The sequence below is a fragment of the Macaca thibetana genome, chromosome 5, assembly GCF_024542745.1.
Source record: "Macaca thibetana thibetana isolate TM-01 chromosome 5, ASM2454274v1, whole genome shotgun sequence".
Taxonomy (NCBI): Eukaryota; Metazoa; Chordata; class Mammalia; order Primates; family Cercopithecidae; genus Macaca; species Macaca thibetana.
The window spans coordinates 19,653,323-19,797,501 of NC_065582.1; the positions used below are offsets into that span (position 1 = coordinate 19,653,323).

General features: G+C 37.6%; 2 long non-coding RNA genes and 1 pseudogene across 2 annotated transcripts in view; 1 reads left to right on the forward strand and 2 right to left on the reverse strand.

Moving 5' to 3' along the window:
• Positions 1–11,723, reverse strand: part of LOC126955700 (uncharacterized) — a 25,400-nt gene extending 13,677 nt beyond the window's left edge. The window contains exons 1-2 of the long non-coding RNA XR_007726047.1: positions 11,633–11,723; positions 8,285–8,342 (exon numbers count right to left, since the gene is read on the reverse strand). This is a non-coding gene — a long non-coding RNA (uncharacterized LOC126955700). The remainder of the gene's footprint in view (positions 1–8,284; positions 8,343–11,632) is intronic.
• A 3,172-nt stretch (positions 11,724–14,895) lies between these two features.
• On the reverse strand, positions 14,896–74,268 carry LOC126955699 (uncharacterized). Its single transcript, XR_007726046.1, has 5 exons — positions 74,176–74,268; positions 71,807–71,964; positions 37,671–37,779; positions 17,918–17,967; positions 14,896–15,080 (listed from the first exon to the last, which is right to left on the reverse strand). It is a non-coding gene; the product is annotated as an uncharacterized LOC126955699 (long non-coding RNA).
• A 1,819-nt stretch (positions 74,269–76,087) lies between these two features.
• Positions 76,088–77,488, forward strand: LOC126954372 (keratin, type I cytoskeletal 18-like; annotated as a pseudogene).
• The last annotated feature ends 66,691 nt before the right edge of the window (positions 77,489–144,179 follow it).

The window sequence follows — 144,179 nt, forward strand, 5'->3', positions numbered from 1 at the left end:
TTCTGTTGTTAAAAAATTCTGCTTCCCTTCAAAGGAAACAGAAAACTACAGGAGGAAACGAGAAATTTGTTAGCACAAAAGATATAACAAGATGAAGCTGACACATCAGGAAGTCATTGATCTCAGCCGGGCCCACTAAAATCACATGGACTATTGTTCTTGATGTCTCTCTGTGTCTCTCTTCCCAAGCTTACATAAGACCAGGATTGATGACAGTGACATAGAGCAGTGGTTCTCAACCAGGCACAATTTTTGTCCCCTCACCCCCACCCCTGGGAATATTTGGCAATGTCCAGAAGCTTTTTGAGTGTCACAAATGAGGGAATCTATTGGTTAGAGGCCAGGAATGCTGCTAAACATCCCACAGTGGACAAGATAGCTTCCCAAAATGAAGAAGCATCCAGTCCAAAATGTCAGTAGCACCACTGTTGATAAACCCTGATTTAGGGTATTCCATCTTCACAAATATTCATGTAAGCAGCAATGTCTATCTTTGGCCTTGTGGCTTCAGTTGATTGGATATAAAGCATAGTATTAATGAGCTATAATAGCTCATCCATCCTTCATTCTCCCAGCCACTTTATGTGTCTTTATGTGATTATGGTGGATGACATGACTTTGAAACTTCGGAAATTCCCGAAGAAAATTTTTTAAAAATCTGCTGTAATTGTCACCTAATTATCAAATTATCTAAGAAGGAACCCTTTGACAAGGAAATGCTGTCAAATTAAGGGAAAAACAAATTCCATTTATCCCTTGTCATTTAGAAAGGCAAAGAGATTTAGCAGCCATCAGAGTTGTACAATTTTCACATTCACCCATCAATGCCTAAGGGGGAAAAAAAAGAGTTTCAGGGAATGATTTTGACTCATACTGTTATGCTGGAGCAGTTACTGACAGGGAAGGTATGAAAACAAATCATATCCCTCAACTGAAAGAAGATTACAAAGATGTTTGCCTCTACAGAAACAGATTTGTGTAAAAAGTTATTTCTGCAAAATACAACATGTAGAAATGTCCTTGATGACAAAAACAAATTTTCAGAGATTTCTCATTTTTTGTATTATTTGCAAGTACAAAAGGAGTCAGAAATGAAAGTAAATCAAAACGATTTCTTTGAAGTGCTATAGTTCATATGCAAAATGCTGCTACTAAAACACCAGCAGTACAATAGGTGCATAATTGTTCTATACTGAATCTACCTAACAGCCAGTGTATCAACAACTCACATTTTTGTACAAAGGCATGAATTCTCTAGGGCTGGAGTTTCAAATGAAGAAAACTGACACCCATGAGAAGAAGCCTCCTTTATTTTTATGTTATAACCAGTGGTGCTACCAGCACCATCCTCAAAGCGCAGCTATGAATATCACCTCCCATGCAATGTGTGCACATTTCTAGGTTAGTGGGTTGAGGGTCTATGTATAACATAGGCAGAGTATAATCTATATTATGCTTAGTCAACAATATTTCCTTTACGGAAGAAACAATGCTTCCCAGAATCTCAACTAACAAGTCACAAGGTCATTTTTCATACTTCAGAGGTAGATAAGAATACAGAAAAATGAGCAAAACAGCCCACAGTGAAGATATGACCCTAAAATATATAAAGTATTTTTTTCCACAGAAGAGTAAGAAATAATAAAGCCTTCTACAGAGAGGGATTTTGTTACAGTTACTAACATACATGAAATGTATAGAAAAGTTGTCTTCAAAAGGCAAAAATCCTCAGATCTTGTACCGTAAATTTAGGAAGTCACAAATATACAGAATGGGAAACATAACCATCTCATTTTCTCATCATTAAGGGGAAAATGAAAACCACTACTCTATGTAAATTTAGAAATTCACATCATTTATGGATTATCTACTTGACTCATTTTCAAACTGTTAGGTCTTTATACATATAATTTCCTATCTGAAGATATTCTCAGACTTGTCTATCATTTATTTAAACATACTTATCAAAAGTGTCTTCCTCTTTTAATCTGTCAATTTCTAATAGCCTAATGAATTTAAAGAATATGTTCCTCCTGGCTGTTTTGTTCTGCTGGCTACCACACGTAGTATACTTCATTTTTTGTATGGTCAGTAATTGTTTATAGGGAGCTACTCATTTTCCTGAAAAATTATTTGTGGGAATTCTCTGAGATGATGATGAAGTTGTACTACTCCAGATAAGGTTTGCCTACACCTGCACCACGAAATTTTACACTCTAGTATTTCACTGAATCTAAGATGTCATTGATCCTCAGGTACATTTTGATGTTAAAATGTAGGGGCAGGGAGGATTAAATGCATGATAGAATCAATGAAATAAAATAAATGTATGATTTGGGATTTTATGAACAATCCAAAATATACATCTTTGGATACCAAATCCATGCTGGCTTACAGTTACAAGTCTTCAGTTGAATTTCCTATCCCACTCCCACTCTTTAAAGCATCAAGACGAAATTCCTATAATCTCTTTAAGGTAGGGAAGGTAGAAAGGGAGATTTTCCTCTTGTTCCTCACAGAATGAGGCAAATGCCATTTGAGTTCAGCTTTCTGGAGTTCTCCTATCAAACTCCTCAACTTAGGAGAACTCTGGTCTTTGTCTTTTGAGGGAATTCTGTTCTTTTGATCCCATACTCTACTAGATTAGAAAAATCAAGGTTTTGGCAAGTCCCCTTATGGCAAAAACAACTCTATTGCTATGCTTATCTCCCTGGGTTTCTGTCTTCAATTAGACTTTGGCCCTAAAATTTTGTATTATCTTGTCATCTCTGCCATGCTTTTAAGGAAATGTATTTGTATTTTTTTCATTCTTTCAGCAAACTGCCTAGCCACTATATTACTGGACAGATATAGTTCTACTGAAATAACTACAATCCAACTTTGGTATTATTTCTTATAAGAAAACTGAGCTGCAATTCAAGATGGTAGTTGACAGAGCAGGAGAACCGTCATCTTGGACAAACACCACCACTTTAAGTTATAGCTCCCTTTCTAGTCTCATGCATTACAAGGATATCACTTCTCTTCTAACTACAAGCAGCCAGAAAGAACAGACAGTAAAACACAGATAAGACAGCTCGGGCACAGAGGGAGGTGGGGGAAAGTCTCTTGAGTAACTGCCAAACTTCACCCTCATACAATGGACCCCAGCAAAACAGTGGGCCTTAATAAGCACATTCCTTTCCTTTCAGGTGCACTGAAATAGGGAAGCTAAAAGCAGACTCAGGGGTATGCCTGCAGCTGCAGAAAAGTGTATGGGAACAGACACACAACTCCCTCTCCCAAAGAAGCACAACAAAGGGACACAGAAGCAGTCCAAGCCTATGATAAACTCTCCCACCCTGCAGCCTTAAAAACTCTCAGTCTGTAAAAGAGTGTGCCTCTGACCTACCTTGGCAAGAAGCTCCTCTCAGGTTTGTTTTCTCCAAAATAAACCTGTCTTGACTGGCAAGCCACCTTTCGTGTTTCTTTCCTCTTTCTTTAATTCTTACTGTAGTAATACATGCAGTTGCCTCCTGACTTTCTTGAGAAAATTCTAAAGTTACAGTAAAGGAATATAAAAAAGTAAATTATGACAGTAAAGAAAACAGGTGGCCGCATCCACAGGCTGGAGATTTTTACACACTTCTGGAAGATGGGGTAGAATGAAGAGTATTGATTGATTTTTTTTTAATTTTGAAAGTTGCCAAAAAAGCAGATTTTAAGTGTTCTCACCACAAAAAACAAATGAAAGTATGTGAGGTAATGCTTATGCGTATTAGCTCAATTTAGCCATTTTACAATGTATACATTATATTGTATACATGTATTTAAAAGTGTACATATTGGCCGGGCGCGGTGGCTCACGCCTGTAATCCCAGCACTTTGGAAGGCCGAGGCGGGCGGACCACAAGGTCAGGAGATCGAGACCATGGTGAAACTCCGTCTCTACTAAAAATAGAAAAAATTAGCCGGGCGCAGTGGCGGGCACCTGTAGTCCCAGCTACTCGGGAGGCTGAGGCCGGAGAATGGTGTGAACCCGGGAGGCGGAGCTTGCAGTGAGCTGAGATTGCGCCACTGCACTCCAGCCTGGGCGACAGAGCGAGACTCCGTCTCAAAAAAAAAAAAAAAAAAAAGTGTACATATTTCAAAGCAGTATGTGTCCATGAAAAATAAATACAATTTTTATTGCTCAATTAACATTAATAAAATAAAACAAAAACAAACAAATGAGTGGGGGAAAAGATCTGAAGGTCTCAGATCAAATATATGTGAAAGGGAGTTGCATAGAGGTGGTAGCTGATTTTCCTGGTGCAACCACTGATCAGCTGTGAGCATAAAGTTAGACTGAAAACAGGTGAAGTAATTGAAATTATGTCCTCAGAACAATTGTACCAGTTCTTACCTGTTCTTACCCATGGTTTTCTCTCTCTCTCTCTCTCTCTCTCTCTCTCTCTCTCTCTCTCACACACACACACACACACACACACACACACACACACATCCTTCTATATCCCAGGTAAAAGAACAATTGATGTTAAAAATGAACATTTTCCTGGGAAAAACTAGATGTTGCTAGTACAAAGTGCTGATGACCAAAAGAAAGCATTTCAAGTCCTACAACTTTATAGCTGGCTTCCCACCTGCTCAACCTGAAGAAAACCTTGCCAGGTGACAAGCCCTACCCACTTACAGAGAACTGTCCATCAGACTTCCCAGTCAGGGAAGCAAGACAAATGAAATCCACACCAGGTACCTGGAATATTACCTCTTCCCATTTAAGTAAAAAATAACAACCAAGAATTCCCCGACATATAAAGAAAAACAAAAGCATAAAAATAATAGACTATCATAGATTGACTGGAAATTGGAAAAAGGGACCTGTTTGGGGATGATAAAAATGTTCTAAAACTGAATTGTGGTGCAGGCTGCCTGCACAAAGTTGGGAAATTATTTAAAAACATTAAATTTGACACTGAAGGTGGATAAATGCTATTTATGGTATATAAGTGATACCTCAATTAAAGCTGGTTTTAACAATATACTGATTAAAAAACAGTTTGTCAATGCGAAAATAGCACCAGATCATGTTAAACAAGTAAGGAAGACTTTATTCAAGGATATTGCAATAGGGGAGAGAGCTCAGCTTAGTCTGAACTCAACATTACTAAAACAAAGGGTGCAGGAGAGCTGGGATAGAGGGATCTGTGTTGCTAATTGACCTTACCCAGAGAAAAGGTAAACATCCTGTTCTATCTTCATGACAAGAGGTGGTTTTACAACTTGGAGCAAGGTGTCTATCAGAATTAGACTCTTCCCCAACCACTGAGACTGGGAGATAGGGGCACTATCTTTCTTGATGATTACATTTCAAAGGGCTGGCTCCCAGGTTCTTGAGAGGAACAGTCCTGGGTTATAAAAGTGATATGAAGCTTTTTTAAAGATTTGCATCTCAAAGGGACAGGGAAAGAATTTATAATTGCTAGTTTTCTAAAGTAAATGCAGTAAGAAAAGTGAGTTTAGAGGCCTAAAGGCAAGAAGCATGCCTAAAGGCAAGAAGCATGTCTAAAGTTGAGTCAAGCTGAGGGGAACTTTAAGGCCCTCTTGATGACAAGCAACCCAACGAAAGAAAATAACTAGCCCCCAAAACAGAAACAAAAAAGCAAAAAGGCAAAAAGCATTCACTACTTTAAAAATTTTTTAACTAATTTTTGCAGATGCATTAAAAATTGTATCTCTAAAACAAGAACTAAAAAGTCAGCACACAATAATTGTCTCTTCTCCAAAATAATAATTATAATAATTTAAAAAGTTATGAAGTCATAGAAATTTCCCAGAAAAGGGGGGGGGGGAATGAGAAATATGATGGAAAATATAAATGTATTATTTCCTTCAAATCCCCAAAATTTGTAAACACAAAATGTGCTGAAAAGCAATATACAGAAACCAAATTCCATTACTAAGAAAAACTTAGGCAGCAAAAACTTTCAGTTTATATTATATTACCTGGCTTTTCACAGTATTTTCTACCAAAAAAAAAAAAAAAGAAGCAACCCATTTTTCTATGTTGGGTCAAGGAAGAAAGTGGAAAGAACAGATTTTATAGACGTTTGGGATAAATTTATTTTTTAAGAGGTGGAACCACAGAGAAAAGCTTGAGCTTTATGTTAGACGTTTATATACTTCTGAATGAATTATTAAATAAGCACTTGGTATTTTTTGTTATACTTGACCTGTGACGTGGCGTCTAAAATAATTATCACAATGTGGCCTGGTAAAATGAAAAAGCTAAAATTAGGCCTTAAAAAGTCATTTTTTAAATTAAAATGCTTTGATTACACTTTAATATATCTTTTGTGTCATGTTGCTTCACTCTTAATATTATTTTTTCTTTTACTTTTGATCTCTTGATTTTGAACAAAGAAATGTAATGAAAAAATTAATTACACTGGGCTAAAAGGTAATTACAAAATGATCAAGAATTTCTAATAAAAAATTTATAGTAACTTTGCTGCTGTTAGAAATCTATTCCCTTTATGTTATGTAAGTAGAAGCCAGAGATTATAACCTTAGAATGTAAACATATGTCACCTCAGCGTTGAAAATATTATCAACAAAAATGCCAGAGTTGACAGTTATCAGAAAACTTGTCTCCCTAATAGGCCAGCCTTGGGTTCTCTAGTACTATGAATCCAATTAGTAAGGTGGGTGTTGTGGGGGAGGGAAGCCCTTGCAGGTATTAGGAGTCTGGATAAGATGGTCAATAATACAGAGAAAAACACGAATGATGCGAGTTCATTGGCTAGTGGAATCCAGAAGACATCTGGACCTTGAATCTAGTTAACGAGGTTGGGAATGGGGTGGTAGGGTCAGGAATTCGTACAGATATCCAAAGCCTGTAAGAACCGAAGGGAAAGAAAGAATGATGATGGGTTTCCAATTCGTCTCAGGGTTCTGGGACCCACATGAACCATGGCATGGGGTTCTGCCACTAGGTACCAGGTAGCAGCACCCAGGACACCTGAAAAAAGGAACCGAGGCATAAAAAGAGTACTTTCTTCCCTAAGGCAAGGACTCTATTCCCTGCCCAGTACAACACGAGGTTCAAACTCTGGGCAGACTTAATTCATAAGTAAGAACAAATAAGTCTACCAGACAAGAGTCAGTAAGTATGCAGTAGCAGAAGCAAGAAAATTCTGTCAGGCATATTTCTCATGTGGTAGATAAACCATTCACTCCACATGAAAATCAGGATAAAATTTCATATTCTACAAATTCACGTATCTATTTGTGGGGGTTAAAACAGTGTGAGCATTTTAACATATCAGGAAAACAAATAACTTGAGATAACAGAACATTGAGGACAGAGAGGCAAATCAAACATTCCTTATTCAGGTGCTTTTGTGGATTAGATATGCTGAGCTCTAAAACCACTGGAATGACACATCTTAATACTCTTACGAAGAAATGTAGCTTTGCTTCCTTCAGCCAATCTTGAGCAACTCCGAAAGGATGGTCCTGTTAATTCTCTAGCAGATGTTTTAAGCAAGGTTTAGCTTAAGTTAAAGTAATGACAATCGACTTTATATATTTTTTAAATTAATCCTCACCGAGAAAATTGATAGAAGTTCATACCAGCCTCTGGCTTGCTAAAATTTTTACTTACTGTATCTACTTAGGTTAATAAGTATTAAGTTCAAATAATATGATTTTTGTTATCTTATGTTCAATGGATTTCTTTGCTACTGCTCTACTTGTACAATTTGCTAACAAGCTCCTTCTAACGCATAGACTACATGTGGGAATCAGAAAAAAAAGCATCGACTGCAGCTCTCTTCATAATTGCTGAAATGATGACACAGAGAGGAGGAAAAAGTGGACAGTATTTCCTATCTGTCATCAATTTGAGGGAATCAAAGGCATTAATTAATCTGTAGTTTTAACCCTTACTGCATGTTGGAATCACGTGCCTCATCTAAAATCAATTCATAATTTCAGGGTATGTTACCCAGACCTGAAAATTTTCCTAAAGTGTCTTGGGTAATTCTCCTGTACAGCCAGGATTGAAACCACTAGGTTAAAAGGCCATTCTTAAGATTCAGTCCTGGATTCAAATCGATGTTAATTCTCTAGTGCAGTAGTCCCCAGTCTTTTTGGCACCAGGGACTGGTTTCGTGGAAGACAATTTTTCCATGGACCAGGGCAGTAAGCGATGGTTTGGGGATTATTCAAGCACATTACATCTAGTGTGCACTTTATTATTAATACATCGTAATATATATAATGAAACAATTATACAACTCACCATAATGTAGAATCAGTGGGAGTGCTGAGCTTGTTTTCCTGCAACTAGATGGTCTCATCTGTGGGTGATGGAAGACAGTGACAGATCATCAGGCATTAGATTCTCATAAGCAGCGTGCAACCTAGATCCTTTGCATGCACAGTTCACAATAGGGTTCATGCTCCTAAGAGAATATAATGCCACTGCTGATCCGACAGGAGGCGGAGCTCAGGAGGTAATGTGAGTGATGGGGAGCAGCTGTAAATACAGATGAAGCTTCGCTTGCTTGCCGGCCACTCACCTCCTGCTGTGCAGCCTGATTCCTAACAGGCCATGGACCAGTCCATGGTCTGAGGCTTGGGGACCTTCTACTCTAGTGGGCAAAGAATGCAATCAGAAATTTTTCAAAAGGAGACATACAAGCAGCAACAAACATATGAAAAAATGCTCAACATCACTCATCATCAGAGAAACACAAATTAAAACCACAGTGACACACCAATTTAAACCACTCAGAATGGCTACTATTAAAAAGTCAAAAAACAACAGATATTGGTGAGGTTGAGGAGAAAAGGGAATGCTTATACACTGTCAGTGAGAACGTAAATTAGTTCAACCCCTATGGAAAACAGTGGAGATTTCTCAAAGAACTAAAAATAGAATTACCATGTGATCCAACAATCCCACTATGGGTATCTACCCAAAAGAAACTAAATCATTGTATTAAAAAGACCCCTGGCTGGGCATGGTGGCTCACAGCTGCAATCCCAGCACTTTGGGAAGCTAAGGCAGGTGGATCACAAGGTCAAGAAATCAACACCATCCTGGCCAACATGGTAAAACCCCATCTCTACTAAAAATACAAAAATTAGCTGGGCATTGTGGCATGTGCCTGTAGTCCCAGCTACTTGGGAGGCTGAGGCAGGAGAATCGCTTGAATGTGGGAGGCGGAGGTTGCAGTGAACTGAGATTGCACCACTGCACTCCAGCCTGGCAACAGAGCAAGACTCCATCTCAAAAAAAAAAAAAAAAAAAAAAAAAAAAAAGACCCCTGCACATGTATGTTTATTGCAGCAGTATTTACAATAGCAAAGTCACGGAATTAATCTAAATGTCTATCAATGGATGCTGGATAAAGAAAATGTGGTACATATACACAATGGAATATACTACTCAGCCATAAAAAGAAATTGCGTCTTTTGCAGTAACATAGATGGAATTGGAGGCCATTACCTTAAGTGAAATAACTCACAAACAGAAAGTCAAATACTACATTTTCTCCCTTATAAGTGGGAACTAAACAGTGTGTACACACATGAACATACAAGTGGAATAATACGCATTGGAAACTACAAAAGGTGGGAGGGTGGGGGTGTGAGGGATGAGAAATTACCTATTGGGTATAGTGTAAACTATTCAGGTGATGGGTACACCAAAAGCCGAGACTTCACCACTACACAATATATCCATGTAGCAAAAATGCATTTGTTCCCCTAAATCTATTTTTTAAATGGCAATAATAATTTTTTTAATGTATTTGACCTTAAGTCAAATACAACCTGTATAATTCTCTTTCTTTACCTTTAATAGGGTTGATAAATGGGTTAAGTGAGGTTATCTATTTAGGTTCTAGAGCCTGGCACACTGTAAACTCTCAATAAATAACAGATTTTGTTTTTAGGTGGAATCTAAAATTCCATATTAACTACAGTATTATTAATTCACTTTTTGATGATCCTAAGCAGTAGTATATAGTAGCACCTAATATGAGAGCAACATTGACATACATCCCCCTAAATAAATTAATGTTCTCATCTCAATTGATCTTTTTGGTGGAAATAGTTTTAGATGCTAAGGAAGTAGGCAAGAGGTTCCTGAAGAGAGGCGTATTACAATATATACTTTATGTATAGCAGAATTTCACTATTTAACAGAAATTAAGCAAAAGAAAAAAAACTAAAAAGACCTAAAAAGAATTCAGTGCTAATGCTTGCCTCCAAAAAAAGAGTATTTATCACACCAGACAGCATGTTTTCAATTGTCTCTCTTAATGAGACTTTATCATCCATCTAGTTATAATGGATACAATTGCATATCTTAGAATATGCACTTTCAGGTAGTTTTGACAAAATCATTAATAAATAAGATGAAAAGAACTTTTAGACATCAATCGGCATATCAGAAGGCAAAGTAAAACTTTGCATAGATACAAGAGGCAGCAGATTCCCTTGTGCAGTAACGATACTTCAGACTATTCTTTCTTTTAGCTAGAGAAAATAGTGTTAGAAACAAATTTGCAGTGCCACAAAAGAAATAGCACTTGAACATAAATTTAATTTTCTCAGCAAGGCAATTTTTACTTCTATAGAAGGGTGCCATTCGTGAATGGAGTAATGGCCAGAGCACACCTGAACAAGGGAGGAGAAGGGGTTCTTATCCCTGATGCAGGTAACCCCTACTGCTGTGTTGTTCCCCTATTGGCTAGGGTTGGACCACACAGTCTAAGCTAATTCCAACTGGCTATTTTAAAGAGAGTAGAGGTACGACCTGGAGTGGCAGGGTGAGTAGTTTGGTGGAAAGGACAGTTACAGAAGAGGTGACTCAGAAGACTCAGGTCAGAGCAGGTGACCAGGGGTGACTCAGAATGGAGCAGGTGATATAGGTTAGGAGGGGGTTGCTTGCTGAAACTAGGGGCAAGGAGACAAAGAGAATGAGGAAGTTAAACTTTAAAATGAAGAACAAAGAACAGGGGAGATGAACATACAGATACATTGGTTCTTTGGAGAGGATCTCAGAACTCATTGTACTTAACACTTTACAGGCTAAAATCTTTGAGGAGGAATTTATTATACCCTACAATAATACTGTGCCTCACTGTGTTGGAAAAAAAAAAGTGGGCTATCAATGAATTAATGTTCAGCTCCCTTAAGAGGAATCTGCAGTTTGTCTCATATATGTTGACAGGACACAACAAAGAAACATCCTCTCTGAAATCCGTGTGTGGACAAAAGTTGTCAAAAGTCTACTGCATCCCAGTCCCAGCAGATAAAACACATCATTGTACATAGGACTTTCTGTCTTGCATGTTAATCTCCATTGCATTGTCTCAATCCCAAAACAAGACTGTCATATAAGAAGAGGTGTTACCCATTGTATCCAGCTGACAGTGGTGACACTGAGTGAGTCAAGCTAATAATGCTTAAACCTGGCAGTCTTGTGACTCTCGTTTAGCACTTTTGCCCCTTGCTGAGAGAAACACAAAAACATCTGTCATTGAGGAATTAATAATCTAGGAACAATCCCAGATTTACGTTCAGAACAAATCACCCACCACCAACATAACTCCGTTTTAAACTTAAAAGGACCTACCTTCCTGTGAATCACACAGCTGTTTTCCTGTGAGCTGTTGAAGGAGTCCCTCTGTATTCCACATGAGATCACTATTATGAAAAGACTCTGAAAACAATCAACCAAAGCCTTTCAGTAACTCCTCGAGCCTATCTTTAATTGATGAGTAATATTTTATATATTTTATGAGGTACAATGTGCTATTTTGATATAGGTTCACATAAGAATAATTAAATCAAGTTAATTAACATATCTATCACCTCACATGCTGTTCTTTTGCAATAAGAACATTTAAAATCTACTTTTTAAAACAATTTTGAAATACACAATGCATTATTAATTAAGTCACCATGCTGTACAATAAATCTCTAAAACATATTCCTCCTGTCTAACTGAAACTTCGTACCGTTTGAACATCTCCCCATTCCTCCTACCTCCCTCCAGCCTCTGGTAAGCACCATTGTACTCTCTACTTCTATGAATTCAACTTTTCTGGATTCCACATATGAGTGAGATCATCTAATATTTGTCTGTCTTTCTTTGTGTTGTTTTGTTTTGTTTTGTTTTGTTTTGTTTGTTTTTGACAGAGTTTTGCTCTTGTTGCCTAGGCTGGAGTGCAGTGGCGCGATCTCGGCTCACTCCAACTGCCGCCTCCCAGTTTCAAGTGATTCTCCTGCCTCAGCGTCCCAAGTGGCTGCAATTACAGGCACTCGCCACCATGCCCAGTTTTTAGTACAGACGGGGTTTCACTTTGTTCGCCAGGCTGGTCTCGAACTCCTGACCTCATGATCTGCCCACCTCGGCCTCCCAAAGTACTGGGATTACAGGCATGAGCCACCATGCCCAGCCAGTATTTGTCTTTCTATGCCTGGCTTATTTCACTTAACCTAATGTCCTTCAGGTTCATCCATGTTGTCACAAATGCCAGAATTTTCTTCTTTTTTAAGACTGAATAGTGTTACATTGTGTATATATACCATATTTTCTTTGTCCATTCATCCATTGATGGATGCTTCTAAGTTTGACTCCAATTCAAAGGAAAAAATTCTATTTTGAAGAGGTTTTTTTTTTTTTTTTTTCATGCTATTCCATGGCTCTGGAAATGTCTGAACCAAAACACGTATCATCAATGTGTTCTTCTTACTTGTCATTGTAAAAGTCCTCTTAGCATACATGGGCAAAGCTAATAGTAAGTTAATTTTAAAAGTTTGTTAAAAGGAAAAATCAAAAACATACACTTTTTTTAAATTTTATCTAAAAATGTATACATTTGCCAGTGTAATTATATCTAACAAAGGCTTTTTAAATTAAAGAATGAATCTGCTGGTTGAAGTCCTAAAACATCTTGTTTGCTTCAGTATTTTCTTTAAATACAATGGAAATCTAAAGATTCTTACAATAATCAGAGTATATAACCTTTTGAAAATTTAAGATTTTCTCTAATCTTTTGTAGTCATCTTGCCCACACATAATTTAATATGATTATTTTTATTACCTTTATTATAACCTTTCAAAAGACTTCAACTTAGTCTTCATAGAAATAAGACACTCTTTTATTCACAAGGTCATTAGTTTCTATAATATTTGTTTATAATATATTATTACAGAAATATATACAACTGGCATAAATAGGTTTGGGAACCAACAACTAATTCTTAGCAAGCAGGTGCCTCACTGCAACTTAGTAAAAAATAATTTACTAGCTGTGAGCATTCAGCATCCTGGCCATAAATTGGAATATGTTTCCTAGGGAATGACAAGGTTTGATTTCAGTGAGTCAGTCTAACAGAGGTGAATTTAAAGAATGTCATTTATATTTGATGAATATTTTAATGGCAATGAAATGATCACCTGACTCTTACTTGATTATAAACTCCATGAGGACTGAGCGCCCTTAAGGATCTGACACTCAGTTATACACCTTACAAACCAAACAAAAACATACAGACTAATTTTAGTAAAAGGTACTTAAAAAGTGAAATTATCAGTAAGTCATTCAGGTAGTGTATCTACATGATTACAAAGCTTCAGTTTCCTCTTTTCAAAGTTATTTTACATCTCTGTTTTTAAACTACAAATGATGCTATGTTTAAATATACTTTAAAATGTATGTAATAATAAGCTTGGACTGTAACTAAAATCAGATTGAATTAGATGTAGGTTTGTAAATGATCTGGAAACCTTTTAGGACCATTGCTAGGGGAACCAGCAGAGCAGTGTTTAATGAGTAAGTCATATCTTTATGTTTAAATTAACAATAACACACTAATAAGGTAAAAGAAAAGTGAAATGAAACTGCAGGGAAGCTGGTGATTGTGGTGATAAAAATTATAAGAGGATTCACACAGAATAATCCACGTAACTGTTTCTTCCTCTTTCTATGTTGCAAAGGAAAAAGGGGATAAAATGAATTTTCAGGAACATAGCAGAGACCTTCCAACAACAAATCCTAAAATACCTGAGAAAGCTCTGCCCCTGCTAGCTAACACCTAGAAGAGTGAGCGAGCCACTTGTGTCTGTAAGTGGAAAGCGGCTCCTGGCTATGGGTCCTGGAAAGACAGAACCTAAAAGCAAGACAGTTTCAGAATGAGTTTGCTCTGATCTAGATAGAAGTAGCATGACATAAATGAGAAACAGAGATGACTGGCAGAATTAGATGTTTTCTCACTAATTTTCAACCAGTGTTCACATTTCTTTAAATCTTGCATTTTAATTGCATCTCAAATTTTTTAAAGTTTATATCAGCATGAATTAATTTTTAACAGCTTTATTGAGGTATAATTAATATACAGAAAAATCATACTGCAAGTTTGATCAGTTTGGACCAAGTCATACATCGGAGATACCATCACCGAAATCAAGTTATTAAACACATCCATCACCTCCCAGAATTTCCTTGTATTCTTTTATGTTTTGCTTTTGTCATTATCTTTTATGTTGTTTTGTTTTGTGATAAGAACAGTCAACTTGAGATTTATCCTCTTAACAAATTACTAAGTATCTAATACCATATTGTTACCTATAGTCCCTGTGTTGTACAGAAGATTTCTAGAACTTATTCATCTTGCATAAATGAAATTTTATACCTGTTGAGCAACAATTCCCCATTCTTCCCCTCCTGCCAACCCCTAGCAACCACCATCCTATTTTCAGCTTCTATGCATTTAAGTATCTTAGATACATCATATAGGTGAAATAGATGGACCTAGAGGGAGTTATGCTAAGTGAAATAAGCCAGTCACAGAAGGACAGATTGCATGATTCAACTTACGTGAGGTATCAATTAATTCTTTATTATTTTAGATACGAAGTCTATCTTTATAGCAAAAATCTGAGTAGAAATGTGGGCTCTTCTCTGTATCACAATTGAGATTGTGGGCCCGACTCTTCAAAGCCAAATTGTGTGTTGACCATTGTCCAGGCAAAAGATCATCCAGATTCCAGACAAAATCATGAAGGTGAGCAGCTTCTAGAGTTGCAAGTCAAGACAAAAACATGAAAGAACCATCAAAAAGATCTTTTAGTGACTCATTAAAACTTTTACTTTCTATCCACATATTTGGAATTATCTTACAAGTGATATGATAGCAATAACAACTGTAATGACAGAGGTTGAATGAGGCTATTAAAGAAAAGACAAATGGAACTTGTAATTAAATACTACCAATAAAAATCATGTGATCATTTAAGCAACTTTAACATAAGATATGTAGTCAGCACTTCCAGTAATAGAATAATTTTTTTTTTTTTTTTTTTTTTTTTTTTTTTTTTGAGACAGAGTGTGGCACTGTCGCCCAAGCTGGGCGTGGAGTGCAGTGGCGCGATCTCGGCTCACTGCAAGCTCTGCCTCCTGGGTTCACGCCATTCTCCTGCCTCAGCCTCCTGAGTAGCTGGGACTACAGGCGCCCGCCACCTCACCCAGCTAATTTTTTTGTATTTTTAGTAGAAAGGGGGTTTCACCGTGTAATCCAGGACGGTCGATCTCCTGACCTCATGATCCGCCCACTTCGGCCTCCCAAAGTGCTGGGATTACAGACGTGAGCCACTGCGCCCCAGCCCGACACATTCTTAAGCTGTTGCCATGAACTTTCTTACAGAAGTGCAAAGAAACATCTCAGAAAAGAGGTTATGAAAGTTTACTAAAAGAACTTACTTAAAAAGTAAGTTTACTAAAAAAGAGATTTTGAAAGTCTACTAAAAAAGCATCAAATCTAGCTGGAAATGTAAACAGGAATCACTTGGAGATGTGTGCTCACATATCCAGCATAAGGAACTGTGTTCTACCCTAAATCAGCTAGGAAATTTATGGAAGTTTTTTGGGGTTTTGTTTGTTCATTTGTTTTGTTTTGTTTTGTTTTTGAGATGGTCTCATTCTGTCACCCACGTTGGAGTGCAGTGACGCCATCTTGGCTCACAGCAACCTCCACTTCCCAGGTTCAGGCAATTCTCCTGGGACTACAGGCGTGGCTGATTGTACTATTTTTACTAGAGATGGGGTTTCACTATATTGGTCAGGCTGGTCTGGAACTCCTGACCTCAGGTGATCCACCCACCTCGGTCTCCCAAAGTGCTGAGATTACAGGAGTGAGCCGTCACGCCCGGCCTTAAGATTTTATTAGACAAAAGAATGTCCCCATTTAGAGTACTTTCTTTGATTCTGTTTTTGTTTTGTTTTGTTTTGTTTTGTTTTTGTTTTTGTTTTTGTCGTTGTTGTTTTTGAGACAGGGTCTCACTCTGTTGCCCGGGCTGGAGTGCAGTGGCCTGATCACAGCTCACTACAGCCTCAACGTCCTGTGCACAAACAATCCTCCCACTTCAGCCTCCTGAGTCACTGGGGCTACAGGCATGTACCACCATGTCCGCCTCATTTTTTTTTTCTTTAGAGATGGGGGCCTCACTATGTTACCCAGGCTGGTCTCACCTTCAGTGATCCTCCTGCTTCCGTGTCCTAAAGTGCTGGGATTATAGGTATGAGCCACTGCACCCAGCCCTATGCACTCTTTAATTCTAATTCTTCTAATTCTATTTGTTGGATCTAAATAGAATGCAGGTAACCATCCTTTGATATGTAGCTCTTCCAATATACCCATTTCATGCTTCTAAACACACAGATACACACAGGCACATTCATTTCATAAAATTAAATAGCTCCAATGCTTCCTAAAGTTCTACAGCATGGCGTCTTCTTCCCCAGCTCCTTCCATTAACTGCCCTCAATTTGTGCACTTTTCCCTTAAACTGTGGCACTTAGGACTAAAAGCAGTCGGCAAAGTGTTGCCTGACACACAGAAAAGACAAGGATAATGCCTCCATCATTCTCTAAAGTACATTTCTATTAATTTAACCAAAGTTGCACTAGTCTCTATAGCGATCATATCTGACTGATGATTCATATTAAATGTATTTTCAGTTAAAATCTCAGTTCCATTTGCATGCTTTGTGCTATGTCTGTCCCTACTCTCATGGGATTTGAGTTCACCAGTGTAGGGTTTTACTTTCATCCTTAATAAAAGTAATATTATTAGGCATAACACAATTTCCCAGTCTGACAAATTTTTCAGTGGCTCCTGATGCCACTGTGCCCAATAGGCTCACTTTCCTTCTAGGTTGCACATCATACCAAAAAAAAAGTGTATTTCTCGTATGTTAATTTCTTTTTTTTTTTTCTTTTTCCTTTTTTTTTGAAAAATGGTCTCACTCTGTCACCCAGGCTGGAGTGCAGTGACTTGATCTCTGCTCATTGCAGCTTTTACCTCACAGTCTCAGGTGATTCTCTGACCACAGCCTCCCAAGTAGCTGGGACTACAGGCACACACCACCATGCTCAGCTAATTTTCTGTATTTTTTTGTAGAGACGGGGTTTTGCCATGATGCCCAGGCTGGTCTCAAATTCCTGAGCTTGAGTGATCTGCTCACCTCAGCATCCCAAAGTGCTGGGATTACAGGCATGAGCCACCACACACTGCCCATATGTGTTCATTTAAGAACATAGTAAAGAGAGAAGCGACACAGCTACAAACTTTTTTCTTACACCGATCAAACTTTTTTCTTCTTGTTGACAGCAGTTCATTAGTAGTCATTCTACGAATGCAGACATTTTATTATTAATCTATCTACAGGTGCCAGCATCTAGCTTCTATTTCTATAGCTAACCCAAATATATTGGAGATAACTTGCAAAGTGACTTGATGAACTCAAGATGCTACATGGACACATTTTGTTCTGATCTATTAGTGTAGCTGTCATATCAAAGAAAATAATGAGGTAAATGCATCAATTGGTATTCATGAACCTGAAAGTAATTACCATTTTCTCTCCAGGGGAGATCGGATTACAATTAGCAGGATACTGAATACCTGAAATGAAAGAGAGAGATGGTGCTTAGGAGTTAATGAAAAAAATAAAATAAACGAGAGCAATGGAAAGTAACCTTACCTCTTTTGCCATTCCACCACAGTTTGCCCCATTTATCTGCCCACTTCCATGTAGACAGAATTCTATCCGTGAAGAATGTTCTGTCCTGAGATGCTAATCGCATCCAAATTTTACTTTAAAAAATTAAAATTTCTCATCAATCATCAATTTATATGAATTGTGAAGATAAACTTCAGCAAGAATAATGTCAACATAAAAGTTTCAACTTGGCTGTTACACAAATACACACTCAAGTATTTTTTTTATCTCTAAATAGAAATAATAAAAAGTTGAGATTACTCTTTTGAGAACTTTAATCAAATAACAAGATATCTTTTTGGTAATAGAGCAACATTTATATAGTAAAAGTATTAAAGCCTTCAGTTGGGGAGTTTATCTTTCCCTTTTTAAAACCAAAGCCAATAAAAATGAAATAATAAAGAAACAAACTTTTAATGGCCTATAGATAATGACACCCCTGCTAAGATACCAGTTTAGTACCCTGCAGTTTAAACAGCTGCCATTTGTCAGATAATTGCTTATGTTATTTCCCATCTTTGCATTAAAGCAGAATGCTATATTTGCATTTTTGACCCACTTTGTTTTTGCAAGCAAAGTTGTCATATAAGAATCATTGAATAACCTATCCAATTATCTTCACTAGTTGGAAGGCATAAAAGCAGTTCAAAGAAACTTTACCATCATAAAAAGAGATTTGTTCCATATATGACTTAGTTTTCCATCTTATCTCTGGGGGGAGCGGAACACAACAACTTAACTCCTTGAATGTGCAGCGGAATAATTATCTCCATCCTTCAGTCCCATCCAGTATTCTATATTTACTTTCAGTTCACACGGCTAATCATTCTGCCCCAACAGTTCTCATTTTTACGCCTTTTAAAAGATCTTTTGGCCTAGACTTTGGCCCAGTGGAACATCCCTCAAAGATTCACCTTGTGCACACAGAACTCGGAGAGAGACACTACGTTCATTACCTAGGTTTTTAAAATCTCCAGTCACCTAGCATGAACACATGCTGCTAGGGCCAATTTCACCTTATACTGAACCCTCTTTTGGCCATAGATTTATGTGGCCAGCTTTTAGTGTGATTCTAGGCATACCGTATGTCAAAGAAAAGTTGCAGTGGACAAGTTAAACAGGTAAGGGAGATTTATTCCACACCTATTGCATTAGGGGCCAAGATTATGGCAATAAGGGAAACAGACTGAACTCAATTCTGCAGAAACCAAAGTTAGAAGAGCTTTTAAATGCTGAGGTGACCTAGTGGAAAAGTACAGGAGTCATCTGTGGGGAATTGGTCAATGCAATTAGGCCCTCTGTGTTCGCTAATTTTTGCTTATCAAAGTTAGGCTCCTATCCCCACACAGAGCCAGAAAGATGGGGGCTCTATTTTTCTTGATAATTGCATTTCAAAAGGAGGACCCTCAGCTCCTTGAGAAAAACAATTCAGGATTACAAAACAGGCAAGAGGCTTTTTCAAAGATTTACATTTCAAAGGAGCACAGAAAGAGTTGCAAGTTTTCTACAACGAATGAATGCTGTAAGAAAAGAGAGATCTGGGGCTGCCAACAGAAAGAAGGCTAAAGTTTAGTCAGGCTAAGGTGAACCTAAAAGCCATCCAGGTCACCTGCTTCAATTAGATGTGCACAGGGGATCTGCCCTGGAGTAAATCTGAAAGGGATATCCCAATTGCCTTGACTTGATCAATACACACTGTGTACATGTACAAATTATTACACTTACCCCAAAAATATGTACAACCATAATATATCAATTATAAATTAAATAAATAAACAGAAATAAAAGTAAAGGGAATAGTGAGCAACCAGGCAAGAAGACAACCAAGAGCAGAAGGCTACCATCCATCTCCACAATCCTCCCGAAAAACACCCGGCCACCTTTATGGAATCACAACTAAGATCCCTCTTCATGGAAATAAAGCATTGATTCCTTATTACTTTTAAATTTATTACTGCATATAATCAACAATATATCATGAAAAATAACATATGATCAAGTATATCCTATCTTTCATCTCTTCTAAAATCACATCTTCCCCATGGGCAGAAAAATATGAGTAATCAAAGTTCCATTTCCCAAAAATTTTCTGCAATTTTATAAAATTCATGCAAAAAAAGCAACAAGCCAACATCTGGCTTTTCCAGCAGGACACAGGCAGTGCTATTTGAGGCTGCCACCTGGGTGTCTGATGCTGGTCGAAAGACATTCCATGACCCATAAAGCCATGAAGCCACACACTAGAGAAAGCTTTATATAATACAAGTAAAAAAAAGTAATATTCTGAAGATTAGTTCTCAGTCTGCCCTTCAACCCACTCTTATATCAGGCTTGCCTTTAACGGTCCTATTTCAACCCTACCTTTATGCCCTCCCCTTCCAGCCAACAACTCATTTTATTGAGCTCCCAGCTGTCCATTCACCTGCTTCACTCTCCATTTCATGACTGGTCCAGCACTTTCTTGCAGCATCAGTTACCTGACAGTATCAGACTGATACCTCTGAATCACTCTACTGCTGGAATCCTTTCATTCCTCTTCATGTAGCCCACACGAATTCACTCTTCCAAATTTGGAGCTCAGATCTCACATTTCCCATGAAGCTTTCCTGACTTTCCTTTCGGAATACATGCCCCTCCTCTCTGATCTGCAGCAATTTGATGTACTTCTATTATTGTGTCTGTCTTAACATACTGTAATTCTAGGTTCACCTGTCTGTTTCTCCCACTGACTGTGACTCTTAGTGAAAAAATAACATAGTGTGTTTCCCTTTCTACCCTCGATCCCTTAAAGGCACACAAACACCTGTTAAATTAATTGAAAATGTATTTCAAACACCCCCATAAGCACGACTTAGTGAGCCATCCTAACAAGGTACAAGTCAGCACCATGGGACCTATCTCCTTCTGCCTCTGGACAGTTAGGCCTATTTTTAGATCTTATAATTTCTTCTTTTCAGTATGATATACAATTAGTTCCTGAATAAGTATAAAAGAGAAAATAGTGCAATGGTTAATATGTTCTACAGAACTAATAAGTCCTGCATCACTTAAACTCATCTTTTCTTTTAGAACATATATATATATAGACATATTAAAACTTATAACTGTAATAACCATTATAGCTAATAAAATGGTAGAAAATCAGCACTATATCAAATATAATATTTTAAATGTTATAAAAGATAGACCTGGGTATTTTCCTTTCTCCATCTGATTTAGGGATTTGAGCCTAGCATTTATTCTGTTTGGAGCATTATAGATTTTAGCTACTTAGGAAATGTGTCATAATACTCTCTGTTATTCATTCTAAGATAGATTTTTATCAATTCTATTTGGTTTGATATGAGAAAATGAAAGAATAAGGAAATAGAGAGGTGTTTTCCCATGTCCTTTGTGGGATAGTACATTCTATAGAATCTAAAAATTAGAAGAAATTTCATCGAATGGCTTCTCAAAGTCTTGGCCTTCCAACACCCAGAGAGGTGGTCACCCAGGCCCTGTTTGAACATTTCCAGTAATGAGTGTGCCTTCCTTCATGAGGTCCTTCTGCCTGGTGCTGCACAGCTCTGATGCTTTGAAAGTTATCAATATTGAAATGAAGCCAGCCTGTGTTGACTTCCAATTTGTGCCTACTTTGTGAAGTTATCAATCATATTCCATTTCAGTCCTCTTTTTCCAGCCCAAGTTTCTATGCAACATGAATTCTAGATGCCTTCCCATTTTTGTCAATCTCTTTCTCTATGTCTTTCTGTACATTCTCGTTTTGCTTTTTGTTGTTTGGATTGGTTGGTTTAAATTTGTTTTTAATATGATTTGAATAACCACAATTTTCTTACACAATTATAAATTAAACCAAAAGCTTGTAAAACTGGCTTATGAAATTAGAGGGGGATTTTAGAATAAAATTAATAGATGGTGAATTCTAGTTTAATTCAGGGATTAAACTTTAAAAATGCATAAACTCAAGACACATGTGATTCATACTTTAGGATATAATTCTTTACCTTTTCTCTGCTATAACTTCTTGCAGCCTATTCTTAATTTTTTAAAAATTAAAATAGTTCTCATTTTTATACCTTTTAAAAGATCTTTCAGCCTAGACTTTGGCCCGGTGGAATGTCCCTCAAAGATTCATTTCATGCATGTAGAACTCAAAGAGAGAAAATATGGTCGTGGTCTACGTTTCATTGCCTATGTCTTAATTTAAGAATGAAATTAGCATTGGTCAATAGTAAGCTACTTATTTTTTCTGTGTCAGGCACACAAGAATTTGCACCATGACCTGCTTTTAGAGACTTGTCAACCCTACTCAACTAAATTTTCTTTCTTTCCTCTCCTTTCCTTTCCTTTCCCTTTCCCTTTCTTTTTTCTGTCTTTTATCTCTTCTTTCTTGGTACTCTTAAATAATTAAAATAATTAATAGACATTGAGAATGTCTACTACCGCTAGACAGTTTCTGACTACTAGCAAGCAGGTATAACAGTTCCCCCTCTGAAGGTCAATAGCCCCAACTGACAACTTTTTCATTCACCAAACACCTATTAACTATATGCTGAGGACAAGCAAACCAACCTTTGTGATATTTTTGTTTATAAACTGTAGTGCTAGGGGTTTGAACTATAGAAATGTAGATCTGAGTTAGCCAGGCAATCCAAAAAACTTTCTGGAGAAGGTGAATACCAATAGACATTCAAGAAAGAATTGAGACAGATAAGGACTAAGGAAAGGGGTGTTCCAGGCTGGGCAAAGCTCTTTTATGGTTCCTTGATCTTCCTGAAAAAGGAGTTTGATTTTTAGTATAATTCAAGTCCCCTTCTGTGTGGTTCCTAGGTTTCCAAAGAAATCTTTACCTACAATCTTTCAAAAAGTTAAAGGATATCAGCCCTTCTTCCCTACAGCAGACAATTTTTGACATTAATCAGAGAAATTAACTTCAATATCCACAACATTGGAAAATAAATAACTTCTAAGATAACTGACATTTTAAAAATAGATAATAATGAATATGTTTACTATTTATTGTCTTGGATATCACAGTATCTATGCCTTATAATGTTAAATCAACAGAAAGAAATATACCCACACTTTAATACCTTATCTTCCTGCAGCATGATGTCAAATGAGTTAAGATTTAATGGTATGTTCTTACTTTTGTAGAGGATCAAGTAAGAACAATGTAAATTTGAGCAATGTGTCTTTAAAATACGATCATTGAAGACTCACCTACTATACAATTTATTGGTCACACAGAACATGTAGTCCAAAAAGGTAAACTCCCACATACAAATTTAGTTATTTTACATCTCCAGGTAAAAGGAAGTATTATGTTTCTCCCCTATAGCTATAACAGCTAACTGCAGTAACCAACTGCAGTACAGCCCAGGATGAAATTTAATTATTTGCTCTTTTTAATACATTTGGAGCTCTCTTTAATTTTTTATTTGCATATGAACTTTTAATTAAAATATACTAGATATAAAGAAAAGCATACAAATTATTCACGTAGAGCTCGATGAATTATACGTAATGATTACAAAGTAAGCAAAATAAGGACCTCATAAATCAAGAGATGAAATTTGACCAGCAACTCAGCAGCCCTCCGTAAGTTTCATCCCATTTACAACCACTAACATCTACCACAATAATGTTAACCACAATGAAAAGAATTAAACATAGTATCTTCTTCCTCCTTTCTCTTCCCTTATTCACTGTAATAAAAATCTTGGATATTTTAATGCATAGGATGACTTCAAATAAAACTCACAATCCTTTGAGGAAGTGAGTTAAGATCTCTCTTGAATTCTTCAATTCCTTTGTACAATTTACTCTTTAACCTTAAATGTTGTGTCTGGGTTTCTTTTCCTCATTTATTTTTTTGTGTTTATTTTGTTTTTTCTGGGAGGATACACAGAGAATTTGAAAAACCAAAGAAACATGAAAGGAAGCATGAGGTTAAAGATAGGAAGACCACTACACTTTTAAGAGTGAAATATACGATGGGAACTCTTCTTGAAACAGGTTAATTGGCTATCCTGTGGTATTGGGTGTTACTGTTCACAAGAACAGCTTTATCCTTAAAAGGATATGACTTGTTTCCTTGATATTTTCTTTCTGCCTTCATCATGCATTTCTGTGTAGCTTGCCAACAACAAATATTGTCTTTGTTGTAACAAACAGACATATATGTCTTTTGTATGTCTACACATATATGTCAATGGAGGAACCAACATAGTTATATTTAGCTCTTTCTTTGCATAGCAAATATGATGGATTTAAATCTTAAAGAATAAAGTGATACATATATTATCAAAATATATTTTAGTACAAGAACAAAATAGTTGACATATTTTTCAATAAAGTGCTATGTTTGATTAAATAACTTGTTTGTATGCTCTACTTTGTTTTGCATTCTTTTCTTTCTTTTTGTTCAATAAATACTGAACACTTAAACTAGGTACCGTGTGCTGATCTGAGTACTTTATAAGCATTATTTTATTTCTTACAACAACCTGAGGAGATATAAACTACTATTATCCAGTCTAAAACATGATCACTACCACATAATCCAGCAATCCCACTTCTGGGTATATATCCAAAGGAAATGAAATCAGTATGTTGAAGAATTATTGGCACTCCCATGTTTTCCGCATCACTGTTCACAATAGCCAAGATATGGAATCAAGCTAAGTGCCTGAAACAGATGAACAAATAAAGAAAATGTGGTATAAATACACAATGGGATACTAGTCCTCCTTTAAAAAGAAGGAAATCCTGTCATTTGCAATAACGATGATAAGCCTGGAAGACATCATGCTACATTAAATAAGTCAGACACAGAAAAACACAGAAAGTGCATGATCTCACTTATTTGTGTAGCCTAAAAAGTCAAAGTCACAGTAGCAGAGAGTAGAATATCATAGTTACCAGGGACTGGGGTGGGCTGATTGTATCCTTTGATGCTGATCAAAGTATTCAAAATTTCAGTTAGACAGGAGGAATAAGTTCAAGAGATATATCATACAACATTTGAACTATAGTTAATAGCAATGTATTATATACTTGGAAATTGCTAATAGAATTGATTTTAAGTGTTTTTGCCACAAAAAATAAGTATGTGGAGTAATGCATACATTATTTAGCCTGACTTAGCCATTCCACAGTGTGTGTATACCTATTTTAAAGCATCATGTTGTATACCATAAATATACAAAATGTTTGTTTGTGAATTTAAATAAATATGATAACTGAAGACTCACCTAATGTACAATTCAGTGTCTGACTTAAGAACTTTTAATATCCCCAAAATAAAAACCTCCACACACAATCTGAATATATCATTTTGCAGATAATAAGTATACAACCCATTATGTTTCTCCCCTGTAGCTATCATAAACTTACTGCGGTACGCAACTGTAGAAAAGTCCAGTTTTTACAGAGGCAGAGAGAGTTCCAATAACTCATCCAAGTTTATAGTAGGAAGTAGTATAACTAAGATTTAACTGAAATACAGAGCCTGTGATCTTAACCACAAAGCTGTAATGTCTTTTGGGAGCTGTTACTAATAATCACATCCCCCAATAATTTATTAAAACAGTTTCTCATGTTTGTATATATATTTTATAACATAATATATACATTAAACTTACTAATAGTTTTGCCGATATATATTTTTGACCCAAATTTTAATTCTGAAGTTTCAGAAATGCAAATTGTTTAATAGGAGGAGTAGTGGAAAAGCCTCAGGATATCTCCCAGAAATCTGCCACACCACATGAAAGTTTGTTATTGGAGACTGATTCCTATAGATCAGTAAGAAACTTTTTAAACAAACAAATACCTCAAGAAGACTTAATATGTTGATAAGGTTTGGCTAGGCATCTCCACCCAAATCTCACCTTGAATCATAATAATCCCCACATGTCAAGGGTGGGACCAGGTGGAGATAACCGAATCATGGGGGCGGGTTCCCCCATTATGTTCTCATGATAGTGAGTGAGTTTTCACAAGATCTGATGGTTTTATAGGCGGCTTTCCCCCTTTGCTCAGCACTTCTCCTTCCTGCTGGCATGTGAAGAAGGATGTTTGCTTCCCCTTCCACTATGATTGTAAGTTTCCTGAGGCCTTCCCAGCCATGTGGAATGTCAGTCAATTAAACCTCTTTCCTTTATCAATTACCCAGTCTCAAGCAGCTCTTTATAGCAGCATGAGAACAGAATAATACATATGTCATCCATGCATTTCACAAATATTTATTGTCTATTTACTAGATACCAAACAAAGTATTTGGGATACATTAACAAAAATTCCATTATCATATAACTATAGCTTTCTGATAGAAAGAGGAAATAAGAAAAATATGGTAAATAATAAAGAAGTAAGTTATATAAAATTTGAAAAGATGATATGTGCATTCAGAAAAGGGTACAGCAGGATAAGGAGGATTTAGAGTAGTGGGATGGGGACAGACCACAGTCTTAAATGTCAGGTTCAAGGTAGTACGGCTGAGAGGACAAAGATTTGAGGAAAGAGGTAAGAAAGCTAGCCAAGGGGTTTTAGGGGGAAGGAGGAGTGGGTAAGGGGTTCCAGATAGAAGTAGCAGACAGAGTGAAGAACCTGAGGACAGAGGATGCTTCACAACCTAATGTGTTACAGAAGCAGCAAGAAAGCAGGTACCCAGCTGGAAAATGTGAGCGAGATCAGACCAGGTAGGAATAGAGGTCAAGATTTTGATCATATAGATCCTTTCAGAGCATGGTCAGAATATTGGTTTTTACCCTCAGTGAAGCAGGGAGTCCCTACAGGGTTTTGAGTTATGTGAACCAATATTTTGAAAAGATCTCCCTGACATCTATCTTGAAAGCAGTAACAGATGGAAGAAAGTTAAGTCAGGAGATGTGACTGGGATGTTTATTACCTAATCCAGCCAAAAAACGAAAAAATTTACAAGATGGTAGTTGTTACAAGTAGTAATAAAGAATGAGATTTGAAATATATTTTAAAGTTTCAGACAACAAGATTTCCTGATAATTGGAAGTAGGGTGGGAGAGAAATATTTTAAAGTTTCAGACAACAAGATTTCCTGATAATTGGAAGTAGGGTGGGAGAGAAATATTTTAAAGTTTCAGACAACAAGATTTCCTGATAATTGGAAGTAGGGTGGGAGAGAAATAAGTGTCAACAAGATACTCCAATGTTTTTACATAGTGACCAGAAGGGTAGAGTTGCTGTCCAAGAGATATTAATTGGGTACTTGTGATATTGATATGGGTTTGGATGGGGAGGGAGGATCAGAAGTTCAGTCTGGACATGTTAAGTTTAAGGAAATTACCATATATTCAAATGGAGATCTCCAGCCTGGAGATACACATTTGTTCTTAAGTACTGATCATTCCGACACATGTAAAGGCAAAAAAATTAGGACAGATAATTTTTTTCTAACAGCTGTTGAGTAGGGTTGGCAATTTCTTTTTTATTATTATTATTATACTTTAAGTTCTAGGGTACATGTGCACAACATGCAGGTTTGTTACATAGGTATACATGTGCCATGTTGGTTTGCTGCACCCATTAACTCATCATTTACATTTGGTATTTCTCCTAATGCTATCCCACCCTCGATCCCCCCACACCAAGACAGGCCCCAGTGTGTGATCTTCCCTACCCTGTGTCCAAGTGTTCTCATTGTTCAATTCCCACCTATGAGTGAGAACATGTGGTGATTGGTTTTCAGTCCTTGTGATAGTTTGCTCAGAATGATGGTTTCCAGCTTCATTCGTGTCCCTGCAAAGGACATGAACTCATCTTTTTTACAGCTGCATAGTATTCCATGATGTATATGTGTCACATTTTCTTAATCCAATCTAGCACTGATGAACAATTGGGTTGGTTCCAAGTCTTTGCTGTTGTGAATAGTGCCGCAATAAACACATGTGTGCATGTTTCTTCATAGTAGCATGATTTATAATCATTTGGGTACCCAGTAATGGGATGGCTGGGTCAAATGGTATTTCTAGTTCTAGATCCTCGAGGAATTGCCACACTGTCTTCCACAATGGTTGAACTAGTTTACAGTCCCACCGATAGTGTAAAAGTGTTCCTATTTCTCCACATCCTCTCCAGCACCTGTTGTTTCCTGACTTTTTAATGATTGCCATTCTAACTGGTGTGAGATGGTATCTCATTGTGGTTTTGATTTGCATTTCTCTGATGACCAGTGACGATGAGCATTTTTTCATGTGTCTGTTGGCTGAATAAATGTCTTCTTTTGAGAAGTGTCTGTTCATATCCTTTGCCCACTGTCTGATGGGGTTGTTTGTTTTGTCTTGTAAATTTGTTTGAGTTCTTTGTAGGTTCTGGATATTAGCCCTTTGTCAGATGAGTAGATTGCAAAAATGTTCTCCCATTCTATAGGTTGCCTGTTCACTCTGACGGTAGTTTCTTTTGCTGTGCAGAAGCTCTTTAGTTTAATTAGATCCATTTGTCAATTTTGGCTTTTGTTGCCATTGCTTTTTGGTGTTTTAGTCATGGAGTCCTTGCCCATGCTTATGACCTGAATGGTATTGCCTAGGTTTTCTTCTAGGGTTTTTGTGATTTTAGGTCTGACATTTAAGTCTTTAATCCATCTCGAATTAATTTTTGTATAAGGTGTAAGGAAAGGATCCAGTTTCAGCTTTCTACATATTGCTAGCCAGTTTTCCCAGCACCATTTATTAAATAGGGAATCCTTCCCCCACTTCTTATTTTTGTCAGGTTTGTCAGAGATCAGATGGTTGTAGATGTGTGGTGTTATTTCTGAGGCCTCTGTTCTGTTCCATTGGTCCATATCTCTGTTTTGCTACCAGAACCATGCTGTTTTGGTTACTGTAGCCTTGTAGTATAGTTTGAAGTCAGGTAGTGTGATGTCTCCAGCTTTGTTCTTCTTGCTCAGGATTGTCTTGGCAATGCAGGCTCTTTTTTGGTTCCAGATGAACTTTAGTTTTTTCCAGTTCTGTGAAGAAAGTCATTAGTAACTTGATGGGGATAGCATTGAATCTATAAATTACTTTGGGCAGTATGGCCACTTTCACGATATTGATTCTTCCTATCCATGAGCATGGAATGTTCTTCCATTTGTTTGTGTCCTCTTATTTGGTTGAGCAGTGATTTGTAGTTATTTTTGAAGAGGTTCTTCACATCCTTTGTAAGTTGGATTCCTAGGTATTCTATTATCTTTGTAGCAATTGTGAATGGGAGTTCACTCATGATTTGGCTCTCTGTCTGTTATTGGTGTATAGGAATGCTTGTGATTTTTGCACATTGATTTTGTATCCTTTGCTGAAGTTGCTTATCAGCTTAAGGAGATTTGGGGCTGAGACGATGGGGTTTTCTAAATATACAATCCTGTCATCGGCAAACAGGGACAATTTGATTTCCTCTTTTCCTAATTGAATATCCTTTATTTCTTTCTCTTGCCTGATTGCCCTGGCCAGAACTTCCAACACTATGTTGAATAGGAATGGTGAGAGAGGGCATCCCTGTCTTTTGCCAGTTTTTGAAAGGAATGCTTCCAGTATTTGCCCATTCAGTATGATATTGGCTGTGGGTTTGTCATAAATAGCTCTTATTATTTTGAGATACGTTCCATCAATAACTACTTTATTGAGAGTTTTTAGCATGAAGGGCTGTTGAAATTTGTAGAAGGTCTTTTCAGCATCTATTGAGGTAATCATGTGATTTTTGTCATTGGTTTTGTTTATGTCATGGATTACGTTTATTGATTTGTGTATGTTGAACCAGCCTTGCCTCCCAGGGATGAAGCCAACTTGATCTTGGTGGATAAGCTTTTTGATGTGCTTCTGGATTCGGTTTGTCAGTATTTTATTGAGGATTTTCACATTGATGTTCATCAGGGATATTGGTCTAAAATTTTCTTTTTTGTTGTGTCTCTGCCAGGCTTTGGTATCAGGATGATGCTGGTCTCATAAAATGATTTAGAGAGGATTCCCTCTTTTTCTGTTGATTGGAATAGTTTCAGAAGAAATGGTACCAGTTCCTCTTTGTACCTCTGGTAGAATTTGACTGAATCCGTCTGGTCCTGGACTTTTTTTGGTTGGCAGGCTACTAATTATTGCCTCAATTTCAGAGCCTGTTATTGGTCTACTCAGAAATTCAACTTCCTGATTTACTCTTGGGAGGATGTATGTGTCCAGGAATTTGCCCTTTTCTTCTAGATTTTCTAGTTTATTTGTGTAGAGGTGTTTATAGTATTCTCTGATGGTAGTTTGCATTTCTGTGGGATTGGTGGTGATATCCCCTTTATCATTTTTATTGCATCTATTTGATTCTTCTCTCTTTTCTTCTTTATTAGTCTTGCTAGTGGTCTGTCAATTTTGTTGATCTTTTTGAAAAACCAGCTCCTGGATTCATTGATTTTTGAAGGATTTTCTTTTGTCTCTATCTCCTTCAGTTCTGCTCTGATCTTAGTTATTTCTTGTCTTCTGCTAGCTTTTGGTTGCTCTTGCTTCTCTACTGCTTTTAATTGTGATATTAGGGTGTCGATTTTAGATCTTTCCTGCTTTCTCTTGTGAGCATTTAGTGCTTAAATTTCCCTCTACACACTGCTTTAAATGTGTCCCAGAGATTCTGGTACATTATGTCTTTGTTCTCATTGGTTTCAAAGAACATCTTTATTTCTGCCTTCATTTTGTTATTTACCCAGTAGTCATTCAGGAGCACATTGTTCAGTTTCCATGTAGTTGTCTGGTTTTGAGTGAGTTTCTTAATCCTGAGTTCTAATGTGATTGCATTGTGTTCTGAGAGACAGTTTGTTCTGAATCTGTTCTTTTACATTTGCTGAGCAGTGCTTTACTTCCAACTATGTGGTCAATTTTGGAATAAGTGTTGATGTGGTGCTCAGAAGAATGTATATTCTGTTGATTTGGGGTGGAGAATTCTTTAGATATCAATTAGGTCTGCTGGGCACAGAGCTGAGTTTAAGTCCCGGATATCCTTGTTAACCTTTTGTCTTGTTATCTGTCTAATATTGACAGTGGGGTTTTAAAGTCTCCCATTATTATTGTGTGGGAGTCTAAGTCTCTTTGTAGGTCTCTAAGGACTTGTTTTATGAATCTGGGTGTTCCTGTATTTGGTGCACACATATATATATATATATATATGAGAGTTAGCTCTTCTTGATGAATTGATTCCTTCACCATTATGTAATGACCATCTTTGTCTCTTTTGATATTTGTTGGTTTAAAGTCTGTTTTATCAGAGACTAGGATTGCAATCCCTGCTTTTTGTTTTGTTTTGTTTTTTTGCTTTCCATTTGCTTGGTAGATCTTCCACTATCCCTTTATTTTGAGCCTATCTGTGTCTCTGCACATGAGATGGGTCTCCTGAATACAACAAACTGATGGGTCTTGACTCTTTATCCAATTTGCCAGTCAGTGTCTTTTAATTGGGGCATTTAGCCCATTTACATTTTAGGTTAATATTGTTATGTGTGAATTTGATCCTGTCATTATGATGTTAGCTGGTTATTTTGCCCATTAGTTGATGCAGTTTCCTCCTAACATCGATGGTCTTTGCAATTTGGCATGTTTTTGCACTGGCTAGTACTGGTTGTTCCTTTCCATGTTTAGTGCTTCCTCCAGGAGCTCTTGTAAAGCAGGCCTGGTGGTGACAAAATATCTCAGCATTTACTTGTCTGTAAAGGATTTTATTTATCCTTCACTTATGAAGCTTAGTTTGGCTGGATACGAAATTCTGGGTTGAAAATTCTTTGCTTTAAGAATGTTGAATACTGGCCCCCACTCTCTTCTGACTTGTAGAGTTTCTGCTGAGAGATTGGCTGTTGGTCTGATGGGCTTCCCTTTGTGGGTAACTCGACCTTTCTCTCTGACTACCCTTAACATTTTTTCCTTCATTTCAACCTTGGTGAATCTGACAATTATGTGTCTTGGGGTTGCTCTTCTCCAGGGGTATCTTTGTGGTGTTCTCTATATTTCCTGAATTTGAATGTTGGCCTGCCTTGCTAGTTTGGGGAAGTTCTCCTGGATAATATCCTGAAGAGTCTTTTCCAACTTGGTTCCATTTTCCCTGTCACTTTCAGGTACACCAATCAGATGTAGATTTGGTCTTTTCTCATAGTCCCAAGTTTCTTGGAGGCTTTGTTCATTTCTTTTTACTCTTTTTTCTCTAACCCTGTTTTCTCACTTTATTTCATTAATTTGTTCTTCTTTCTTCCACTTGATCAAATTGACTACTAAAGCTTGTGTATGCATCACCTAGTTCTCATGCCATGGTTTTCAGCTCCATCAGGTCATTTAAGGTCTGCTGTACACTGTTTATTCTAGTTAACCATTTGTCTAATCTTTTTTCAAGGTTTTTAGCTTCCTTGCAATGGGTTCAAACATCCTCCTTTAGCTCAGAGAAGTTTGTTATTATCGACCTTCTGAAGACTACTTCTGTCAACTCGTCAAAGTCATTCTCCGTCCAGCTTTGTTCCGCTGTTGGTGAGGAGCTGCAATTCTCTGGAGAAGAGTTGCTCTGTTTTTTAGAATTTTCAGCTTTTCTGCTCTGGTTTCTCCCCATCTTTGTGGTTTTATCTACCTTTGGTCTTTGGTGATGGTGACCTACAGATGGGGTTTTGGTGTAGATGTCTTTTTTGTTGATGTTGATGCTATTCCTTTCTCTTTGTTGGTTTTCTTTTAACAGTGAGGTCCCTCAGCTGCAGGTTGTTGGAGTTTGCTGGAAGTCCACTCCAGACCCTGTTTGCTGGGTATCACCAGTGGAGGCTGCAGAAGTGAAAATATTGCTGCCTGATCCTTCCTCTGGAAGTTTCATCCCAGAGAGGCACCTGCCTGTATGAGGCATCAGTTGGCCCCTACTGGGAGGTTTCTCCCAGTTAGGCTACACAGGGATCAGGGACTAACTTGAGGACACAGTTTGTCCGTTCTCAGAGTTCAAACACCATGCTATGAGAACCACTGCTCTCTTCAGAGCTGTCAGACAGTTACATTAAAGTCTGCAGAAGTTTTCTGCTGCCTTTTGTTCAGCTATACCCTGCCACCAGAGGTGCAGTCTACAGAGACAGCAGGCCCTGTTGAGCTGCAGTGGGCTCCATCCAGTTCAAGCTTCCTGGCTGCTTTGTTTACCTACTCAAGCCTCAGCAATGGCAGATGCCCCTCTGCCTACCAGGCTGCCACCTCGCAGTTCGATCTCGGACTGCTGCACTAGCAGTGAGCAAGGCTCCATGGGCATGGGACCCACCCAGCCAGGTGCAGGATATAATCTCCTGGTGTGCCATTTGCTAAGGCCATTGGAAAAGTGCAGTATTTGGGTGAGAGTGTCCCAATTTTCCAGTTACCATCTGTCATGGCTTCCCTTGGCTAGGAAAGGGAAATCCCCTGACCCCTTGTGCTTCCCGGGTGAGGTAATGCCCTGCCCTGCTTCAGCTCGCCCTCTGTGGGCTGCACCCACTGTCCAACCAGTCCCAATGAGATGAATCTGTACAGCTACAGACCATCTGTAGCTCCTGTTTGGCCATCTTGGAATGGACTGGGTTGGCAATTTCAATAAGTTTTGGGTGTGGGCAGAAAGGAAGTTAAGAAAGGAGGTATAATTTTAACCCACCCCAAGGCCCATCTGAGGGAAAACTGACTTTGTGTGCATTTATCTCAATCCTAAAAGGTACACATTATTACCATCATTATATGGTGAAGCTCGAGGAGGCTCAAAGAGTAAAGATGATATGGCAAAGTTTGTACAGTAAGAGATTTAGACAGGACTTGCAACCCTTGGCTCTATCTCCCCAGTATGACTCCTTTCCTCCATTCAAGCACTACCAAGAAACTGAAAGGCAAGGTGCAAGGGTTCTAAAAGAGACACACAAATGGGGAGATGAAAGAATGTGTTGGGAAAATGCGCATGGTTTCATTAACTTGCCTAGCATCAACCTCTGAACACTGGGATAGGTGATAGACTGTAAGGTTACCTTTCTCAATGGAGCTATATGAAAGTTATCTGTCTAAATCAGTTTACAACATTCCTAAGTAGAGGTGGGAAAAATATCTTGATAATTTATGAAAGTTGTTTCTCAACCTATGAGTCAACGCAAACTTATTGTGTAGCTTCCCTAATTTATATTTCTAATCAGAAAACGGCCAAATCTTAAAATTCTTTTATGTAAGCATTTTTTAACAAAGAAAGTAATGCCTGTGGGAAAATCATTCTGCTTGGCTATGACCATTTTGCTTGGCATTCATATGACCTATGAATTTCAGTGATCACATTTTTATATATTTTCTAACTAAGTTCAGAGTTTATACTAAGATTGATATATATTTTTAAATAGTGTCATAAATTATATTTCCACATATTGTTTTCTGGGAATATGTTTTTACTGGACATAGCTCTTTTGGTCTATTATACCCTTTTAGTTGTCAATTATATTTTCCAAAATAGCAAGAAGAAAGATAGAGGTTGTTTTTTTGAAATTATTGTTTTAAGAAAATAATAGGTAAGACTTACTAGATAGAACCCTCATTATGTGTATATAATAACTGAAGAAATCAATATTCATAATAAGAAAAAAGATTATTAAATTATGAAGTTCAGTCTTGCTTATATTTCTACTGCCAAGTAAAATTATTTGTTTGTAAATATTCAGACACAGTAAACATACTTTGGTATCTGGGAACTTAATATGCTTCACTTCATTATTTTGATTTAAATATGTTTTTTACATTGATAGCAGAGGACTCATTAATATTTTCAAATACAAACCAAGTATAAAGGAACAAAGCACTTTTCTTCACACAGAAGTATAAACTGTTATTACTTTCTTTTTTTATTTTAAAAGCTACCAACTGGTATTCAAACAATAACATATGTAACAAGAGACTTACTATTGAAAATGACTGTGAAACAGAAATAAGAAACCATTTTAAAAATTGTGGCTAAGATACAGGAAGAAAAATAATCACTGTGAAATGGTATATAGAAAAAATCAGGTCCACCTGACCACCAGAGAGATGTCATCATACACTTGAAACTGGCTTCAGGGCTTCCTCAAACTCACATTTAGTCTGTTTCCATGTGGTTCTCCAAATAAATGGAAAATACGGTGAAAGAGGAAAAACACTTTTAAAAAATAGAAAAAGCATCAGATAAAATAGAGAAATTATTCATCCAGATTCCAAATTATTCAGCAAGTTCGGAAAACTCAGCTTCCCAAAGATATGACATTATCAAAAGGAATGTAGTGAAATCTAACATTGAAACTGTGAATTACCTTGAGCTAATAGTTTACAGTGTCTGACAAACATTATTGTGTTTCCCTCAGTCTTTTGAAATTCTCTGAAATGCTCCTACAAAATTCACTGTGATGCCATAGTTTAGGAACCACAGGTCTAGGTTAATAAGTAGTCCATAGTGTTCTGGGACAAGATAAAAAATAATAATAATTATTACAGTTCAATAAGGAAAGTCTTGTGTTGCAAGAAGACAGTAATAACAGTAATGGGAAAGTTGGATCAGATTTTATGTAATATTAGATTAGATAGCATATTAAGGCCTTCTGCTTTTTCTGTAGTTCATCATCGCAAGAGGTTTATAGGCAAAGGGAATAGATGAAAAATCCATTAGAGGTAAGAAAGGAATCAATTCCTAAAATGAGGGCAAATGTATGGACAATCATTTGGTAATCCAACAATATCTAAGCACCCTCTGCCTGGCCAGCAGACATATAACACCACACAAAGCAAGAAAAAAGACAAGCGTCCAACTGAAAATGCCCTCCACCTCTTACTATCTCCTACATCGTCTCTTGGACACAATGATTCTGTTGTGCCATTGACACTCAAACGGTGCCCAGCGTGTAGTAGATGTCTAATAAATGATTATATATTCATTAGAAAAGACAGAACACATGGGAATATTTAAGAAGCCACATATGTAGATTTCAACAACTGAGTATTTATTTATTACATAGAAAGGAAGCATATAGTAAAGTGCTTCACATCTCCAATTGAGAAGATCAAAAGCTTTGCAGTCAAAGGAATTAACATAAATTTATTCAATGTAAGTTTCACACAAATATCTTGAAGGGAAGTTGAGAATGTGAATTCTATGAGTTTTTTTTTCTGTTCTGTAAGCACAATAAAATTTTTAATAGATACAAATCTAATCTACAATGACAAAGGAGGGACCAACTTTCTGGGCCAAGTCACAGCATAGTCAATGGTAGAACAAATGTACATCTGAATGAAAAGAATGCTGTTTTCCTCTTCAATCCTGGAACAAATTACAACTATGTGCAGAAGTAGGCAGACCTGACAGCAGTTTGTCCAGTTGTGTTTCCCCACCCACTCATTCTTACCACATAATTTAGTGGTGGTTCAGCTGGGGAATTATAAAACACAACTTTCCATTAGAATAATAATAATCAATTTTCATGATCTTGCCCTCAAAGTAAAACTGAGTACATAGATTTTAATGTTGCAGATACGGAACCCCCTGGGTATGGCTAGATCCAACTTGTTTCAGGCCAATACTGTTGTGTATCTTCTTTTAAGTGAGTTTTTGCTTTTTCTTTTTCCCCCCACTTGACTACCTTTAGAAACGCTGCTTTTAATCAACCAGGAAATCATCCCAAATACAGCCTTGTTAGGTACATCAGGTACGTACAACTGCGTAATGGTAACATTATTGTAACTAAGATACGAAGTTTTTCATCCATTAAGTTACTTCCGAGGGACTGGTTTTCTCCAAGTTTTGCTGTCCTTCTTAGCTAAAATTTCCTCTGGAATTACCATTCTGTTCATTTTGTATAATGCAGATTAATTCAATATCACCAGCCCCTACTTCCAAACTCATCTCCAAGCTCATGCTTGGCAATAACAAAATCCATCAGGGAACTCAACTGAACCAACTGTGACATTTATATAATCAGCCACACAAAAGGTTGGCAAAGTCCCTTCTAAAAACAATTTGTATTTTAATATTAATTTCCTTTTCCAGCATTTCACAATGTCAGTACAGTAACATTTTCTAAAGTCCTGGTTGGAACAAATGTTAATGTTCTTTGTTAAAGAATCAATTATTCAATGGCACTTGCTAAAGAACTGCAAGGCTGACTTGGTTTGAGGAGACTATTGCAATACAAGTAGGGACCTCTGCAGTGAGAGAAAGAGAATGAGCTCATCTTCTCAGACAATAAGGAGAAGTGGGAATGTAAAGACAAGGACCAGGGTGGGCATCATTGGATGAAAAGTCACTAAGAGGAAACAATAGGGTAAGGGGTATTCAGGGTAAACCAACTTAACAGGCTTCTTACTGAAGACAGGCCAGGGTGATCAGACATCACCTGGGGGATGGTGGAGGAAAACTCTATCAGGTATCTAGGGTGATCAAGTATCATGGACAGGTAATACCGGCTAAACTAAGTTAGCAGGGTTCTTGCTAAAATTGGACAAAGGATGCAAAGATGAACACAGAAGCCCAAAACTCAAGGCTTGAGAAGAGAGTTTGAAAGAGTCTACTTAGAGTTTCATCAAGGAAAGGATCTTTGTCAGTCCCTGCACTTGTTCAAGGAAAAACAAAGAATATAAGTCTGTTTTCTCACCTTTGACCAAACTGTTCATTAACAGCCAGCTGAGTCACCTGTTGGGACCTAATAGCAGTGGATATTTGCTGTATGGTGCAAGCATTCAGGCATTTAATGAGGAAAATTTCTGTGGAAACAAAATAAAAACAAAGATTATTAGTCATGCCAGCTTTTGAGTCCTAAAAGCAGCCAGTCAAAAAGATTTTAAAATGTTGTGCTCCAAGTCTCTTCAGGTGGTAGAAGGAGGACAGCAGTGGTCATCTGACAAATATCCTGGCTTGCAACTGGGATGTCTTTGGTGATGGCATTGGGTGTTTGGGTGAACTGCCTGAGTGGCCCACACAGCAGCAGGCATGGAGGTTGTCAGTACATGATCTGCTGTGATTTTTTTGGTAGTTTATGATAACTCATCTAGCCTCAGCTTGTAATGCTTCAGGAAAAGAGCAGTTTTAGTTATCAACGATGCCAAGTCAGGAGAGTGGGAAAAAAATGGAAACATTAGTTTGGAGAATTGTAACCAGATATGGAAGAAACTAGAATAATTCAGGATATAGTCCAGTTTATACATGAATAACAAGGGAGAAAATGAAGTTTACAAAGAGGCAAAAAATCACTCAAATGAACAGGATTATAATCTAATGCCCACAAGGGTGCATGATAATTTTCCATGGAAACAAAATTTCTACAATCACCCTCCTTTGGACCTCGTTTACAAAATGAATCTAATCTCATTAGATTAAGCCTGATTATTTACATAAGTGCAACAAGAGTCATTGACCAAGTAGACCTTTAATAAGGAATTTTAGATTAGATTTTTTCAAAGCCCCTTGAGCCCAGGAAGCCAAGCCAAGAACTCACCACCAGATTTTTCTTGTGGTAACCACAGATTTCAGAGAATTCGTCTTTTCTTGAGATTCCCACAATATCCTGAGGTTCCTGAGCCTGCCAAAAAGTGATCTCCTTACGTAGATGTAAAACTGGGAATGCTATGAGCGAGGTACCAGGCCAGGTTTCCCAAGAGGGCTTTGTAAGCATCGACCCCATAAAATCTGCTGTTGTTTCTTAAAGTCAGCTTCTATGCACACCATTTTCTGATATGACATTCCAGTCAAAGTCTTAGTAAAACAATTAATTTTTCCAATTCTATTCTGTTACAAGGAGAACAGATTCTTATCGAACTTATGCAAATAATTATATTGCCAGGATGATAAGAATACTTAATAATAGTTTACAAATTTTGGAAAGACCAGATAGGGAAAAACAATAAATGTTTCATCTCTGTTCACAAAGATATACTTTACCAAATTGCTGTAAGTTACGGATAGCTTAAGAGAAAAGAGGAACAGGATTCCTTAAATCTGGAAAATAAAACATTAAATTACCAGCAATATTCCAAACAAAACCACAGTCACTCTTTGTCAGTTCATTCAGTTCCATGTAATTAATTTTTATCTGCTTGATTTGTGGTTCACAGTTTCATAAACATTTCTGTTTCTAAATATCTGATGAGCTTTCACATGACAAGAAAATTTGGTTATTTCTGTGACATACAACAAAAATAAAAACCACACAACAAGATACTGGCAATTTTCTATGACCTTCATACAATCTTATTACAATGAATATAATGCCTACATACGTAATATTCACCCATACAAATATAATCTAGGAAAAGAAAAAGCATCTTTTCTTTTATGTATTTGCAGAAAAGCAACATCTCTTATTTGACATGCCTTTCCATAAAATTTTTAAAACAACTTCATTGAGGTATAATTGATGTACAATTAAAACTGCACATTTTTTCAACTTTTATGTTCGAGTCAGTGGGTACATGTGCGGCTTTGTTACCTGGGTACATTATGTGATGTTGAGGTTTGGAGTACGAATGAATGATCCTGTCACCCAGGTACTGAGCGTCATACCCAGTAGTTAGTTTTTCAACCCTTGCCCCCTCCCATTTCCTGCTACAATAGTCCCCAGTGTCTATTATTGACATCTGTATGTCCATGAGTACTCAATGTTTAGCTCCCAGTTTTAAGTGAAAATATGCGGCATTTGTTTTTCTGTTCTTGTGTTACTTAGGATAATAGCTTCCAGCTGCATCCATGTTCCTAGAAAGGACATTATTCTATTTTTCTTTATGCCTACATAGTATTCCATGGTGTATGTGTACCATATTTTCTTTATTCAATACAACACTGATGGGCACCTGAGTTGATACCTTGTCTTTGCTATTGTGAATAGTGCTGAGATGAACATGTAGGTAAAACACTTTGTTTTCTTTAGAATATTGTAATAGGCCATTCTTGCATTGCTATAAAGAAATATCTGAGACTGAGTAATTTATTGGAAAAGTGGTTATATTGGTTGAGAGTTTTGCAGGCTCCACAGGAAGCATGGCACCAGCATCTGCTTCTGGGAAGTCCTCAGGAAGCTTTTACTGATGGCAGAAGGTGAAGCAGGAGCAGATACTTCACGTGGTAAAAGTAGGAGCAAGAGAGAAAGGGGCTGGGGGAGGCGTCACACACTTTTAAATGGTGTGAACTCAGAGGCAGAGGCCACTTATCAACAAGAGGATGGTCCAAGCCATTCATGAAGGACCTGCCCCTGTGATGAAAACACCTCTCACCAAGCCTCACCTCCAACACTGTGGATGAGATTTCAACATGCGATTCGGGTGGGGACACACAACTAAGTGCTCTCCGATATTACTCAGTAATGGGAGTGCTGCGTTGAATGGTAGTTGTAAGTTCTTTGAGAAATCTTCCAACTGCTTTCCATAGTGGCTGAACTAATTTACATTCCCACCAATAGTGCATAAGCATTCCCTTTTTTCTGCAGCCTTGCCAGCAACTGTTGTTTTATGACTTTTTAATAGTAGCCATTCAGACTGGTGTGAGGTGTTGTCTCCTTGTGGATATGGTTTGCATTTCTCTGATGATTAATGAGGTATAGCATCTTTTTAAATATGTTTGATGGCTGCTTGTATGATTTCTTTGGAGAAGTTCATGTCTTTCACCCATTTTTTAATGGGGTTGTTTTTCGCTTGTTTTCTCTACATCCCTGCAACACTTGTCATCATTTGTTTTGTTTTGCTTTGCTTTTATAGTTACCATCCTAACATGTGTGAGGTAATATTGCATTGTAATTTTCATTTGCATTTCCCTTATGATTATTGACACTGAGCATTTTTTCACATTCTTTGTTGGCCATTTATGTCTTCTTTAGAGAAATGTCTATTTAATTCCTTTGTCCAGTTATTTGTCAACATAGTTTGGATATTTGTCTCCACCCAAATCTCATGTTGAATTATAATCCCCAATGCTGGAGGTAGGGCAGGGTGGGAGGTGTTTGGGTCATGGGAGCAGATAGCTTAATGCTACCTTCGCGATAGTGAGTTCTTGTGAGATCTGGCCATTTACAAGTGTGTGGCACCTACCCCCTGACTCCCTATGTTGCTCCTGCTCCCACCATGTGTGATGCCTGTTCCCCCTTCACCTTCTGCCATGATCGGAAGTTTCCTGAGGTCTCCCCAGAAACAGAAGCTGCTATGCTTCCTGTACATCCTACAGAACCATAAGCCAATTATACCTCTTTTCTTTATAAATTATCCAGTCTCAGGTATTTCCTTATAGCAATGCAAGAACAGTCTAATACATTTGTCTTTTTGCTATTAAGTTGCAGGAGTTTCTTACACATTTTGGACATTAACCCCTCAGATAAATAGTCTGCAAATAACTTTCTCCCATTCTGCTTATATATTTAACATGTCAAATTAACCTAATTCATTTAACATGTCTCTTTTTACAAGATGAAAGAACAAATCCTTTAAAATTTGCAGGGGCCCTCTAGGAAATCTCAAAGTCATCTCAAGAACAAGAACATTTCATTGAGAATTTAATGTTTGGAGATGGTCAAAAACTTCTGATCGTTTGAACACTTGATTAAACAGGATTACAGATCACTGTAAAACAATACTTACCTTATTTTCAGTAATCAAGGACATAATAAATGTCAACATAAAGCACAAAAAAAAAATGCTCTGATAAGACACAAGATCTTAGTTTCACAGGCAGATTACTCAAAGGGGGGAAAACCTGTTTGAATTTCTTGTTAACAACCATGAATCAGAAGACTTTTAGGATTTTCTTTTCCCCTGATGTGTATCTTATGGAGGCTGTAGACCACCTTCTACACTGAGAAGATATCTAGCAGTTTTCTGAGTGTCTCCAAAGCCCACCTGAGTAATTAAAATATTTCATCTATTTCCAATTAGCCTTGTCGTTTCAGCCTCAGGACATTGGATTTAGGGGATCCTGAGTCCCTTGGAAGCCCCTGATAATGACAAGAGACCTTAAGTGTAAGTGATGCATGCCCCAGAGTGAGAAGGAAAAGGTCTGGCAGGGGTAGACAGAGAGATGGAGGAGGTAGGGAGCTGAAGGGAGCACATCAAAGAGTGCAAGTGAACTGGAGGGAAGATAGCAGGAGCTGGTGGGAAAACCAAAAGAAGGAGGAGCGAAGGTAATGAAAAGAGAGAGGTCTTAGAGGAGCTCATCTGCGGAGACCTTATGTTTCCTAAAGAGGGAAGTTCCAAATCATCTTCAACAAAATCATGCCAACAACAAGCAGGTAACAGATCTGGTATAGCATCATAACAGCAGGAGGTCAAGAAGAGGGGTTTTGGTCAGCTGAGAAGTTCTCATAGAAGAACCAGGGTTAAATACAGAGAGCAAGAAGGCCTCACAAAGAGCCAGGAAAAAATTTCCAGCCCAGTAGTCAGGGAGTAATCGCCACTCAAAACAGAGAACCAGAAAGAAAACCTTCCAGCCCAGAGAGTCAAGGAATAATTCCCACTCAAAACAGAGAAAGAAAGAAGACCTTTCAATTCAAGAGATACCTTTCAAAAGAAGCCAGCCCAGGCATGGTGGCTCACGCCTATAATATCAGCACTTTGGGATTTGGGCAGGCAGATCACCTGAGGTCAGGAATTCAACACCAGCCTGTCCAACATGGTGTCTCTACTAAAAATACAAAATTAGCTGGGTATGGTGACGCATGCCTATAATCACAGCTACTTGGGAATCTTAGGCAGGAGAATTGCTTGAACCTGTGAGGCGGAGGTTGCAGTGAGCCAAGATGGTACCATTGCACTCCTGTCTGGGCAACAAGAGCAAAACTCCATTTCAAAAAAAAAGAAAAAAAAATAAGAAGCCTGGGACTCTAACCCAGCTTTAGAGAGTATATCAGAATCTCAAGAATCAAAATCTGTCCTTACCAGCTTCAGCATATATTTGTCCAGAGCAATGGTTCCAGAGTCTGTCTCACCAATGGATCCCCAACAATCAGTCGGGAGTGAAGACAAAGTCTTCAAAGCCTTCTCACTTAGGTGAGAGATTCAAGAGCCTAATAATGAATCTAATCCTATCTGAGTCACAGAATCATAACTGTTATTGAACAAGATTATTCATTTATTTGTTAAAGAAAGGAAAACTTTATCCACTGGGTACTATATATATAGGTATAGAGACCACTGCAATGAGGCATTGCAGTTGGAGAGAGAAATTGAGCTCAACTCCAAATAGAACAAGAAGAGTGGAAATTCATAGACAAGAAGAAGGGTGAGGGTCATTGGATAAAAAATCACTAAGAAAAAACATCAAGAATTAGGGGAGATTTAGGCTAAGCCAACTGACTAGGTTTCTTGCTAAAGGCATGCTACAGTGATCAGACATCACCAGGGGATTGTGGGGAATAAGGAACCCAACTAAGTATCGTGAGTGGAGGACTCTGGTTAAACTGACTTGGAAAGCTTCTTGCTAAAATTGAGCAATGCAGAGACAAACACAGAAGCCCAAAAGTCAGGGTGTAGTTGAGAAGAAAATTTAGAGTCTGACTAGCATTTCCTCAAGGAGAGAATCTATTACCTCTCATTCTTGTCTTTGAACCATTTTCCACATTGCCTTTTTTCTCAGTCTCCCCCGAACCTCCTTAAGGAACCTCAAGAAACCAAACTCTTAGTGCTCAAGGATTCTCAGTCCCATCACTTTTCAAATTCTATCCCTGCTTTCACAAAGGAAAAAAAAGGTGAAGAGAGATGAGCAAAGGAAAAAATCATTGGTTATTAAAAGCACCAACTTGTAATCTACGTCCTTTTTCAAGAGTGAAGAAAGTGTTGGGTTGTCTGAGCTAAAAAACCAAAACTACAATCTGATAGACTTCATGTCAGTGTACGAAATTATCCTAAAATCAATTTTAATGAGAAGCTGTCAGTCTCTAAAATATCCTATATGCAATTTAATTGCCTGCTTAGTTTATTTTTTAATCAAGATGCACAAACAATTCCCTCTACTCCCGTATTTCTGAATTAATAAAGATGCTTTTTCATCCGCTGGAAAAGTCTCACAAGACAAGGTAAGTATTAAATGTATGTTAGCTGATACTTATGAACTTGACAGAAGAAGGCTGAGTCTTTTAAAAAGTGAAAAAGAAATGAAATTGCCATAAGACACAAGTCCCAGAAATCTTAGTTTGCAGATAGGTGAGTTAATGGTCACTTTTGATCTCGGCTGAAGTCATCTAGTTCTTGCAATTCATTATACAGGCAATTACCAGTAATAAGTTTCTCCAGAAACACAGCAACTACTTTTTCAAGACTATTTCCAATTATAACAGCAATAGTTACCTGTCAGGAAATTACTAATAGATGAGTGGCAACAGGAATATATTAACAAGCAGAGTTTAAAGACAAGAGAATTTTATAAAGTTCTTTCCTTGTTACATTCTTGAGGGGAAAAGTCAATATACTGTGTAAAAAGAGACAAATGAATCCCCGGCAGTGATTATGGTGCATGGCTGTTCTAACTCACATGTTATTAACCCACAGATTTATTAGTGTGATTTGAAATACCATCCACTCCCCTTGCAAGAAATGGTTTAATTATAAGACACGAAAAACTACCTTCAAGTTCTTATGTTTTCTTTCCAATATTATACTGCCCTCCTATGGAAACAGAGATAGGTCCCCTACCTTTGGATGCTGAATTTTTAAAAATGTGTTTCAAGCTTATCACCAGGTATTTCAGGAAAGTAGAAGAATTTTAGAAAGTTATAAACAAATACCATATATACGATACCATTCCTGAATCCACTTGAGCTTCTAACTTAGTAGAGAATGCCATTTACATTTCTAAAAAATGTGTGGCCACTAGAGTTCTGAAACACGCCAAGACGATTACTGTTACTGAGCAAGTCTGTATAACTAGACTATCGTCAACATAAAAAGCCTTTTAGTAAGCTTCTAATGCTTATATTGCAATGGGGTGGTTTGAAATATTATGCTCTTCCTACCAGATCAATTTCAAGGAGTGTGAAGTAGAAAGCCCATCCTAGCAGACTTTCAAAACAGCAATATTTGAAGTTTGGAATGTACAAGAATGCAGGCAAGTACTCAAGCATGTACATCTTGTGCAGTGTTTGTGGATAAAAAAACATAATGAAAATAGAATGAGATGAGCACATTATACAACATATCTGTTTTAGTTCTTGTTGTATGATATATGCACTTATTATCATAAGCCATAAGATGCAATGAACACATCAATCACATAAGCAGCTTTCATATCACACACAAAGTGCTGCTCATGCTATAAAATAAAATAAAGCTATTAATTTCTTTGCCTCAGCCAATGAGCCAAAACTAGGAAAATGAATTGTCATTGTAAACACTTGCTAATATCACCTCTCTAATATTTATCAAGATATGTGAGGATGGCAAGTCTAGACATACAAACTCTTGATTTTCCCCACACAGCAGTTGGCCTCAGTTGATTCCCCTTCGCTGAGTTTTTTCTATCTCATAAATTCTTACATGAGAAGTTTAACTCCAAGAGAAAAAAAAAGCAGTCAAAGTCCAGTACTGCTATTTATGATGTATATAAATCTGAGTCATTTCAGCATCACTTGTTCACGTAAGATGAAAAACAAGTTCTATTGATTCCCACAAGTCTAACCTAGCTCTATGTCCCTTAGGATCTAATGAAACTCAGGCATTTTCTTGCATTATAATGATTCTATTTCCTCAATAGTAGTGTATTCATTGCTATATCTTATAAGTCTGCTAAAGTTTATGGCTCTTTCACTAATACTGTGATAAATATTTGGTACCGCATAATAAAATAGCCAACAAATTATAATTTTACCTTCTGCTCTGCATAATTATAATTACTGCCCTTAAGAATACAGAGTAGCCTTTTGTCAATTTTCTGTGATTATTATTTTCAAAGGTAGAGTTTTTAAATTATTAATATGAAGAGGCTAAAAATTGCAACAACAGCACTTGAATATTGAGAAATACAAATAGGTACTCAGATATCTGTGCTTAAGTCACATTTTAAGAAAGTAAGTATAGAATGCATTCACGTATAGATATGTATCAAAGATTTTAGTTAAATTTTATCTCAGGGCTTAACATTTAGCAACAATAGGGGCAGCTAACAGCTACTGAGTCGTAATACATAACAGGCTGTTTCTTAGAAACTTGATATACATTACCATATTTAACCCTCAAACAACCCCTTGGGCAAATATTGCTATGGACCAATGTTACAGATAAGGAAATAAAACTTAGCAAGTTTGTTCCAAGAACAATGAGTTGCTATTATAAAGGAGGGGCAATTGTCATTATCATTCAGACTATATTCCTGTTCAATTTCCCTGGATTCACTTCTACTCCCTAGAAGGAGGGAACCATAATAAAGTAGCAGAACCTAATATTCAAAGTATCTGTGAGACACTAAAAGCATATGGCTAAATTTCTCTTTAGCCTCTTTTACAAGATTATGATCCAGTACGGGTGGGGGACACTGTTGGCGCGTGGAAAGTAGTGGGTGGACTATACTCCAGATATCTTCCCTCTAGGATGGAGGGAAGAGATAAGATAACATAGACAAGCATGAGCACCTCTCTGAGGGGTCTGTCAGTTACCTTGACTCCAACCATCCCTAGAGTCAGAATAAGAACAAAAATTTCAGGCACCAGAGGACAAATGATAGGCTTGCTTGGGAGTACAATGCTATATAATTTATAAAGGGACTTCAAGAACTCAAGTGAGGAAACTGAGGGAATGGGGTTTCTTATGGAACAGATGAGAATAATAACATCAATAATATACATATTGTTTTGTGCCTTTTACTGTGATCTATGCCAGTACGTACTGTTGAAAACAAAGCACCCCAACTTTTCATCTGGAACCGCCATCTCTTTTGTAATTTGCCAAAATGACAAACAAAAAGGGAAAAAGAGGAAGCACCCATTATATGTTCTCTAAGCTTTTTAGAAAACTTGGAGTTGTTCCTTTGGCCACCTATATGGGAATCTACAAGAAAGGTAATATCGTAAACACCAAGAGAATGGGCACTGTTCACAAGAGAATGGTCCACACATGTTACCATGGCAAACCTGGAAGTCTCTAATGTCACCCAGCATGCTATTGGCTTGTTATAAGCAAACAAGTTAAGGAAAAGATTCTTGCCCACAGAATCGGTGTGAGTGTGCATATTAAGAATATTAAGCACTCTAAAACTTGAGATAGCTTTCTGAAAAGTATGAAGGAAGATGACTAGAAAAAGAAGGATGCCAAAGAGAAGGCATCCTGGATTCAAGTGAGTGCCAGCCTGCTCCACCCAGGGAAGCACGCTCCGTGAGAACAAACAAAAAAGAGCCTGAGCTGCTGAAACCTAAGCCCTGTGAACTGACAGCACAATAGACAGTAAGAAATAAAATCATGAAATAAAACATATCTGAATTGTTTAAAAAACACTCAAAACTTAGTGACTTAAAACAACAGTTGTTTTATTATATTTTGTGGTTTCTGTGGGTCAGAAATTTGGAAATATCAGACTGAATGGTTCTGACATCGATTGAGGTGAAATTGAGTAGAGGTAAGGCTGGAGTAGCTGGGGACGAGCTGGGCACCTCTCTCTCTTCATATCGTCTTAAGCCTCCCCATGTGGCCCCATCATGTGAACTAACTTGGATTTCCTCATAGTATGGAAGCCTCAGAAATGACAGTTACATGGTAGGTAAAGAGTTCTAGAGTAAATATTCCTTGAAAAATGTAAAAGCTGCATCACCTTTTATGACTTGGCCTTAGAAGTTGTGCAGGGACAACTTTGTCCCATTCTATTGGTACAAGACAGTCACCAAATCCAGATTCAAGAATGCAGGATTTCGATTCCCTCTGGATGGGATAGTGACAAGGATCTAGAAGAGCCTATGGGATGGATTGCATGCATCTTTGGAATATATCATCTGCCACAGAATTAGAGACAAGTTTTTGCTTTTCTAGAGCTGACACTCTAGTTTGGGATGGGCAGGAGAAGGAAACAGACCACAGTCAAATAAACTAACAAAGAACATGATTTCTAATACCGAGCACAATAATAAAAAGAACAAGGTAATGTGAGGGTGACCAAGGCTGATTGAAAGATTACTTTGAATGGGGAGGTCAGGGAAGGCCTCTCAGTGAAGAGAACATTTGTCCTTGGGTGACATTTTTTTTAAGGGACTAAAAGGAGCCAGCCAATCAAATATTACGATGCAAATGATTCTAGGCATAGAGAATAACAAATGCCATGTACCTTTGCTCACATTTACTATGTTTATTATGCTTATGTTTACTGGGCTGAATGAAGAGGATGAAAAACAATAAAACTTGGGAGCAAGGGTTAAGGAGACGAGGATTATAAAGAGAAGTGAGAGGTACAGGCCTGTGTATTACTTTGCTAGTGCTGTCATAGCAAAGTATCACACACTGAGTGATTTAAACAACAGAAATTTATTTTCTCACAATTCTGGAGGCTAGAAGTCCAAGATCAAGACAAGCAGGGTTGGTGTCTTCTGAGGTCTCTCTCCTTAACTTGTAGATGGCTATCTTTTCACTATTTTTACATGATCTTCCCTCCTTGTGTGTCTGTGTGTGTGTGTGTGTGTGTGTGTATGTGTGTCCTAATTTCTTCTTTTTTTAAAGACACCAGTGGTATTGGATGAAGATCCACTCTAATGACCTTATTTTAACTTAATTACCTTTTTAAAGACTACATCTTCAATTACATGCATATCCTGAGGTACTATGGATTAGGACTTTAATACATTATTTTGGGGGAGACACAATTCAGCCTGTGACAACATGGTATGTTGACTTGTAGGCCACAGTAAGGAATGTGGATTGTATTCTAAATGCAAGGAAGCCAAATTATCTGGTTTGTATTTTTTAAGGAAGATGCTGGCTACTTTGTAGAAAATAGATTATAGAGAGGCAAGAATGAAAGCATGAAGTCTGGTCAATAGTTTACTGCAGGAATCCACATGAGAGCTTATACAGGGTAGTTTGCCTCCCCCGTTACTTTTGCTGACACAAACCAAGAGCATTTCAAACCAGAGATACAAGCCAAGTAGCCTTTCTTTATAAAGATTTTTCCTTAACAGTTTTCAAAGAATTACTATGTTATCGAATGTGTAAAAACAAGTCTCAAGGTTGTAAAAACAAGTCTCAATTTTATATAAACAATCAGTACTTTAGTAACCATGTAACTTTACACTTTCTCAGAATACCATGTTTCTACATCTTTAAGAGAAGTAGTTTAAATGAAATTATCCAAAATATTTCTTCCAGTTCTAAAATTGTAGAATTGAGCCAGTTAACAAAAAAAAAAAGATAAATCTTGGAATGTCAAGTATAAAATTACGTGATACATAGTCTATGAATATTTTAATCAGTTTCATATCAAGTGCAGAAGTATTGGGCCAGGAGTTCAGGGATAACCTTGAATTAAAGTGAATACTTTTCAAGAATCTGTAGAGATCATTACAAGCCATTGTTTCAGTCTCCAGCAAAGAGACTTTTTACAGCTTTCTAGTTTATCATTGTTCAGCTACTGAGTCTGAAATAGACCCATCAGACTCATCTTTCAACTTATCAAAGCCTGTGACCGTTTTTAGACTTATTTCATGTCCAGACCATTAAAATCATATTCACAATCACAGGCATAACAATCATGACTAGTCACTCATCTTTTAAAACCCTCTCATAAAGACAAATTGCATCCTTCCTCCCATCAGTACTTCTGCCCGCTAATAGTGCTGTATTCTGAGAAAGCCTGACCATTTTCAAATGACTACACTCGCCCTTACCTTTACAACCTTTCCATTTCTGATTTCACCAGCCAACAAAATTGAAACTTCAGTAAGAGAAGCTGATCAAATGCAATTAATGGTAGTAAAAGCTGAAGATTCCTTGGCATTAATTTCACTGGCTTAAAGAAATCCCCAGGCCCAGTTAATAGCTGTAAGCTGAGGAAAAGCAAAAAAAATGATCAACTAACTCCCTTCTCCCCATATTAACCAGTAGTCCCAAAGCCAGAGTACAGGGACATAAATCATATTATCACACAGATGTGTCCTGGGATAGGAACCTATCTCACATACTTATTCCATTTCTGTGGAAAGAAGACTTGGCTGACTAGACAACCGCCTCCACAAGAAAAAAATGCTACCTGTCATTTATCCTTCATGTCACAACCCATTTATTTTGCCATTAGGTAAAGTGAGAAATAAGGCTTTTCGTTTATCTGTTGTTGACTCAGTTGTTTGCACTGGATTTCCTCACTACTGTCCTGCACCATCAGCCAATGTCGTGCTTCCTGGAGGGCTACAGCCCAGGAACTGTTCTTGCTCTATGAATAACCTTGATTCCTAGTCAGAAGTTCTGCCCTGCCTCCTCTTCCAATCTGTGCAACTGTACTAATCTCCCAAAATGAACCTCTTGGGTCCTAGAGCAAGTTCTGAGGATCCGGCACCCTGCCTCCTGTTCTCTGAGCCCTAATCTTTGCTTGTGGCTCTGTGGCATTAGAGATTATCTCCCAAGATGTAAAAGAGTGCTTGAAATAAATGGCAGAGTAAAGAAGAGGAAATTTTTTAGCCAAAATTATCCGCAACACCCCCACTATGTTCTTGTCCCACGTCTCTCAAAATGTCTAATCTTTTTAACCAGAGATTCACCCTCACTCCAATGATAGTGACATTTGAAAAGGGAAATGTAGAAGAAAGAAGACTCCAGCCCTTTCCACATCACATATACACATAAACATAGGATACTATTACCCTTCCCCTATATTTTCCAATTTCTAGTATGATAGACATTTTCACAATTATTCATACTTTAAGTAGTAGCTTTATGTGGCTTGCCACCACTTTCCTCATTCCTTTTTCTACTACATATCTTCCATGCCACCAACTCTTCTTCCAGGGCAAGTTGAAATGTCAACATAGGACCAAGAGTTCTCAAGCCCTTTAAAGATCTGTGTCCAGAAAACTCAAGAGCCATACTTTCTATATATTATTAAGCAACTGGTAATTCATTTTAACTAATTGCTTAGCACAGTGAATGAGAATGTGATGAAGACAAGGAGACTGTCATTTACTGAGTGTTTCTAACATGCAAAGAAAAAACTGGGATCGGTATTTTATCACATTATCTCATTTAATCCTCAAATAATTTTATGAAGTAGGGATTCCTTCATCCTCATTTTACAAATAAGAAGAATAAGATTTAGAGGAACTAAGGAACTTGCTCAAGTTTGCATAACTAATAAGGAGCAGAAATGAATAATTAAACTTGGGTACCTTGGTTGAAGATTTTGTACCCTAAAACAGCACTTATGAAATAATGGAGAGCATACATTAATATTTTAGAAGTACCCAGGGAAAATTTTTTGACTGCATTTTCTTGTCGCAATCTTCCATCTGCCTGTCAGTATTGGTGTATGATCCTTATTAAGCCTCAGCCTGAAGGAGCTAAGATTAACCAAATCCAGCCTCCTCCAGACAAGAAAAAGGCTTCCTAAATATAGGACATGGCTGAGATAAGAAAAGTCATTAGTAAGTTCTTTCCTCAGTATAAGTTTGCTGAATACATGAATGAGTGAACTGAATGAAATTGATTGGGGTTCTCTGAAACGGTTAATGCGCATAATGAAAAATATGCTTAGAATCAAAGAAAAATATTATCTTTCTCAAATCTACGCTTCCCTGCATAGCTTATTTTCCTCCTCCCAAAATAGCTAGGGAAAACTTTTCTTACCCGAGGCAGGGAAAGAGTGAGTAGTGGACTGTGACCTGTCGGCACTCCTTTTACCTTCCTTGACGTTTGAGAGTCTCGCCTGTTCATGCTTTAGAATTGATTCTTCAAATATTGCACAGAGCATCATGTATGCCATGAAGAGGTGTTTTACCACTGGAGTTCAATAAAAAGTTGCAAATAAGATCTTTTTTTGGAGAAAGACCTGCCTGGCCAAAGTAAGGGAGTGATTTGGAGATTTGAAAAGGTGAAAACAGAAAGGCCATATCTGATCTGTGTTCCTCCAGAAATTGAGCCAGAGATTTGGAATTGTGTGCAGAGTTTATTTGGGAAAATGATCCCAGGGAACAGAAATGAACCCACTGGGAAAAGTGAAACAGGAAAAGAGGAAAAACCAATCTAAGAAATCATCACTGGGTAGGTTACCTCTTTGTGCTACTGGGACTTCAATCCTCCTGGATGCTCTCTAAGGGAATGGGTAGCTTTCCTAAAAGGGAGTTAATTCCTTTGCATGTCTAAGGTTGTTCACGAACAGCACGGGTTGACATGACTTCTGTAGGAATTCCAAACAGCGGCAGCAAGGAAGTCCCAGGGTAGAAAACAAGAGATACGTGATACAGTTCAGTTGAAGAGTTATCAGGCTGCCCCTGCAGGCACCTAGTTGCCTCATCAATGATAGGAAAAAACATTTGGGATGAGAGGATATAAAACCAGTGTTTAAAAATGGCCAATCTTTAGCTAGAGTCAAGGTGAGAAAAAAGACAAACAATGGTTAACAATGGTTAACCTGCCCATTGCACTGCTTGGATTTGCTTAAGCCTTACATTAAGTCCAGTTCATCACAGAGTCGTTAAGTTGACATGTTCACAATCTCTACAAAAGACAAGAAGATACAAAAAACAGCATTAAAAGGAATAAGAAGTCTTGGTGGTTCAGTTCCTGGTGCTTCAAGATGGAATCATACCTGCCACCCATTCTATATTTTCTAACCCTCAGCCAACACATTATATTTTTCGTTTTAATTTTTAATTTGTGTGCATACATAGTAGGCATATGTATTTATGGGTTACGTGAGATATTTTGATACAGGTATGCAATGCATATTATTCACATCAGGGTAAATAAGGTATCCATCAATTCAAGCGTTTATCCTTTGTGTTACTAACAATCCAGTTACAGTCTTTTAGTTATTTTTAAATGTATAATTAAATTACTTTTGGCTGTAGTCATGCTGTTGTGCTAGCAAATACTAGGTCTTATTCATTCTTTCTAATTGTTTTTGTACCCATTAACCATCTCCATGTCCCCCACCCACTACTCTTCCCAGCCTCTGGTCACCATCCTTTTACTCTCTATATCCATGAGTTCAGTTGTTTTCATTGTTAGCTCCCAGAAATAAATGAGAGCATGCACAAATTGTCTTTCTGTGCCTGGCTTATTTCGCTTAACATAATGACCTCCAGTTCCATTCAAGTTGTTGCAAATGATAGGATCTCATTCTTTTGGTAGCTGAATAGTACTCTGTTATGTATATGTACCACATTTTCTTTATCCATTCATCTGTTGATGGACACAGATTGCTTCTAAATCTTGGTAATTGTGAATAGTGTTGCAATAAACATGAGAGTGTATATATCTCTTGGGTACACTGATTTCTTTTTGGGGGGTTATATACCTAGCAGTGGGACTGATGGATCATATAATAGCTTTATTTTGGGCTTTTTGAGGTACCTCCAAAATGTTCTCCATAGTGGTTGATCACAGGGAACAGAAATGAACCCACTGGGGTTCATTTAAAAAAATATATTATCTTTCTCAAATCTGTACTTCCCTACATAGCTTATTTTCCTCTTCCCAAGCTAGGGAAACCTTTTCTTACCCAAGGCAGGGAGAGACAGAGCGGTGGACTGTGACCTCTCGGTCACATTCCTACCAAGAAGTAAAGTTTCCCTTTTTCCATATCCTCACCAGTATTTGTTATTGCCTTTTTGATAAAAGCTATTTTATCTTTTCGATAAAAGCTATTTTAACTGGGGTGAGATGATATCTCGTTGTAGTTTTGATGTACATTTCTCTGATGTCCAATGATGTTGAGCACCTTTTCCTATATCTGTTTGCCATTTGTAGGTCTTTTTTGAGAAATGTCTATTCAGATCTTTTGCCCATTTTAAAATTAGATTATTAAATTTTTTCCTCTAGAGTTGTTTGAGCTCCTTATATATTCTGATTATTAATCCCTTGTCAGATGGGTAGTTTGGAAATATTCTTTCCCATTCTGTGGGTTGTATCTTCACCTTGTTGACTGTTTCCTTTGCTGTGCAGAAGCTTTTTAACTTGATGTGATTCCATTTGTCCATTTTTCTTTGGTTGCCTGTGCTTGTCAGGAAATCTTTGCCCACACCAGTGTCCTGGGGAGTTTTCCCAATATTTTATTTTAGTAATTGCATAGTTTAAGGTCTTATATTTTCTTTTAGTAATTTCATAGCTTGAGGTCTTATATTTAAGTCTTTCATCCATTTGATTTGATTTTTTATATGATGAGATAGGGGTCTAGTTCTATTCTTTTGCATATAAATATCCAGTTTTCCCAGTATCATTTATTGAAGAAATTGTCCTTTCCTCAATGTATGTCCTTAGCACTTTTGTCAAAAAGAGTTCACTGTAGATATATAGATTTATATCTGGGTTCTCTATTTGGTTGCTTGGGTCTATGTGTCTGTTTTTATGCCAGCACCATGTCATTTTGGTTACTATAGCTCTGTAGTATAATTTGAAGTCAGGCAATATAATTCCTCCAGTTGTCTTCTTTCTGCTTAAGATAACTTTGGCTATTCTGGGTCTTTTATGGTTCCATATAAAATTTAGGATTGTTTTCCTATTTCTGTGAAGAATGTCATTGATATTTTGATAGGGGTTGCAATGAATCTGTAGATTGCTTTGGGTAGTATGGACATTTTTAAAATATTGATGTTTCTAATCCATAAACATGGAGCATATTTCCATGTTTTGGTGTCCTCTTCAATTTCTTTCATGAATGTTTTATTGTTTTTATTGTAGACATCTTTCACTTCTTGGATTATTTCCTAGGTATTTTATTTTATTTGTATCTATTGTAAATAGGATTACTTTTTTCTTTCTTTTTCAGATCCTTTGCTGTTGGCATATAGAAATGCAACTGATTTTTGTATGTTAGTTTTGCATTCTGCAACTTCATTGAACTTATCAGTTCTAATAGTTTTTTGGTGGAGTCTGTAGGCTTTTCCAAATATAAGACCATATCATCTGCAAACAAGGATAATTTCACTTATTCCTTTCCAACTTATGTGCCTTTATTTCTTTCTCTTGTCTGATGCTCTAGCTAGAACTTCCAATACTATTGAATAACAGTGGTGAAACTGGGCATCCTTGTCATGTTCCAGATCTTAAAGGAAAAGTTTTCCATTTTTCCTCATTTAGAATGATACTAGCTGTGGGTCTGTCATATACAGCTTTTATTATGTTGAGTTATATTCCTTCTACACCCAGTTTCTTGAAGGTTTTATCATGAAGGATGTTGAATTTTATCAAATGCTTTATCAGCATCAATAGAAATAATCATATGGTTGTGTCCTTTGTTTTGTTGATATGATGTATCACATTGACTGATTTGCATATGTTGAACTATCCTTGCATCCCTGGGATAAATCCTACTTGATCATGATGAATCTTTTCAATGTGTTGTTGAATTTTATTTGCTCATATTTTGTTGGGATTTTTGTATTAATATTCATCAGTGATATTGGCCTACAGTTTTCCTTTATTTTCAATGTGTCTTTGTCTGCTTTTGGTACCAGGGTAAAACTGACCTCACAGAATGCATTTGGAAATATTCCCTCCTCCTCTATTTTCTTTTAATAGTTTGAGTAGGATTGTTATTAGTTTTTCCTTAAATGTTTGGTGGAATTCAGGAGTGAAGACATTAGGTCCCAGGCTTGTATTTGCCAGGAGACATTTTATTATGACTTAATCTCAGTACTTTGCTTTTGGTGTGCTCAGAATTTGAATTTCTTCTTGCTTAATTCATGGTAGGTTGTATGTATCTAGAAATTTGGCTGTTTCATCTAGATTTTCCAATTTATTTGCTTATGGTTGCTAATAGTAGCCACTAGTGATTCTTTGCATTTCTGTGGTATTAGTGTACTGTCTCTCTTTTTTCATCTCTAATTTTATTTATTTGGGTCTTCCCTCTTTTTTCTTAGTCTGGTTAAAGGTTTGTCAATTTTATCTTTTCAAAAAAACAACTTTTATTGATCTTTTGTATTGTTTTCTTTGTTTCATTTTCATTTATCTCTGCTCCGATCTTTATTATTTTTTCTATTAACTTTGGGTTTGGTTTGCTCTTGCTTTTCTACTTCTGTAAGAGGCATAATTATGTTATTTATTTGATGTTTTTCTTTTTTTTATATATAGGTGCTTATAGCTATAAATTTCTCTCTTAGTACTGCTTTCGTTGCATCCCATAGGTTTTGTTATGTCATGTTTACATTACCATTTGTTTTAATACATTTTTCTGTTTTATCTTAATCTCCTTATTAACCCACTGGTCATTCAGGGCATATTTTAAAGTTCCATGTGTTTTTATAGTTTCCAAAATTCCTCCTGTTATTGATTTATAGTTTTATGCCATTATGGTCAGAGAAGGTGCTTGATATAATTTCAATTTTTTGAATGTTTTAAGACTTGTTTTGTGACCTAATATATTATCTATCCTTGAAAATGATCTATATTTTGAGGAGAAGAATGTGTATTCTGCAGCCATTGGATAGAATGTTCTATAAATATCTATTAGGTCCACTTGGTCTATAGTGCAGATTAAGTCTAATATTTCTTCGTTGATTTACTGTCTGGAATATCTGGCTAATCCTGAAAGTAGGGTGTTGAGATTTCCAGCTACTATTGTATTGGGTCTCTTTCTTTATCTCTAATAACATTTGCTTTATGTGCCTGACTACTCCCATGTTGGGTGTATATATATTTAAAATAACTATATTCTCTCTTTTTTAGATCTTGTAGGCATGTTTGTTGTTTTTCATTCTTTCTTCTTTTGTGTCCTCTGATTTTGTATTTTCAAACAATCTGTCTTTAGGCTCACTAATTCTTTCTTCTGCTTGATCCATTCTGCTATTAGGAGACTCTGATGCATTCTTCAGTATGTCCATTGCATCTTTCAACTCCAGAATTTCCACTTGATTCTTTTTAATTATTTCAATCTCTTTATTAAATTTATCTGATAGAATTTTTAATTCCTTCTCTGTGTTATCTTGAATTGCTTTGAGTTTCCCCAAAATAGCTATTTTGAATTTTTTGTCTGAAAAGTCACATATCTCTGTTTCTCAAGTACTGGTCCCTGGTGCCTTATTTAGTTTATCTGGTGAAATTAGGTTTTCCTGGGTGGTCTTGAGGTTTGTAAATATTTTTTTACTGTTTTTGCATTGAAGAGTTAGGTATTTATTGTAGTCTTAGTAGTTTGGGCTTGTTTGTACCTGTCCTTCTTGAGAAGACTTTCCAAGACTTTCCAAGGACTTGGGTCTTGTAATGTACGTTGTATCTGCATTTGGACTCGGGTGTTGTGATCTAAGTTGTATTTGCATTCGATGTACCCCAACCCCAGTAATGCTGTGGTTCTTGCAGACTCATAGAGGCCCCATCTTGGTGGTCTTGGATAAAATCTAAAAGAATTCTCTGGATTACCATGGAGAAATTCTTGTTCTCCTCTCTTACTTTCTCCCAAACAAATGGAGTCTCTCTGTCTCCACCAGCACTTTATCTTCAAGGAGCTGAAGCCCGTAATGGCTTTATTCTTGAGTAGAGCAGCTGCAATTACCCATCTACAGTTATCACTGTGCATGAAGCCACAAAAAAAAGAAAACAAAAAAACACTACTGAATCCTCTAGTAGCTAAAGAAAATTCTTTTTGCTCTCATTGTGTGGCAGTCAACTCCAGATCATCATGATAATCAGGATCAATTTCTTCTGTCTTTATCTCAGCTGACAGTTATAAATGCAGGTTTAGTGAAACCCTTATTGCCATCACAAAATACTATTTGCAGCTTCAGGTTCTGTGAAAATACCACATCCATCAGTAATCAGAATTTCCAATTCATCAGATTTTAAAATTGTAGGAGCACAGATGATAAATTCTGAAATTGTGTCACTGGAAGTGATGATTGGAAGGCCAAAAGTCACATTACCCCTTAGGTTCTACACACAGAACCACAAATCAGCAACATAACAAAATGGAAGATTCCTTTTCCAACACTACATGGCATTGTCTTTGACCTGGCATCTTAATTAAGCCTTTAACAGATTATTCCATCATTTTAGTAATTAAGATTTAGGTGTTTTGTATCCATTCACATAGTCAATCCACCAGCCTCTGCTCTAAACTTTCTTAAATATTATCTTCCAGTTTAGTTATTTCAAGACCTTTGACAAAGCAATCAAACCATTTGCCAATGTTCTGGCATCCGTGATGTCCCTATCTCCAGTCATTTCTTCCTGCACACAACCAAGTGAACTTCTTGCAGCTCAGTTCCCTGAGAGTGTTTCACTTTACTACTGTCTTTCAAAGTCAGTTGTATGTGTTGTCAGATTAGCTCTTGTAGATTTTTAGCCACCACCAGCATATTGATCCAAGCAATCTGTAAACTAGACTTTCCTACCACCATTAGCCAATCATAGGGAACCCTGCATGAGTCCACAGGTGACAGTTGCAGAAAAGGAATTGACATAACAGAAATAGGTGACATGGTGTCCAGGCCACTTGTCATGCAACTTCCTATGCCTTCAGAACCTGTTTGTATTCAGTCTTTAATGTAACATCTGCATTGAACAAGGTGTCCCTTGGATGCCTAATCTCATGATGCAGTGGGTTTGAACTACCAACATGATTAGCAATTCTAGTTTCATACTCATTTGATGTTCCATGGTCAAGTAGTCCATCTACGAAAGCCCAGCAGGATGTCAAGGGCAGTTTTTTAAATATCAAGTAGTCATTCTTTGCTGCAGAAGGTATGGCCTTGCTCCAGAACCTTAAGGACTCTGTTGTGACTCATCACACAACATCCTTATCCATTATGATCAATTCTAACACTATTTGTTCTGTTAGATTACACATCTGGGATAGCTGGGCAACTTTTAACCTAACCTGGATGGGCTGCAGAGCCTCTCTTGCTCTGAGCCATACTCAAAGCTAGTGTCATTCTGAATTATCCAATAAAAGAGTAATAACATTTTTCCTGACCACAGCACCTTCAGAATTAAAACAAACCCATCAAACATTATGCTTCTTCTTAGTGACAGTAAATGCAAGATGCAACAAATTTTCCTTTACTTTAGAGAGAATGTCCAAGCCCACCAAAGATATCTACATACCTAAAAAAGTCACCCCTTGGACCGAATCCTAAATTCTTATAGGGTTTATCTCCCAGACTCTAGAATGCATGGGTGTTACTTATGTACCCACAGTACTGTTCATTTGTTGCTCAGCAAATCCAGTTTGTATATTATTAATATAGCAAAGTACCATGATCTTTCACAGAATTTTTTAATGATCAAGATCCCTGAGGATTATATTGCAGTGGAATTTGGGGGCAAGACAGTGAATATGTACTGCTGTATTTCCTATGTAAACACAAGATACTTTTTTTTTTTTTTTTTTTTTTTTTTTGTGAGATGAAGTCTCGCTCTGTCACCCAAGCTGGAGTACAGTGGCACAACCTCGACTCACTGCAGCCTCCTCCTCCTCCTGGATTCAAGCAATTCTCCTGCCTCAGTGTCTTAAGTAGCTGGGATTACCGGCGCCTGCCATCACACCTGGCTAATTTTTGTATTTTTAGTAGAGACAGGGTTTTTGCTGATCTCGAACTCCTGACCTCAGGTGGTCCACCCACCTCAGTCTCCCCAAGTGCTGGGATTACAGGTGTGAGCCACTACGCCCAGTCACAAGAAGCTTTTGACTCTCTTAATTATAAAGACTGAGAAAAATGTCTTCATCAGATGCACTGCCAAATACTATAGTCTATAATGATTTGTTACAGTAAAGATTCTACAATGAGCACAACACTTGGGATTAGGGCTACTAACAGGTTATAGTTACAGTCAGTCATTGTCGTATGTCACATCTGTTTGGTTTTTGCAAAGACCAACGAATAAATTGAGCAAGGACACAATAGGAACCTTCTGAGGAACTATGTAAATTGTGCTTTAGAACAGTCCACTCAAGTCAAGACGAGTTTAATATTTACGTTAACATTAATGTGGATTGGTCAATGGTTATAGACAGAGTGTTAATGGTCTCATACTTCAAGGTTTGTACATTCATCAGAATAGGTGAATATGCTCTCACAGAATCCCAAAGAGCAGTGGCAGAGAGGATCTAGGGTAGGTATGTGATACAACTGAGGTGCGACAGATGCTTACAACTAGAGGCCACAATAGTTGGAGCACAAAGGTGGCTCAAGAAAATGTGAGATCAGGCCTAAAAATGCATTAGTCATTTGGCAGACAGTTGCAATATTTTAGGCATAACTCCATAAAGGTCTGAACTAAGGTACTGATGGCAGTATGACGAAAAGGAGACAGTTTCAGTAGATGCTTATGAGGAAGCTGTCAAGGAGGTAAAATAAAAAGTGACCAACATATTGTTTCTTACATTTTTGACCTCAGACTATAAGATGCCCGGTAACAAAATGATTCCTTAGAAAACAGCAAGTGGAGAAATGTTGGTTTACACACAAGCAGTCCTCTTTTCTGCAAGAGTTTTTTTCTAAAATGCAAATTCCTGTATCTAGATATCATCTACACTAATGACCACCAGACATCAGAGAGAAAAGCCCATGTGGCAGCGTTTAAATCTAAGCCAATTTAATAGAGACAATTCTGATATTTTTATTTTACTACATTATTTTAAAATGTTAATTAGTTGAAACAGCATTCAAATCAATGAGTAAGTAGCCCTTTGAATATAAAAGAAAATCAAATTAACTTCTGGCTGACTGTAAAGTAGATGAAAGCTAGCACCAGGGTAGTCTCCTAATTCATGAAGATATGTCATAGCCAGGAAGGGTTCAGGTCTGGAATTCTTCAAATTGGGGGTATTTTTTAAAATTTTCCCCTTCTTTACATTGCTGGTGAGAATGTAAAATGGTACAGCCAATGTGGAAAATAATTTTGTGATTCCTCATTAAATTAAACATGGAATTAGCATAAGATCCAGTAATTTCACTCCCAGGTATATATACACAAAAGAATTAAAACAAGTGTTCCAGCAAAAAATTCAACATGAATTTTCATAGCATCCTTAGTCACAATAGCCAAAAGATGGAAACTACCCAAATGTTTCTCATGGATGAATGGATAAACTGTGATACAGCCATAGAATGAGAATGAAGTACAGATAGAGACTACAACTAGGTGAGCTTTGAAAATATTATGCTACGGAAAGAAGCTAGTCACAAAAAATAATATAATATATATATTACAGAATATATATATATGTATTATACATACATAATATATTTAATTACATAATATATATATCTACTTATATGAAATGTTCAGAATAGGTAAAAATATAGAGAATGAAGTTCAACTGGTGGTTACTTGAGGCTGGGAGGGTAAGAGTACAGAAGGATCGCTCTAAAAATTACAAGGCTACTGTTTGTAGTAATAAAAAATGATCTAAACTGACTGTGGTGATAGTACATACCCGTGAAAATACTTAAAATGCATTGAATTGTATGTTTTCTTTTTTTAAAAAAAGAATTGTATAAATTTAGGGGGCACAAGTGCAGTTTTGTTACATGGATATATTGCACAGTGGCAAAGTCTAGGCTTTTAGTGTTACCATCACCCGAATGGTGTACGCCATACTCATTAAGTAATTTCTCATCCCTCACCCACCTCTACTCTCCCAACCCCTGTGGGTCCCTTATGATTATTGTTCCACAAGTTATGTCTATATAATTATTTGGCTCTTACTTATGTGAGAATACATATTTGGCTTTCTGATTCTGAGTTGTTTCACTTAAGATGATGGCCTCCAGTTCCATTCATGTTGCTGCAAAAGACATGATTTCATTCTTTTTATGGCTGAATTGTATTCTGTTGTATGTGTATATATAGTGTGAAATATGTATTGTGAGATATATATACATTGTGAGATATATATATCATAATTTCTTTACTCATTCATCTGTTGATGGACAGAGGTTGGTTTCATGTTTTCAGTATTGTGAAGAGTGCTGCTGTAAACATACAAGTGCAATTATCTTTTTTATATAATGATTTCTTTTCCTTTGGGTATATGTCCAGTCATGGGATTACTGAATCAAATAGTAGTTGTACTTTTAGTTCTTTAATAAATATCCAAACTGTTTTCCATAGAGGTAGCTCTAACTTATATTACTACCAGTTGGAGGATGCAAAGGAAAGCATTCCATTTTCTCTGCAACCTCACCAACATCTGTTCTTTATTTATCTTTTGTCTTTTTAATAATATTCATTCTGACTGGTGTAAGATATCTCATTGTGGTTTTAATTTGCATTTATCTGATGATTAGCATTTTTTATATGCTTATTGACCATATGTATGTTTTCTTTTGCAAAATGTCTATGTATGTTCTTTACCTACTATTTATAGAGATTATTTGGGTTTTTTTGTGTGTACTGAGTTGTGTGAGTTCAAATGAGTGAATTTTATGACATGTGATTATATCTCAACAAAGCTGTTTAAATATTTTTTTAAAAAGTCTTCCCCTTCTTTTTAAAAATGTATATCTATCTACATTTATTTTTCAAGAATGATTTTGCTGAACATAAAATCCAAGCCTCAAATTTACTTTGGAGGCCCCAAAAGGATTCCCAAGTACATTTTGGCTGCATAATAGCAGCACAAATTAGTGATGGATGGATACCATCTTTCACACTAGAAAAGGAGTGAAAGAACACTTCAAAATGTTAAAACTAAGTCATAAACAACATTGGAAAAAGAAACTTTGGTTGTGCAGTTGTGAAAATTAGAAGCTGTTTCTTGTGTGTAGTAGGAAAGAATTGAGCCAAGGGATGCAGTAGCTTGTTTTCACAATATTCTAAGAAAGTTTACTTTACTCCCTAGTCAACTGTGAACCTATTTCTTACAAGAGGGTTGGAGGCAAACTTTCTGAATAACCTTCAAGTGTTCTTACCAATTTCCATCAAATCCAAACCTAAGTCACTGGAGATACTAACAGAAAGAGACTCAAAAGTCCTAAGCACTTCTCTGAGAAACTGTAGAAATCATAAGTAATCAGAATCTAGTCTGCTTTCCCAAACCACTAGTGATTTATAACAGTTTTATCAGGCTTTCTATATTAAAGCCAGCTATCATCTCAGCTCTTGAAGAAATACTGCTACAACACAATAATAATAGCTTTTTAGTAAATTGTAGGATACAAGTTGACCTTCTACAAAAGAGTTGAGAGGAAGAAGGGAGGTCTGTGTGCTTCAGGACATGGTTTCTGTATTCTATTTCATGTCAAGTGCCAATTATTTTTAATTCCAAAAAGGCACAGAGAAAGCAAATACTTCTATTTTATTTTTTTCCACTAGCTTTCCTAATAACTACAAAGGAAAAGACACAATAGTAACAACATGAATATTGCTTACGATTATAATTATGATATTCCCAAACACATTTAATAACCTCTTCGTTTTCTCTTCAAATATTCATTGTGGAGATACAATATTCTAAGTACAATTTCCATGATCAAGACAAAGGACATAACATTAAAAATTGCAACAGGAAAAACGCATGCCTTCAAATTTAATACATAAAGATACTGTGATGTAGATGTTACCCCATAGGTGATAAGCCAATTCATGCATAAGCTAATTATTCCAATTTACCATGCCTACAGTTAGGCTACCAAATAAGACCACTTGATATTTTGCACTCTAGCCAATTGGCCATATTTTTCTCAGATAACTAAATCTAAGGACATTAGCACATAATTCATTCAAGAATGTCTTTTTTAAATGGAAAACAAGGCTTTTGTTTAACTAAACACTAATTTCTAATATGAAGCTAAGTGAATTTAAGATAATATACTATCATAGGAAAGAAAAGATAAATATGAAAGTCTTTCTGTTCACTCAGAGTTTTAGCTGAGGACCCAAAACTCATGAAAATAAATATCTCTACATTCTAAAGAGAACTATCAAACCTATAGTCATAAGACTTACCAAAATATAACAGAACAGTTCCCTTGTTAGGGTTCCCCCAGAAAAGAGAGTCTGAGGAAAGTATTTGTATTCAGCTAGTTCATGTAGCAGTCTGTCCCAAAACAAGAGTGAAGAAACAGGAAAATTAAGACAGGGAAGGTGCAAAGCCAACTCATGGGGCATTAGTGAGGCTGCTGCCATGGGCAACAGGGGCTCCCTTCTGCAGGAACCTCTGAGGAACACAGAATGCCCCACAGGATGGCATACCCAGAAGAGAGGAGTTTGGGGCATTTGTCTACAGGTTTGTCCAGTGGTTAAGGTTTGCTTGGAATATTAACTGCACCGCACTTTGGGACTCAACCTACGAGGGGCCAAGGGGACTTTGCTATTTACAGAAGGTCCTAAGACAGAGAAATGGAGAGATCTATAGTAGATGCTTGAGATGGAATGATATCCACATACTTAATTCTGTCCACCACAGCCATGGCTGGAATTTGGGGAAAAAAAAATGAACAAAAGGAATGGGATACAGAGTACCAAAATGCAACAGACTGAATGTTTCTGTCCCCCCAAAACTCATATGTTCAAATCCTAACTCTCAATGTGATGGTATTAAAAACTGGGGCCTTTGGGAGGTAACTGGGTCACGAGGATGAAGACCTCATAAATGGGATTGGTGCCCTAAGGGACCCCAGAGAACTTTCTAGCCCTCTTTGCACCATGTGAGGATACAAGAAACAAAACAGATCATTTGCAAACTGGAAGACGACTCTCACCAGAATCTGGCCATGCTGATACCCTTATCTAGGACTTTGCAGCCTCCAGAATTGGGGAGAATACATTTCCGTTATTTATTAGCCACTCAGTCTTCTGCTATAGCAGCCTGAACTAAGACCAAAAAAAAAGCGTTTGTTACATAGATCCACCCCACTCCTACCCTTATTTATAAGAAACATTTGAAACGCTAAGGAAACTGATCAGAAAGAACAATTCCTTGAAGCAAAAAAAAATTTAACACATTGTGGCATTTCTCTTACTACTCCTGTAGGAGAGAGTATAGGGTTGATTTTCAGCCGCCAAGGCAAGTGAGGAAGCTTTAAAAGAAAGAACTCTTCTAAGTGCCTGGGGATGTTTGCAAGAGAAGAGCCTTGCATCTCACCAGGCATCTTTCTCCCTACCTGAAAGAAATGCTAAGGCCTGCCTCTGCTGCTAACAGAATAGAAAACCAGAGTTTCTACAAGATCTTAACATGTCTCCTTACACTTGCCATCTTCTCATTTGGAAATTCTGAAGATAGCAGGCTAGCTGGAGCTATTCATATGCACAGAGCAAAGAGAAGAGAATGCAGTTATGAGATCAAAGGGCCCCTCTGCCATATAATGCAGTGAGGTTATATGAGCTTCCTTTGGCCATATAGACACTTTGCATGATCAGCTAGAATGGTCTTCAAAGGATATTGCCCAAGAAAACTGCCTGCAGGATGAGGGACCACAGCAGAAAGGGGCAGTGTGGGATATATCACTGAAAAGCAACAGTGAAAAGGAGTCAGAAGAGGTCAAAGAGTGCATTTTCTTGGTCACTATGGCAGACAACCAGTTGTCCCCACAAAATTATTTTCCTTTCTTGCTGGACACGTGACTGTCAAGCTTCAGATTATATTTCCCAGCCTCCTCCCATGAAAAGAAACCACATGACTAAGTTATCATCATTGCAATGGTAACAGAAATAATGGGTGCAACTTCTGCCTCACTTGCTAAAATGAAGTTGCTTGCCCTGGATTCACCTCTTTCCTCTTCTCTCTCTGAAAAACAGACATGTCCATGACAGCTTCTTGGTCATGCAAACCAGGATAACACGAATTTAGGGGGTTGGTGGATGACTAATATGGAAGGAATTCAGGTCCCTAAACGACTTTTTGAGGGAAAACTGGACTATCAAGTGAGAGAGTAATAAATCCATATTGAAGCAAATGTTCATTTTTTTATTATTGCTCCATGAAAAAGAAAAAAATAAACTTAAGGTTAATCCTATTGATTTTTTATTTTAATTTGATTATGTTTCTAACAAGAGAGATTAAATACAAAGAAATTGACCTTATTGGATGCTAGAAGGCCACAAATCATTGTAATAAGATGCTTTTCATTCCCCCTTCCCCAAGAACCAATTTTCACTACCATTAAGGATGCATGATTTCAGCTATTGTGTGTTTTTTCTCTTTGTTACAGCAGCCTAATCTTTGCCCTCCCTTATACAGTGAGGAAGCTAAGAAGGGTGGAAATTTCTTTTGCATCCCCCCAGGAGCCCACTATTACAGCCATGAGAGAAGGCTGGCCATAAGAAAAGTCACTTGAAAATTAAGAGAGAGCTAGAAACACCAGACAAAAGCACCAGGTAAGTAAAATGGGCTTTGCCACATTTTCTCTCATCTTTTCTCTCCTCAATCCCTGTTCCTCAACCCTACTTGGAGGAGCCAGAGACAAACAGCAGAGGAGAACGGATGTAAAAACAGGAGCTTATGGAGGTGGACTAAATCTTACTTTGCTTAGGTGAGAGAGACAGGTAGAGGAGCTTAAGAAAACAAAGTTCTAATTTAGACTAGACTGGACATTTTAAAATTTATAAAGGTATTTAAAGCTACGGGTTTCATACAAGATGTCACCCAGAAATGACAGTGAGACACCCACAAAAGCAGTAGAGGCAGAAAAATAAACCTGTTTCCAAATTGCACTCTACCAAATTCAGTACACCCAATTAATCGAGTTATTCGATATCCAATAAGTAAAGCATATACACTGCAAACGTTCAAGAACAAATGATATTTCTCCCACTCATACTCAGCTGTTATCAAACCTGGCTAATCTAATTGTGACAGCTTTTATCCTATTTGAGATTCAATCTTTTACTTCTCTTCATAGATACCTGCTAGAACTCTAAAGTCTGTTCATGGACCCCAATTATTTAATATGCCAATTATGACGTTGCAACTACTAAAAGAATTTAGAATCCTTTGCAACAGAGGTTGTTCTATTTTTCTAGCCAGAGATTGTCACTCCATAATTTACTAATGAGCTTTTCTAGAAATAACAGAAAATGCTCAGCATCTCTACTTTTTTTATCTACTGAAGTCCAAACATCTCAGGGTGATAGCAGGATTATAGGCAGCATCATTTAATAATACCAGTTTTTCAAAGTAATTTCTTTATTTTTAAAAAGCTTTTTTATTTTTATAAAGCTTTGGCACAAAAATTGTTGTGACATGTTTCCTAATTGCAGAGGGAGAGGGTGTTGCTCTTTAAAGCACATTTTTAAAGGAAGAACTTTTGAAAAATCTGCAAAGTGATTTCTTAGAAATGCCATTAGTCACAGAATTAAAATTGTTTTCCTCCACTTATTTATTTTACACTAAAATTTAATAATATTATTCTTCCTCTGGAGAGTACCAATGTTAAGGGGTAGTAGCACGAAACATTTAAAGGAAGCTCTCTTGGAAGACTGAGGCAGGAGGATTGCTTGAGACCAGGACTTCAAGACTAGCTTGAGTAAATAGCAAGACCCTGTCTCTACAAAAATATTTAAAACTTAGCCAGGCATGGTGGCACGCAACTGTCGTCCTGGCTACTTGGGAGGCTGTGGCAAGAGGATAACTTGAGCCCGGAAGTTGGAGGCTGCAATGAGCTATGATTGCACCACTGCACTTCAGCCTGGGTGACAGAGTGGGGCCCTGTATCAAAATGCTGCTTTGTTTCTTTGTCCCACCCCAGCTCTTATGATTCTAAAAGTCTGTCTAAGCATAAAGTGTGTCCAGCTTCAAATAAGAGAGATGGAGAGCAAGGAGAATCTTTATACATGTATCTATGTAACTATATAGATAGATACAAACACAGATCTTAAAGAAGTCAAAATATCCAGCTCAAAAATGTCATCTATGAAAATACTAAGGTCTCAGAAACTTATAAACCCAAAAAGATAAACAAACAAGCAAAAGGCTTATCTACTTCCAATTCACCAAGCACTGACATCTTCTTTAATCCTCATCTCAAAATCTCCCACACCTTGAATGTCGCCTCTCTCTGTCCTGAGATGAGATACACATCCTCGTATCTCCTCTATCTTTCCTATCCTATATTATAAAGTCCCATCTCTGTAGTGGCTCATTGTTCTGCTCCACACAGCCTTCCCTTGTTTCCCTAGTTTGGTTGTCTTTGATGCTTTTTCCAAGGATTCCTCTGAGAGAGCCACATGTACCAGGTCAACAAACTAAGCAAGGCAGTAGCCTATGCACTCATCAAGGGAGGGAATAAAGTCTTATTCAATCCTCTATTCCATTTCCCCAGTGTAGCAAGTACTAGTTGAAATTGTTTTCATTTTGTTTTGCTTTGTTCTTGCATTAATTGAGTCACTGGATGAAGAGAAAGAAAAGGAAACATATCTCCTCCCAATGACATTATCACAGCATGGGTCCTAGATGTTTATTGTCAGGAAGTCAGGCACATGGTGGGAAGTTAAACTGTTTTCCTCCCCTCGGCATCCTCAGCCTGCCTATTACCTGGTTATTAGTCATTTGATTTACCTCAGCACCTGATGAGGACAGAGGCTGAGCAGTCCTCAACCACCTACTCCTTGCTTGTTAGATGCCACCTGCATCTATCTCTGCTTGACTAGATGCCACCAAGAAGCTATCTTGAGTCACTAAACAGACCCACCATTTCCAAACTAACAGCTATCCAAAAGCTCTCATTTAGATGAATAGAGTAATTTACAAGCAAGATGGGAAAGACGGAAGGAAAGATGGCATAAAGAGTGCTGCTTCAGCCCTTTCGATAAGGTCCAACTTGTACACCAATAGCCAGTCTTGCCAATTGCTCACTCTGCTTATGCAGAGAAGCTGTTACCCTGCCGTGGAAAGTGCTGGAGGATTTTTTGGCCCATCACCATTCATTATCAGGAAGAAAAATCAGCTTCTTATTTGAAGCTCTTTTTTTCTCATAGCCCATTGGCCATGACTGATGTTACTTTAAGTAATGCAGTTAAAACTGCTTAACCCCAGAAAGCCTCATACATAGGAAGTGCTTGCTCTAGTTAAGATAAAACCCAGAGGAGGCAGAAACTGTAAAGGACAACAGGTGTCTTCAAACTTCCCCTTACCACCTTTCTTATATGTAAAGGCAAAGAGCCAACTCACAAGTCACAATTTCTTACAAGTCATAACACAGCCGGGCGCGGTGGCTCAAGCCTGTAATCCCAGCACTTTGGGAGACCGAGACGGGCGGATCACGAGGTCAGGAGATCGAGACCATCCTGGCTAACACGGTGAAACCCCATCTCTACTAAAAAATACAAAAAACTAGCCAGGCGAAGTGGCGGGCGCCTGTGGTCCCAGCTACTCGGGAGGCTGAGGCAGGAGAATGGCGTAAACCCGGGAGGCGGAGCTTGCAGTGAGCTGAGATCCGGCCACTGCACTCCAGCCTGGGCGACAGAGCCAGACTCAGTCTCAAAAAAAAAAAAAAAAAAAAAAAAGTCATAACACAAATGTCCAAGAATTCAGAATTGTATCCTTATATAGCCTAAATATTTCATAATACTGTTGACATTGATTCACCTCTTAAGATCATCAAAGGACAAGGATATGTGACCTATTTTCACTGTAAATAATAAATACATCATTTTATATTTCATTTGTCATACCTCCCATTAAATCATTTCTTAAAAAGAAATCCAACAGCATCATTTCTTTTTTTAATGTTGTTCCAATTATTCTTAAAATAATTAGAATATGGCTTACTGTATTCTTTTAGGAATCAATATTTCTTTTTGGCAAAACATTATGTGACTTTTTAAAATAAGATAATAGCTTCCATTACAACAAAGTGACTATTTCTCTCAACATACTTGAACTTCATATGAAGATGGAACCAACGAAAGCAGGAATGCTCTCGGCGACTTACTAACATTTAGTCAGTTGATTTCACTTATAAGAAGGGCAACTGGCATCTTCCATTAGTTCTATTACCACAATTGCAAGGGCTAGGATGATAACGGCACATAGGAGGGAAAAAACTAAAAGAAGGATTTACTTTAAAATTAGCTCAAGATGCTTGAAGTAAACAATTTTTAAAACACATAAATAGACAGCTAGCCAATAGTTATTACATTCAATAATTTAGCATGACGGTTTTGACCTCCAAAATAATTTAGCACCTTGAGCTGAGATTAAATGCAGAACATTAATTTTTCCCTCTGGTTGTCAAGTCAACCAAGAGACCCGTCAAATCCATTTAAATAAAGCCTGCATCATGTAATAATATTAAAGGGTATAAAATATTAATATGGGTCTGTGGTAGAACATTGGCCAACAGAGCTGCAGTAAGGTGCCTTTAATTTATTACCCTGACAATCTGTCTTGCACTAAAACTAGGTGTTAAAGCACCATCTAAGAATTATTTTTTTGAGCTAGAAGATGGGCCCATTTAAGAAAGGTCACAGTTCCTTCAACTGCGCAGAATTTTTAGTACCTCCAAGGAAAAGAAGTCATGAGTTCCATTTTAATTGTATGAATTTGAAGAGATAACAAAGTACAAATGCCTGAAACCCATTGTAATGAAAATGGAATTTTCAAAGAAAAAGGTAAACACTAACTCATTACATGAGGCCTGATGAGCTTCCCCCATCGTAAAAGTCCATCTAAATCAATGTATTATTTACATGCCACATACACCAACCTTCATCAGTGCTCTTCTCCTAAACACATTCTGATTTTTATCTCTGAATACCATTTTTCTGGATCATTTTCCAATGAGCTTGCTAGGTTTTAAGTACATATTCTTAAATATTTTATCCTTATTCTGAAGATTGTTTCCCTGCAAGAACCACACTTGTTCCATATAAAAAATCTCATACTGATGAGTAGGGAGGTTACAGATGGAGATAAACAGTGGGAGAAACGTGCAATGCATGCTTTGTTGTATTCAAGTGTTTGCTTTATTGACATAAATACTCAATAGTCATTCATTTTACTAAATTAGAAATTTGTATAAATTCTTCAAAATACGTTTGGTTTACAATTTATTGTAAACATGCCAAACATACTCTTTAATGCTAATCGTGTTATTTTTCCAGGTACATCACACACACACACACAAACACACACACACACACACACACACAAAACAAAAGCCAGAGGCTGCCTTCTCACTCCCCCATGGTCATCCACCACACAAAGCAGTAGATCTTCCTTTAAACTGAGCTTCCACTAACTTCAAAGAATCTTCTCTGTAGGAGAACAAGGTGCATAAGACACAGGAGGAAACAGAAATCTAACCACAGGAAAAAAACCTTTAAAAATTCTAACCAAAGCACAGAATTCTCCAAACAAGGGAATTGCTCAGCAACAATCAGGTCAGGCATGAAATCACAGACATTAGGGTGAAGTCAGAGAGCTCACCTTCATGTGGAGAGGGAAGACAGCACAGTGATGACACAAAATCTCACAGCAACCACAGTGACAGGAGTGGAGGAAACTGCAGATTTCCCAGGCTGACCTATAGTTACTTGATAAAATGCAATGGACACCATTCCAATGTCTCAAAGGGTGGCTATAATCTTTCAGAGCATGCAAAGCCACTTGTTTCAAAGAGTCAAAGTGTCAGCCGAGTTCTTTATTTCTAAATTTTCTGTTTATTAATGTTTTAATTTCTATAAAATAAGCTTCCTGAATTAACTAATTTGAGTTGTATCTATAATAAAGCTTGTTAATTAAATTTGAGAAAAACTCAATGTTTACCTCATATCCACTGCTAATATGGACCTGGAACTCAGGAGACGTCATTATCACATCATTTCTACAGCCTCTTATCTCATTGGCTAAGTGATCACATGCCAGTCATCGCTGTGAGGTGTTTTTCTTCTTTATCAGATCCCCATCATAGAGGTCACAATAACCTGGGAGAAAAGACAAAGAAAGTTGTATTAAGTTTACATTATTTGCCCAGATGAAAGCAGAAAACCACAGAGTAATGCAAAAAGTATCTCTGTCTCTGAAGGGCCATTATCGCTTCATCTTCTGGAACAAAGGCAGAGACACAGAGGTTTGTATGCGACTGTCTTCCTGGGCTGTCATTCTATAGAATTGCCAAGGTAAGTGTTCCCTTATAGTACAGCTTTCCTTATAAACTTCCAGGCAGTGCTCATGATAAATAGGCTCATAAATTATTAATAAATAATCTAGGCTTGGAGGGTCCTAAGGGAAATTATATAAAAATATCTGATTGTAGGCCAGATGCGATGGCTCGTGCCTATAATCCCAGCACTTTGGGAGGCCAAGGCAGGCAGATCACCTGAGGTCAAGAGTTTGAGACCAGCCTGGCTAACATGGTGAAACCCCATTTCTACTAAAAACAACACACACACAAAAAAAGAAATATCTGATTGTATGGGATGCTTTTCATCCCAAAGACTTTTCCATCAATCTATAAGTACATATTAAGAACCTATCACTGCTCTGTTTACTGTAAAGATACAGTGTAGCATGCATAACCCTGTATGCAGAGACCTTATAATCCAAAGTGGTAGAAGGGGTAGGGTTGCCAGTGAAAATACAGGAAACTCAGTTAAATTTGAATTTCAAATAAACAATGAATAGGTTTTGGGGCTTTTTATTTGTTTTGTTTTGTTTTTTCAGACACAGTCTCGCTCTGTCCCCCAGGCTGGAATGCAGTGGCACGATCTTGGCTCACTGCAACCTCCACCTCCTGGTTTCAAGGAATTCTCCTGCCTCAGCCTCCCAAGTAGTTGGGATTACAGGCACGTGCCACCATGCCTGGCTAACTTTGTATTTTTAGTAGAGATGGGGCTCATGCCTGTAATCCCAGCACTTTGGGAGGTCATGTCAGGCAAATCACTTGAGGTCAGGAGTTCGAGACCAGCCTGGGCAACATAGCGAAACCCCGTCTCTACTAAAAAATACAAAAATTAGCCAGGCATGGTGACACATGACTTTATTTTTCTTTTCCTTTTTTTTTTCTTTTTGTAACATTTTTTGTAGAGATGGGATCTCACTATGTTGCCCAGGCTGGTCTCCAATTCCTGGGCTCAAGGGATCCTCTTGCCTTGGCTTCCCAAAATGTTGGGATTACAGGCATGAGTCACTGTGCCCGGCCATGAGCATGACTTTAAACACAGCATGATTGTGTGTTTCTCTCACAATGAGCAGATACTAGCACAAGGGGGCAGAAAGTAAAGAAAGGGCAGATGTCCTCTTGAAAAGTAGGAAGCTGAATAGCTTTGGCTTAAGAAAGATTAAAAACAAGAAGGAAGACTATTACCTAAGCTAATAAAATCAGATCAATAAAAATCTACACCTTGAAGCTGATAATTTTATAAGTAATATAATTGAATAATATTCAAATATTATTGTATGATAGTTCCCAGTAGAACTAAGAGTATCGAGGGAAAAAATTCTGGGATCTAAGATTACAGACTATCAGTTCTTTTATTGATTTAATTGATGATTTACTGCATTTAAGGAAATAATGGGTTTTTTCCCATAGGTAAAACAGAAGACTAGTAAATTTGCTCTTATTTAGGTGAATATGTAAGCAAGTAAGGAATAGTTAGCATTTTGCTACTGTCTGGGATATTATCACAATGGCTGTATTTAATTTAACAAAAGAATATATATGATTAATAATAGTAGTACGTTTGATGATAGTAAATATTTTAATAAATTTCAGTAATTGCCATAGTTATTAAAGGCAGTCTTTTTTTTTTTTTTTTTTTTTTTTTGAGACAAAGTCTCACCCTGTCACCCAGGCAAGAGTGCAGTGACATGATCTTGGCTCACTACAACCTCCACCCCCCAGGGTTCAAGCGGTTCTTATCCCTTCCAAGTAGCTGGAACTACAGGCACACACTACCATATCTGGCTAATTTTTTGTATTTTTAGTAAGACAGGGTTTACCATGTTGCCCAGGCTGGTCTCGAACTCCTGGCCTCAAGTGATCCACCTGCCTCAGCCTCCCAAAGTGCTGGGATTACAGGCGTGCACCACCATGCATGGCCAAATTTAGTCAACTTTTTAAATACTGGAAGTCTTACTTTTTCTTCATAGAAAATGATTTCTAGTTTTCTAAACTAGAAATAGTAGTATCTTACCTTACATAACATGTTTTCCAAAATCCTGGTGTAATTTCTCTCCTGCTTGTATGTGAAAACTGCCACATTCAACATGAGAGAATAGTTCATGCTCCTGAAAAGAACGTGCAATGGATCAAATTTTCTAGTTTTAATTTTGTTAAAAACTACCAGATATGTTTAATTTCCTTGAAAATGTTTATATGTTAAGCAACATAAAGAGTTTTTTGTATTTATGTTACTTTTACTAAGATATATATATTTTTTGGTCCAGAAACATTGAAATAATGAATACTTTCTTTCAAACTTCTCATATAATAATTATATTGCATTTTATATTTCTTCCTCAATAGACTTCATTTCAGCAATCATTTTAGTAATCCTGATTTAGGTATTGAGAGTCTGGTTTTTAAGAGCCCACTTAGAAATATGTTAAGATTCTCAAACTGCATTGCATGTATTAAAGTTTATAGTACCCAGCGTCAAACATTTTGCTATATTATTATAGTAATATTAAAACTGTTTTGGGTGTGCACATGCACACGTGTGTGTAGGGGTAGGGGGACGTTCTTCAAAGAAGGATAAAACACAGTTACGGGTTTAAATATCTTATAGATAATTGTGTACTTTCCCATCAGGGAAAAGATAAAACTAGCCTAACTATATGTGTTCACTATAAGAGTTGCAGAGATTTCACTGAGGAGGAATATTTTTTCAAAAGTCACGAAATAATATTATTCCAAAAGGATGTTTATGTAAAATATATGAAAATTTTAAAATACAATAATTCATTCAAAAAGCACTGAAATGTCCATTTTAAGACTCATTTGATAATAATGCTGAGAAAATAAAGATAATTGGAATCTAGAGCTCAATTACATTTTTAAGTTAAAATGCAATAGATTTAGGTTCCCAGTAAATAATGGCAAGAGAGTTAAAAATGAACTTTCATTGAATGAATACATTTGGTTTTATGTAATTCCCTATTTTGAATTCATTTTTTGTCTTGTACTATAAAGCTTAATATGAAATCATAGCTCAAGTCTTTTGGGTTAAAATATTTTTTTTTTTTTAAAAAGAAAAAGTAAACGGCCTCAAATTTACCAGCAGCAAGCAAACAAGAGAAGGGAAGTAGCTTCATGCTGCAAATGTCAATCAATGGAAACAGAACATAAGCTAGAAATTCAGATTTGTTCGTATTTTAAAATATATGTATAAACTTTGCATTACATTTGGCATGTTTGGTGTGATGCCACATAATCAAATACATCAAAATGTTATAGCGAGCACTATGAATATTCACAATATGTATGATAAATAAATACCATGGAATCCAACAAGACTCCCAACAGATCCTCATTCTCCGAAAACCTTACTAAAGAAAAAAGGTAGGTTGAAGAAATTCTAAGAATGCTGCTAATGTCCTCCAACTTAGAGAGAGGGCGACTGAGAGCTGAGTGGAAAGACACAGGAAGATGTTCAATACTAGAGGATCTGGAGGATCTGGAGGATCACACTCCTGGAGGATCTCAGAAAGACAAGAACAGATACTGGAACTTACCATCTTCAGATGGAGAAAACAGATGCTATCAATGGAAACAGGCCCTAGTAGGAGACATTTGTAGGATTTCAGTGAGAAAGCCAAACCCAAATTGTCCAGAACAAGGGTTATAGTTCTCTAATCCTTGAACCCTCAGGTTTCAGAAAAGCAGATAGAACAGACAACCAAGCTGTCAAAATATAGCACCTAAATTAACAAATCAAACAACTCACAAAAACAAAAGAATTATAGCAAAGAGAATTTACTCATACTATGTCATAACAGAAACTTCCAGACAAAGCTCTCTGTTAACCGATAACCAAATGAAATGCATGCCATGGAAACAATGGCAACAGACTACAGTTGGAAAAAAAATTAGCTAGTGAATAACATATGAAAAATCCATCATCAAGAAGACATAGGTCGGCAAAGCCTGAGTCCTGTCGTCTCACCTTCCTCCTATACAGCATAAGCTTCACCACTCGCTCCACCTTCTCTACCAACTACCGGTCCCTGGGCTCTGTCCAGGCGCCCAGCTACGGCACCCGGCCGGTCAGCAGCGCGGCCAGTGTCTAAGCAAGCGCCAGGGGCTCTGGTTCCCGGATCTCCGTGTCCCGCTCCACCAGCCTCCGGGGCGGCATGAGGTCCGGGGGCCTGGCCTCGGGGATGGCCGGGGGTCTGGCAGGAATGGGAGGCATCCAGAACGAGAAGGAGACCATGCAAAGCCTGAACGAATGCCTGGCCTCTTACCTGGACAGAGTGAAGAGCCTGGAGATGGAGAACGGGAAGCTGGAGAGCAAAATCCGGGAGCACCTGGAGAAGAAGGGACCCCAGGTCAGAGACTGGAGCCATTACTTCAAGATCATCAAGGACCTGAGGGCTCAGATCTTCGCAAATACTGTGGACAATGCCCGCATTGTTCTGCAGATTGACAATGCCTGTTTTGCTGCTGATGACTTTAGAGTCAAGTATGAGACAGAGCTGGCCATGCGCCAGTCTGTGGAGAAGGACATCCATGGGCTCCACAAGGTCATTGATGACACCAATGTCACTCGACTGCAGCTGGAGACAGAGATCGAGGTTCTCAAGGAGGAGCTGCTCTTCATGAAGAAGAACCACGAAGAGGAAGTAAAAGGCCTACAAGCCCAGATTGCCAGCTCTGGGTTGATCGTGGAGGTAGATGCCCCCAAATCTCAGGACCTCGCCAAGATCATGGCAGACATCCGGGCCCAATATGACGAACTAGCTCGGAAGAACCGAGAGGAGCTAGACAAGTACTGGTCTCAGCAGACTGAGGAGAGCACCACAGTGGTCACCACACAGTCCGCCAAGGTTGGAGCTGCTGAGACGACGCTCACAGAGCTGAGAGGTACAGTCCAGTCCCTGGAGATCGACCTGGACTCCATGAGAAATCTGAAGGCCAGCTTGGAGAACAGCCTGAGGGAGGTGGAGGCCCGCTACGCCCTACAGATGGAGCAGCTCAATGGGATCCTGCTGCACCTGGAGTCAGAGATGGCACAGACCCGGGCAGAGAGACAGCGGCAGGCCCAGGAGTATGAGGCCCTGCTGAACATCAAAGTCAAGCTGGAAGCTGAGATCGCCACCTACCGCCGCCTGCTGGAAGATGGCGAGGAATTCAATCTTGGTGATGCCTTGGACAGCAGCAACTCCATGCAAACCATCCAAAAGACCACCACCCGCCAGATAGTGGATGGCAAAGTGGTGTCTGAGACCAACGACACCAAAGTTCTGAGGCATTAAGCCAGCAGCAGCAGGGTACCCTTTGGGGAGCAGGAAGCCAATAAAAAGTTGAGTTCAAAAAAAAAAAAAGAAGACATAACCCAAAGAAAAGAACTTATTTCCCACAAATACTTCACACTACAAAATAATTTGAAAGAAAATGAATTCAATAAAAGAACTCAAAGACGAGATGATAAAACAAATTAGGGAAACTGAAGTGCCAATGGGAAAAAAATGAGAAACAAAAAATTATATTATTATAGAGCTAATACATAAATAGAAACAGAAAAAAAAACAAGTTAAAAAATTGAAATTACAGCATGGGAATGTCTTAAAACATGTATAAATGCAGAGAGAAATAGGGACAAAAAGCTTAAAGCAAATGAAAAGAAATTGGTGAATGTAAATGGCAGATAAATGACATCTATCAATCATTGAAAAAGAGGAAAGAAAAGGTATATGGAAAACGAATACAAAAGTATTTCTTTAAAGTTTGAATAAAACTAAATAAAATTTTAAAAATATATCTTCTAATATGAAAGCTGTTGCAGAATAAGCAAACCAGGTATATTCTCATTAAGTTACTAAATTTTAAAGATGAAGTTAGAATTGTTGAAGCATCCAGGCAGTAAAAGCAAATCAACATTAAACGAGAAAGAATAAAACATTTGGCTTCAGACTTGGCTTTTTGAACAGTAACATTCAAAATCAGAAAGTAATGGAAAATATCCACAAAACTCTCGGGGGGAAAACAGCATGACTTTATATTGTAATAATGATCCAATAATTACTCCAACAGAAAAGCAGTGGGCAAATATAGGTGCGGTGGCTCACACCTGTAATCCCAGCACTTCAGAAGGCCAAGACGGGCAGATCACTTGAGGTCAGGAAGTCGAGACCAGCCTGGCCAACCCCATCTCTACTAAAAATACAAAAATTAATTTGGCATGGTGGTACATGCCTGTAATCCCAGCTACTTGGGAGGCTGAGGCAGGAGAGTCACTTGAACCAGGGAGGTGGAGGTTGCAGTGAGCCGATATCAGGCCACTGCAGAGCTAGACTCCGTCTCAAGAAAAGAGAAAGAGAAAAGTAACGGGCAGACATTCCCAAGCATCTAAAACCACTGGGTCTTCTTGAACAAACAATTGAAAAATTGATGAACAAGAGAAAATCCAAGTACACAATTTGAAATTGAAGAACCTTCCTTAAAAAGATTAAGAATTAGCATTAACTATAAAATATAGAAATTAAATAGAATGCTTGGAACATGACAGTACATATAGTAAAAATAGTATAAATGTTCTGAAAATTTCTAACACAGTAAAAATAACCTAAATCAAAATCCAGAGGCTCCAGAAATAGAGAAGGGAAAAATGATCACTTTGTTAATCACTTTAGCTTTCATAATGTATCAGTCTATATTATTAATTTAACTATGTTGTATAATTAAAAAAAGATTCATACTTCATGAATTTTCTAATCTTTTTATTAACCTTAGAATAGTGTTAGAGACTAATACTTCTGGTGAAGAAATCTTTATATCTTTATCCTTTATCTGAAATCAATTAATGCCAGAAATTTCATTTTAACTCTTTTTATTTAATGTACAATTGAACAGATTTTACTTTAAAAGAACGTGATTCCAATGTTATTAAGTATTTCTGTCTCATGCATGAAATACATACATATACATTCATGAGACAAATGGAGAGACAAAGATTCGTTTTTCTGCCTGTATATATATTTAGTAAGATTTCTAAAATGCCTTCTAATGTTAAAATTTCAATTAGTTTGAGTTGTAGAGTTTGGGGATTTCTTTCTACTTTCTACTTTGAACCTGTCTGCTTTGCTTAAATGTTTTATAATGACCTCGTATTCATGTTATATCAATAAGAGTACCTGCTTTACATTTTTTAAATTAAAATGAACTAAGTTGGGTCCTCAGTCAATATTCTGACCAATACATGAAGAAAAATATTACTAATCATCTGGACGGGTTCTTCTATACCCAATAGTTAAAATAAATTTGGACTGAGTTTTCTTAAATCATTGTCATGCTTCTTGTAAGTAATGTTATGCATTGGTTACTTTGATGACCAAGAATAAAGCACATAGTTCTTTGTACTGGAATCAGATTTTTCTCTGCAAAAATCCGGTGAGAATTCTCTTGTCAATACAAGGAAATTGAACCCATTGTTAGCATTTGGACCAACAGGCTACCATTCATTGAGCATCAATTTTGGGTTTGCCTGCATAACATGTTGATGAGCTTGATGTTTTAGATCTTCATCATTGATTATTTCCAAACTACTGAAAATGTAACATTATCATTCTCAGATTTTAAAATGAGTAAAAATCAGACTTAGAAAAGTCTAAGGTAATGCAGATAATAAATGGTGAAACCAAGATTCAATACCAAGATCTATTTGCCATAATCATGATCTTTGGCTAGAATTTTGCAAACTTCACGCCTGTGTGGCTCCGTAGTATAAACAGTTTGCCAAATACAACCTCTGTTCTTTGGACATTAGTAGCCTTGCAACCCTATTTCTTGTTGCTGCCGGTGATACCCACTGTCAGAATAGATCCTATTGTAGTCTCCACTTCTTCCGGCTACTAAACCCTTATTCAAATCATTGTGTAGCGAATTGATTACCAAAGCATAAGTCATGTACCTGCATCTTATTCATATAGAAATGTATGGCTAGCATTTTCAGCTTCTTTAGTAGATGTGAAATCTAAAAATTGCCTAACATACTCTTCTTTAACTTCCCTTACTTACGTTTTTTAATAGCATGTTTCCAAAGTGGTGCTACAGAGCAATTGGAAAAGGATGATTCTTTCAACAAATCATACTAGGTTATATCTATATACAGACATGTGAAAAAATGAACTTAATCTCTACCTCATGGCACACACACACACACAAATGATTCCAGGTGAATTGTAAGTTGAAATTTGAGAACTAAAACAATAAATTTCTAGAAGATAGAATAATATTTTTATGTTCCTGGAGTAGGCAGATATTATTTAAATGAGAACCCCAAACTACTAATCACAGAGTAAAGGACCAATAAAGTACACTACTTTAAAATTTAGAATTTTGTTCGTGAAAAGACATTATTAAGCCACAAAGTATAAAAAGTATAAGAAGTATAGTAAGCCACATCATATACTTTGCATATGAACACCTTGATCCACAAATATGTTCAACAAGGGATTCATACGCAAAACATATAATGAATTCCTAACACTCAAAAAGTAAAAGACAAACATGCTAATAGAAAATAGACAAAGGATCAGTCAGAATGGCTATTACTAAAAAGTCAAAAAATCACAGATGCTGGCAATGTTGCAGAGAAAAGGGAACACTTATACACTGTTTGTGGGATGGTAAATTAGTTCAACCATTGTGGACATCAGTATGGCGATTCCTCAAAGACCTAAAAACAGAACTACCATTCAACCCAGTAATCCCATTACTGGGTATATACCCAAAGGAATATAAATTGTTCTACCATAAAGACACATGCACACATATGTTCATTGCAACACTATTCACAGATTATATTCAAAGACATATAATCGACCTAAATGCTCATCAATGGCAGATGAGATTTTAAAAATATGGTACATATATACCATGGAATACTATGCAGCCATAAAAAAGAATGAGATCCTATCTTTTGCAGGAACATGGATAAAGCCAGTGCCCATTGTTTTTAGCAAACTAACACAGGAACAGAAAACCAAATACTACATGTCCTCACTTATAAGCTAAATGAAGAGAACACATGGACACATAGAGGGGAACAACACACACTGGGGCCTACTTGAGGTAGAGAGTAGGAGAAGGGAGAGGATCAGAAAAAAATAACTATTGGGTACTAAGGTTAGTATCTGGGTGATGAAATAATCTGTACAACAAACCTCCATGACACAAGTTTACCTATGTAACAAACCTGCATATGTACCCCTGAACCCAAAATAAAAGTTTAAAAAACAAATAAAATAAAATAAATAAAATGAGCCAAAGACCTAAATAGTCACTTCACTAAAACACATATCCAAATGACCCATAAACAAAAAACACTCAGTCACATTAAAAAGGTGCGGTTAGCATGAAGAAAATGCAAATTTAAAAAATGGTAGCATACCACTACACACCCAGCAGACTGGCTAAAAATAAAAAGACTAATAAAATCAGGTGTTGATGTGGATGCCAAGCAACCAGAACTCTCATCCATTGCTGCTGACAACATACATTTATAAAATCTTTTTGGGAAACTAGTCAGAAGTATCCAGTGCTAGCTAAGCTGAACGTATGCATATTCCATTACCCATATTACCCAGCAATTCTCATCTAATACATACCCAACAGAAATGTGTGTGTGTGTGTGTGTGTGTGTGTATATGCTCACCAAAAGAAAGATATAGAATTGTGTACAGGAGGACCATTTATAATAAACAAACTTGAAAACAACACAAACTTCATCCACAGGAGAAAAGAGAAATAAGCCATGATATATTCATCTGATAGAAGACTATTCAGCAAAACTATCACTATACCACAACCAGTACAAATGAGTCTCACAAGCATAATGTTAAACAAAGGAAACCAGACACAGAAAAGTGTATGATATATAATGCCATTCACATACAGTTCCAAACAGACAAAACTATTCAGTGGTGTCAGAAGACAGAATAGGTAGCATTTGGGGGGAAGTTAGTTTATATCTTCTAGAGCAGCAGCCCAGCTTCTTTTTTAAAATTTGTTTAACTTTTAATTTTTGTGGGTACATAGCAGGTGTACATATTCATGGGTCATATGAGGTATTTTGATACAGGCATGCAATGCATAATAATCACATCATGTTAAATGGGGTATCCACCACCTCAACCATTGATCCTTTGTGTTCCTAACAATCATATTGTTTATACTCCTTTAGTTATTTTTAAATATACAGTTAAATTATTTTTGACTATAGTCATCCTGTCACGCTAGCAAATACTAGTTCTTAAGGGTTTCTCTCCTAACTTGTAGGCCTTAATGGGCCTTTACAGACACCTTAATAGGCCTTGCCATCACCTTTGAATCCCATGAGCATTATCCTCTTGCCATACTTCTTTGATGTAAAGTGAGTTCTTTGGTCAGAGACATGTTGTTTGAAATAACTTCATCCAAAGTCCATGTCAGTTATGATTCTTTCAGCTCCAATTAACGGACAACCCAACAAGAATGTGGCATTAACAGAAAGGACATTTATTATCTCATTTAACAAACAGTTAGGCGCTAAGGTTGGTACATAATTGGTTAATTCAACAGCTCACAAAGCTCTTAAGTTGCTTTTTTAGTTGCCTTCATGGTCAAAAACCAGAGTCACATTCAGAAAAGAAAAGCTCTTTATCCTGCAGTATAAGGAAAATTCACCTCTCCAGAGACTTCCTCCCTCATTTTGTTAGCTAGAATTTGGTCTCCTGTCCATTTAAAATAAAATATAACGGTTAAGAGAAAGAACATGAGCTAGCCTGCCTAGGTCCTGCTTCAATCACTTCCTAAATGTGTGGAGGTTTCTTATTTTCCCTGGGAATCAGTTTTCTCATCTGTAAAATGTGGATAATAATGGTTTCTGGATCACAGAATTAACTGAATTAAAACATGGAAAGCACTTAGATTCATGCCAGGAATCTAAGAATCACAGAGGAAATGTTCACCAATATTTTTATCATCATTACCATCATCATTTTTATTATTATTCCCAAATCATTCTTTGGCAAGGAAAATAGAATCACCATGTTAGTTACAGAACCCTATCCTGGGAGTGTGGGACATCCAGTCTCTTCTGAAGAACATGGCAGCTGATACCTGCATAAATCTTAGTGCCAATCATAAAATAGGTCACATATAGCACAGCCCTATTATCATTTGCGTGGTGAAAACTTCACAAGCAATCATACTACACTACCTGTATCCATTATTCAGTTAAATGTCTAATGTAAATAAGTTAATTGCTCTTCAACGTTAGAAGAGAGAGGTTAATATTAATAAAGCCTTAGGACAAAATGTCTGACAAACACACACACAGTGTATAACATAATATCACACACTCGAGGAATGTGAAGTCAATAATCAGACTATTCACCAGGCAAAAAACTCTGACCTCATTTTCCACCCCCATCATTGACAGAATTTTTTTGTTTTAAGTAGCATAGTCTCCACATTTCAAGTCTCTAATAAAATAGTTTCTAGCACACTATGAACCTATGCATCTCTTGCCCAAAAATTTATCTCCAGTTTCACTGGACCATCTGTGAAAGAAGTACAGTATTCTGTTGTCTCATTGTCTTCCCTTACCTGATAGTCATCAGTAAGAAAATAGTAGTTTTCTTTCCCAAAACAGTGGTTTCGAGAGAGGATTATTGACAGGACAAAATTTATACTGCCTGAGGTCATGTTTATGCAGTGCATAACAATAGGCTGATAAATGATCTGGTGTTTCAGGTCACTTTCAAGATTCAGTTGGATCATTGTGAAATTGAAGTAAGGATTGTGCAGGTTTCACACAAAACAAAAGTCAATGAAAAATTCAACTCACTGATAATGCACAGAAATAGACATACGTCCACATGGGTCTGTTTCTGTGTTCTCTTCCTTACTTCTGTAGAGAAGATGTGCTATATCTCCTAATGACTTAGTTGAGGCAAAATGTCAATAAAAATAATCGTATGTATCAATAACAATGCACTAAGATTAAGCTCTTGTTACGCGTCAATCCCTGCTTTAATTGCTTTATATCATGTCACTTCAATCCAGTCAGCAAATTGTAAAGTAGATATTCCTATCAGCCCATTTTACAGATATATCAGAGGAAAATACAGTGCCTTGCACAAAATCACTCAGCAAGTTAGGAACAGTACCAGAGTTTAGAGCCCAGGACTTTCCTCCACTCTCAACTATGTCCCCCAAAATGAGAAAGGCTACAGTGATATAAATTGGACTTGTTTACTGTACTGTCCAGTCCCAACCTCATGCTTAAGACATATGGTTTTGAGGCTTTAATATTATTATATTGATGGTGACTCTTTACTAAGATAGATTTTATGCACCACTGATCCACAACATTTCTAGACTAAAAGTTGTAGTATTATTAATGCAAGTATCATTTTCAAACAATTGTCCATTTTCTACAGTTTGCATAATAGATGTAGATATGCAATTTACATTTATATGATAACAGCTATTAAAAAGTCCTTGTTCAAAATCATGTTGTCCATATATTTTATTAAGATGAAATGTTTTCTACATGGCATTTTCAACTCAGATGGAATATCCTATCCCTGAAAGTCAAACCTGAGATTACTTTTTATATCACACTTCTAACAATGACCTCAAATCTTATGCTTTAAAAATATTTTCCATTATTTGTCTCAAAACATGTAATAATGATTAGAGAACATTTACTAGTTAGGTGCCAACAAATACCTGTTGAGAGACTACTTTTGGCTAAACACTGTACTAGGCACTGGAGAAAGAATGAATAAAAAGAAAAGTCCTTGTTCTCATGGAGCTTTTATCTGATAGGAATTACAGACTAATAAAAGAAGTAAACAAATAAATGAATCAATTAGATATTATAAGTGCTGCCATGATCATGATTAGGGGTCAATAGGGAGATGAGAAACATAGGTTGTATGGACAGAAAAGACCATTCTGACAAAAACAATATTAGATGAGAAGATACTGGCCATGTTCAAAGCAAGAGGGAGTTCTAAGGGGAAGAAAGAGTGTGTACCAAGATCACAGGCAGAAGAGAAGGATGTGCTTTTAAGATGACCAATGTGTTTGGAATGCGGCAGGAGAGCACATGGATGAGCATAATTGAGCTAATGATAGCAATAGATATCATTACTATAACTTGACTTATCTTTACTCTTCTCATTATTCTATTTATCCATATTCTGCTGTCCTGAAGTGCTGATATGAGTCAGTCACTACACTCCAGTTCTCTGTCTAGGGGCTAAGCTATAAATGCCATTCCTCATGAGACATACGTTGCAAATTCACCATACACAAAGCAATGTGGCAGCCACTCAGGACACAAAGGTGAGCATGATTTTGCACCAGCCCTTGTATAGGTCAAGTGTCATCTGCAGACTAAAAAAGCTAATAAACACAGACTTAGGTGATGAGCATTTACAGCACACATGTTCACTCAGAGAAGGGCCGTAAAAGCATGGAACACTAACTCAGGAGGCTCATCTTCCTTTCTGAGCTGTGCATCTGGGGCATCCTCCATGTCTTTCCCTTTAATATCCCTCTGACCTAACTTAGGAGCACCGGTTGGATCTGCCTACAACTTCCAACTCATTTTCCAAAGAGAAATCTGTCAGTATGCACATGCTTGCTTTTAGTGTGATCTCTGATAGGGCTGAAAATCTTTCTAAACAAATCTTGGCATCTCTTGCTCTCATAGTTTCAGCAAGTTAATTATTCTTCTGTAAGATGCTGTTTCCTGGGATTCAGTGAGCTGACATGCCTTCATGTTAATTTATTCAAGGCTGAAGAGTTACATTGATTAGACAACTCAACAGCACCAGGTCATGATGCCTATGGAGTTGCTCTCTTCAAATTTCAATGCAGTTAAATGACAGAGAAGTGAGGCTTGTATGCCTCTGCCATCACCTTTGTGAAAGTCCAATAGACTTTTTTAATGTTCTTGTTAGGAATGGGTATTGTTTCTATGTAATACTCTGAAGAGGATCCTCTTAATAAATTTCAGTAATACCAAAGCTTAGGAGGAACAAGCTGATCATGCAGAGCAACGTAGACCCTTTCAGGGTAAGAGTTCTGTATATAATGAAGAGTATTCCATTGAAAGTAGCATTTTGAAGAATGGTGGTAGTGTGATGCACACCTAGGAACTGACACAGGAAAAGTGCTACAGTGAATGACTGGCATTTCTGCATGAGCTGCAAATAGAGTGATAGAATGCATTGAAGCAAACTATAGAACAGAGCATAGTACAGAGGAGCTGAAGAAGATGACAAGGTTATTGATTAGCAAACAGCCCAACTTGCCACACTGTTTAAGCACAGTGACCACCTTTCTAACTCTTCATTATTTAAACCTCAGATTACACCTCAAGACAGTTTTGTCGTCTGCTTATGTACACCTTTGAAGACCACGGAGAACTTCAAAATACCACTCCAGAGAAATTCACTAGGACTTCTGACTAGTGAGGGATTTTCATAGAACAGAAAAGATGTGCGAGAAGATGCCTAAAGAAGAAATAATTAGAACTCTAATATCTAATGTTCCACTTCCAATAGTTGCTTGCAGTAATTTTTGCTGTTATTCCTTTCCATTACCTTAAACCTTCTTCAAAATCTGCTATTATCATCAGTTTCGGTTAGTGATGCACTAGAGAAATAAAGGAAGTAAGAAATTGGTCTTTATTGCATAGCAAAGGGGATAACAGAGTTTCTAATAACCAGATATCATGAGAATTCCATCACAAGACAGCACTAGGTGCTAAACCATCAGAAACCACCCCCATGATCCAATTACCTCCCGCCAGGTTTCACTTTCAATACTGGGGATTACAATTCAACATGTGATTTGGGTGGGGACGCAAATCCAAGCCATATCATTCCAACCCATATTGTCCCAAATCTCACATCTTTCTCATATTTCAAAACACATTCACGCCTTCCTAACAATTCCCCAAAGTCTTAACTTATTCCAGCCATTAACTCAGAAGTCCAAGTCCAGAGTCTCATCTGAGACAAGGCACTTTCACCTATCAGTCTCTAAAATCAAAAACAAGTTCATTACTTCCAAGATACAATGGGGGTACAGGCACTAGGTAAATGGCTCCATTCCAAAAGGGGGAAATTGGCCAAAATGAAGGTGTTACAGGCTCCATGAAAGTCCAAAACCCAGTAGGGCAGTCATTAAATCTCAAAGCTCCAAAATAATCTGCTTTGACTCCATGTCTCACTTCCAGGCAGCACTGATGCAACGAGTGGGCTCTCAAGGCCTTGGGCAGTCCCATCCCTGTGACTCTGCAGGTTACAGCCCCTGTGGCTGCTTTCATGGGCTGGCATTGAGTGCCTGTGGCTTTTCCAGGCTCACAGTGCAAGCTGTCTGTGGATCTACCATTCTGGGGTCTGGAGGACAGTGGTCCTCTTCTCACAGCTCCACTAGGCAGTGCCCCAGTAGAATCTCTGTGTGGGAGTCCCACCCCACATTTTCCCTTTGCACTTGCCTAGCAGAGGTTCTCCATGAGGGTTCTTCCCCACTGCAGCAGACTTCTAACTGGACATCCAGGCATTCCCATACATCCTCTGAAATCCAGGTGGACGCTCCCAAGCCTTAACTCTTTCCCTCTGTGCACGTGCAGGCTTAACACCATGTGGAAGCCACTAAGGCTTAAGGCTTGCACCCTCTGAAGCAATGGCCAGAGCTGTACCATGACCCCTTTTAGCCATGGCTGGAGTGGGAGCAGCTGGGAAGCAGGATACCATGTCCCAAGGCAGCACACAGCAGCAGGGCCCTGGGCCTGGCCCATGAAACCATTTTCCCCTCAAAGTTTCCAGGCTTGTGATGAGAGGGGCTGCCATGAAGGTCTCTAAAATGTCTTGGAGACATATTCCCCATTGTCTTGGCTATTAAACTTCAGCTCCTCTTTGTTTAGGCAAATTTCTGTAGCTTTCTTAAATTTTACCCCAGAAAATGGTTTTTTCTTTATTACAATATGACCAGGCTACAAATTTTCCAAACTTATAGGCTCTGCTTCCCTTTTAAATATAAGTTCCAGTTTCACATAATCTCTTTGCTCATGAATATAATCATATGCTGTTAGAAGCAGCCAGGACATTTCTTGAGCACTTTGCTGCTTAGAAATTTCTTCTTCCAGATACCCTAAATCATCTCTCTCAACTTCAAAGTTCCACAGATCTTAGAGCAGGAGGACAATGCTGACAGTCTCTTTGCTAAAACATGGCAAGCATGACCTTTACTCCAGTTCCCAATAAGTTCCTCATCTCCGTCTGAGAGCACCTCAGCCCAGACTTCATTGTCCATGTCACTATTAGCATTTTGGTCACACTCATTTAGCAAGTCTCTATGAAGTTCCAAACTTTTCCACATCTTCCTGTCTTCTTCTGAGCCCTCCAAACTGTTCCAACCACTGTCCATTACCCAGTTCCGAAGTTGTTTCCACATTTTCAGGTATTTTATAACAATGCCCCACTTCTCTGATCCCACTTTTCTGTATTCGCTCATTCTTGCATTGCTATAAAGAACTATGTGAGGCTAGGTAATTTGTAAAGAAGAGACATTTAATTGGCTAATGGTTCTTTAGGTTGTACAGGAAGCATGGCTAGGAAGGCCTCAGGAAAATTACAATTATGGTGGAAGCGAAGAGGAAGAAAATACATCTTCAGGTGGCCAGCAGGAGAGAGAGAGACAGAAAGAGAGAGCACACACTTGCAAAGGGGAGGGGCTACACACTTTCAAGCAACCAGATCTTGTGAGAACTCCATCACAAGACAGCACTAGGATGATGATGCTAAACCATTAGAAACCACCCCCATAATCTAATCACCTCCCACCAGGCTCCACTTTCAACACTGGGGATTACAATTCAACATGAGATTTGGGTGAGAGCACAAATCAAAACCGTATCAAACAGTTTGCACATAGGAAACTCAGAGAATTCATTAGAAGAGGAGATCAGCAAACAATACCAAGAAAATGGAAACTCCCAGCAGTACTGGGAGATAATAAGAATCACCACGTTTTCTACAATGCAAAGGGTAGAGGCTTAACCATTCTATCAGATACTAAAGGAAAGAGGACTCAAGAAAGTTGAAGGATGTGGGGTCACTCAGGTTACAGATGATTGGTTTATCTACATGCATTAGGTACAAATTTCAGTCCATATATTAAAGCAATTATTTTCTTTTATAACAACTTAGTTTCTGTTGCAAACTTTGACTATGTGGTGGAAAATTAATATCACTGCTTTCCAGGATGCATATGAGTTTCCAGTGAATATGGAATACCTGTGAAACAGAGGAAAACCTTCTCCTGGTCTTGTTCATCCTGTTTCCATGTTGGCTGCCAAAGAGGAAGGCCTATTCTCTCCTGGTCTCTTTCATGGTTCAAAGAGGAAACTAAATCCTGTTGCAGTGGCCCCTTCTATCTGGTTCATTAGATTTGCTTAATTTAGTGCCTTCTGCAAATGTACCACTACTTCCTTCCCCGCATTGGAATATGGAGGACCTCTGTAAGTCCAACATATGATGCAGTGCTAAGTGTTCCATGTCTCTGGGTAATTCTGGTGTGCAGGGGGCCTTACTTTCCCCAACCCTGGCATGGGAGAAAAGGATGCAAACAGGAACCTTACTCTTATATCATCAACTTTCCCTTTGGGCCTGAGATTTTTACAACATAAAAGTCAATACCTTTGAAACCCAAAAGCTTTTCTTCGCTGTTTTGTAGAATCATAGACTTCCGAGGCAAGGATTGACAATTGGCTGAAAAGACAGAAGGACAGGAGGGAGAACCAAAAGAAAAGTGGAAATATTCATATTTTGTAAAAGTCATGTCCCTTTACATAAGGAAATGTTTTTGTTTTTTGGTTTTGGTTTTTGTTTTTGTTTTTTTTTTTTGTAAAAGACAAAGGGTTTATAAGATCCAAAGAGAAACCAGAGTATGAGGAAATGTTATTGGCTACTCATTAAGCAATTAGTTTGTCCCACAAAAAAGGCGCTATCCTTGCAAGGCTCTTGCTTCTTCCTTGTGACTGTAGAAAGCATGCCAACAGTTCACAGTCTGCTCATTTGATTGTTCCTGAGTCTCAACCCAATCTCTGAGTCTATAAAATCTACCTTCCTGGAACATTCAGTCTTTCAAGTTCTTAACGAGTAATAAGTAAACATAGTGATTCCTGAATAGGCTTAATTTAAAATGAAATTAGTTGGCTAGTTTTAGCATTCATTTATTTATCCAGATATTGATTACCTACTTTCTGCAATATGCTAAGGAAACAACACTGAAAAAACAAAAACAAAACAAAAAAAAAGCCTTGTATATACATTCCAGGGAAAGAAACAGAAAATATACAAATGAACAAGTTAACCTCCCTACTCGATCACCCTTACCCTTCTAATCCACTAGGAGAATTTTCAATTAACACTAGAGTCCGCTACATTTTAAGTAAGCTGATTTTAACTAATAAAAACAAGTTCATGTATGTTCCTGACAGCACCATGACAAGTATTTCCTCACCTCTCTTAGCATCTTCACCTTCTGCAATCTATTTGCTTCTCATTTCAATAATGGCCTTGGGATGGCATTGCAGGAATTGCAGCATTCTCCAAAAGATAATATCTGTCCCAAAGTTATATGGCTAGCTGTCTTTTTAAGAAAGGCAGGTCTTTCAACTGACTCCTAACTCTTTTAGATAATAAAATTCCTGATAATAGAAATGCCTTTTTCCCATTTCTCAAAACTACATGTTAACAAAAGGTCACAAGCTGGCTCCAGTTCCCTGTGTACTTTGCAAGGTAATATAGTTCTGAAAAGAAAAGCTTAATGTAAAGGTCAAGATACAAAATCTATTTTTCCTGACTATAAACTATTGAACACTTCCTGAGATTCATGAGCCATGCTTTAGTAGCCTGGATAGTACCAACATTCCTTTAAACTAATGAGAATTTTTAAGTATGAGAAAATATGCGAGAAAATAAAACAAAACTAACTACACAAAAGTGTACTGAAGGCTGTATGGATTCAAGTCTCTGAAATTGACTTATGTCCAACACCTCATTTCATAAACATACTCATACATGAAACCAAATACAGTTTACATGGCTTTGTGTAATAAAGGTATTTAAATAAAATTTTGTTAAGATTTTTCCAACAAAGGTGACTCTAAATTTGAATGAATTATAGCATCAAAAATGAATTACATTTTAAAGTCAGAGTATGTTTCCCGTAAGAAAACACATTCCTGGGGAATTGAGATGAAAATGTTTTAAAAAGAACACAGTAAGATGACATGGCCCTGGGAACTCTGTTTAGAAAGACCATAGACCAGCTCTCTGGCTGCTCACATCCACTTTTGGGCATCATGAAACTTGAATAATTCTACCCATCCTAAATGAGGGCTCCCTCAGCCAGTGACCTCACTCACCTAAAAGCCTTACTATTGCCTGGAAATCTCCTGGTTCCCCTTCCCAATATTTTTTACTTTAAATGGAATTCTGACTTTCAAACAGATTCTTCCCATTTTCTCTTTTGTCAGAATATTTCAATAGCTCTTAGAGCTGGTTACACATTTCTTTAATCAATCATTATTATTTATCACTCAACAAACACTTTTCTCCTTTTGTAAATTCTTTAATTAAAAACTAAAGGTATTTTGTTTTCTTCACGTGTGAATTAATCATGCAAAAGCATGGCAAGTAGCCTAAGAACTTTCATCTTTCTTAACTTTTACCATTTTGGGGGAAATTGTGACAAAGAAGGAACAAGGAGTGGTGTGATTTATGGAAACATAAAACAAGGACAATAAAACTGCCCTAGATGGATAGGAAACTTTCTCTCTAGGAAACGGAGCCATCTCCTATGAAGTACCTTGCTTACAAATGTAATTTCACGGGTTAGGGGTGTGTGAGATGGGGAGGTGGGTTTGGTTGTTTTTGTTTGTTTTACAAATATTGGAATGCTCTAAGACTTCTTCTCCTCAATTTTCACAACCTCTAAAAAATACTGAAAAAGCTAATAACTGTTATTAAATAAGTTTTCGGTGCCACAAAGAAATAGCACTAAAACATAAATTTAATTTTCTCAGCAAAGCAATCTTTACTTCTATAGAAGGGTACGACTCACGAATGGAGAAATGGCAAGAGCACACCTGAACAAGGGAGGGGAAGGGGTTCTTATCCCCGATGCAGGTAGCTCCTACTGCTGTGTCACTCCCCTATTGGCTAGGGTTGGACCACACAGTCTAAGCTAATTCCAATTGGCTATTTTAAAGAGAGCAGGGGTACAAGTCAGAGTGGCGGGGTGAGTAGTTTGGCAGGAACGACAGTTACAAAACAGGTGACTCAGGATGACTCAGGTCAGAGCAAGTGACCAGGGATGACTCAGGACGGAGCAGGTGATAGAGGCTAGGAGGGGGTTGTTTACTGAAACTAGAGGCAAGAAGGTGAAGAGAACCAGGAACTTAAACTTTAAAATGGAGAACAGGGAATAAGAGAGCTGAACATACTGACATACTGATTCTTTGAAGAGAAACTTGGAGTTCACTATACTTAACATAACATTTTTAAGTAGATCCCCTTTGCTTAGTTTTAGCTCTATAGAGTAGAATAAAATGAATATAATGAAACTTCTTTTTAAATTATACATTATATATAAAGATATATATCAACTATGTAAAAAATAGCCATTTATCATAGAACCTAAATAAGTAAAAAACAATTATACAAATTTATTTTTCTATCCACCTAATTGAAAGTCAAAAATTAAATTAAATATCTGTTTTATTTCTTATTAAAAACTAGGGTTCATCCAAGCCATTAGATAAAGGGTTGTTCGGCAGTTTAATATCTGTGTGTTAAAATAATAAAATATATATTGTAGCTGATGGCTTCAATAACAATAACAAATCTAGATTTTTGTTGTCATTGTTACATCCATGGGACAAGAATTTATTCACTTATGTATCCTCAGTAGCAAAATTTGAAAAAAAAAAAAATGCCTAGCACTTAGTAGAGCAAAATAAATATTAGTTTAGTGAATAAATTTGTACTCTGAATTTAAGTACTTTGGTCCTTTCCTAAGATTTGCCCAAAGCAGAACTCAAGATGGTCAATCTTTAACCATCCCTGCTACCAACTTTGTAACCAAGTCTCAGCACTGCAAATATTTCCAAACTGTATCTAAATTGCAGGACACTTTATTCTAGTTTGCTAGAGTTGGTGCTTAAATAGAAAAAAACAGCTCCTTTCTGGATTACTAATTATTTTATGAATCTAGAATTTAATTTTGAATTGGCCATGGTAGAGGGATAAGAAAAGATAGTAGAGCTGGCCAGGCGCGGTGGCTCACACCTGTAATCCCAGCACTTTGGGAGGCCGAGGCGGGCAGATCACGAGGTCAGGAGATCGAGACCGTCCTGGCAAACACGGTGAAACACCGTCTCTACTAAAAATACAAAAAATTAGTCGGGCATGGTGGAGGGCACCTGTAGTCCCAGCTACTCGGTAGGCTGAGGCAGGAGAATGGCGTGAACCCGGGAGGCGGAGCTTGCAGTGAGCCAAGATCGCGCCACCTTACTCCAGCCTGGGAGACAAAGTGAGACTTGTCAAAAAAAAAAAAAGAAAGAAAGAAAAAAAAGAAAAGATAGTAGCGCTAAATAATAATTCACGGAAATAAATTGCTTCCTTCGGTGTTAATTGTATGAACATCGACACACATTATCCTAGGAGAGCTAGAAATAGAAAAAGTAAACAGTAACCTAGCTGGACATGGAGACTGAAAAAATTCCCATTTACTTGTATATATGTAAGGTACCAAAAATAACAAACTCATTCAGAGGCTTTCGTTTTGCAGGAAAGGAGGGAAGAAAGATTGAAAGACAGGCAGGAAGGAAGTTTAACTATTCGTTGTTTTCTCAATGTTTTCATGATTGCTATGACCAATAATTGTATGTGGTGATAGCCTGGATATTGCATGAGCCTGGTGGTTAGGTCCTACACACAGCAGGTATAATAATCAATATAACTTGTTTTGACTCGTTGATACATAAAGCCATTAAGCTTCCACAAACTCCAAAAAATTCATGAGAAAGCAGAAGACTGAAGCAAATTTAACTTACAGAAGTATGAGTTGAAAATTCACTAAAATATCAGTTCAGGTACTTCCATGAAGCAGATATTAAACCCAAATGGTTCCAAGTTTTTTAATAATGAAATTAACCTTTCAACAAATTTTCCCTGAAAGTACGTATTTCATCAACAGATTTGAAAAATAACAATTATTATTTTTATAAAAGACAAATTTAACTAAGGGAGTTTTCATTCTAATATTTCACAAACATATTGTTACTTAAATTATCATATCCAAAAACTAGTTGCCTTAGATACTATGGTATCTAAGGTGTTTAAATGTGTTTCACTCATTTAGAGAACTGACTTCTATGCTCTTTGAAATTTTTTAAGAGAAAAGTTGAGTATTACAGCAGTAAAAGAACTGACAGACCAAAGTCATTATTGCTTTCAAAAAGGTTACAAAAGTGCAGCTGATTATGAAAAGAAGAAAATATTATATCAGAAAAACAACAAAGACTAGATACTGTTAATTGCTTCTTTGAAATGGGCAAAAAGAATCTAAAAAATGAATGAATTGGGGATATGTTTTTAAAAATCAGTAAATCCATCACTTTATTTTTACTGTGAATATGTGTACTTATTGTATAATGAAGGTTTGACTTTTTATATAATTATATATGATGACAACAAAATTGCAATAAATAGAGAAAATAAACATACCCTTTGAGTGAGACATATTGTTATGTACTACATGAAGGATAAATAAATTGAAGAATATTCAACCATTCCTTCTAGGTGAGGAGGTGTCACTGCAATAGTGCCATAAAATAGATAATGTTATTTCCCATGTTAAAATAAGGATATTTTTATGTTATACTTTTAAAATAACTTGGCAGTTAGAACATCTTTTAAAGGTAGTTTTTCTAATAGTAATATTTTAAGACTACTAAACTAGGACAATCACAGAATATTATTGGTTTGTTTAATTGATTTTACTCCTTCCCAAAAATAATTTGGAACAACATATAAACTATGGTTTAAAAAGGTTTATAAGGCCGGGCGCGGTGGCTCACGCTTGTAATCCCAGCACTCTGGGAGGCCGAGGCGGGCGGATCACGAGGTCAGGAGATCGAGACCACGGTGAAACCCTGTCTCTACTAAAAATACAAAAAAAAATTAGCTGGGCACGGTGGCGGGCTCCTGTAGTCCCAGCTACTCAGGAGGCTGAGGCAGGGGAATGGCGTGAACCCCGGAGGCAGAGCTTGCAGTGAGCCGAGGTCGAGATCAGGCCACTGCACTCCAGCCTAGGCTACAGAGCGAGACTCTGTCCCAGAAAAAAAAAAAAAAAAAAAGGTTTATAAATTGCAATATTATTTCAGAACCATAGAAATAAAATGTAAGTGTGTAAATATTACTGAGTTCTTATAACCTGAAAGAAAGAAACTTAGCAACAGATTCTTCAGGAAAGACAAGTTTTTTACCTGTAACCAAATTCTAAAGGAATGGCTCATGTGAGGATTTATACAAAGTACATTAAATAATGTAATAGACGGCGTCAGAGTAAATGAAGGAGCAAATTTCTGCCTCTTTCTTGTTGCCACCTCCATAAAAACTGAGAACATCCCATTATGCTGAAGCTCAGGGAGGGAAGCTACAAAGGGCAAAGCTAATAACCAGGAACATTGCTTTTCAGCCATCGAATCTGACTCAAGGACACCACTGAAAGCACACTGAGGATGAGATGTCAATTACTGTCCCAAGGTGACTTTTTCTAATAGATGCTTCTTTCAAAGGGGCATTTTAAAAGGTCTGAAATAGGGCAATTTGGGTTCACACTCTCAGATGACACTGTAGTAAATTTCTCCATTGGGCTCAAGGGCAGACCTGCATGCTGTAGATACCATAGGAAGCTTAACCAGTACTTTTGCCCTGAGGGTACCCACCCCATCCCTGCATAGGACACTAAGCAAGGGTGAACCAGCAGGAAAGCCAGAATTTTCTTTAGGTACTATTGATTTACACTTTAAGAAATTTTACTTTGTACAAGAATAGAAACCCATGCTTGCAAGAACTAGCAATGCAATTTTGGTTCAACAAAATGCTTCATTTTCACAATTTCTTTATATTCAAAACCATGAAGCTTAATAAAAATGTTTATAGTCACAAAATTAATAACCAAATTTGTCCTATATTATTTAGAGGATTATGGTTAGGGTTAAGTTTAGAAAAAAAGAATTAGGGTTTTTTCCAAGGGTAGGATAGAGATCAGGATTACTTTAAAGTCATATTCCAGTTTATTTTTCTTTCTAATTTTATGTCTAAGATTTTTCTCCTGTTATGAATAAGCCATATAATTTCCAATTCTATATTAAGGGGTTCTTAAACATACAGGAGTTTACAAATTCAGGCAAAAGGAGATTGGAATTTAGATAATTTAGATTTATGACGTTACCTTTTCATTTCATCTTCTGCATCCTTGAGTAGAAATCAAACATCTCAACTCAATTGCATAGATTTCACAGGTTGTAAAAGGATGAAGACAGCAAAACAAGACTGAAATTTCCAAGCAGCTAAAGGCTCATATTATAGGCTTAGCTACTGACCAATCAAAGACCATCAAAGGAGGTTAACAGCACCTTCTAAAAACTAGGGATGAGTCAGTGAAGACGTGGCAGCAGCTGCAGTGCCACTGAACAAGATTTTCTTCTGTAATAAGGCTCAGTTTTGTCTTATCTGATGCTCCTCAACTGCATTCAACTGCATTTACTTACTTCAGCAAAATCTTCCAAATATTCAGAAACTCTTTTCTTCTGTCTTTCAAGTAAGTAAATAAACGGGAGTCAAAATAAGCTGGATGAAGCTACTATGGGTTGCCTGACATTTTTACCAAGGCAAGTAACTGCTAAGCTGAACATTCATGACCATATGACTTAATCAGAAACTAACTTTATTCTTTATCCCACTGCTCTTTAAACTCTCTCTGTGCGCCAGCTCTCTCCCTGCCACTGCATGAATTCTCTGATAAAGTCCATAACTTCTTCAATCACTATTCAATACTCAAAAACCTCTATTTACCTTCAATCGTAAGAATAGTAATAAATACATACAACTTAGTCCAATGTTTTTCAAAATTTTACCTAATGTAAAATTCACCTCGCCTCTACTAGGTTAGACAAGCTCAGAAGGTTGTAATGGGGTACATTTTAGCTTCTTTTTCTGTTTCCCCACCTCACTGCCTCTTCTCCCTGCTGATTTTCTAGCTCTGACATGAGTCCCTCTAGGCGTGGAGAAGATTAAGGAAGAAAAGTCAAGGTCGGCACCAGTACAATCTGGAGCTGGTTTTTCCTGGTATTTGCAGATGTCTCCAGCCACCTCTCGCTGGGAGGGATGACCAAAACCGACTCCTTTCCTTGGATGGCTTGTGTGGGTGCTTCAGTCTCGCCGGAGAACAACCAAGGAGACTTATCTAGACAGCAGCAACAGATTTTTCTCAGATAGGCTGCTCATGTGCGGTCCTTCCAGCGGTACTGCGGGGACATCTTCCACAGAATTTGAACGGCCCCAGAACAGCTCTCGCGTTTGGGGCTCACCTCTGGCCCACAAGGAACACTCCAATGCATGCTCGCCCCCACCACTGGCACCCAATTCATCTGCCTTAGAAGGATCAGAGCCAAGGCCTCCTGCCTTTAGTCCTCAGATGTATACCTAGCTTCTCTGATTTCCCTAAAAGCTGATTTATTCCCCATCTCAGTGCTTCAGGAAGGCTGGTTGGTGCTCTTTCTCTGATCCTCCAGCGCCCTCTACTGGGCCTTCACTTACCCAACATCTTCACAATCAGGTAAGACGCCTTCTTTCAGAGAGCACTCATACACAGTGGCTGTTTTCCTGACCCAACCCTCGCTGGTACATTCTTATGTAGGTGGCGCTACAGGAATAAATCTGTTAGATCCTGTAACTTGTCCCTGAGGCTAACTGGAAAAGAAGTGAGGTTCCACAAAGAAGGAGAAAACAGACACTGAGGTCTGCTTGAGGGGTGAGGGTGGGAAGAGGGAGAGGAACAGAAAAGACAGTATTAGGTACTGAGCTTAATATCTGGGTGATGTAATAATCTGTACAACAAACCCCCATGACATAATTTTAACCATGTAACAAACCTTCACATGTGCCCCCAAACCTGAAATAATTTTTTTCAAGTGAGGTTCCCTATAATGTGTCCCTTAACTGTCCAAAAATAAAGCTCAATGGGCATCTAAGCTGTCAGCCATGGCATCAATAGTAAGGGACAGTTCCAGTGGCATCTCCTCTGACATATTTGAAGTATATAATTGGAATGCCATGTGCTAGCTCCATTATCTCTTCTGGTCAAGGGGAAATATCCTCGATGTATTTTGCAGAGTTCAGTAAATCTATCAGGATAGGGGTCTTCCTGGGAAGTAGCTCCAGTTACCTCTACAAAGACTAACTGAAACCCTTCCAAAAGCAGTTGGTTTTCACTGGAAGATCTCCGTCAGCGTGCCTGACGACTTGGTGCATCCTACTAATCCAAGATATAAACTTGTGCATGATGGGTAAATGTATCCAATACTACAAATTTATCTTCTAGATACCAACTATTGGATTCTAATTCTTTCCACCAACTCCAGAGCTCTCAGGATAAGCTGGCCATTTCACTAGACTTAGGAGGCACACAGCTCACATTTGAAATGGCATCTTCTGCCATTTGGGGCCAAAAGGAGTGTTATTATCCAACACCAAGGCAAAGGAGATTAAATATTTCATGCAACATGCTGTGAGGGCCACGTGCATCACCACCATCTGCAGTGCTTAATGAATATTAAGCACTCTGTGCCCACCTCAAACAGACAGAACGAGAATTTCTCTTGGATGCAGGAAACTACGTATTGAAGAAACACTCCAGGTAATCCTCTTGCACAACCAAATTTCAGAATCCTGAGGTAGATAATCAGAGAAGTCAACACCAGAGGAATTACACTGTTTAACCTCATTTTTCTTTAAACCTTTGTTCCTGACTTCTTTGCCAGATGGCCTCACGCTCTCCCTTTTTACATTCAAGGCTGACCTTAACAATGAAAAGCAAAGGTACTGCTGACAGAACCATGAGAAAGAAGAGCTAGAAAAGATTTACAAAGAAGGATGAGAGACATAATATTCCCACTTACAACATGGAGCATTAAAGGATGCCATTTACAGGTGTTGAAACAATACAAAAGTAAGCGTATCATTTATAGCTACCAAGGTCATCGTAAAGATCTAAAGTAACCAATAAAAGTGCATTTGGCAAGGGCAGCAATAGTCTTAAGCAAGCTAAATCTATAGCACAATTTTTTAACCACAGATATGTATTATTTTCTAAAAGTGTTTATATATCCTTTTCAAAATAAATTTTACTACCCATACTGATAGACAATAAATTCTAATATTTTGTGTGGCCTGATAGTGATTCTTCCTCCCTGAAGGTCTAAGGGGTTGGTTCTGAGCCAATCAGAAACCTCCTCTGAACATTCTGGGAGATTATTTTCCCATTAGGTCTAGAATGCTTTGACATGTCTGCAGCATGCTTCTGCAGTCAAAAATGGAAGGGATGAGGAAAATTAAATTTTTTTGAGAAAGTAGCTGAAGAGGAACTCTGTTCCCACAGAGCCATGACACTACCCATGTAAGACCATTAAACATCCCTCTGCTACCAGCGGCCCAGAACATAACAGTTAAATCATTTCATGCCCAATATAGCAGGAGTTGTATGTCCCTGGAGCTAGCACTGATAAGGTCGAAGTCAAGACCTGGCCATTGATCATCACCTTTTATGTCCACTGGATTCTTTCCAGTGTTGCCAATGATACATACGTCATAGGAGCTCTATCCCTGAGAAGCCGTGTGTGAAAGAACGACAATTCCTTTAATTTTCATGTCAAATGGAAAGAATGTAGAAGAGGAAACATTCATTGCATCATGATAGTATGCTCAGTATTTTAGTATTTTAAATTACTTCATTTGATTCTCACCCTTGAAGTGGATATTATTAATTACAACCAATTTAATCTTTTGGGGAGACTAATCTTCAGCAAAGTTAAGTATTTTGACCAAGATCCATTTAGAATGCAGTGAATTCGGTCTTAAGTTGCCTAAAAATCTATTCAGAGCTGGTGGCTACTGGTAGATATGCTGTGGGACTCTTCCACACCACTGAATTTTTTCAAGGATTAGGTGGTATATAATGAATGTTAAGGCCCCTAGCATAGTGCTTGGACACAGTCAAAATTCAGCAAATGTTAGCTTGTTTCTTTAAAATGAAGGCCTCCAGCCAGTCTTGTGGTAATAAACAAGAAGTAATGATCTATTTATATCTCCAACTTCAACTTCAGACTCCTTGAGGATGCTGATGTATCCATCATGGTATCCATAAAGCTGAGAATAGTACATGTACCAGATGACCTGCTGAGTATTAAATGGTTAAGCAACAAGACTGGGAAAAAAAAAACGGAATTAAAGATTCAGTTCCAGTTCCTCATTCAAAAGGAAAGAAAAAAGGACTGGAAAGTCTAGAAAACAGCAAAAGCAACCCAGTTAGATATCTTGACATAACCAGCTGATGTCCTAATGCTAACACTGCCTGGCCAAAGTGCTGCGTCAAAATGAAAATCACTGCTTTCCTCTTTCTTTAACCAAGTGTACTAGATTGTTTGCTTTACTACAAAGGAATACCAGAGGCTGAGTAATTTACAAAGAAAAGAAGCTTATTTAAAGCTCACTGTTCTGTAGGCTTACAAGAAGAATGGAGCCAGCATCTGCCTCTGGTGGGACCTCAGGAAGCTTTTGCTCGTAGCAGAAGGCAACGGGAGCTGGCATGTCAAAAGGCGAGGGAGGGAGCAAGGAGGACAGAAGATGGCAGACTCTTTCTAACAACCAGTTCTTGGGTGAACTAAGAGTGAAAACTCACTCATCACTGTAGAGGAGCAAGCCATTTATGAGAGATCCACCCCCATAACCCAAACACTTCCCACGAAGCCCTACCTCCAACATTGAGAATGAAATTTCAACAGGAGATTTGGAGGGGACAAATATCCAAACCATATCACCGAATTAGTATGCAACAGAAATCCCAGACTCTTTCTCTCCTCCTTTCTCTGGTGCCTGATCACACATAATTTACCTCCCAACCCCTGGTCCTACATAATACCTCCATCTACTGGCATCATGTCTAAATCCCACACCTAACAGGGTAGTTTGCAGTGTGAATTGTGCAATAGCCAGGGTGCTTGTACATAACTGGTAAATTCCCAAGTCCTTGTAACCATTGGGGGCACTATGATAATAGACATCAATAGTGTTTTCAAATATCAAGGGATATTTGGACTTGTAGTTCTGCATGTTTAAATAAGGATTCTGCCTGAGATATGTCTCTAGCTCCATGTTTAGCTCCATGGCCTTCATCAAGGACTCTAGTAGGTCACTATAAAAGCCCAATAAACTTACCGATCTGTCTACTCTGTAGCTCTGGTTAATTTGCAATTCATATGCACAAATCTACATCTTCTTCACACACATTCTGTGGCCCACATACATGAGTGCATACACACAACTACAAATGAGTGTGGTCGGTCAGGGAGGGAGGCAAGAAATATCAAAACATATGAAATCTAAGATTACTAGCAAAAAATCAGTAACTGTGAATACAGCGTTCACACTCTAGTGAAGATTGCTTCTGTCCCTCGGTCTTTAATCAGATAAGAAATTCTTCACTTCAGTTTTCTACAAGTTTCAGTCAGCTGTTTCTGATGCATTTTTTACACCGAAAATTAATCCAAAGTCTCTGCTATGGATCAACAAATTCCATTATAGCCAGCAGCATCTGGTTATTGATTTATTATGTATTCTCACTTGTCATAATATACCTTAGGTTCTTTCTAAAAACCTCATGAGCTCTACCTTTGTCTCATATGGCTAAGTAGTAGAATTGAATCCACTGTGGTCATAGCAGAATCCAGGTGCAGCTTTCCTTGTCATTTTCAAAAAGCTTAGGTATTCCTTCCAGATTTCAACTTTCTTGTGAACTTGGATGTCTGTTTTGCCTGGTTTGCTCTTCAGCAAGTTATCATTTCTTGTGCTTTAATGCAAACCCTGCAAAATGCCAACTTAGCTGGACTTTTTAACTGACTACATTTGAACAGAGTCTATTTTACTACTGAGTCAACTGGCTCAATTTGTCTTCACGACAGCAAGTTAAATAAGAGCTGTATTTTATTTAGAAAGAAACAGGTCTTTTAATAAAAAATGAGTAATGTTAAATTTTAAAAGGATTATGGGAAACAGGTCCATTGTTTCTGTGAATTATAAACAATGGGCACTTCACTCTTGATATCAGAGAATAAGTATTTGAAGAACACCCATGCTACTCTCCAAGGTGGGTTGTACAACTGAAGTTGTAGATCTATTGGACCATATCATCTGCTCCCTCATAGGACAAGGTTTCTTTAAGTAACATGTCTGATTGGTTAGAACTATCAGGATATTCATGCTCAAATCGATTCTATAACTTTCCTTGAAATGACAATACAGACATCATAATATCATTTTCCCTTAATTTTCATATGACATATATTATAAAGTCCATTCAGTTTTTATAACAAAATGATACTGACTGGGCGGCTTAAACAATAAGCACTTATTTGTCACAGTTCTGAAAGCTTAGAAGTCCAAAATGAAGGCGCCAGCAGATTTGGTACCCGGGTGGGACCACTTTCTGAATCACAGATGACCATCTTCTCACTGTGTCCTCACAGGATGGAAGAAGCGAGGGTGCCCTTTGGGATCTTTTTGATAAGGGCACTAATCCCATCATGAGGGTTTGCCCTCATAACCTAATCACCTCCCAGCAGCCCCACCTTCTAATACCATCACATGGGGGTTAGGATTTCAACCAATGGACTTAGAACACAAACGTTCAGTACATACCGCATATTTACAAATCATCTCACAAATGATCTGATCTAAATATCTGCTTAACCTCCATTCTTGACCCCCCACTTAATTATTTTCTTGTGACATAGAATATAATTTTCTCATTATCAAATAATTTAAAAAAAATTACTTGCCTCCCTATGAGAAGAAACACTTTGATTAAGGAAGAAAAAGAAGACATATGGAGAGAAATTGATCCCTTAGCCACAACCAATCAAATCTCCACCGTCAGGGGCTGGCAAGACAGACCCATCATGTCTCCGTGTGTTTTGTGTATTTTAATGTGATTTACGTTCATGAGCAAGACAATCCTTCTCCTCAAAATTGGAATGAAAAGGAGGAAGAAGAATAGCTCCGTTTTACAAAACCACTCGTTGCCCTGCTTCCTTTCTAGTTGTTCTCTAGAAAGGGGACCTACGGATAGAATTTACAGGGCCCACAAAAGTGAACTGAAAAAGAATAAATCTTTTGTTTTTAATCTCCAGTGAAAATTTAGCATTTCATTAAATTATAAATATAGGAAAGAAGTACTAGTGGCATCTGTCATTTTGTCACAAAAATAGCATAGATATTTTCATACCACAATATGGTTTTCACAGGTATATCAAAATAATATTTATACTCATCCCTAATTTGAAATCATGGTACTTATTAAACCCCTTTAGAAATTGCGTGGAATTTTTCTAACAATGCTTATGCAAGATAGCTTGCCAACTAGTGGGTAATTCTTCCTCTCAGTTATTCAATTAACAGTGATATCATGTATTTTCTTACTGGTGACCCAGGCAATGACTTTGTTTTCCAGTGTTTCCCACCCACAATTTTTTCTGGACCAAACTTGGAAAAAGATGAAAAGTCAAATGTTAAACTTTTACAAATCTATACTGTTCAAATTTCAATTCTTAATCCTCTATAGGACTATACAACTTGCTAAACATGAATTGGGCAGAGTCAACAAATGGTTAGCCTTCACACTGACAAATACAAGATAATATTTAACTTGTCCATATTTTAAATGATTTATCTTGTCATTTAAGATATTAACACAAAGTACATATATTACTATATCACAAATTTGTTTAATGTTATGGTAAAAGTTTTTAATCTACTTGATTTCCTTTCTTGTATCTCTGTATTTTATTTTATACATAGAGATATGTGTTATTTCTATTTATTTTATTTTCTGTATTTTAAAATATTATCCTGCAAAGAGACTCACAGGTTTCACCAGACTTTCAGAAGGTATCCATCTGTATCAAGTTCCTGTTGCTGCTGTAAAAATTTACCATAAACATAGTGGTTTAAAACCACACAAATTTATCTTACAGATCTGGAGGGGTCAGAAGCCCAAAGTGGGTATCACAAGGCTAAAATCAAGGTATAGGCAGGCTACACACCTTCTGGAGGTTGTGCGGGAGAATCTGTTTCCTTGTCTCTTCCAGCTTCCAGAGGATGACCACATTTCTTGGTTCATATCTACCAGTCACATCACTCTGATCCCTGTTTCCATCATCATATCTGCCTCTCTCATCCTCCAGCTTCCCTCTTTCACTTAGAAGGAAACTTGTACTTAAACTAGGCCCATCTGGAAAATCCAAGTTGCTCTTAATCATGTCTACAAAGTTCCCTTTCCATGTAAGGTAACAGATTTATAAATTCCAGAAATCAGTACATGGACATTTTTCAGAAGCTATTATGTTGCCTGTCACAGTGTCCATAGCGCGCACACGCACACGCACACGCACACACACACACACACACAAAACTCAGAACTTCTGTTCAATTTGCTACCACTTTTCTGATATTACAAAATTATCAACAGCATCTTCCATCACTCTTTAATTTTATTAGAAATCTTATTTAGCTAATAACTACTCTTGAGATTCACAACCATGAATCTCTAGAGAATAGGGTAAATGTAATCACAAAATCTGTGACATAACAAGTCAAAAAATCAATAGAAAATTATCACATACACAAGTCTAAGAAGTTGAGAAGTCTAAAATGTGTACTAAATTGGTACAACGTATTGAATAAAACAAAATGATTTCAAGGAAAGCATCCTTCTTACATCCCTTGGAGGAAACCGTCTAAGAGCCTCAGGGAACAAATCGAGAAGTCTTTTTTTTCCACCAATAAGAAAATACCTAAACAATCTGTCCTGAAATAAAGTTCAAAGCTGATCGATAAAAAGCGGGTCTAGAAGTTACGTTGTATTCCCATTTCTCTCCATTTGCCATGCTATGTTGGAAGATTTATGGGATGGTCATCTCACACACAGATTCTCACTCTCTCTCCTTTGCCAAATAAATTTTGATACATTTAGGTTACATTCTTAGATGTTTAGGAGCCTAAAACAAAATGTGCAACTACAGTATCAAAGGCTTATAACTGTCTGATCAACTTAAGCTGTTTCTCAGTTTCTTATCACACACCTACTCTCTTCTACCTACCTAAGGGGAAAAAAAAATAGGATGTCATTGAACATCCGAAAGCCTGCCTGAGTTGATGGCATCAAACAATGCTTTCTGTTTCTTTAACACTGAACTGATGGTCTCTGTTGTCTGATTCTACAATGTGTTTAAAACTGTAAGAAGCCTCACATCCTATTGAAGATTAGTGGTGATTACCTTCAAATAATTAACATTAACATAAATAATGATAACCATGTAATTTGTTGACATAATTTTTAAATTCTAAAATATTATATTTATGTGAAGTTGTTTATAATTTTGCATTTTAATAATTATAGTAAAAATTTTGCTGTTATGTATGTATGCACATATACATACATATATATATATACACACACACAGATGTATAATATATACACGTCCTATCAAAAAGTCACAGCTAAAAGGAGAGAATGAACTGGCAGAAATGCCTCTGCTTCCCGATATATATGGTGATAATGCTATGGTTGAGGCAGGCAAAGTTTTCAGATAATTTTCACCTTGCTGCACTTTTATTACAAAGCTGCTGCAGAATTCATTTTGCTCTGGAATAAAAATCACATTACTATTCTCAAAATAATTTAGTAGAAAAAAAACTCCAGATATTCTTAAACACTTTTGTAGAATCATAGTTTTTTAATCAAATGTGAAGCTTTCTAGAATCCAATGGACTTTAATAACCTGTTTTTGTCTGTTCCCTCATTTACATACAAATTCTTTTCTCCTACTTAAATGCCATCGAGTTATCTTAAATTAGCGGTGAGGTGAGGAAATAGGAAAAAGTGGAGTATTCTAGGAGATAGAATAATTACTGCTTTTGCAATTCAGTAGAGATAATTGTCTTTGGTGCCGTGCTATTTAAGAAGCAAGCTTGGAAGGGGCACTCCATCTACCTGTCTGTACACGTGAATGCTATCACCATCTCAGGCACTTCATTGGCAATTCCATCCTGATAGCTTTCCACAGTTGACACCATATCATGATTATTACTTTGGATCCTCTTGCTCTACTAGTTAAATATGTGACATTATTTAAGTTTGTTGATTTATTTGTTTGTATCATTCCTTACTGGGAGAAAATTTAAAGGACATTCAAGGAGGTAGTATGGTTTGATGTGAGTCAATTCACATGAAACCTGAGTCCTGGTCTCATGTGAATGACAAACGATACTATCCAGTTGTGGGACTTAAGTGAATCATTACCTCACAGCCTCAATGACCTCTTTAGGTCCCTGCCATCCCCCATCTCCTACCCCACACCATGCTCCAGGATTCTTGGAAACCATGATATTTATATTTTATTGTTGATTCTAATTATCAGGCACATTGTTTCTCAAATATTTTAATAAATCTTAAAAGTTAGAGTAAAGAAGCTGAGAGATTATCAAGGAGACAATGCTTTTGTTTAAGGTGCACTAAAAATGTAGAGAAAGATGGGAAATGCAATTATATAAACAGCTGGTCCCCAGATTTCCTCATTGGAGGTAAATGTGCCAGGAGACATTGTTTCAGGTGAAACTGAGCTATGGTAGAAAAGAAAATAAATTTGCCAGACATTGCAGGGAGAGAGAGGATTGGGTAGAAAGTGGAAAAAAAAAAAAAAAAAAAAAAAAAAAGAATGATGTGTAGAGTTCGAAAAGAGTCAAAGAGCAATAACTCCAGTGTGAGCACTCCGCAAGGCATGTGTAGCTGACCCGTGAACAGCACAGCTCTGAACTGCATGAGTCAACTTATGCCTGGATTTTTTTCAAAAAAAAAGTTACACCGAGTGTGCCTGCCTCTCCCGCCTCCCCTTCCATGTCCTCCACCTCTTCTGCCTCAACTACCCCTGAGAAAGCAAGACCAGCCCCTTCTCCTCCATACTCAACATAAAAACAATAAGGATGAAAACCTTTCCAATGATCCCCTTCCATTTAATGAATAGTTAATATATTTTCTCTTCCTTATGATTTTCTTAATAACGTTTTCTTCTGTCTATTGTAAGATTACAGTATATAATGCATATCACATACAAAATATGAGTTAATTGACTATGTTTTCAGTAAAGCTTCTGTGAAATTCATTCTTAGTTCACAGGCCATACAAAGACAGGCAATAGGCCAGATTTGGCCTGCAGGTAATGGTCATAATTTGCCAACCCCTGCTCTAGAGCAGAGGGAAAGGCAGAATAAACAAAGCAGCATTTATCTCAGTGATGAGAAAGTGGCCCCAGACATTCAGCAACTGGAGGGAGAATTCTGGACTGTCACTAGCTGGGGAAGCAAGGTTTCATCGAATTTAATCAGATCCCTGGGAAGTAGCTAGGCACCAAAAGACACTTCGATTCTAGGTAGAAGTCTGCAAATAACTCAGAATAATTCTGGCAAGTGTGAGCCAAGAAAAACAATAGAGAAATGGAATTAGTATAAGGACACAAGTGTGTCTCACTGAACACAAGTATAAGACAGTATGGAATAAATCTCTACATTTGCAGAAGAAATTCTAAGTGCTTAAGAGTTAAGATGACAAAAGCCTCGAAGGATGAGTCAAATTTGAAATGTCATAAGGAAAAGGACTCCAGAAAACAGCAACTGTGTGAGTGAGGGTTCAAAGGCAAGGACAGGCTAGATGTGCTGTGGATTGCCAAGCAGAAACTAGGCTATGAGAAAAGAAAGAAAGTGGTGACCACTTGCGGTCCCTGGAGACCCAGGGCTCTCAACCCCCATGTAGGAGCAGAAGGCAGGCATGTCCCTCCCTGAGCCCCCAGCTGCTCTCAGAGAATGCTGAGACACAGAACCCAGCCTGAGCCAATAGCCCAGGGAAAGACTGGAGGTCTTGTGCACCAAAGTCATGAAACTCCAGCAGAAGATGCCCAGGAGTCATGAAACTCCAGCAGAAGGAGATGCCCAGGAGAAGACAGGCCTGTGTCAAAAAGCTATTGTTGGCAACAAAATGGGAAAGCATTGAAATACATGGTATTGGCTGAAATGACTGACTTCCAGCAGGAAGTCAGTGCTTTTTTCTCCCCCTACTGCTCACCTCCTCTACCTCCAAGGAAGAAGAGAAGTCTCACTAGTAGTCAAAGTGAACAAAAGCAGGGGGGCTTTAAAGACACAATTCGGGCATTATAAAAGGTGACGGATCACCTTACAATAAAAAGCAAATAGGACGCTCTGAGTGAGTAGTCTTGTGTCCTCTTTGACCCCTCCATACAGCTTTGAATGGCCTCTGTGTGGCCGGTGCAGGGACAGAAGTCAGGGCTGCTTTTTGCAGGGGAGGAGCCCGTGGCTGGCGATACCTAACAGGACTTTTCATGAGTTTATCTTTCCATATCCTTTTTCACCTACAGAGTGATATGGCCATGTAGCGTCAGGCGTAGGGGCCCTCTCCCCATCGGTAGTTGAGACCTCAATGAGAAGGCAAGAGGGGCCCTCCCAGCTCATGCAAGGTTCACTCGCCAGGGCACGAGAGGTATTCCTCCAAAGCCCTGCCTTTTCATGAGGAACAGTCCTTAGCCAGAGTGTCCTCTCAGCACTTCCTCTCCTTTAGGGCCCTATGGGGAGTGGCTGAGCTATAATCTAATGATTGATTGAGAATCCAGGCATTCAGAAACGAAATTCAATCAGTTTTCATGAGAAATATATCGAGTCCATGCTGGAGGTCAGAGTAGCATTCTGAGGCCTGAGCCAGGCAGAGAGTGTGGACGGGGGCGAGACACAGTCACAAGCTCAGCAGCAGCCCAGAGACACAGCAGTCACAGATGGTACAGGAGGAGCACTAGTCTGAACTAGGCGGAAACAGAGTTTTTGCTCTTCAAAAGAGGATATTTCCAGCCAGCATGGTGGCTCAAGCCTGTAATCCCAGTGCTGTGGGAGGCCAAGGCAGGAGGCCTGCTTGAGCCCAGGAGTGAGCCATGATAAGGCCACTGCAGTCAGGCCTCGGCAAGAGAGCTGTGTCTAAATAAAAGGGGGCGGGGGAAGGGAGTGGATACTTCCCTTTTAAAAGATCTAACAGATAATCTCGCTGCTATACCCTAAGGCCTGGAGAAGAAGGAAAACATTTCCTTTTTGGTACTCAGAAAACAGTCCAAATCTGTTTCCATGAGGCACCTTAGGGAGAGACCTCTCTAGATACCTCCAAGAACGAAACAGCATCTGTCTTGGCACCACTTAGCATAAAAATAACCAGGACTATCAATTCTTCTTCCCTAGATCATAAACTTATCATTAGTTGAAGAGAGGGAGCAGTTTTTGCCCACCTGGGATTATATAATTAGACATAGTCTAGGAGGTTTTATACTTTTCTCACAGGCAGCCATGGGGATGAAGAGAAATGACAGAGAGCCACCAGGGACAGCGTTCTGCTGGCATCTGCCATCCCAGTGCTCTGAAATGTTTAGAATGCAAACTGGGCTTCACTGAACATGGCTCCCACGAGCACGGCACCTTCCCTACTTATGCAGAGGTGTATTCTGAGGTGGTCATAGATAGACGAGAATGTGACAGCCGTGGCTAATATTTTGGAAAGAAAAATACTGACATAGGGCTTATACTCAATGAGGGAAACTGTCAGTTTTCAGGCTTCCCTACTATGTTATGTGACATTTGACTTGGAATAGAAAAGAAAAAGACAAAGGAGAAGTCACTGAGAGTCTTCTCAATATTTGATTTGCCCACCAGAAACAAAAAAGAGTAATCAACAGGCATTCCCACTTTTCTCTGCCAGTTCAGACACGCCACATGCTTTTCACAGACTGAGAAGATAGCACATGAGTTTAACAATGGCGTCCTTCTGAACAGCTCTGAAAGTCATTGGTTCAAAAGCTATATTAAGGAATTATGATGTTTCCTGAAACCAGTTTAATGTAGTTTTTGTCTCTGAAAATATCTTGTAGACAATCACTATTCAATGACCACTCATTTCCTCATCCATATTCAGCATGTATAAATTACATAAATTTCCCTGTTGGATGTAAACTTCCTAACACATACATACACATGAACACACACACACAAAGATCTAGTTCCTTTCTTCAAGGAGCTTACAAGTGGCTGACAATCAGAGTCATATAAAATCGGTTATCATTTCCAAAGTTATTGTTCAGTCAAATCCCTTAAAAGCTCATTTTAGACATAAAAACTCTTTTTCAGAAAAAAAGGAACATTGGCAATTTCTAAAACACAAAGAGATAATATACAAATAACATAAGGTAGCCAAAACACAGCACAAGTTATTAAACCTTTGCTATACCTGTCTCATTACCACCACCAAAAACCTTCAGACTGGTCAATTTGGGCTACAATGTGATTAGACTGAAAATCATGATAAAGTCAAACTTTTCTCCCAAATCACTTTATTAAAAAAAAAAAATCATAATTCCAAGAACATGTTTTTACTCACTAACAAAGAACTAGTTTAATTTGTAATTTAACATTGTTATTTTCACCACATTCTCTGTTTTAGAAAGGCTACCTGTTTTGTTGAAACCAACCTTATTCCTAATATTGCATAACTGAATATTTATTTTTAATTTTAATATATTGCTATAGCAGTCAATGAAACAGTAAAATTAACTTTAGTTCAAGACCTGTGATAAAGTCTGAACATCTTGCAGAAGTTGTTAATCATAGTATGAAAAAAAAAAACTAGCATTAGCAAGATTGAAAATAAGAGATCAAGAATGCTTAGCCATTGTGTTGAAAATAGTATCCAGTCTCCTCTAAGTCTGCAAATGTATCTCCTAAATTAGAAAGAAAATCATAATAATACAACTATTTAAGGTTAACCTTTCTTTTCTTTGGAGTAATTGGTAGAGAAATGGAAAGAAGAAATGGGGTGGGGAGTTAAATGACACATTATTTCACTCAGTATTTATTCGGTGTAATGTCTGTGCCAGTCACTAGAGGCTGGAAACACAGGAGTGAACAAAACCTAGACCTGCCCTCCAAGGACTGACTGTGCTCACACTGAGAAAACATTTCCTACAAGTGGATGACTGACAATTCTGTGTCTTTCATCCCTGACCTCAATCCTAAATTCTGCCTGCTAGCTGGACCTTAATTAACAGAAAAATGTCTTATCAGTCCTTCAAACTCCACATATTCAAACCTCAACATTTTCTCAACAAAACCTAGTTCCTCATGTGCTGCATACCTCGCATAACAAAGCCATCATTTCTGCCCCCACAGGCTAGAAAACTCTGAGCTAGCTTCAGCTCTTCCTGTTTTCTCTCTTACCTCTGTGACATGCCATGTCCTGCCTTACCTACTGCAGAAGTTCTTCTTCTTATTCCCCTTATGGCCCCTTCCCTAATTTAAGTCCTCATTATCTTGGTGATGAGCTAACAAAAACATTCAGTTCTTGTTCCAGTTTGCCTCTTGCTCCATAAGTCAGTCACCCTAAGACAGCTATCTTCCAAAGACGTAAGAAGAGATGGTCATATCTCATTATCCTGTTTGAAAACTTCAAGTCTACAAGACATTGCCAAGCTGTTATGAGTGGCATTTGAGCCCCTTATGATCGCATGGAGCTTAACATTAGAGTCCACTGCACCATATGCATCCACACGCCCCAAGCCATGCTGAAATACAGGCTGTTCTTCCAGAAACAACCGAGATGTTCATATTTCCAAGCCTTTCACTGGCTCTCATGCTGAGAATTGCTTTCTTAGTTACTGCCACTCCCCCAACTGCCCAAGTCTAAAATCTCCAATGGGAAGCCAAAAAAGTAAAGACTTGTGGAAAACTGGTTTTCGAAGCAAAAAATGAAAAAAACAAACAAAAAACAAACAAAAAAAATCATGGGTGGACATAGTATGGTCAGTTATTGGCAAAGTTTATGACTGACAAATCTCAGTGTGCAGAGGCATCGAAATCTGAAAAGGCAAATCCAAATGCAAAGCTGGCAAACTTCAACAAGAAGAAAAGCATGCTTCCTATGCCAGGTCTTTAAGATGGTCACGGACAGTGATTCTTGATTTGGTTCTTCTTTGCAGAATCCAGGACCCAGTTCCCATGGGTTCGCCTGTAGGCACAGACCTTTATACAGCTAAAGTCTGACAGAACATAACAATACGGCCCATTCATAGCAGGTGATCATTAGGAAATGTCACTTGCTTAGAAAATAAGAAACTACTTATCTTAGGTTGACTAGCACGTTGGTTTCAAATGTTTTTGGTAGCATTTGTTTCATAATGCTCTCTCTTTGGCAGACTTTCCTAACTCTAAGATTTTTTTTTAAGTGAAAAGAAAATTACTGCCATGCAAGGAAAACCTAAAAACAGCATATGCAGTTTTACATAACCAGGCTTGTACTAGCATGTCAGGTCACCTTAATCCCTCGGTGAGTAAGCGCTAGTTGAACTACTGAGATATTTCCATTCATTATAGTCTCATCTCTTAAATGTCCATGGCATCTGTAACCAAGAGCCAATTACCAATGTAGGTCATTAATCATCAGTGTTACTTATTGCCAAGAACTGGAGTGAAGCTGCCTACATTGCTTTCGTTAAATTTCTCTACAAAATGCCACATAATGAATAGTTAGACTTTTAAGAAGAGGCCATTCTTGTGTAGGCTCTGAATTAACTGCACATTAAGCTTCATAAGAAGTTTTTTTTCCAACAAAATGGGACATTTTAAGTAGTTTATTTATAACATTCTTAAGTTTTAGCAATGGAGCATGAATTCAGATATAATAATATTTTTATCTGTCATAAAATATACATTAGACAATTAAAACCATTCACAATTTTTACTATATCAAGAGATCCATTAAGGAAGTTTTTTGAAAAGGCCAATATGTATTAATAAATGCAGCCTGTAATATGGCTAATGAGCTTATATCTGAGGCCTAATCACTATAAAGCATATTTTTTCCAAAATAAATAGAACTTTCCAGATGGAGGAATGGTTTTCGTTTTAAGAAAACTATGTTTAGTCAAATTATCCAGGATTGTAATACTTTCACAGAGCCCCAGAAGACTGAGAAGCACCGAAAAAGGGATGTTATTTGTTCTAAATGAGCATTACAGAATTAGGAAAATGAATTTTATCCACTAATGGGTAGAAACCATATGAGATAGTCTGGCTCAGAAATAAAAGAGTGCTCTGATAATCAGATGTCCTAAGAAGGAATGCAGTACTTTGGGAAAGAGAAAAAACAAAACTGAGGAAATGGAAGGAGACTGGAGTTTGAGTAGATGAATCCACCAAAAGTTCTCAGTGCAGAAAGTAATGGCTTTTAAGAAAGCAAGGACCTAAACATTAATTATTCCAAATCTTAACCAAGCCTGCTATACACAGAGCTGTGGGGATTGAAGGATTCAAGCATGCCCAACAGAGCAACATGATGCAGAAAAAGGACAGTACGCAGGGAAGGCAGAATGCAGAATGCAAACAAAAACTTCAGAGGAAATCATGATTTAGAGCTTTTGAAAACCAAAAAGAAGGCCATGCACGGTGGCTCACACCTGTAATCCCAACACTTTGGGAGGCCAAGGCAGGTGGATCACGAGGTCAAGAGATCGAGACTATCCTGGCCAACATGGTGACACCCTGTCTCTACTAAAAATACAAAAATTAGCCGGGAGTGGTGGCACACACCTGTAGTCCCAGCTACTCAGGAGGCTGAGGCAGGAGAATTGCTTGAACCCAGGAGGCGGAGGTTGCAGTGAGCCAAGATCACACCACTGCACTCCAGCCTGGTGACAGGGTAAGATTCCATCTCAAAAAAATAATAAGAAGAAAGAAAGAAAAATTAAAGATATTTAAGTTCCCCCAGGAACTTACAAGGGGCATTAGGAGCTAAACACCAAATGAGGGACTTAGTCCATTTTTCTTTGCATTTCAGATCACAGTATAAGCACAGAAGATACTTGGGTTACCATTCATCTATCAAAAATTTATTGAGTACCTACTATGTGACAGCCACTATTCCAGGGTTTGAAGATAAGGGAAAGCAATGGGCCAGTGTGGCTGAAGCAGAGTGAGTGGGGAGTATGAGGAAATGAGACAAGAAAGCTAACATGAACAGAATGAAGGGCCTGGCTGGCCACTGCAAGGGCCGTGACTGGAACTTTGAGTAAGACGGAAAATGATCACAGGATTTTGAGTGGAGGGGTAACATGATCTGACTTAACATTTTAACAGACCTCTGTCTAAGGTGTTAAAAAAATAATCTAACAGGAGCAAGAGGGAAAGAGGAAGACCAGTTTGAAGACCAGTAGAGTCATCCAGGAGAGAGATGGTGGCCATGACACAGAAGCTCACAGAGAAGATAGTAAGAAGTGATGGAGTATGAATATATTCTGAAGGTAAAGGTGACAACATTTGCTGACAAACCGTATGTGAGGTGCAAGAGAAAAAGAAGGTCCAAGGAAGATTCCCAGGTTTTTAGCTGCACATCTGTAAAAGTGGAAATCAATTCTGACTTTCAAATCAGAGATATTTTTACCCTGCCTTTAAACTCTAGAGAGAGACAGAAAAAAATGTTTGAGTGGCCACATTAGAATATGCAAGTTTTGGCCACATTAAGCCTGTTTCCTTCTCCATTCTTACCCTGAAACATTAAAAGAAAGGCATTTTGAGCCTGCTAAAAGTTATACCTCAACAGTTTTTAGTAGAATTTGAACGGCAAATAGTAACACTTCGTGCATGTTCTCATTCAGTATAACTAACTTAGTGCTATGGTTTAAGAGTGTTCACCAAAGTTTATGTGTTGGAGACTTAATCCCCAGTGCAGCAGTGTTCGGAAGCTGGACTTTTTAGAGGTAACTGACTCATGAGGGTAGAGCCCTTATGACTGGATTCATGCTGTTACTGAAGAAGTGGGTTCCTGATAAAAGAATGAGTTCAACCCTCTCTGTTGTGCATGCTCTGTTGCCCTTCCACCTTCCACCATGGGATGATGCAGCAAGAAAGCACTCACCAGATGCCACACCCTCGATGTTGGACTTCCCAGCTATAAGAAATAAGTCTCTGTTCTTTATAAATATCTCAGTCTTGGATATTCAGTTATAGCAGCACAAAATGGATAAAGACCCTTAGCTTGTTTTGATTTTAAATAACTTTTGAACATACTTTCATTATTTGCAGTTCTCTCATTAAGAGGAAAATTGCCTTTATTTTAAAACAGTCTGGTATATAGAATACTATGTAGTCATATGAAATAATGAATCATATCCTTTGCAGGAACATGGATGCAGCTAGAAGCCATTATCCTAAACAAGTTAATACAGGAACAGAAAACCAAATATCACACGTTCTCATTCATAAGTAAGAGCTAAACATTGAGTAGTTATAGACATAAAAGTAAGAACAGTAGACACTGGGGACTACTACAGGTGGGAGGGGGAGGGAGGGCAGGTGCTGAAAAACGAACTGTTGCATACTATGCTTACTACCTGGGTGACAGGATCAATCATACAACCAAACCTCAGCCTCATACAATATACCCAAGTAACAAACCTGCACATGTACCCCCTGAATCTAAAATACAAGCTGAAATTATAAAAGGTAAATAAATAATGAAAAGCAAATGTGTGGCATAACTTTTAAAAAAAAGTCTGTATACATTTATGAGTTCCTTGGACTATGATTAACATGGTTCTGAAAATATGTCCATATTCCTGAGTCTTCATTAATCCTGCAATGGAGAAAGAAAGAGAGGAGAAAATGGGAAATAGGAGATTACAAGTAGTTTGGGCCATGAAAGGCCACCCAAGACATACTAGTCTCTGGGCCTGCTTTCCAAGTTGCAAACTTAAAAACATATCACAGGACATGGTGAGATGAGGAAATGTCTTCCTCACTTTTTACATAAAACCATTCAATGAAAGTACTTAGACATTACCGATGTTTGGAGTATATTTTTACTAAGCAGTAAAAGTAAAATGTGGTCAGACAAAAAAGTTGTGATTGCTTGCCAGTTTCAAGCTAACGAGCTCTAGGACTTGCTTCCTTTTCAAAATATATGGCCATTTTAGCCACTGCTAAATCCAACAGCTCCAAGATGATTGTCCACAGAATCACGCACTGCTGTGCTTATTCCCTTCCTCATGAGGGTGTGTGAAGGTTTCCAACCATGCAGAGACTTCAGTGATGTTGCTATGCCAGCTGCAGCCCCAATTTCATGTGCTAGAGGAAGATAGGACTGACCAGTCCTAAACTTTATTAGTGAGCTTGTTTCTATTATTTAATTTCTGTATTCCTTGCACCACTGTTGCACAAATGCTTATATTTACTTTCCACATTACTCTTAAACTTCTTGGTTCATAGACCTTTCAGGCAGTTTGTGGAAGTCTGAGTCCTTCTCAAATATCATGTTTTAAAATTTATTAGTGTAAAATGCATAATTAAAGGGAAATTGGTCACATGGAACTGCAGTTCTCTCCGCACTCCCCTTGGGGATCCATGGACAAAGAAGTGGGTTCACAAGGATTTCTTGTTAGTAATCATGGAAATCCATTTCAAATTACTTATATCTTAAATCTCAGTTTTATCTCAAATAATCTTACAGGAAATAAGAATGTTCATCAGAGAATTTACATGAGATGAGACTTAATACAATTTGACATGCTGATGAGGGGGCAGTTACATTGTTTGATGCCCCCTGACAAACCAAACCACAGACAGTTCCCGTCGACCACCCGCAACAAGTTCATAATCCACAAGCCCAGCTCACAGACCCTGAGGTGAGTACAAGGCACACTCTTGCCTGCATCCAGTCCATCATTCTTGACTGCTTTTTTCTAGCCACATACTTATGCTCAAATAGTAGTATCATTTGGAATATCAATAGTATGGCCAAGGGAATTACAGGAGCTTCTGAGGCATTTTTACTATGCAGTAGGGCCCAGGGCCTCCAGGGGTTTTATAAGTTTGAATGTAGAATGGCCTGGAACATAGTAGAGTTGCAATAATTATTTTTTAATAACAAATGATGAATGTATAACCTTTTACATCAAAAAAGACAGTCACACATTTTACTTTAATATACAACAACCTGTGCTGTCTATTGAACTGGCTCAAACAATCTACTGTTATAGTTACTGGGTTACTGGTACTTTTTTTTTTTTGACACAGAGTCTGGAGTGCAGTGGCTCTCTCTCAGCTCACTGCAACCTCCGCCTCTCAGATTCAAGCAATTCTCCTGCCTCAGCCTCCCAAGTAGCTGGGACTACGGGTCCATGCCATCACACCCAGCTAATTTTTGGGGATTTCACCATGTTAGTCGGGATGGTCTCCATCTCCTGACCTCATGATCTGCCCAACTCAGCCTCCCAAAGTGCTGGGATTACAGGCATGAGCCACTGAGCCCAGCCAGTTGCTGGTACTTTTAAAAAATCAGATCTAGCTCTAGGTCCTTACCTGATCTGTGCACCATTTCTCATTAATCGTTCTTAAAGAAAGTCTGCAGCTTCCAAGACAAAAGAAGTTTCCAATTTCTGGTTGGTGTCACAGGGTCTAATAAAATTCAAAAAGATTTCAAATTTCCAGGATTGGTATGTTTAGACATTTTTAATTTCCTTTAGCTTTGTAGTCTGTCAGAGATAAGCAGAAGAAAGGGAAGAGGAAGATCTCCAACAGAGGAATAAAAATACAACAGAAATTAGGATTCTCCTCTGCAGCGAGTATGACCCGTGTAATTAAAAGAAGGAACAAGAAATACCTTCTTTTATGTAAATTATGAGCATGACATATGAGTTATTTTTCATGGATCACCCAAACTGGATCTGATCCATAATTATGAGTCCTAACATAAACCTGTGTACTACATAAACCTAACCTAAAATGCTGCTATTTAATAGGTTGGTTTTTAAAAATTCATTAAAAAACCCTAGTTCTATCTCCTGAGATGGATTTTAAGTGCTCTTTAATTAGAAGCAGGAAGGTGATTTAAATTTTAGATATAAATAATTATTAAATTCCTTTCCAAAGTATAAGTCTATGGCATTCTTCTTTGCTTTTAAAATAAAACGTAACTGATTGAATTCCACTAAATTTTATTAGATCTTCCCTGAAAAAGAAAAAAAAATGTTTTTTTAAGATTTTTAAATTTCCAAAATTCTAAAAAGAAAAAGTATTATAGAATTGCAGTTGGTATTCAATTGAGGATTATTTTCTATTCATTCAAGGAAATGGGTTTTAATAAATACCAATTTGCCCTTTCAAAATACACTGATTAACACATATTATTAACAGTCTACTTTTTGTGTTACATGCTTTTGGTTACAAATAATGGAAAATCCCACCTAGAGTGCTTTAAACACAGGATACTTCTTGTGTTTAACAAAAGGCCAGAAGAGGCTGTCTCATGGTTGCTCCATAATGACCTGGGGACCCACTTTCAAACTGAAGCTCAGCGTTGCATACTCAGTTTTGTCTCAGTCAGTTGGCTAATGGAGCACAGGCCTCAAGTTCTCACATAACAAAGCCCAACACCAAATAGAACTCTTCCTCCAATCCCTCTCTCTCTTCAAGGTGAAAAGCCTCTCCTAGAAGCCCCAGAGGTCTCCCTGCTACATATCATTGGCCAGAAGTGAATTTCATATTTCAAAATCAGTCACGGCAATGGAAAATAAGATTGCCACAATAGTACAAAGCAATCAGGACTAATTCTCTGGCCCTGGGTACGCTGTGACTCTAATATCCTCAGGATTCTATGGGCAACGAAAGAGTAAGGAAACCCAACAGCTTCTGCCATGCATAACATGTGCAGAGTATTACATACATACTTTTAAACCTTTTTTTAAAAAAAGATGCATATACTTACAACTTATAAATGAAGAAACAGGCTTTAAGAAACCCCATAATTTGCCAAGGTCACACTGTTCATGAGCAGCCAAGTCTGAACCGAGGCTTGCCTGGCTCCGCAGCCTCTCTCTGAGCCATGCAGTCACTGATTCTACCATACCTAGAAGAAAACAATGAGCCAGGCTACTGAGGCTTGCAAGCCACTCATCTCAGGCTCTGTTTGCCGAGACATGATGAGAGTTTCAAACATATTTTCTTAGGAAGAGATGCTCATGTGTATCTTCTGTATATCCTCCACAAACGAGTATGTTTTGGTTCAAAGACAAACTTTCTCTCAAGTTGAGATGACAGGGACCATCAGTTCCACAGAAGGAAAAATATTACCCCTTCTAGTCTCTTCATAAACGGGTGCCGAGACCAGCATAGGTCATATGTCATTGGTGGCATCTTTTTGATGATTTGAGAGCCTCATAATTGTTTATTGACTCATACCCAGCTTCACTTCACTTCTGCTTCAGGAGAAACTATTTTTTCTATAATTTAGTGGTAAATGACTTTTGAATAATGAGAACTTGGAGGGAGGAAAGAGGAATTTATATGAAACGAGGCAAATAATTGAAGATGTTCATAATGCTAGTCATTTTTCTCCAGAAATAGCACCTGCTGAATTCCCTGTCTGGTTTTTTTTTCAGGTAGGAAAAAAAATAATAAAAAACAAGGCTCTGTGTTATCTTAAGATATTGATGCTTAGGTAGCAAGTGGCAGAGCAGCTGCTACTCTCATAAAATTCGACAGTAGCAAAATTTAATGTTCTCGACAAGCTGCTAATTATATTTTTTGTTGATATATTCTTACTAAAATTTCGTATTCTTTGTCTTATTTTATATTTGCAATCTTCCATCATGAAAACATATATATACTTTTTATAAAGTATATATTTTTTTATATATAAAGTATGTATACTTTATATATGTATACTTTATATATAGTATGTATATACTTTTTGCATATATATACTCTTAATATATACAAGTATATATAATTACATATAAATATATATAATAAAATACATAAGTACAGAGAGATGTACTTTTATATGTACATATATATATACACCCACCTTTCTAAGCTTTTAATACATTGTTTTAAAGTAAATGTTTACTTTAAAAACACTTTCAATCCCAAATGCATTTAATGAAACTATAATTATATTGATAAGTGAATAGAAGCGAAAAAGAAATGGCCCTTCGGGGTCATATTCCTAGCGTTGCTTTTAACTTGCCAATTGATGTGAATTTTGGTAATAGCTCTTTACTTTGTTTTTCCTTCTTTTTTAAATAGAACTTGAAAAACTCTCTAAGAAAATGGTGTGTTTTGGTATCGGTATCACAAGAAGAGAGCAAAGGAAACGTGTCATGTATATTTTACTTTAAGTAGCCACAGTTCACCTGTCCCTTTACCTCTCGTTTTTGCCTGCAAAAATATAAAAACAGCTCCGAGAGATGGAGTTAAGAATGGGGTAAGTTTCCAGTGTTTCTGGGAAGCAAGGAAAGAACTGAGCAATCTGCAACCTGAAATTATGCAAAATACAAATTCAGTTTGTCTGTAATGTACATGCTCCATGCTCCTTACAGTATCTCCCAAGAAAGCCTTTTGGAGTGAGAGTTTCATGTTGGATGTGGTAGCTAAGCAAATGTTGTCAATTCTTCCTAATTTTATATTTTTAGTTGCGCCTATCAGTTTAGAAATGTGCCTTTAAATGCTTTAAATAGTGCTGATCATTAATTATAGGTAGTTGTGGAAAAAAATAAGTATCCGTGCTCTGAACATTTAAAATATCCCTTCAAACATAATAAGCACAGTTCTACTTGGCCCATAGAAATGCCTTATCTTTTAGAACTTGATAGTTTACAGAGTACAGCGCCAGGCACGGTGGCTCACAACTGTAATCCCAGCACTTTGGAAGGCTGAGGTGGGTGGATCATGAGGTCAGGAGTTCAAGACCAGCCTGGCCAAGATGCTGAAACCCTGTCTCTACTGCAAATACAAAAATTAGCCAGGTGTGGGGGCATACACCTGTAATCCCAGCTACTCAGGAGGCTGTGGCAGGAGAATCTCTTGAACTCAGGTGGCAGAGATTGCAGTAAGCAGAGATTGCGCCACTGTACTCCAGCCTGGGCAACAGAGCAAGACTCCATCTCTAAATAAATAAATAAATAAATAGTTCACAGAGTACTGTGTGCTACATATCTCATTTGTTATCACATATCCCCATCTTCTTAGGTACACAGGTGCACCTAATTATTCCTGTTCCACAGGTAAAGGTGGGGTTCCAGGATACAAAGTAATGTCACATGGATTGTAGGGGAGCTCAGAAAAAAAAAAATGGGTCATGGACCTAAAGTTAGACATTCCAGCTATTTTACGAGGTATACGGTTAAAAAAAAAATGGCTGGCAAAATGTCTTAAGAGAAATACAGGTAAAAAATCAAATAGCTTCATTCTGGTTTGTTTATACATAAGACCTACAAAAGGCAGCTTCAAAAGGCAGCAAAAAAGCTTTCTTCAGTGTGTGCATGATACTGCTGCCAAACCCTGATGCAGTTGGAATTCAGAGAACTTCAGCACTAAGACTAGCCCCTTCCTTTAATGGTGCTGTTCTCTCCTACTGATATTTTTAGTTTTATTTTTTCAATATCTTAACATCTTTATCAAAAACCTGTTGCCATTTTCTATATCTAGAAATGCAAAGTGAAAGACTATATTAACATTAACTTGGCCAAATTCTTATTGCTGCCAACGAAAAGCCTGTTATATACTGGCTGGTTTAAATGTAGACTATGCAAATTATTCACAATGTAGAAAGCATGATTATTGCTTTTCATAGTCTTATTTTAATGATGAGGACTTTCTTGTGCCTCTTCAAGATTTTTAACTATGTATTAATATACACTAACTTTTCCATATGGATGGTTATATACTTTGAAAATCAGCTCAGCATCACCCTGGTTCATGGGAGTTGTTAGTATAATATTTTGACATTGTTGTAAAAACAAACTAGGAAAAAATAGTTTGGCAGTTCTTCAAAATATTGAACACAGGTTTACCATATGACCTGACAATTTCACTTCCAAATATATACCCATGAGAAATTAAAATGTATGTGCAGTGCACACAAAAACTTTCACACAATATTTATAACAGCACTATTTATAATAGCCAAAAAATTAAAACAGCCTATGTGATTTTCAACTCATTAACAGATGAACAAAATGTGGAGCGTTTGCACAATAAAATACTATTTGGCAATAAAAAAATGAAATACAGATTATCATTTTAACATGGAAGTGTTACAACATTATGCCAAGCGAAAGAAGCTAGTCACAAAACACCGCCTCTCAAATGATTTCATTTGTATGTAATGTCCAGAATAGGAAAATCCATCAGGACAGATAGCAGACCAGTGCTTGCCTAGGACGAGGGTGGAGGCAGGCCTTTAGGGGTAAATAGGAAGTGACTGGTAGTGGGGAAAGGTTTTCTTTTGGGCATTTTGACATGTTCTATAATGTGGTGATAACTCCATAACTCTGAGTAGGTTTGTACTAGTTCGTTCTCACATTGCTATAATGAAGTACCTGAGACTGGGTAATTTACAAAGAAAATAAGTTTAATTGACTCATAGTTCCACAGGCTGTAGAGGAAGCATGGCTGAGGACTTACTTACAATCATGGTGGAAGGCAAAGGGGAAGCAAGCATCCTCCATGACTGGAGCAGGAGGAAGAGACCAAAGGGGGAAGTGTTACACACTTTTAAACAACCAGATCTCATGAGAACTCACTCACTATCAGGAGAGCAGCAAGGGAGAATCAGCCCCCATGATCCAATCACCTCCCACCAGTCCTCCAACACCGAGGACTACAATTTGACATGAGATTTGGGTGGGGACACAAATCCAAACAACAGCAACACTAAAAAACAGTCCAGTTCTGTACATATTAAATGAGTGAATTACCTCAATAAAGATGTAAAAACAAAGTGCCTACTATACTTCTCTCAGGCTTTCTAATTTGATATTCAGGATTGGCTAAGTCAAAAGACCTCGATTCAGATCCTGGGTGACTGAGCAGTGTGTAGGCAATCACTTATCTCTCTGCTGTTACTGTTGCTGCTTCCTCCTTTTACACAAAGCAAGGTTTCCACTAGCTGATTTAAGATCAGTTCTAACTCTATGAACTGGGATTATTTGGATCTCTTCTTCCATAAAGGCAGAATAAGAAAAATGCTTTGTAATTACACATTACTTTGCCTGCCTTTTACTAGAATTCTCAGACATCGTGACTGAGGGATACGCAATTGCTAAGGGCAGATTTCCAGCTGAGAAAAACTTGAGCTCACATTAATCATGTGACTCAGAGTCCAGATGTGTGTTCACCAACAGGCTTGCAAAATACTCAAAAGCTTCACATTTGTAAAATCTACTCTGACATATACCTGATTACTCCTTATCTAATGTCAGCAGACTTTAAAGAATCTATAGACTTATGGAACTTGAGTTGGAAATATATGTCCTGTTCTATAATACCTTTATGTATTCCCTAGACTGCAGATTCTATACTTTTTTGTATATTTGCTAAAATATAAAACCCATTGTCATTTAGGTAAATAAATATTTCATTTGAGATATCACATGCTCATTCTGATTATTTAAAAGGTGAAGGGAAAATATGTACCTCTGGCTGTGTGTTTCAGCTTATTATAAGTTAGCAATTTCCTTAGTTCCCTGCTCCCACCTTCATCCCATCCTTTTATTCCAAAGCAAAAAGAAGTCTAGAAACTGACCGAAAACAGAAAGGATGTGTTAAATGAGTACCAGTCTAGTTACCCCTGCTCCTACCACCACCACACACAAACACACACAATCATTAAAATAAGACAGTCTATGTGTAACAATCTGAAAGGTATACAAATGTATTCATGACACTAATATTTGTAAATGCTCAGAGCAGGCATTTATCTTAATACACATGAGACCCAACTCTACAGGTGAAAAGGCTAGATAAGACAAGGCCACATGGACTTTCTCTAATCCTCTACAAGGAATGTACCCATTCACTTTTGAGAGAGGAAAACAGGACCGATAGGGAAAGAACCTGCCTTTTTGAGGCTCTGAAATCATATCACATGTCTCTCTTTCAATTCTTCATTCTCCAGGTGCCCATAACCTGAAACACAAAGTATGCACAGGGAGCCCTTGAGATACTGTCCTATAGTACACATCTCACCTGAAAGCAAAGCAAGATCAAGCTATTGAAGCTCAAGTCTCCAGGATACATCCATTTCAATATATAAAATGAAAACATAAGTAGGGCAACACAGTGATATCAAAGGAGTGGTTTGATTTTCATCCCGTCTTATAAGTATGCTCTAACTCATTGCTACAAGAGGTCATATCTGAAAGTGGCAAAGTGACGACAGAGAATTTTCTATATTTAAAACTTCACTGTCAAGAAGATGCACGGGTGTACCTGTGGTAAATCATGGAACAAGACTGAAAATGAGCATGACACACCCTTTCTGCCACACACAATAAAGATTCCTTTTCTCAAGCTGTAGGAGTCATTGTTTGCAAAGCTCCTCAAGGCAAGCTGGGAAGCATGTTTGGAAAACAAAGGACTTTTTAATTGCTGCTGACATGAATGAACTCTCTGAAATAACAGCTGTGTCTTGAGATTACATTACAAGGCATGTGAGCAGGATGCAAAGCATCCTCATAAAAAGACAAAGCCAAAGAAGCCTTTTATTGCTTTTGAAAAAAATTCCCAAAGCTGGGATGCTTAATTTCAATTCCTACAGGATGCAGCAATCATATGTTTACAGAACGAAATTGAAAAACAACCTTTGTATTTGCGGTGGCTGATAAGAAACAAAATCCAAACAGACAGTTTGGGTAGAAGTTGGAAATCAGTTGGCAAGGTTATACTTGTATACAACGTAAAAGTTGGTGAGTGGCAATGACATCTGGCTATTAAAAATATTGTGCCAAGGGATTATTTCCTTTCTGTCTTTCTAGTCACAGAGTGTCTGCTACTGGGTTTAAATTATGGACAAAGGAACTCATTTAGAGAAATATTGACCTAGTCATACTTTAAAAGTTTATTACTACCCTGAGAGAAATGAACCTTGTGAAATTATAACTGCTGAACTACAACCAAGATCCTTTCAAAGACAGACCTCAAGAGGAAAGGAAGAGAAGGTTAAGGTTAAAGAGGAAAGAAGAGGACAAAGAAGATAGGGATTTAGCGAATAGACAAATGGATCTGACATCAAGGTAAGGATTATATACTATTTCTATAATTCCATTCATCACGCAACCTTATTTTAGACATTAAGTCTTCAGGGTAAGTGTTTCCACCAAAATTGCATACAAATGTGATGAAAGTGCATTTCCCATATTCTTCATCAGGTTCTCAGAAGGCTCTATAAACTTAAAGGTTGATAAACTATAGTGTGGAGGGTAAAGAAAGCTGAAAAACTTCTGACCCTCCTTCCATGCAGAGATGGAATCTATTTCTCTCTCTTGAATCTAAACTTGTGGACTACACTTTGACAATAGAGAGCATCAGAGATTATTCCACTCCAGTTCCAGACTCAGCCTATAGGAGAACTAGTGTCTCTTCCTTGATCTTCCAGAGCCCTGAGCTACTATCCTGAAACCATTGTATGTGAGAAGCCCAGGCCACATTGGAGAGGCCCTGGAAATGCTGTATGGAAAGAAAGAGAGGCCAGGGAGCACCATGGCACCAGATATGGGGGTGGAGAAGCCAGCTTGAGTGTATTCCACAGCTTCTACTGCTGCCAGCTTGAGCAAAGATGAATCACCCAGCCAGGCCCTTCCAGAATTCCTGACCCACAAAATCATGAATGAAATAAAATTATTGCATGAAATCATAAAATTCAGGTGTTAGCTATTTTAGATCAAGAAAATCCCACAACACACTGGGATTTTTTATTAAAAATTCTTAAGCATTTTACATACAACTCAAAACTTTTAGACATGCTATTAGATTATAAACTAACACATAATTCTACGTCAAAACTATTCATAATGTATTCCTATCTATTTTCTGTCCATCATGTTGTTTACTAATGAAGCACTTAACAGCTTTTGGTGGGGGGGGGGGCAGGGATGAAAAGTTACCAAAAGAAAAATATAAACAAGCAAACAAACAAAAAACAGAACTCATCATTTTCAAACATGTTTTCTTCAATGCAAATATTTAGTTTTTATCATTCTTAAACTTTACATCATGCCTAATTTCTTTCCAGTCCTCTAACTTCTTTATACGTTCTGCTCACTGTTTTTTATTGTTCTTGCCTTTTAATACCTAATGACATTAACTAGTTCACACTGCCATAAAATGCTTTTGTCCTCAAAGGACTCACAGATAAGGGTTTTTTTCTTGAATAATCTGTAGACGCTTTACTGTTTATAAAACAGTTCTCATTTTATTTTTGCTAAAGATTGGTCTAAGTAATTTATATACACAAGAGAATTGAAAAATCATGATTTTTTCACTTGTTCAAGTTTAGATCCTATTACGTTTCTGAGTTCATATGACATTTTCCTTTCCCATAATATTGAGATAAACGAAAATGTTAGCTATATAAGATCCAACTTGATTAAAGTGAAGATATTCTTTAAAATGTTCTATCTTCCCACTTACCTGGAATAAAGACTTTTGAAGTCTTAAAACTTTGGGGTCAACGTTAAGTAATTGCAATTTTAAACTCCAATTGGTCAAAAATTAAATGGTCTCATTCCATATAACAATCAAAAGCCCATATTTGTTTTTACATTAATTTAACATTTATTTAGTTAAAGTTTGCTGGAAGCAAAAACCTTTGACATCTTCTGGCGTCTTCTTTCTTTCCTACCAATTTTTTCCTTAGCCTACTCATCTTGGCTTCTACATCCTGCAATTATTTTAGGAAGAGGGTAGTAGAGGGGAAAAACTTGGGAAAGTCAAGTTCTTACCTCACCAGTATTGTTCAATTTGCTTTATGCTTTCTTGAATTTGAGAGGTTTTTACAGCTCACTCTTTCGCTGTGTTAGAAACAAACGCTGGGTGCTGCAAAGAAAACCAGAACTTAGGCAGAAAATATCTCAGCAAGCCACATTTACTTCTGCAGAAGGATGCTGCCTATGTCAGTCAGGATGGCAAGAGCACACCAAGCCAGGTGGGGCAGGGGTTTTTATCCCTAACGCAGTTCCTGTTCTGTGTCCTTTACCCATTGGCTGGAGTCGGACCACACAGTCTAAGCTGATCCAATCGGCTAGTGTTTGAAATTGAATAAGGCCAATTAGGGAAGAAGGGAGAGGCTGTCCCTTACCAACCAGGCAGGAAGGGTTGTTTACAGAGTGAGAGGTTTGCTAGTTACAGATTAAGCAGAGAAACAAGTGCTCATTACAGATTAAGCAGGAGGGGCTGTGTACAGAGCAAGAAAAACCAAGGAAGCCTAGAAAAGGAACTTATCATTTCTGGCACCTGGTACGTGTAGGAGTTCTTAAGAAATTCCTTCATTTCTACAGACCCCTTAAGGATCATGCACTCTCTTCTGGTTTGTGTGTCTTCAGGGCCCTGAAAATCCAATATTTCACCTCCAGCTCCTTCCACTGGGCTCCCATTTCCCCTCTAGGAGTCTCATTAAATTAACATCTAGGATAACTCGACCCTGCACCTCTCATTAGCATTAGATAGAGAAGAGTAGTGATAGAGATTTTGCTTTAAATCCCATATTGCCACCTCCTCTCCCTATAACTGAATTTCTTTTTTTACTTGACCATGACGATTTGGATACCTAATTAGATAATAATACAGCATAATTCTGTTCAAAAATCTATAGGCTTGTGCTCATATAACCCAACTACCTTTTTCTTTCTCACTGATGTTCACCCTTCCCAAAATGTTTTGTCTGCAATAATACTTACTGTTATAAAAGGTTGCCTGATAATATTTTCTAATCTGTATTAAGCAGTATTGTGAGTCCCCAGAGTTAATATCAATTCAAAATTACTCTTTATTTATTTACATTTTTTTCATAGAGACAGGGTCTCACTACATTGTCCATTCTGGTCTTGACCTCTTGGACTCAAGCAATCCTCTTACCTCAGCCTCTCAAAGTGCTGGGATGACAGGAATGAGCCATTGTACCCAGCCACAAAACAATTCTTTAAAGATGGTTATAATGGTCCTTCAATCATAATCATAGTATTTTTAAACTTTTAACTTTAGTGTATAGTTTCATTTAGCTGGCTTTGACATAAAGGTATAATTATAATGAAAGATATCTGCTAATCTCACCTTTCCTGGAACCAGTGCCTTACACAAAGATCCTAATACCAGCTCTACAGAGAAAATTATGGAAAAAATCATCTGTCTTGTTAGTCCCTAGTGATAGCACCTGAGGGACATGAGTATCAAAACTATGTTCTATCTTTCTTATTCAATCTTTGTTTTTTAAATTATAGAAATAAATATTATGATCATTTGCAGTCATTTGGCATTTCTCTTCTCAGTATCAAAAATGGTGATTTATTTTTAGTACCTGAAACATCACACCTATATTAGCATTGCGGAATTTCTTGTCCTTTTTTGTTCCTCACAGAACTTCTAACCCAACCTATAACAATCTTCAATGGAAAACACTCATTATCATCTAATTTTTTCTTTGAACTTGTTATTACTCTTCTTTATAAAGAAATTTACATGAAAATTTTTAATAAGAAATAGCTCTTTTACAAATGCCCAGCATTTGAGTCTCTTTATATCTCATTTCTTAATTTAATTTGACATCTTTTCATCACTAAATTCTGAAAATATAGAAACTACTTATTTGATTATCATTCCCCATGTATACAAGTCAAAAGGTGGTGATCATGCCTGTAATTGTTCATTTGGAGAGTGAACTTGACTGGGCTATTGGGTGCCCAGATTACACATTTTTCTGTTTTGGTCTATAAGGGTGTTTTCAGATGAGATTAGTATTTGAACTAGTTAACTCAGTAAAGTAGACTGCCCTCCACAATGTAGGTGGGCGCTTTTCAGTCTGTTGAGAGCCTGAATAGAACAAAATGCAGGGAAATTAAGAATTCTTTCCCTTACTACCTACCAGGTTGAGCTGTGACATTGGTCTTCTCATGCCATTGGACTTGGATTTATACCATCAGTTCTAAGGCCTTCAGACTCAGGCCAAAATTACACCACCAGCTCTCTTGGATCTCCAGTTTTAGGTGACAAATCATGGGACTTCTCAACCTCAGTAACTCATGTATGTACATGATTTCATTTATATGTAATGTCTAGAATATGCAAAAATATAGAGTTAGAAAGTAGATTCATGATTGCCGAGGGCTAAAGGAATTAGGAGAAATAGAAACTAACTGCTAGTGGCTACATAGTTTCTTTTGTAGTTGATAAAATTTTCTAAAATTAGATTATAGTGATGGTTAAATAATGTGAATACACTGCATTATCTACTATAAATATGAATGTGTGATCAATTGTGAATATACTAAAAACTATTGAACTGTACACTTTAAATGGGTGAATTTTATGGTTTGTGAAATGTATCTCAATAAAGTCATTTTAAAAAGATGATGGGTGGTTGCTTTTTTAAATGTTCTTTTAAAATTTATTTGTAGAATCATTTTGTAATATACATAATGACTTGGGGACAATAAAAGTATACTCACTATTAACATGCTAAAATTCTACTGACTTTTATTGATACGTAATAATTGTACATGTTTACGGGGTGCACATAACATTTGGATACACTCATACATGCATAATACTCAAATCAGGGTAACAGGGATTTCTATCACCTCAAACATTTATCATTTTTTTGTGTTGGCAATATTCAAATCTTTTCTTCTAACTATTTTTAAAATTACAATGACTTATTAACTGTTGTCTCCTGTAGTGCTATCAGACACTAAAACTTATTCCTTTTATATAATTGTATTTTTGTACTCATTAAACAACCACTCATCATCTCCTCCCCACCTTACCATTCTGGTAACCCTCATTCTACTCTCTACCTCCATGGAATTTCAATGTTTTTAGCTTCCATATATGAATGAGAACATTCAATATTTGTCTTCCTTAACTTGGCTTATTTCACTTGACATAACGTCCTTCAGTTTCATTCACGTTGCTACAAATGACAGCATTTTATTATTTTTTATGGCTGAATAATATTTAATTGTGCATATATACCACATCATCTTTATTCATTCATCTATTGATGTTCACATGCATTGATTCTATATTTTGACTATCATAAACAGTGCTGCAGTAAACATGAGAGTGCAGATAGCTCTTTGATATACTGATCTCCTTTATTTTGGGTATATATACCCAACAGTGGGATTACTGGATCATAGATGTAGATCTCTTTTTAGTTTTCTAAGGAGCCAGTACCCCATTTTCCATAGTGGCTGTACTAATTTACATTCTGACCAACAGTGTATAAGAGTTCTACTTTCTCTATATCCTCACAAGCATCTGTTATTGCCTTTCTTTTTGACACAAGCCATTTTCACTGGGGTGAAATGGTATCTCATTGTGGTTTTAACTTGCATCTTACTGATGATTAGTAATGTTGAGCATTTTTTCATACACCTTTTGGGGTTGGCCACATTGGCTCACCCCTGTAATTCCAGCACTTTGGGAAGCCAAAATGGGAAGATCACTTGAGCCCAGGAGTTTGAGACCAGCCTAGGCAACATAGTGAGTCCCGGTCTCTACAGAATATTTAAAAATTAGCCAAGCATGGTGGTATGCACCCATGGTCCCAGCTACTTAGGAGGTTGAGGTGGGAGAATCACTTGGGCCTGGGAGGTCAAGACTGCAGTGATCCAGGATGGCACCACTGTAGCCTGGGTGACAGAGTGAAACTCTGACTCAAATACACACACACGCACACACACACACACACACACACACCCCTGTTAGTCATTTGTATATCTTCTTTTGGTAAATGTCTGTTCAGATCATTTGCCTATTTTTTAATTGGATTATTTGTTTATTTTTCCTATTGAGTCGTTTGTGTTCCTTATGTATTCTGGTTATTAGTCCTTTGTCAGATGAATAGTCAGCAAATATTTTATCCCATTTTGTAGGTTGTCTACATTCTGTTAATTGCTTACTTTGCTGTGCTGAAGCTTTTTAGATTGATGAAATCCCATTTGTTGATTTTTCCTTTTGTTGCCTGTGCTTTTGAAGTCTTGTTTAAAAAAAAAAAAATCTTTGCCCAGACCAATATCCCGAAGTATTTCCCCAGGTTTTTTCTAGTAGATTCATAGTTTTAGGTCTTATATTTTAGTCTTTAATCCATTTTATTTTATTTCTGTGTATGGTGAATGGTAGGGATCTAGTTTCATTCTTCCACATGTGGATATCCAGTTTCTTCATCACAATTTATGGAAAAGACTGTCCTTTCCCCAGTGTGGGTTCTTGTAACCTTTGTTAAAAATAAGTTGACTGCAGATCTGTGAATTTATTTTGGGGTTCTCTATTCTATTTCATTGGTCCATATGTCAGTTTTTATATCAGTAGCATGCTGTTTTGATTACTATAGTTTTGCAGTATATTTGAAGTGTGATTCCTCCAGCTTTGTTTTCTCTGCTCAGGACTGCTATGGCTATTCAGGGTCTTCTGTGATTCAATACAAATGTTAAGACCATTTTTTTCATTTCCATAAAGAATGTCATATTCGTGGCACCAATGTGTTTTGACAAGGATTGCAATGAATCTGTAAGTAGCTTTGGGTAGTATGGACATTTTAACAATAATATGTTCTTCAGGGTTATTAGTCTTTAGGGTTTTGTTGTTGTTGTGTTCTGTCCTGGTTTGGGTATTAGGGTAATGCTGGCCTCTTAGAATAACTTTGGAAGTTGTCTTTGTTCATTTTTGTGTCATTATAAAGGAATACCTGAGGCTAGGTAATCTATACAGAAAAAGGAGTTCATTTGGCTGATGGTTCTGCAGATTGTACAAGAAGCATGGTACCAGTACCTACTTCTGGTGAGGACTTCAGGCTGCTTCCACACATGATGGAAGGCAAGCATAGGGAACATGTGCAGAGATCAATGGCAAGAGAGAGAAAGCAAGAAAGGAAGGAAGGTTCCAGGCCCCTTTTAAGGATCAACTGTTGGAGGAACTCCCATGGGAACTAATAAACCAAGAATTCATTCATTACCCCAAGGACAGCATCAAGCAATTCATGAGGGATCTAACTCCAAGACCCAAGTACTTTCCCTTAGGCCCCATCTTTAACATTGGGGATCAAATTTCAACATAAGTTTGAAGGCACAAATACCCATACTATAGCATAAGTATTACCTTCTCTTTGATTTTTTTGGAATAATTTAAGAAGACTTGGTACTTGTTCTTCTTTAAGTGTTTGGTAGAATTCAGCAGTTAAGCCATCAGGACTGGGTCTTCTTTTTAATTGGAGACTTATTACAGACTCAATCTTGCTACTTGTTATTCACCTCTTCTATTTCTTCATGCTTCAATCTCGATAGGTTTCGTGTGTTCATGAATATGTCTATTTCTTCTAGGTTTTCCAATTTGTTGGTATTCATAATAGTCTCTAATGATTCTTTGAATTTCTGTGATATCAGTTGTAATGACTTCTTTCTTATCTCTGATTTTATTTGTTTGGATTTTCTCTTTTTTTGTTAGTCTACCTAAAAGTTTGTCAATTTTGTTTATCTTTTCAAGAAAATAATTTTTTGTTTGGTTGATGTTTTGTACTTTTCTAAATCTCCATTTTCTTTATTTCTGCTGTTATCTTTATTATTTCTTTTTTTCCACTAATTTTGGGTTGGGCTATTTCTTGTGCTTCCAGTTCCTTGATGTGAGTTATTAGGGTGTTTATTTGAAGTATTTCAACTTTTTTGACATAAGTGTTTAATGCTATAAACTTCCCTCTTAGCATTGCTTTTGCTGTATCTCATAGATTCTGCAAGCTGTGTTTCCATTTTCATTTGTCTCAAGAAATTTTTTAACTTCCTTTTCAATTTCTTCATTGGCCAATTTGTTGTTCAGAAGCCTGTTGTTTAATTTACATACATTTGTAGACTTTCCAATATTCTTTCTGTTACTGATTTTCAGTTTCATTCTATTGTGGTCAGAAATACTTGATACAATTTCTACTTTTTGTTAGTTTATTAAGACTTGTTTTGTGACCTAATATATAGACTATTCTGGAGAATGTTCCATGTGCTGTTAAGAAAAACGTTTATTTTTCAACTGTTGAATGGAATATCCTGTAAATATCTGTTAGGTCCACTTGTTCTACAGTGCAGTTTAACTCTGATGGACCTTTTTTAATTACCTATCTGGATAGTCTGTCTATTGCAAAAATAAGGTGTTGAAGCCTCCTGCTATTATTGTGTTGCAGTCTTAATATTTGTTATATATTTGGGTGCTCCAGTGCTGGGTACATACATATTCACAATTTTTATATTCTCTTGCTGTTTTGACTCCTTTATCATGATATAATGACCTTCTTTGTCTTTTATTTACCATTCTGACTTAAAGTATACTTTATCTAGTATCGCTACTCCTTCTCTTTTTTGGTTTCCATTTGCACGGAATATCTTTTTCCACCCCTTCCCTTTCAGTCCATAAGAGTCTTTATAGGTGAAGTGGGTTTATTTTAGACAGTATATATATTTGTGTCATTGCCTTTTTTATACATTTAGTCACTCTCCTTTTTAATTGGGAAATTGAATTAATTTACATTCAGGATTATTATTGATAGATAAGAGAATATTACTCCCATTGTGTTACTTGTTTTCTGGTTGTTTTGTAGATTCTTTCCTCTTTTTTCCTTTCTTACTATCTCCCTTTGTGATTAAGTCGTTTCCATTAGTAATATGTTTTGATTCCATGCCATGAATTGTTAGTGTGTCAATTATAAATTTTTGCTTTGAGGTTACAGAAAACATCTTACAGTTTTTTGTGGGGTTGTTTGTTTGTTTGCTTTTGAGACAGAGTTTTGCTCTTATTGCTCAGGCTGGAGTGCAGCAGTGGGATCTCAGCTCACCACAACCTCTCCCTCCCGGGTTCAAGTGATTCTCCTGCCTCAGCCTCCCGAGTAGCTGGGATTACATAAATGTGCCACCATGCCCAGTTAATTTTGTATTTTTAATAGAAACGGGGTTTCTCCATGTTGGTCAGACTGGTCTCAAACTCTCGACCTCAGGTGATTCAACCGCCTTGGCCTCCCAAAGTGCTGGGATTACAGGTGTGAGCCACCTCGCCTGGCCCATCTTCCAGTTTTATCGTTATAGCAGGTTATTATAAACTGATAACAACTTAAATTTGATCACAAAAAAAAGAAAAGTAACAAAAACAAACTTAGCACTGTAACACCATTCTCCCACATTTTGACTTTTTAATGTTTTCATTTAAAACTTTTTATATTTCCTGTCTGTTAATTGTCATAGTTATTGTTTTTAATAGTTTTATCTTATAGTCTTCACAATGAAGATATAAGTGGTTTACTTACCCCAGTGACAGTATTTTATTGATTTTACTGATTGGTCTGTTTTCTTCAATCAGTGAGTTTTCTACTTGCGGACACTTTTCTGGTTACACATTAGCATCTAGTTCTTTCCAGTTGAAGACATCTCTTTAGCATTTCTTTCAAGATAAACCTGATGTGAAATTCTGATGAATTCCCTCAGCATTTGTTTGTCTGGGAAAGTCTTTATTTCTTCTTTATCTTTGAAGAGTTGTTTTGCTATGTACAGTATCCTTGCTTGGCAGATTTTTTCTTTCAGCACTTTCAATAGAGCATCTCACTCTCTCCTACCCAGGAAGGCTCCTGCTGAAAAAATTACTGAAACATATATTGGGGTTCCATTGAGTATAATATTTTTTTCTCTTGCTGCTTTGAGTATTTTTTTCTTTGTCCTTGATTTTTTTCTAATTTGATTATAATATGCATTGGGGAATTCCTCTTTGGGTTGAATTTTATTGATGACCTTTGAGCTTCCAGTACCTGGAGACTGTCATCTTTCTCCAGATTTAGTAAAGTTTCAGACAATAGTTTGAGATGCTTTCACAGCCATTTCCTGTCTCATCTCTTTCAGGAAATTATATTATATGGCGACTCAATTGCTTGATTGTGTCCCATAATTTTAATAGGCCTTCATCACTTTTTTATTACTTTTTTATTTTACTACTCTGTGTAATTTCATATATTCTGCCTTCAAGATTCCTAAGTCTTCCCTCTGTTTATTCAATTCTCCCTTTGAAGCTTTCCAATTAGTTTTTTAGTTCAGTTATTGTGCTCTTTACTTCTGGAATTTCTGTTTTTTTAATTATTTTGTTTTGTTTTTTAAAATTTCTCACTTTGCAGCCAGGCACAGTGGCTCATGCCTGTAATCCCAGCACTTTGGGAGGCCGAGGTGGGCAGATACAAGGTCAGGAGATCGAGACCATCCTGGCTAACATGGTGAAACCCCGTCTCTACTAAAAATACAAAAAAATTAGCTGGGCGTGGTGGCAGGCACCTGTAGTCCCAGCTACTCAGGAGGCTGAGGCAGGAAAATGGTGTGAACCCAGGAGGTGGAGCTTGCAGTGAGCCAAGATCGTGCCACTGAACTCCAGCCTGGGCAACAGAGCGAGACTCCATCTCATATATATCACTTTGTTCCTGGGTTATTTTCCAAATTGTATTAATTCCCTATTTCTATTTTCTTGTGATTCCCTGAACTTCTTTAAGGGAATTGTAATTAATTCTTTTTGAAATATTTTCTAGATCTTCAATTATTCTTGATCTATTGCTGGAGCTTTGTTTGTTTCTTTTGGTGGTATCATATTTCTCTGAGTTTTTACAATTATTTTTATCTTTACATTGATGCTCACACATTTGGGCCACCTCTTCCACTATTTGCAGATATTCTTTGGTAGTGTTAGACCTTTACTCATTAGTATCAAAACTTAAACACCGGCTTGTTGGTGCTCCCTATTCTGGGGATGACTTATAGTAAACACCTGAACTTAAACACTGCTCTGGAACAAAATCACTGCCCTGCCATTGCTTTCGGGTCTGGGAAAACATACTGAGCCATGGAATCTTGCCCATTGCCTCAGACCTATACTGCTACCCTGCATTGTTCTCTGGTTTGGAAAACTTAAATGAGCACCAAAACTTAATCCTGACCCTTTAGTTCCTTTTTTTTCTTTTTGAGACAGAGTCTCACTCTTTCAACCAAGCTGGAATGCAGAGGAACAATCTTGGCTCACTGAAACTTCTCTCTCCTGGGTTCAAGTGATTCTCCTGCCTCAGCCTCCCAAGTGACTGAGATTATAGGTGTGCACGATGCCCAGCTAATTTTAGTATTTTCAGTAGAGATGGTGTTTCACCATGTTGGCCAGGGTGATCTTGAACTCCTGACCTCAAGGTATCAGCTTACCTCAGCCTCCCAAAGTGTTGGGATTACAGGCGTGAGCCACTGTGCGCAGCCTGAGCATTTAGTTCTTTCCAAGCCAAAAGAAGGCTCCACACAAGCACCTGGGAGTGCTTTGTGGAAAATCTTTCTGGAAAATCTGGCCAGGGATTTGGACCTCCCTGTGAATTGTGCTACCTGAAGTGCTATGACACCAGCTAGTCTCTTCTGTGTGGCATCCTCACTGATCAAACTACTGAGTAGCTGTTAAGATTCATGTGCTGATAGCTGTGATCAGCACTCTGCTCTTTATCCTCAATTCACCCCAAGTTTTTTATCTCTCCTGGCACTTTCCAGGGTTCCTGTGAGATAGGACCAGAATGGGATTTCCCACAAGATTCCAAGACTGGTATGGAGACTGAACGTTAACCTCCAATTCCCTCTTCTCACCTCAGAAACTGTATGTCTGGGGAAATTCTTTGTGAATGACATTATGCTGGCTTGGCAGAGAGGGTGGTAGTCTAAAATGACCGTTTCTCTTAGTGTCTGCAGCTTGTCTCAATTCTTGTCAGCCCAGGAAGTTTTTCTGCCAGTGGTAAAGTCAATCACCATTAACCTATTGAAGCTTTAGTCATTTTGTTTATTTTCCCCTTTTCTTCTATTGTGTCTTATTTATATATCAGATCTTCCATTCTTTTGCCTTTTTCTTTGTTGCATCATGGCATTCTGCAATAAATAAAATTGCAGATCCTGAGGATTCTCAAAACCTAACAGCTAGCTAAAGGAGGATATTGAGACTTGGGAGAAAGAAAGGTGTTTCTTCATTTCAATCCTCATGAGCCATACCCTGTACTAACAGAAATGTTCATGGGCCCCAGGTATGTGATAAGAGGTCATGGTTATCATTCTCAAGTTATTAGAGGAAGCCATTAGAAGTAAATTTTTCAACCCCCACATTTTACAGATGAGGAAACTAAAGTCAGGAGAGGTGTGTATTATTCCATTTTCATGCAGCTGATAAAGACATACCTGAGACTGGGCAATTTACAAAAGAAAGAGTTTTAACTGAACTTACAGTTCCACATGGCTGGGGATGCCTCACAATCATGGCAGAAGGCAAGGAGGAGCAAGTCGAGTTTTACATGGATGGCAGCAGGCAAACAGAGCTTGTGTATGAAATTTCCAATTTTTAAAAACCATCAGATCTCAGGGGACCCATTCACTATCATGAGAACAGCACAGAAAAGACGTGCACCCATGATTCAATCATCCCCACCATGTCTCTCCCACAACACGCAGGAATTATGGGAGCTACAAGATGAGATTTGTGTGGGGATGCAGAGCCAAACCATATCATCCTACCCTTGGCCCCTACCAAATATTATATCTTCACAATTCAAAACCAACCATGCCTTCCCAACAGTCTCCCAAAGTGCCAACTCATTTCAGCATTAACTCAAGAGTCCACAGTCCAAAGTCTCATCCAAGACAAGGTAAGTCCTTTTCACCTATGAGCCTGTAAAATCAAAAGCAAGTTAGTTACTTCCTAGATACAACGGGATTAGAGGCATTGGGTAAGTACAGCCATTCCAAATGGGAGAAATTGGCCAAAACAAAGAGGCTACAGGCCCCATGCAAGTCCAAAAACTAGCGGGGCAGTTCAACCTTAACGTTCCAAAATGATCTCTTTGACTCCATGTCTCACATCCAGGTCACACTGATGCAACAGGTGGGTTCCCATGGTCTTGGACAGCTCCACCGCTGTGGTTTTGCAGGATACAACCTCCCTCCCAGCTGCTTTCATGGGCTGGCATTGAGTGTGTGTGGCTTTTCCAGGTGCATAGTGTAAGTAGATCAGTGGATCTACCATTCTGGCTCTGGAGGACAGTGACCCTCTTCTCATAGCCCCACTAGGCAATGCGCCAGTAGGGACTCTGTGGGAGCTCTGACCCCACATTTCCCTTCTGCACTGCCCTAGCAAAGTTTCTCTGAGAGCCCTGCCCCTGCAGCAAACTTCTGCCTGGAGATCCAGGCATTTCCATACATTCTCTGAAATCTAGGCCAAGGTTCCCAAACTTCAATTCTTGACTTCTGTACACTTGCAGGCTCAACACCATGTTGAAGCTGCCAAGACTTGAGGCTTTCACCCTCTGAAGCCACAGTCTAAGCTCTATGTTGCCCCCTTTCAGCCATGGCTGGAGCGGCTGGGATGCAGGGCACCAAATCCCAAGGCTGCACATAGCACAGGGACCCTGAGTCTGGTCCACAAAACCAAATTTTTCTCCTAGTCTTCCAGGCCTATGATGGAAGGGGCTGCTGTGAAGACCTCTGACATGCCCTGGAGACATTTTCTCCATTGTCTTGGGGATTTAAAATATATATATATATATATATTTGTTTATTTATGTATTTTATGTTATTTAAATATATATATTACATATATTTATATTATATTTCTCCATTGTGTTGGGGATTTGTTACTTACGCAAATTTCCACAGTCGGCTTGAATTTCTCCTCAGAATATGAGATTTTCTTTTCTATCACATTGTCAGGCTGCAAATTTTTCAAACTCTTATGTTCTGCTCCCCTTATAAAACTGAATGCCTTTAACAGCACCCAAGTCACCTCTTGAATGCTTTGCTGCTTCGAAATTTCTTCTACCAGATACCCTAAATCATCTCTCTCAAGTTCAAGTTCCACAAATATCTAGGGCAGGGACAAAATGCCACCAGTCTCTTTACTAAAACATAACAAGAGTCATCTTTGCTTCAGTTCCCAATAAGTTCCTCATTTCCTCTGAGACCACCTGAGCCTGGACTTTATTGTCCATATCACTATCAACATTTTGAGCAAGGATTAAACAAGTCTCCAGGAAGTTTCAAACTCACCCACATTATCCTGTCTTCTGGGCCCTCCAAACTGTTTCAAACTCTGCCTGTTACCCAGTTTCAAAGTGTCTCCCACATTTTCAGTTATCTTTCCAGCAGCACCTCACTCCTGGTACGAATTTACTGTATTAGTCTGTTTTCACACTGCTAATAAAGACATACCAGAGACTGGGCAATTTACAGAAAAAAAAATAAGTTTCATTGGACTTATGGTTCCACATGGCTGGAGAGGCCTCACAATCATGGCAGAAGGCAAGGAGGAGCAAGTCACGTCTTACATGGATGGCAGCCAGCAAAGAGAGCTTATATATGGAAACTCTCATTTTTGAAAACCATCAGATTTTGTGAGACCCATTCACTATCACAAGAACAGCACGGGAAGGGCCCACCCCCATAATTCAATCATCTCCCACCAGGTCCCTCCCACCATACACGGGAATTATGAGAGCTACAAGATGAGATTTGGGTAGGGACACAGAGCCAAACCATATCAGGTGTTAATGATAGTTACACAGCTAATGATGAGTTGGTACTAGAATCTGTTCTTAATGACTCACAGTTATGAATGAAAGTTTACAACAAGAAAAGATATGTTGAAGTCCCAGCTCTCCAGTACCTCAGAAGGTGAAATTATTTGGCAAGAGGATCATTGCAGATGCAATTAATTAAGATGAGGTCATACTGGAATAGGTTGGGCCCCTAAACCACTATGCCTGTTATTTTTATAAGAAGACAGCAATGTAAAGACATGAAGATATAAAGGAAGAATACCATGTGAAGATGGAGGCAGCAATTGGAGTTATGCACCTGTAAACCAAAATACACTAAAGATTGAAGCAAAACAGTTGAAGCTAGGAAGAAGAAAGAAGGAATGCCCTACAGGTTCCAGAGGGAGATTGAATCTACCAATCACTTAATTCCAGACTTCTAGCCTCCAGAACTGTGAGATACTTAAATTTCTGTTGTTTTAAGCCACTCAGTTTGTGGCACTTCGTTATGGTAGCCCTAAGAAACTAATAAGCACCCTCAGAAAATATGAATTCTTACCACCTCATCCATACTGAGATCTGGGGGACAAAATCACAAAACCTACTAAGGAACTGCTTCTGAGTTAGAATACTATGATTGCTTGTTTGTCTCTTTGTTTGTTTCTAAATATTTTTTAATTATACTTTATGTTCTAGGGTACATGTGCACAACGTGCAGGTTTGTTACATACGTATACATGTGCCATGTTGGTGTGCTGCACCCATTACCTCGTCATTTACATTAGGTATATCTCCTAATGCTATCCCTCCCCCCTCCCCCCACCCCACAACAGGCCCTGGTGTGTGATGTTCCCCTTCCCGAGTCCAAGTGATCTCATTGTTCAGTTCCCACCTATAAGTGAGAACATGCGGTGTTTGGTTTTCTGTTCTTGCAATAGTTTGCTGAGAATGATGGTTTCCAGCTGCATCTGTGTCTCTACAAAGGACACAAACTCATCCATTTTTATGGCTGCATAGTATTCCATGGTGTATATGTGCCACATTTTCTTAATCTAGTCTGTCATTGATGGACATTTGGGTTGGTTCCAAGTCTTTGCTATTGTGAATAGTGCCGCAATAAACATACGTGTGCATGTGTCTTTATAGCAGCATGATTTATAATCCTTTGGGTATATACACAGTAATGGGATGGCTGGGTCAAATGGTATTTCTAGTTCTAGATCCTTGAGGAATCGCCACACTGTCTTCCACAATGGTTGAACTAGTTTACACTCCCACCAACAGTGTAAAAGTGTTCCTATTTCCCACATGCTCTCCAGCACCTGTTGCTTCCTGACTTTTTAATGATTGCCATTCTAACTGGTGTGAGATGGTATCTCACTGTGATTTTGATTTGCATTTCTCTGATGGCAAGTGATGATGAGCATTTTTTCATGTGTCTGTTTGCTGTATAAATGTCTTCTTTTGAGTAGTGTCTGTTCATATCCTTTGCCCACATTTTGATGGGGTCGTTTGATTTTTTTCTTGTAAATTTGTTTGAGTTCTTTGTAGGTTCTGGATATTAGCTCTTTGTCAGACGAGTAGATTGCAAAAATTTTCTCCCAGGTCGCCTGTTCACTCTGATGGTAGTTTCTTTTGCTGTGCAGAAGCTCTTCAGTTTAATTATATCCCATTTGTCAATTTTGGCTTTTGTTGCCATTGCTTTTGGTGTTTTAGACATGAAGTCCTTGCCCATGCCTATGTCCTGAATGGTATTGCCTAGGTTTTGTTCTAGGGTTTTTATGGTTTTAGGTCTAACATTTAAGTCTCTAATCCATCTTAAATTAATTTTCATATAAAGAGTAAGGAAGGGATCCAGTTTCAGCTTTCTACTTACAGCTAGCCAATTTTCCCAGCACCATTTATTAAATAGGGAATCTTTTCCCCGTTTCCTCTTTTTGTGAGGTTCGTGAAAGATCAGATGGTTGTAGATGTGTTGTATTATTTCTGAGGACTCTATTCTGTTACATTGGTCTATATCTCTGTTTTGATACAAGTACCATGCTGTTTTGGTTACTGTAGCCTTGTAGTATAGTTTGAAGTTGGGCAGCATGATGCCTCCAGCTTTGTTCTTTTGACTTAGTATTGTCTTGGCAATGCGGGCTCTTTTTTGGTTCCCTATGAACTTTAAAGTATTTTTTTCCAATTCTGTCAAGAAAGTCATTGGTAGCTTGATGGGGATGGCATTAAATCTATAAATTACCTTGGGCAGTATGGCCATTTTCATGATACAGATTCTTCCTATCCATGAGCATGGAATGTTCTTCCATTTGTTTGTGTCCTCTTTTATTTCCTTGAGCAGGAGTTTGTAGTTCTCCTTGATGAGGTCCTTCACATCCCTTGTAAGTTGGATTCCTAGGTATTTTATTCTCTTTGAAGCAATTGTGAATGGGAGTTCATTCATGATTTGTCTCTCTGTTTGTCTGTTATTGGTGTATAAGAATGCTTGTGATTTTTGCACATTGATTTTGTATTCTGAGACTTCGCTGAAGTTGCTTATCAGCTTGAGGAGATTTTAGGCTGAGACGATGGGGTTTTCTAAATAGACAATCATGTCATGTCATCTGCAAACAGGGACAATTTGAATTCTTCTTTTCCTAATTGAATACCCTTTATTTCTTTCTCTTCCCTGATTGCCCTGGCCAGAAATTCCCACACTATGTTGAATAGGAGTGGTGAGAGAGGGCATCCCTGTCTTGTGCCAGTTTTTAAGGGGAATATTTCCAGTTTTTGCCCATTCAGTATAATATTGGCTATGGGTTTGTCATAAATAGCTCTTATTATTTTGAGATACATCCCATCAATACTGAATTTATTGAGAGTTTTTAGCATGAAGAGCTGTTGAATTTTGTCAAAGGCCTTTTCTGCATGTATTGAGATAATCATGTGGTTTTTGTCTTTGGTTCTGTTTATATGCTGGATTATGTTTATTGATTTGTGAATGTTGAACCAGCCTTGCATCCCAGGGATGAAGCCCACTTGATCATGGTGGATAAGCTTTTTGATGTGCTGCTGGATTCGGTGTGCCAGTATTTTATTGAGGATTTTTGCATCAATGTTCATCAGGGATATTGGTCTAAAATTCTGTTTTTTAGTTGTGTCTCTCCCAGGCTTTGGTGTCAGGATGATGTTGTCCTCATAAAATGAGTTAGGGAGGATTCCCTCTTTTTCTATTGATTGGAATAGTTTCAGAAAGAATGGTATCAGCTCCTCCTTGTACCTCTGGTAGAATTCGACTGTGAATCCATCTGGTCCTGGACTTTTTTTGGTTGATAGGCTATTAATTATTGCCTCAAATTCAGAGCCTGCTATTGGTCTATTCAGGGATTCAACTTCTTCCTGGTGTAGTCTTGGGAGAGTGTATGTGTCCAGGAATTTAACCATTTCTTCTAGTTTTTCTAGTTTATTTGTGTAATGGTGTTTATAGTATTCTCTAATAGTAGTTTGTATTTCTGTGGGGATGGTGGTGATATCCCCCTTTATCATTTTTTATTGTGTCTATTTGATTTTTCTCTCTTTTCTTCTTTATTATCCTTGCTAGCAGTCTATCAATTTTGTTGATCCTTTGAAAAAACCAGCTCCTGGATTCATCGATTTTTTTGAATGGTTTTTTGTGTCTCTATCTCCTTCAGTTCTGCTCTGATCTTAGTTATTTCTTGCCTTCTGCTAGCTTTTGAATGTGTTTGCTCTTGCTTCTCTAGTTCTTTTAATTGTGATGTTAGGTGTCAATTTTAAATCTTTCCTTCTTTCTCTTGTGGGCATTTAGTGCTATAAATTTCCCTCTACACACTGCTTTAAATGTGTCCCAGAGATTCTGGTATGTTGTATCTTTGTTCTCATTGG